Source organism: Vitis riparia, chromosome 14 (assembly GCF_004353265.1).
Source record: "Vitis riparia cultivar Riparia Gloire de Montpellier isolate 1030 chromosome 14, EGFV_Vit.rip_1.0, whole genome shotgun sequence".
NCBI classification, from domain to species: domain Eukaryota; kingdom Viridiplantae; phylum Streptophyta; class Magnoliopsida; order Vitales; family Vitaceae; genus Vitis; species Vitis riparia.
This window is the reverse complement of record NC_048444.1, coordinates 15499571-15642323: the sequence shown is the minus strand read 5'-3', so window position 1 is coordinate 15642323 and position 142753 is coordinate 15499571. Positions and strand designations below refer to the sequence as shown.

General features: G+C 32.4%; 3 protein-coding genes, 1 long non-coding RNA gene and 2 pseudogenes across 4 annotated transcripts; 4 read left to right on the top strand and 2 right to left on the bottom strand.

Moving 5' to 3' along the window:
* The first annotated feature begins 21099 nt into the window (after positions 1–21099).
* Positions 21100–21895, top strand: LOC117930972. Its single transcript, XM_034851795.1, has one exon. It carries the CDS (start codon positions 21136–21138, stop codon positions 21625–21627), a length of 492 nt encoding a protein of 163 aa, XP_034707686.1. The 5' UTR covers positions 21100–21135; the 3' UTR covers positions 21628–21895.
* A 10843-nt stretch (positions 21896–32738) lies between these two features.
* Positions 32739–34698, top strand: LOC117929666 (putative pentatricopeptide repeat-containing protein At1g09680). Its single transcript, XM_034850024.1, has one exon. The coding sequence runs from the start codon at positions 32816–32818 to the stop codon at positions 34514–34516; it is 1701 nt and encodes a 566-aa protein (XP_034705915.1). The 5' UTR covers positions 32739–32815; the 3' UTR covers positions 34517–34698.
* Positions 34699–40814: 6116 nt separating this feature from the next.
* LOC117930490 lies at positions 40815–44596 on the top strand (annotated as a pseudogene).
* A 3810-nt stretch (positions 44597–48406) lies between these two features.
* Positions 48407–49724, top strand: LOC117931177. The gene is made up of 2 exons (XR_004653989.1): positions 48407–48497; positions 49314–49724. It is a non-coding gene; the product is annotated as an uncharacterized LOC117931177 (long non-coding RNA).
* A 972-nt stretch (positions 49725–50696) lies between these two features.
* On the bottom strand, positions 50697–52656 carry LOC117930489 (annotated as a pseudogene).
* A 12616-nt stretch (positions 52657–65272) lies between these two features.
* On the bottom strand, positions 65273–66801 carry LOC117929528 (aspartic proteinase PCS1-like). The gene has a single exon (XM_034849836.1). It carries the CDS (start codon positions 66774–66776, stop codon positions 65469–65471), a length of 1308 nt encoding a protein of 435 aa, XP_034705727.1. The 5' UTR covers positions 66777–66801; the 3' UTR covers positions 65273–65468.
* Between the last annotated feature and the right edge of the window lie 75952 nt (positions 66802–142753).

Here is a 142753-nt window from a genome sequence, read left to right as displayed (position 1 = left end):
TGCTAAGGATCAAGTTTAGAATGCAAAGTGGAAAATTCCGGATTTTTCTCATCGCATTGGGGATTTAACCTATAGTTATTTCCCAAACCGGTATAGGTTTAACAATGAAGATTTAATCCATAAAAATCAATAGAAATGGTAGTCAAGGTCCATTAATGGCTTTAGACACTATATAGGTCTTCACCTTGAACCACTTTCCAATGGCTCGTACATGATAACTAATGGACTAATATGGATCTAGCAATAAGCATCCATAAAGACTTGAAGCTTACCATGTATTGGCCATTCAAAGTGATTCTAAGGGATTTAAAGCAAAACTTTGGATTAAAAAGCCATTTATGAACTTCACTACCTGAATTTAATGCACGAGCATTTTCCACCTTTTCATCTGGACTTTTCACCTAGCTTCCTTCACTCCAAGAAACCAAGAGTTTAGCCTCTCATCCTCTGAGAAAACATCCTCAGAGGTTGTTTGGCTTCCAAGAAAGAGAAAATAGTAATGAGAAAATAGAAATAAGAGTGCTCTGTATATTGCTAAGTGTTAGCTTAACACTCGGGTTACATGTCTTCAAGAGGTGATTTCCACCCCCTTATATAGTTTTTACAAAAGCAAAGCTTTTCATTGGCTTGATACAAGGAGAAGAAAGGAAATTACATCAAAAGAAACTTAAGAAAATATCTAAAGTGGAGTCAGCAAAAACAGAGGAGATTTCGCACCACGCATGGGGTGTGCGAAATTTTCGCACACCTGAAGGAGGTGTGCGAAATTCGCACACCATTCAGGAGGTGTGCGAAATTTTCGCACACCTGGAGCAGTTTTCTTCCGAAGGTCATAACTTCCTCGTTTCAGCTCCAAATCATACACGATTTGAAGCGTTGGATTCTTGACTTCCTGAGCTTTGAAACGGTATATAGCATGTAAAAAATGGACTTCGGGAAGTGCTCCAAAAGTGCCAAAGAACACTACAGCTGCTGACCTCAGATTTCCTCCTTGCTTCTTTTTGCTTTTCTTTGCTTTTCTTCTTTGGTTGGCTTGTCTTAATGATCCAAAAAGATGTCAAAACACTAAAACTAGCCACAAATATGATTAGAGGTCATTGCTAGGTCCTTAACATGCCAATTGGAATAAAGGTGAAGAATTACTACACAAAAGTGCTTAAAACATAATGACTTAAAGGTGTAAAATGGCACTTTTGGGTAGTAATCAAGAGACAATGCAATGAAGCAGCTTAATGAGGTCATGATTACTTGATAACCTTAAGTCATGATGGGTGTAGGTCCTACCTAATGTGTAACTATACACACTAGTGCACTCACCATGGGAAACCCATCCCAATAGCCAAGACTAGCCATCTTGATAAACTAGAAGGTGGTGCACTACAACCTCTAATGGGTTGCCTTGACCCATGAACTAGTTGTGAACACATCATCTATTTGTAAAGAACCCATGACTTGGGTTTTTTATTTAACTCCTAATGCACCCAAATCACAAACAATGCAAAGGATGCTAGGAAAGAATGCTCATAAAGTATAATGCATGGAATAAGGATAGATAAAAGTGAAACTATAATATCATTAAATAATGGATTCCAAATTTGTTACATCATGTCATGCTTTTAAGGTCTTCATCCTAACAAATAAATTTCACAAATTTTAAAATTTATAAATTCTTGGAAATCAACTTGGGCATTAGTAATGCTTATATCCTCAAATTTTAAAAAATCCCCTACATGCTGCCTTGTTTTAGATTCCTAAAATGTTTAATTAAATCTAGACTGTTTTGACATATCATAAAATATTTTCTATTCTTGGATGATGTTTAGAACTTATTAAATTTATTAAAGATTTTTTGTTTTGATTAAAAATCCTTCTTTAAGCTTGTAAATTAAATCAATTTTTCAAGATGTCCAGATTCTACTCTATTTTTTACACCCGGAATATTTTTGTAAATCAATATTGGCTCATGGGTTTTTCATTATTTTTGAAAATTTTCCTATATACTAAACTTCTTTTAATCTTTTAGGATTTGGTTTCACTTAAAAATCTTTTTCCAAGATTAAGATTTAATTTAGTTTTGCTATGTCTGCTATAATAACGAGAATCTGTAGTTGTGAAATTTTCTTTGAAATCTGGAATAAGCTATGCATATTTAGGTCCCTTAGATATTTTTCATATAATTTGAACACTTAAAATATATTTCAAAATTTTTGGTTTGATTTTATCTCACTCCTAAATTTGTTGAATAATTCAATATGTGTATGATATGTGGTTTTGTCTTGTTTCTAAGCATTGATAATTTTGATTAAATTTGGGATAATTGATGCATGATTAGACTCTTTGGTCTTTTGGATTGTTTTGTAGGCCTTCGACCATGCTGTATAATTTTTTTTTTTTTTTTTTTTTGTGATTTTATCTCATTTCGAATTATTTATTTTAGATTTATTTTGTACACACCTGTGTTTTGTCCTGTTGCTATATACCTTGTATAAATGTGTTATTTCAATCCTTTTGTGCATGCTTTTAACATTCTTTGATATTGATTTGTATTATAGACACCTTGTACATGTTAGGTCAGCCTATCTTTGTATCATATCTCCCATTTTGCTATTTTATTTAGATTTATTCTATTATTACATACTTGCTGCTAGTTTTGAATCTTCTGCTCTTTAGTATGTTCAATCCATCTTAATCCATGTTTAACATATCTTGCTTCTTGATTTGAGTTATATATATGGCGTACATGTTTGGCAGACCTTGTTATGGTTTCATATCTCTTATTGTACTTGTTGGCTAACCCTTTTTCCATGTAATCGCGCTACCCCATTTTGGGCACTTATTGAGGTACTCTTCATTTCTAGATTTTTTTCCTTTGTTATGCATGCCTTGTTTTGGTTATTCTATTATCTCATATGTTATTACCATTATCTTGTTGTATGTTGTTCTTATTGTCTCCGTGGTATCCATTGGTCTATTAGTCGATTGTCTTAATTCCCTTCACTTGTTTAGTAGAGACCTCTTTAAGGGTTAAAGGCGAGTCTCACCATTGAGAAAGGATGCACCTGAAAAATGTAGGTCCATAATACTTTTTTTCATTTAACTCTTAGATGATGCAAATAGGACCATGTTGGGTGATTTAACTACTTGATATTTGAATTAAGTGTGTAACCATTACCTTTGATATCAATGTTATGAAGTGAAAAACCCCACCATTTGAGGTAGTTGCTTTAACTACTAACATATCTAGTTTTTTTTTTCTAATTAGAAAGTCTATATCGCTTGATTTCTTGGTCCAACGCACCATTGAGGTGGCAATGGCCGAAAACCAAGTTGGATTTGATAATAGAGGTTATGGGCTTTGCTAAGGCTCTCTTCCACTTAATATTTCAAATTAATAAGAGCTATAAAACCCCTTGGTAATTTCCTTGAAAAATAAATCATTCTCTATGAAAATTTCCAAAAATGTTTATTTTCTAAATTAGAAACCTAAATGTAATAGGAAAATATAACTTTGAAAATTTTTAAATTTCGATGAAAGCATAAAATTGTTAAGAAAATTCTCCCAAAATTTTTAAAATCAATTTTCCTAGAAATTCTTCTTTCATATATTATTCCAATTTAATAAATATTATAATTTGGAATTAATGCTTTCATAGAAATTTATTTCTCATTAAATTATTAACTTTTAATAATTTTCTTAATGATAAATTATTTTCCATGATAATTTCTAAAATATTTATGTGGACCCCGCATTTCGGCTCAATGCGTTTCCCACTCGATGGCGAGCTCGATTTTTATTTGAAAATAAATTGATTTTATTTATTGCTTGAAAATGACTTGGAGTCGCCACTTATTTTTGTTTTATTTTTAAAATGGTAAACAAAATAAGAAAGAAAAACCCTAAATGTGACTCCTTATTTTGGAAAAGGCGATCTGTGAAAAACCGGATCGGGTTCGGGGGTCAGGTTACTTATCAGGAAGGTACGGTAAAGACCGTAGCACCCCTCTAAGTCCCTAAAGTCGGGTCTCTACTAATAAAATGAAGCAATCATGGTATCTAATAAGGAAAACGATGAATACCCAAAACTATCATGCACATATGAGAATCAAAACACTCGACAAAGAACGATCGAAGTGAGAGTGGGGCATACCTTGGCATCAAACGATCAATGCGCTATCAAGAGAGGTGGTTAGTGCACAATTAAGGAATAATTTCGAGCATGTCAGAGAGCAGAATAAAATCTATCATGCATAGCAATTAAATCAATCAATCAATTATAAAATCACTAAGTCACATATGTGGGGCCCCCACCAAAGCCCATTTTATTTTGCATGAATTAATTCCATAAATTCCATTATTCGGAATTACGGAATTTTATTCTAGTTTATTTTAAAACATTTTGAAAATCAAAGAAAGTTCGAAGATGGCTTGTCGGAAAGAAAAATGGCGGCCAAAATTTATTGAAAATGGGATTTTGGTACCTAAAACTCTAAACACGAGAGATTTGATGATTTGAAGTCGTCTTAAAAGATAAAAATAAAATAAAATAGAATAATAGTAATAATAATAATAATAATAATAACATAAGTTAGAAAATCATTTGAAAACGGAGTTAGGAAATCATTTTTAAAAACAAAGGGAAAGGATTTCGGGGGTGGCACGTGGCTCAGAAAGGTGGCCATGCAAGGCGCATTTTCTCATGTTGCTTCACTTTGCATCTTTGAAGCAATCAATGCACTCCTCTGTATTGTTCCCTTCACAATGAACCACTTGATCATTACCCTTTTTGTTTGTCCAATACGATGAATCCGCATAACAGCTTGTTCCTATACAGCTGGATTCCACCATGGATCCAAAACAAAGGCATTGGATGCAGCCATTAGGTTTATTCCAACTCCACCAGCCGTCAATGACATTAGCAAGACCAGGATGTTGTTTTCCTCTGAGAATTGTTTAATTACTTTTTCCCGTTGCTGCTGATTCAGAGTTCCATCCCGACGAACAAATGAGATGTTACTCTGAGAAAGAGGAATCTGCAAGATGTCGAGAAAGGCAGTCCACTGGCTCTCCCATAATCAACTTCTATAGGTGCATCAACTTGCTAAAGAATACAACCACTTGTTTTTATTTCTGGGTTTATGGTTTGTGACTGCCGGAGATTGGATTCTAGCAAAAAAAAAAACCGGCGATCGAAGGTGGTGGTGGGGAGAGACTAGAGAGAGAAATGGGGTAAGTAAATGGATGAGTCGACTTGATCGAGAATGGGGGTATTAAATACAAGAAAGACATGGAAACGGGCACATGTGGGGCACCTTGATCTGCATTTTCATGGTGGGATCCTGTGACCGGGTGAGCAATAAGTGGTCAGCGGCGACAATTCCCTTTTCTTTCCCTTGCTTTTCACAGCTCCAACCTTCTTAGCAAAGGCCTGTCGTAAAACCACAGCCCCATGATCAGCAGCCTCTTCAAATTCATTTCTGATTTCTGAGTCATCAATGCCCTAGACAGGCTCCTCATCCTTCTCTTCCATCCTCACATTTCTCACTTGGCTCTCTTCATCAAACTCAGTTTTTGTTTGCTTCACTTTCAGAGACAATGGACGTCTTGGAACAATATTATATTCTTCTACATCCCCTAAACGGAACATAACATTCTCGAGCTTTAATCAATGCCTCGACCTCATCGGATTCTGTGTGCATCAATTTTCAGGAAGCTTGCCAACAACACAATCTACCCATTTCATGGAAATTCTATACTGATTAAGTAGTGAGAGTGCTTTCTGAGGACTGATATGAGAATGTCCAAGAACTGAATTATCATCACGGGAATCGTATCGAAAGCTCCATACAGAATATCAACATCATCACAAAAACCGAGGCTTACTATTTTGAAATAACATAACCCAGGAGTTGGTGAGCATGCAAGGCTTGCTGGCTGGCCCACCCTAGCTGATTTAAGATTTAAAGCAGACACATGGAGAGGATGCTATTCAAAGGTAAGGATTCTCAATGTTTTATCAGGCAATATGCTCTCAAGGCCTTTGAGACATCCACACTAACAAAATCATGGCATGCTGTTCAATAAGAGAAAATGCAGGACATCCTCTCAATAACATAACCCAGAACTTGAGGACACGCTTGCGCTTCATGCTTCAGCCATTTATCCAAGACAACCCAGTTTGTTTGAACCCTCTTGGCTTCATCTGCCACTATTCCACATCGTGAGCCTGAGACGATTTTTATCTTCACATTTATCACGTCTGGGTCGTAAACATCATGGAGTTGAAGCATCATTTAGGAACACGTATATGCAATATCATCATTCTGATCCGAACAGGTTCCTGAATGAAATCTCCTCTGACCCGCGGCACAATCAAGACTAAATCCTGGGAACCACGGCTATGCTGCAGTCACGGATCGTGAAGAGAGCAAAACGGCGTTGAGAAACCGTTGGGTGTAAGGGAGGATGAGATGAGCTTAATGATGAGCACATTAAGAAATGAGAATGCATGGAATGGTGAAAACGGTAGGAAAAAATGGGGTTATTGAACATTGGAAGATGGACGTATAGGTGGCGCCGGCTTGAAAATATGAGGGAATGCAATGGTAAGGGTAAGATTGTGGTGTAGAGTGAGAAAAAGCAATGATGGGTGAAGGACGAAAATAGGTTAGTGGACAAGTTTGATGGGTATGCGTGGATATCCCTGCATGGATGAGGTCAAATAGGTATAAGAAGCGGGTATAGATATGGGTAGGGGAACGTGGGCGTAATAGTATGAATAGAGTTGAAGATGGAGAGGGAAATGGGTATGAAGGAGCATGGTTACCTATGGATGATTGGGTAGAGACTGTTAAAGGTGGGTCTGTGCATGGGATAAAAGAGAAAGTTGGGTCAGAACATGGACTATATTTACAATGGTGGGTATGGTGTGGAATCGGAAGTTGGAAGTTAGTGGAATGAGTGGTATGAAATTCTAAAAGATGCTTGATGGGCATTTTCGGTATGATGATGAACCATTTTGCAGCCTGACTTGTTGCCGACGTGATTACTGTCAGTATCATGTTTCAGTGCCTCTGGGATGCTAAAACTAGTGAAACCAGAATAAATACCCACAATGCCCGGGTCACCATTGAATAGGAAAGCTTCTTTCATAAAATATCCATTCATGCACATTACGTTTCCCTCATTGGACCTTCATTTCCACAACCAAAAAAACTCCAAAATTTCCACTACCAAATCACCAATAAAGAGAGCCACTTCAACAGTAAAATCATTAGATCTGAGATACCTCGTGCCAAATCCTGAAGTAAAATCCTCACATCTCTTGGTTGAGTTTAGGTAGTTCTTCAAGCGGAGAACACATTGCTTACTCCCTTGGGCAGAGGTGAGAAAACTAGCATGCCCCATGGTCGGAGTACCAGGAACAGAGGAAAACAAACAAACAAAGCACCAATAATAGGAGCAAAACAAACTCATACAAGTCTCATTTCATACAATAATCAATGAGCTCGTATCAGGGTGGATGAAATCAAACAAGCATCAAATAAAAGATGGAACACCGTTACAGGAATGTCTCATGAAGAAATCAAAACAGGAGCAAACCAAACTACAGGAAAATCATTAACAAAACATGAACATGCTCACCTCCAATCAATAAACATCATCTAAAATCAACAGAAACAGAACAGAAAAGTATACCAGTAGAAGCTAATAGTGAAACCACACTGAAAGTACCTGAAAATGCTTCTCTTCAGCAACAAATCTCTAGAATCTCTTTCCAAACCATGCTCTCTGGTTCTTCCCTTTAACTATCCTCTTCTCCAGCTGCCCGGAACTCACCCTCAAACTCTCACCCTCTTCTCCTCTCATTTTTCTCCGTTTTTTTTTTCTCTCTCGTGTCCTACAATAACCAGCCTGATACTCCAGGAATCCTCTCCTTCAGAAAACGCTCCTCCCCTTAAGCTCTCTCAACCTCTGCTCTGTCTGTTCTCTCTCCTTAAGCTCTCTCAACCTCTGCTCCCTCCGTTCTCTCCCCTTAAGCTTCTCTCTAAAAGAAACCCCACAAAAGCCCCTTTCTCCCAGGTAGCCTCTCCAAAAGCACCACCCCCCTCACCTGCAGAAGACGCTCCTCCCTCTAACAGAACGTACCCATCTCTGAATATTCCCCTCTAGGTGTCAACCATTCATTGACTCCTTCAACTCCATTACCTGATTCAATGAAGGCCAATTACGAGGTGACACGTGGTTCCTTGAGATTGTGACACCTGTCAACAATTAGCTACAGAAAGTGAGCCCCAAATGGGGGTCTACAAATATGGGTATGAGGGAGTGGGCAGTGGGCATGAAATGTGGTTTCAATGGGTAGGAACGCTAGGTTCTTGAGAGGATGGGAGATAAAATGTTCCATGTGACCAAGCATACATACATCACGTGCAAGCAGGGAATACCCATCAACTAACTGAGCATAAAAAGAAACACAAATGCCATCAACACATAATGCCCTTGGGACCTTCATTTCTCCAGAAACCGTTTCATCAACAAATTGGGAACAAAAACACTCTGCTAGGCTCGATTACTTCCATAGAATTTCCAATCGCACCATAACCCATTATTTCCATAGCGATACATATCACTGATTTAAACCTTTGAAGAAACGGACAACTAATAACAAATCGAGCCGGATTTGAGCTTCATTTGAACCTCACAAAAGAACTTCACCCCTGCCACAGTCGCTTTTCTCCATGTCAGGTCTTTGAAGGAACACACAGTCCAAAACCGGATCCACTTTCCCATAGCTTTTGCATTGATCAAGGCCCAGAAGCAGAGAAAAGAATGGATGGAGTATAAAACACAAAAGAAAACGAGTAAAAACGACTCTCAGAGGTTTCACTTCATGAGTCATCCATGAACCCTCTGATTAGGTGAGAAAATCCATTTTAAATACAACATTGAGGCATTTTCATAATAAAAGCATAGCATACCAACATCAGCAATATCGAACGTGAATGCAAGATTTCATCTCAACAAACAAACAGTGGCCTTCAGTATCCACTCCAAACAGCATAATGTTTAGGAAAAACAGTGAATCATGAGAGATGAGGGGAAAACTGAATACATACCTGGTTCCTTAAGCAACGAGAATCAAATTTAAGCACTCTCAACGAATTTCTCTCCCTCCTTGTAGCAGCTTGCCTCCCCAATAAAATCTCTTCAATGGCAATGGAAGCTCTCCTCCCTCCGCCTCCTTTTTAAGAATCTTTTTTTCCTTCAAAAATCCCTCAGACCAGCCTCCGTCTGTCTCTCTCCAGTTGCTCTTTCTCACCCAAAATCACCAAACAAAAGCTCCTCCCCCCTCCCAATTTAATAATATTTTTCAAATTGGAAACTCTAGTGTAATAAGGAAAACTCTAATTTTGTAAGATTCTTAAAGTTTAAGAACACCTTATCCAATAAGGAAAGCTATAATTATTAAAGATTCTCAAAAAAGTATTTTAAAGAAATTTATATATATTTAAAAAAGAAATTTAGCTCTCAATTTTTTTTATTTCTACACTTTTCCAATTCAATAAATATTATTAAATTTGGAATCCAATTTTCATAGTAACTTATTCTATTAAAATTGCTAAAAACCAATTTGTATGCATAACTTCCATACATACATACATACAAATATATATAATAATAATAATAATAATAATAATAATAATAATAATAATAATAATAATAATAAATATAAAAATTAAAAATTAAAAATTAAGAAATAATTCCCATGGTCTTACTCGGTGGTAATTGAAGATTTGGAATGTAACAAATTGAAAAAAGTTATCAAAATACCATTGTAACCAAATTAGGCTTAGAATAACAAAAAATCGTACTTTCCCATGTTGGAGAAATTATAGCCGCCGTAGTAGGAGCTCTCGAGCCACTTTAAGGAGTACTTGAGCACCCAAGCCACCCAAACGGTGGTTTAAAGTGCTCGAGCCTTACAATGTTCTTCCACATTAAGAACTCGAGTCTCCATGTTTTCTTTTTTACCCAAAAGCTCACCTTTTAAATTGGGTTGCAAGTTGTAGATCTCACAAAAAGCACTTTCAAGACCCATATTTCTCTTCTCCATAGATGGATAAAAAAATTAAAAATTTTAAAATAATAAAAATTCCTATGCTCCGATAGTGAAGCTTACAACCTATCTATTGAAAAGAAATGATTTTACAAAGAAAATCAAAAGCCTATACTTCTAAATTTTATAACCAAATCTAGAGAAAAAAATCAATAGTAAACCAACCATCCTTTGACTCATACGAAAGAAAGAAACAATTAGTCATTCATCCTTTCTACCCATGGGATGAAAACTAATGCTACAAAACAAAGTTAGCACACCAAAATTGGATGTTGCATGTCAATCCTATTATAGGGCTTTAATAACACTTATTAGGATGGGGTCATGTGTGCATGCTCTCCATGATCCTAGGACTAATAGATCTAAGCACAATGGAAGAAAATATCATTTTTCAAAAAAATTTAGATTTAAGTACTAAAAACCATACGTTTCATCGTGCAGATCTTAAAAACCAGGTAAGTCTTCAACCCAATGGTTCTATTATTGTTCCTTGGTAAGAGTGTAGAGTAGCTACACAACCTTAATGAAGAGAGAGACAAAGAAGGCTAGGGTTTTGTTTTCTAGAGATGAAAGAAGAACATAATCTCTAAAGTATCTAATCTAAATCCTAAGTGAGTTCATAGATTTTTTTATTTTTATTTATTTATTTATTTATTTATAAACTTAAGTGATTATGGTCATATTGTAAACCCTTCATTCTGTCCCCTTAGCACATACCCCATTAAGTGATCTTTCAATACTCCATGGTAGTTTCCTAATGGCCTATTTTTTTTTAGCCACTTTAGAGGCTCTAGTTGAGGGATTCATCTAACCTTTCATTATGACCCTTGGTAGCCCCGAGTTAGATCTAGGATTTTTTATTCATTTTTAGGACAGCTTATCTAGGTACACCTTTAGAATAGCATACATGCATATTTAGGTACACTTCTTAGGTCACTTAGACACACCTTAGGTAACCTAGGCACCTTTCAACTTACATAGACACACCCTAGGTCACTTTGGCACCCCTTAGGTCGCCTAGGCACTTTCCAACTTACACATACTCACCCTAGGTCACTTAGGCACATTTGTGATCACTCTAGGTCACTTAGGTACTTTTTTTTTATCACACTTGGCCCATCTAGGCACACTCTAGCCTATTTAGGCACACCTTGGCCCATGTAGGCACGCCTTGGCCCATTTAGGCACATCTGGCCCATTTAAACACACCATGACCCATCTAGGTACTCCCTGACCCATCTAGGCACATTTGGCCCATTTAGGCACATCTATTTAGACACACCTTGACCCACTTAGGCTCGTTGACCCACTTAGGTTACCTTTTAGGTAATTCTTGCATGGCTTGCATGCTTGCATGACTCACATTCTTGCATGGCTTGCATAACACTTCTTTTTATTCATTATCAATTACTTATTTATTTTATTATCTTTTCTTTTTATTCCATTATCATTTTATCATTTTCTAAAATACCTGTTTTATTCATTTATTAAGTATAATAAATTGGTGTTTTTGTAGTTTTACCAAAGGAAAGATAGAGAAGATGCCCACTGTTTGAGATTTGGAGAGGGTGACAACCATATTAATTGGATATACGCATATGGAATATTGACTTGGAGAGCACCCATGTTTGGAATAAAAATCAAGCTATGACAGTGACAAACCATATTAATTGGATATACGCATATGGAAACAAGAAATACGTTTTTGAAGAGGTGAAATTCAGGCCACATTTTAGGGAGATTCTGAGCACGGTTATAGTGAAATTGGGCTAATTTTTTAACCACAGTCAGACCATATTTGGGACATTGAGTATACATTTTTGCAGAGGTGATATTCAGGCCACGTCCTAGGGAGATTCTAAGCACGGTTCTGGTGAATTTTGGTTGATTTTTGAACCATGGGACATTGATAATACATTGGAAGGTGAAATTCAAGCCACGTTTTAGGGAGATTCTCAGCACGGTTCTGGTGAATTTGGGCTGATTTTTGAACCACATTCAGGCCATATTTTGGGACATTGAAAATACGTTTTTAGAGAGGTGATATTCAGGCCACGCTTTAGGGAGATTTTGAGCACGGTTTTGAGGAATTTGGGCTGATTTTTGAACCACGTTCAGGCCACATTTTGGGACATTGAGAATACGTTTCCTTGGGGGATGTGGAGGACGAACAAGTTGATGATTTTGAGGGAGCGTTCTGGAGGTTTTTTTTTTTTTTTTGGGCAATTCTCAGCAGCGTTCTGAAAGAAAAGGGACAGATTGGGAGAAATAGAAGCCAGTGTTCAGGTGATATGGGCTGTGGTGTTTTAGAGATGGGTTTGGTGCTTTAAAAAAATTCAGTTCGTGTTTGGGTGATATCGGGGGTCGATGGTATTTTTTTTAGAGATTCTCTGTGTCTTAAAAAGTTCAGTTTGTGCTTTTTTGGGGAGATTCAGCCCATGTTTAAAACGGAATTTCAGTCGATATTTAACAAAAAATGAGTCCGTGTTTAGGAGGGGAGTTTGAGTTCAAAGAAAAAAATTTAGTTCGCGTTTTGGGAGGAAGCGTTTTTAGAAGGGAGATTGGGGGCTGCAACATTGAGAGACAACGGGTATTGAGATAGGAAGCACCATCAGAAGTTTGGGAAGTTGGATCTCCTTTAAGCTTGGAAATACATCTCCAAAAGGTAAGTTGTTAGAATGGATTTTGTTTTGTTGTTTGTTATTGACTTTCGGACCATTGGATTTAATATTGAGAATGAGGAGATTTAATATGAGGCTAGGACCCTTTTGGCCATGAAAAATCTTTTAGTTCGTTTCAATAACTTGATAATATTTTGAGGATCCAGTCATCTCATTTGCTTTAGTTTGATTTTGTTTTGACTATTTTCTTATTGATAAAAGTTCCCCTTTGATTCTTGAAAGTTAAATATTTAGGATTAGTCTTCTCACTATTTAAGTTCTTGATACTTGACTATATTCTTATTGTTAAAAGTTTTACTAATGATTCTTGATAGCTTGATATTTAGGATTACTCTTCTCTTCATTGAGGTTCATGATGTTTGAATATACACTTATTGTTAAAAATTTCACCTTTGATTCTTGAAAGTTTGATGTTTAGGATTAGTCTTCTCATTTGTTTTAGCTCTTGGTTTCAATCATATCCTTATAGTTAAAGGTTTATGTTGGGAACCCCAGATTACTTCGTTCCCATGCCTTAGATCGTGTAAGGTGCATGAAAATCTATCCTAAGCTCGCTAAATCTATCACAATGGTAGAGATCTCAAGGGTGGAGGCTAGAGTTTTATCTCTCAACTAAAGAAAATAATGGTAAGACTTGGAAACCCTAACTCCTAAAGGAGTATTTATAGGTTTCCTATTGGGCTTAAATGACTTAAGCCCACCATGGGCTTAGGTCATTTAATCTAGCTTAAAAATGTTGTTAATTGATTAATTAACCATACAAGCTAGGTCTAATTAATTAATTAGCCCTGTCCAAAGATACCACTCACTTATCCCTATGCAACCTTGCATAATTACCAAAATGCATTTATGTATAAAAGTAAATTAAAAACTCATCCAACCCTTATAAACCATGCCAACAAGGAAGATGAGCTCAAAGTGGGGACTACTAGGACCCATAAGAGTACTAGCTCCCTCATAATCAAATTTTGAAATTGACTCAACATCCCACTACAAAGAGTCAACTACACTCCAATATCCTATGTATATTACAACAAGCACCAAGTGCTCAGGTCTGTAACCTACTATCCACTACATGCAAATTCCCTATGAACTGGTGTCTATAATCTAACAAGATAGTGCTATCACCTATCAAGATTACCTCTCAAATCCTTGAGTTATGCATCTCACTTGTGATCAAATGACATACTCTACCTCCAAGGAACATTTGTTAAATTCCACTAAAGGAATTACTATGGCCACAAATTTCATGATCACATGTCCTTTGGATCACCTAAGAGGACACACTACCTCAATCCCATGAGATATCATAGTACCTTTATTGAGAATACCTATTGTCACTAGCCTTCATCAATAGTGACCCAATCCATAAAGATATATGATCACTTTAAGGTCTCACTCATAGGTCAAAGCCTCCTATTGATTTTGGCATAAACTTAATATCCTCTCAAAGTTGAGAGTTCATGCTAATTATAGTAGCTTGGTGAATCATGACAATTGATAGCCTTGCGTCATGATTCACCTTAAGTCCTATTTAGTGTGCATCACATACTAGTATGCTCACCATGCGAAACCCATCTCGACAACCAAGACAAGTCATCCCTCTAATTAAGAGGTGGTGCACTACAGTCTCTACTGGATTACCCAAATCTATGAACCAACCGTGAACAATTTATCTATTCATAAGGAACCCATGACTTGTATCTTCTGTGCAACTCCTAATACACCTAAGTCATGTACAATGTAAGAGACATGGGTTGAATACTCAAATCAATGTCAATATACCAAAGTGATAGCAAGGGGATAGTTAAGTCTAACTTTATTACATCATGTCTTGCTTTTAAGGGTTTAATCCCAACTGTTTCATATTTGAAAATGGTAGTTCTTAAGCTATGGAAATTCTTAGGTTTTTTTTATTCTTAGATTATTATGCATGTTAGTTGATTGTGTTATTGAATTTAAAAGTTCTTATCTTTGGCAATGGAAATTCTTAGGCCTTTTTAGATTCACTTGTTATTATGTATGTTAGTTGATTGGGCTATTGGCTTAAATTGGCTATGGTAATTCTTAGGTTTTTTTTATTCTCTTGTTAATATGTATGTTAGTTTATTATGTTATTGAATCAAAATTTCTTATGCTTGGAGATGGTAGTTCTTAGGTTTTTAGATTTTTCTTGTTATTATGCATGCTAGTTGATTGTGTTATTGGATTAAATTGGCAATGGTAATTTTTAGGTTTTCTATATTTTCTTGTTATTATGCATGTTAGATGATTACGTTATTGAATTAAAAGTTTTTATCTTTGGCTATGGAAATTCTTAGGTTTTCTTTATTCCCTTGTTATTATGCATGTTAGTTGATTATGTTATTGTATTAAATTGGATAAGGTAATTCTTAAGTTTTCTAGATTTTCTTGTTATTATGCATGTTAGTTGATTATGTTATTGAATTAAAAGTTTTTATCTTTGGCAATGGAAATTCTTACAGTTTTTTTTATTCTCGTGTTATTATGCATGTTAGTTAATTATGTTATTGAATTAAAAGCTCTTATATTTGACAATGGAAATTCTTTTTTCTAGATTCTCTTGTTATTATGCATGTTAGTTGATTATGTTATTGAATTAAAAGTTCTTATCTTTGGCTATGGAAATTCTTAGGATTTTTTTATTCCCCTGTTATTATGCATGTTAGTTGATTATGTTATTGGAATAAATTGGCTATGGAAATTCTTAGGTATTTTTTTATTCTCTTGTTATTATGCATGCTAGTTGACTATGTTATTGGATTAAATTGTCTATGATAATTCTTAGGTTTTCTAGATTCTCGCTATTATGCATGTTAGTTGATTATGTTATTAAATTAAAAGTTCTTATCTTTGGCAATGGAAATTCTTAAGTTTTTTTTATTCTCTTGTTATCATGCATGTTAGTCAATTATGTTATTGAATTAAAAGTTCTTATCTTTGGCCATGGTAGTTCTTAGGTTTTTTTAATTCTCTTTTTACTATGCACATTCGTTAATTATGTTATTGAATTAAAAGTTTTTATCTTTAACAATAATAGTTCTTAGGGTTTTTTTATTCTCTTATTATTAAGCATGTTAGTTAATTATGTTATTGGATTAAAAGCTCTTATCTTTGGCAATGGTAGTTCTTAGGTTTTTTTTTTATTCTTTTGTTATTATGCATGCTAGTTAATTATGTTATTGAATTAAAATTTTTTATCTTTGGAAATGGTAGTTCCTAGGTTTTTTATTCTCTTGTTATTATGCATGTTTGTTAATTATGTTATTGAATTAAAAGCACTTATCTTTGGCCATGGAAGTTCTTACATTTTTTTTTTTTATTCTCTTGTTATTATGCATGTTAGTTGATTGAGTTATTTAATTAAAAGTTGTATCTTGGAAGGTTTGGTAGTTCTTAGGACTTAGCCTCATTCTTATTTTAGACTCATGTTATTTATTTATATTTATGCTATTTAGAAGTATGGTTGTTCATCTTTCAAAGTTCGTTTTCTTTTAAGACTTAGTTTCTTGTTATCACTCATGGTATTTATTTATTTATTTTTGAAATCATATTGATTTGTTTAAGACTCAAATCTCCTTATTAAAACTCATGTTTGATCATTTATATTTATTTGAAAGCATGCCAATTGTTTGCGATTTAGTTAAAATTCATGATGTTGGTTATTTATTTTTGAAAAATTGTTCTTTTTTTTTTTTTTTTTTTTTAAAGAAATCAACATTTTGAGTTGAGTCAAAATTACCAATTTTTTTTTTTTTTTTGGAAAAAATAAACTTTCACCATCGTAAATGTGGCTCTTGAATCATGAATGAAGTTGGACAAATTGATATCTCTCTTGTTTTCAAATCCCTTTAAGTTGGAACTTAAAAATCCTTTTTGTGTCTATTGATTGGCATTTATTAATTCACTCAGTTCCATTTGCTTCTCCCAAATTTATTTTCAAAAGCATTTAAATCGTTTAAAAACTTTAAAAGAAAATCTATTCTAGATTTAAGGCAAAGATCTCACTTTCTTTTAAAAACATACAACTCATTTCATCAAAGTTGCATTATTTTTTTAGAGAAAAACTTTGTATTTTATCCACATAGGTTTGGACTTGTGCTCCCAAACTAATGGGAATATTCTTGGCTTGGGTGAATCTTTTCATTCAAGGTTGGGAATGCACGAGTTAAACTTATGAAAATTGAATGAGCATTCGATGGAACCCCTACATGAAAGATTATTTTAAAAAAAAAAAAAAAAAACTTGTCAGTTTCAACTTAGCTACTAACCCTTTGGGAGAAAAATTAATTTTGATTATTTTGGAGTGTTTTAAATTTTTTCCAAAAATTGTATGATGTTACTCACTCTTTATAGTTGATTCTAGAAGGTTGTTTGAGTCAAAAAGTTTTTCTCAAAGTTGAGTTATGATCTATTCTTTCAGTATGTTCTGTATTGGCCTGATACTGTACACTTGAGAGTATTTTTTAATTTAAATGAATATTTTTCCCAAATTCTTTTCTAGAGAGAGAGATGATTTTTCAAAATCACACCTATTATACTTGACCAATTATGGACAACTAATAAATTTGAGTGATTCAAAAATTCTTTTGAGTGCTCTCTAGTCTTGGATTTATTTTTTATGCACTCTAGATACCTCAAAGGACATGTGTGATTTTTGTATGAATTCAGTTTAAAAGGCCTCTAGATATTTTCTTTGAAATTCAGTTTATTCATATCATTGTTTTCTACCCAGTTTTGGACCTTCTAGAACTTTTGATTTTTTTTTTAATTAAATTTGATATTTGAATGTGTGTTTGGACTTTTGTATGTTGTTCTAAGAATTTAGGAGGAGCCCTCTATGATTTACTGTGGTTAAATTCATCTTCTTAATATTTGTTTGGAATTTATTTCTAAAGATAATCAATTCTGGTCATATGCTAGATTTTTGCATACTAATTGCTCTTAAGGTTTAATTCGTAATGAATGGATGTGTCATAACTTATTGTTCATTGTTGTATTATCATATATTATATATGATAGGGATGTTGGTTTTGATTTATTATCTGGTCAAGTGATGCTTAGGTATTGATTTAGAATTTTACTTGATGCCCTTATTCTGATTAATTGGTTACAAACTTTGTCATAATCCTTGTTTTTTTCCATCTTATATATATATATAGGAGTTGTGTGCATGCCTTGTATGATAAATTGATGTCCTTATGAGTTCATGTTCTCTATTTATGCCATATAAATACCATGCATATTAGGTTTGGTTCTCCTAATTACTTGTCATTATATGTTGCCCTAACCTCTCTATTCGTATTAGAAGCATGTTTATGTTTAAGATATGTTGTTCAGGTATGCCCTCAACCCTCCACTTTTTAATTCTATGAGCATGCATGTCTTGTGTGAGTATTTCTATGTTTGATGCCATCATTGGTTGCTTTGGTTGCTATTTAATTCTTTGATCTAAATGATAATGCATTTTGAATGTTATGATATCTTAACTAATTTTGATGTCTTGTGTTAACACTTAAGTTACAGTTCAGGTATGCACTTTATCTCTCCATTATACTTATGACTAAAATGATTGTTTGATATGTTGGATGTGTTGTTATAATCCCCTTCAACCTTCTTTTGTATCCTCAACCTAGCCCTAAGACATTTTTAGAACTTAAAGGGGTGCTACATTTTAATGTACTTTCTCAATGGGTAACTTGATCCCTAGACCTAAATTCGAGTTTTTTGAAGATACACTTTTCCAAAAGTTTAAGGAGTAATTTTTTAGGGTTTTAGTTTCTTATTTTATTTTTCCTTTTAAAAAAATAAAAATAAGTGACAATTCCAATTTTTTTTTTTTATAAAATACAATTTTTCATCTAAAAAGCAAGTTATGTCGTCGAGTGAGGACACACGTGAAAAATACGGGTCCACACATATAGCCCACAAGATCTTAACTAATTAATTAGCCTTAATGAGCTCCATTAAATTAATTAGCCCACTTACTCTATCTTATGTTTGTACCAAAACGTTCTTATGCACAAACGTATGATTAAATCCAATTTCCTTCAAAACTTTTTGCCAACAAAGATTGTGAGCTTTAGTAGGGATCACTAGGATCCATAAAAGTTAATAGTTTTCTTAGAATCTAGTTATGAAGTTAACTCAACATTTCATTAAAGAGTAGCAATTGCACTATATCATCTTATGATATTAAATATATTGAGACAAAATTAATTAATAATTAATCAATTTAATTAATTTCTTGGGTCTATGACTTACTATCCACTACATGTAGACTTTCCATAAATTGATGTCTATAATCTAATTTGGTAGGAATGATCAACTTCTTAAGATTACCTCTATAATCTTTGAGTTCTAGATTCTCCTATTTGTGACAAACTAACATACTCTAGTCCACAAAGAAGATATATCAAATCCTGCTTGAAGACTTACTATGGTCATAAATTTCATGATCAAAAGTCTTTAGAATCACCCAAGATGACACTTTGTCTCAATCACATGAAATATCATGGGGTTTATATTGAGAATATATGTTGCTACCTACCGTAACCAACAATGATCCAATTTATAGGGAATATGTGACCAACTATCTAATAGGATGTCATGACTCATCATAGGTCTTATTTAATGTGTAATTATACACATAAGTGCATTCACCATGAAAATTTATTTCGATGACCAAAAAAAGTCATCCATTTAATTAGAAGGTACTATATTACAACCTTAAATAGATTGCCTAAGTTTGTGAATTAGTTATGAACAACTCATCAACTTGTAAGGAATCTAAGACTTGAATCTTTTGTATAACTCCTACTAAACTAAAGTCATGTACAATGCAAGTGATGTAGGTCTGAATGTTCAAATAAACAATAATGTAATCATAAATAAAAAAACGAAATCTAAAATCATAATATAAATATATTATTAAAATCTTATTTTGTTACATCATGACATGATTTTAAGAGTTTTATCCCAATAACAAAGAATGTCATCATAGTATATATATATAAAAAAAATGTGATTAGAGTACGAATTAATAATGTTACTCTTGTATAAAAAAATGTTTTAAGGTACAAAATATGTGATCAAGGTACTAAAATACAAAAATTTTGATCAAAGTACAAGAATGCAACTGAAATATGAGAAATGTGACTATTTGAAAAATATGAACAAGGTATGAATAATGTAACTAGAATATGAAGAATGCAATCAAAGTACAATAAACATTAGAATTTATGATTTAGACATCAAAATTGTAATTATGGTACAAAAAGTATCAGTAGGATATGAGGATTGTGATCAATATACAAAAATGATATTAAGATATGAAAAATATAACCAAAATACTAAAGTATGAAAACTATGAGCTAGATATGAAGAATATAACTAAGTTATAGGAAATGTGATTAAAATACCAAGAATGTGAGTATCAAAAATGTAATTGGGATGTGAAAAATGTCTCAATGCCTATACATTAAATAAAAGAAATAGTCATTTAAAATAGCATAAAATAAATAAATAAGAAAACACTACATCAAGAAAATGGGATCTCCAATGTATTTTTTAACTTCTTCACCACACAAAGGAAATTCAGCTTAACATAACTAATTACAAAATTATAGAATATAAATGAGATTAATTAATTTTAAATCTTCTTTATTATCTTTACTAATCAAGTTCCCAATTTGCATTTAAAAAATATCTTAATGACCAAATAAAGAAGAGTTTTAAAATTTTTGTATTTATGCAACACATGTCTTGTGGTTGCATTCCTCTATTTCAATAAGTTTTATTTTATTTAATTTTTTTTATTACCTTTCAATATAAATGAGATAAGATATTATTGGTGAAACTACATACAATATTAAAGAATCACGCATTGATACCAAAGTTTGACCACAACATTGACTTATTGTGATATGTGTATTTATAGTGCAATCGGTAGCAGTGATTTTTGTGAATTGATATAAAACAAACCGGATAAAACAGATTTTCCAAAGTTTGATTATCACAAATGACTAATTTAGAGATACAAGTAGTCGAATTCAGTAGAACTAACTAACTAATCTCCATCCTCTTACAGCTCCAATTCCTACCAAACATGGAACTCGTGGTGGGGCCAGAGCCCCTTTCAATTATTGAATGATCTCATTCAATTCTGACAGCACTACAAGCTCCACATTCCAAACCCTCGCCAAGACCTTTCTTCGAAACGATATAAGCAACTACATGACTTGTAAACAAATACCTACTTTCTATCTTTATAACGTGTTACTCCACATTTCCACAAAACCTCAAGCCCTATATCCATGGAGAGAAGGAAATCCAGAGTCAGCCTCGACCCTTTAGCCACGGTGAAAGCAGCTGCATGGGCTTGGTATCAGCGTGGATCAGGGTCTGAAGGCAAACCCATAAGCGAGTTCCAGGTCACCAGGGCTTGTCCTGCTCCCATACCCTCACGGTACAAGCTAGAAGCCATGAGAATGGCTGAAGAAGGTCCAGAGAAGGAGGGCTCAAGCGCAAGTTCCGCTACCTCTACTCCAAATCTTAGCCATACTTCTCTTCTTGATACGTACGAAATAGAAAGAATCTCTCAGCAGCTTGATTATCTCATAGAAACAAGCAGCAAAGGCATCAGAACTGGCACCAACTTGTACAAAGGAAGCGGCACAAATTCGAGGAAGGAGAAGAAGAAATTGAAAGGGTTTTGGGCAAGGCATGCGATTGTGTGTGGCACAGAGGACGATGTGTTGGAGACAATAAGAGTTTCGGGGGGCGATCGGAAGAGCAGGTGGCAGTGATTAAGGCGGGGAGTTGCAGTTCACGAGGTGCCCATGCCTGAGTGAATTGGACCATGTTGCATTTTCGGTTGGGTCGTTGGCAATTTATTAAATTTGCCACATCTGCAGGACTATGTAGTTTAGGGTGGATTCCAATTATAGACCACATTGATCATGCTGTGGGGGTTTCTTTCTTCACGCGTACAATGCTGCAAACCTCTGATTTGTACACATCCGCATTGGTGTGTTGGGTCAAGGAAATAAAGCAATAAAATATAGTTTCATTCAATAATTTTCCCTGATTATTTTTATTTTCATTTACTTTTTGGTGTTCAATATTTGCTACATTAGGAAAAGTTTTGTAGGTTTCGTGAAGAAGTTGCAATGTTACTTTCAATCAAGGACTTTATCAGGTGTTATTCCAAATACACAAATACACATCGGTTCTGAATATGTTTGGAATTATAAACAGGAAAAGGAAATGGAAAATTCATTTGATTTTCTATTCATTATTACTACTTATGAATTCATTTGATGAAGATCCTTTTCCTTTCTTTTTTTTTTCTTTCCTTCAGGGTTTTAGATTTCTAAAGTGGTTCTGAAAAGAGTAGTCCTCGCTAATTTGTTCAACAACCTGTAATCTACAAAGTATTAAAAATATGAAAGACTAAAGAATTTACATATGTATATATAAGTAGAATATTGATGGAGAAGTTTGTATTTTTGTGAAATATATCAAGTAAGCCACATTAAATGTCATCTCACTTCTTATATGCTTTCTGATAAATATATTATGTGGACTAGACCCTCCGGCCACTAACATGGTACTAGTGGAGCAACATTGAATAGGGTCTCATGCGAGAAAAGGACTTGTGTCTGTATTGTCTTCTTTTGTGATTATCTGCTCGAAGCATCACCAAATGGGATCTTCTGGTCTGGTAGATGATGAGTAAAATCATGTTCAACTGCTCATATTTTTTATGACCTTCTTTTCTACTTGTAAAACAATTTGAAATGTGATTTTTAAGCAGTTATAATTTCTCATAGTTAGATGTGTTGTGCATATATAGGATTACCTGGAGGCAACATTGAATGGCCTATTATAAGGAAGGTGCTGGTGACTGATGTTTTGGGGTACTACGTGCTCCAAGGACGGCCAGTGGAATGTAAAGGCCAATTTTGGACCACCGCTAGTGGAGTTCGATCTTTGTCCACCACCAAAATTGAGTGAAATTCCATCTTAAGTCATATTGTTGACTCGCATATTTCTCTTATCATTAATTTTATATCTCAATCATGTTGGAAATTCTGTTTTACTCTTTTACCCGATCGCAAGTAAAATTCAATCTAAAATGAGTTGAATTTAATTTAATTTAATTTAATTACCCTTCCATCATTTATTTTTAATTGTTAAATAATTTGAAATTTTATTTTGATGGATGTTACTTTTATATTGTTTTTTGCCACCTCTCTTATAATAAAATTATATTTGATTCGCAAAAGATAAGATTACGTAAAATAAAATAAAAAGTGAGACAACATGGTTTGATTGATAATGTGGGAAGAAAAGTTTAGCTTTGGTAAGATAAGTGAGTCACCTCTCCTTATCTAATTTCATTGCCGAGATATAAGCAGTAAGGATTTTAAATTCATTTTTTTTTCATTAATTATTTCTCTATTTTATTAAATTAAAACTTTTTGTTTGGAAAAAGAAAAATAAAAATAAAAATATTTATATATAGAATATATTTTAAAATAATATTTATATATAGTGTTATTTAATATAATATATAATATGTTTTTCTATATTTATTATATAATTTAATTAATGTATATTATTTAATCACATGTTTTAATTTTTTATTTATAAAATTGTAGGTATTTTAATTATTAATACAATTAAAATATTAACTAATTACAAGTCATGGGTTGCATTAAGAGTTGCACAAATTATACAAGTAATTGATTTTTTGTACGATGATAAATTATTAATAGTCAATTCATGGATTTGGGTAATTTATTAAAGGTTGTAGTGCAATACCTCCTAATTGGATAAGTTGATTGTCTTGGTCGTCATGATAAGTTTCTCATAGTGAGTGCATTAGTATGTATGGTTACACATTGGATAGGACCTACGGTAAATCATGATATAAGATTATCAATTATCATGATTCACTAAACTAATATATTGCATGGACTCTCAAAATTCTTGTGTACTAGAACTGACAAAAATAGTAGGTTCAGGAACCTTTGGATACATAGTCCTTTGTGCTTATGTGGTAGTGTCTTCAAGTGTTCTCCAATCTATATCATGTTTTGTCCTACTACTCCTCATATAGTCTTCTTCCAAAAATGTGACATTTATACTAACAAGTACTTTTTGGTCAATCTAACTATAAAAGTAATGTCCTCTTGTTCCTTTTGGATAGCTTACAAACTGACAGACCTCAAACCTTACTTCCAACTTGTCTACCTTTGGCTTCAGCACATGTGTTGGACACCCCCCCAAAATTTGAATGTCGCTATGAACACTGAATTACTCTATTTCTTGAAGGGTGCATGCATCTATCCTAAGCTTCTCTAAATCTAACGTAGCAAAAAATAATGATTTCAAAAACCATATAACATATTAGATTTAGACATTAAAATTTCACACCTATGATTTGGATTTTCCTAAATTGATTTGCATCCAATGAAAACTCTAAAACCACGATGGTTGTTGTAGAACTCATCTACTCGACGATCTTCCACCCGATCTTTCTCTCTCTAGAGGGTGGCTAAGGTTCCTCTCTCTAGAATTTCAAACAACTAAATGGCTAGCTTAAAGCCCTAATCCCTAAGAGGGTTTATATAAGCTTCCCTATGGGTTTTAGTGACTTAAGCTGAAACCAGGCATGGGTCACCTAATCCAACTCACTTAGGTCCTAATTAATTAATTAGCCCTAGTAGTATCTAATTAATTAATTAGTCCATTCCGAAAAGACCATTCATAAGATATAATGCAACCTCACCCTTTTTTTTTTACCAAACACTCTTATGCACTCATGAATTACATACCTAAAATACCCTCAACGCATGTGCCACCATAAACTAAGAGTTTGAGCGAGGACCATTGAGACCCATAGGAAAATATTGGCTCTCTCATAATTCAATTTTGAAGTTGACTCAACACTCCACTAAAGAGAGTTAACTGCACTCTAGTATCCTATGAAATTACAATGAGACAAAGCTTAAGTCCATGACCTACTATTCATTGCATGCAAACTTCTCAAGAACTAGTGTTTGTAATCTAACAAAGTAGTGCTATCAACCCATCAAGATTACCTTTTTAATCCTTAAGTTAGAGATCCTCCTATTATGTGATCAACTAACATACTCTAGCTCTAAGGTACATATGTCAAATTCCACTAAGGAATTATTAGGGCCACAAATTTCATGATCACATATCCTTTGAAATACCCAAGGGGACACACTATCTCAATCCCATGAGATATCATGGTACCTCTAATGAGAATATTTGTTACCACCAGCTTTCATCAACAATAACCCAATCTATAGGGAGTATATGACCAATTTAAAGTCTTAGCCATAGGTTAAAGTCTCTTGTTGATTTCAACACAAGCTTAATATTCTCTCAAGGTTGAGAGTTCATGCAACATAGTAGATTGGTGAAACACGACGATTTAATAGCCTTACGTCATGATTCAATGTAGGTCCTATCCAATTTATAACCATACACACTAGTGCACTCAGCATGGGAAACCCATCTTGATAGTCAAAACAAGTCATTCCTCTAATTAGAAGGTAGTGCACTATAATCTCTACTGGATTGCCTAGATCCATGAATTAATTGTGAACAACACTTATATCCTCTATATAACTCCTAGTGCACCCAAGTCATGTACAATGCAAGTGATATGAGTTGAATGCTCAAATCAATGTTAGTGCATAAAAATGATAGCAAGAGGATAGTGAATTTTAACTTCATTACATCATGGCTTGCTTTTAGGGGCTCAATCCCAACTAATATGTTGCAAACTGGGTATAGGACCTTCCCACATCTCTATGAGAGTTAAAGGTAACAACTTGAAAGACACTAGGTTGAGAAAGTAAGCCATAGTATCCAAGGAATATCCCCAAAAAGATACAGGAATTGGTAAGAAGCTCATCATAAATCTCACCATGTCCATCAATGTTTGATTTCTTATTTTTCGTACTCCATTTTGTTGTGGAGCTCCAAGTGCACTCAATGGGAATATAATATAATGCTCCTTGATAAAAGAATTGAACTAGGAATACATGTACTCACCACCTCGATCAGTTCAAAGTGCCTTAACATGTTTACCCAACTCATTTTTTATTCCACCTTGAATTCTATGAATTTGTCCAAGGCTTCGGACTTCCTATACTTTAGGTAAATAAACATGAACCTTGAGTAATCATTCGTAAACATGATGAAATACTCATACCTTCCTTGTGCATTGACATTAAAAGGCCACACACGTTAGTATATACCAACTCTAAACACTCTTTAGCTCTATATCCTTCAGTAGTAAAAGGCATCTAGGTCATTTTACCTTCTATATAGGATTCATAGATTGGAAGATGTTTTGGAATCAAAGGTGCAATATTCCAAAGTTAACTAGTCTTTGGATCCTATTTAGATTAATATGACCTACACACAAGTGCCAAAATTATGTTTGATTAATGCTAAGCTTTTTTCTTTAAAGTGTGACATGATAATTCTCATTACTTGACAAAACAGATAATGATGATATATTATAAAGATTATCTATCAATGATCCTAAGCATATAAACAAATTATTCAATTTAATAAAAAACCTATTTATTATAAATAAAAAATAAAAAAAGAACCACTAAATAATTTAATTTACATAAGAGAAACTGAAATCAAATTCTTCATAAACTCAGGAACATAAAGACATTCTTTTAATTCTAGAAGACAATAATCATCTAAGATAAGAGTAACATCTCTCACTACTTGCACGTCAATCATCACTTTAGAAGCTAATTTCTAGTACATGTCCCCATCATTCAAGCTCCCCCTTAGTTGAAACCCCTATAAAGAATTACAAACATGGTCAATGGCCCCAAAATCTATCCACCAAGAATTAGTAGAATCCAACATTAAACATGATTCAAATAAAAGTGAATGATGCATACCTGACTATATCTTTAGGAAAATGTGGCACTCATTTTTCGAATGACATTTCTTACCATAAAAGAAGCACTTGCCTTGACCCCTTACTCTTCTTCTTTTTTTCCCTTGCTCTTAAACTTTCCCTTTTACTTAATGATCTTAAAAGGGTTCTTCTAGTTCGTGTTAAAAGAACCTAAAGAACCCTTAATTTCCATATGAATGCCCCTCTAGTCTTTGAGAACCCCCTCAGCCATTTAGAGTTCTCTTATCAATTAAATTAAGCTTACCACCAACTTAACCATATAATAGTTGAGCTTCAACTACCTATAAGAATTTGATAAGATCTATAAAACCATGTCAACTTAGGTTTCTCAATCAATCTTAGCTCCAAGGATCTTTATCTTGTTAAAGAGTTTGATCATACGAATTACATGATATCTAATAGGAGTTCCTTCTAACATCTTAGCATTCATAATAGTCTCAAAGCAACATGTTTAGCTAACCTACCCTTACCACCAAACATCTCATGGAGACTAAGAATAATATCATAAGCTATTAGCATAGACACATGTTAATTTTGTAGCATGTTTTCTAAGGACCCAATTATGATACATTTGGTCTTTTGATCCACCTTCTCCCTACTATGATAATTATCCTTCTCCACTTAAGTGGAATGTTCATTCTAGGGAGATGAAGCAAATTCCTAAGTCACCCACTTTAGTTCCTCTAAAGTAAGTGTTGTATCCAGATTCCTTTTCCAATCCACATAGTAAGAAGATGGATCAAATTCCTAACTTAGCCACTTTAGCTCCTCTAAAGTGAGTGTTGTGTTCGGATTTCTTTTCCAATCCACATAGTTTGGATTAGGCAATTTATTAGTAGTGAGTATGAGATTAAGTGGATTATATGACATGATATTTATAATAAAAATAAAAACAATGCATTAATAAAATGAGCATACATAGCAAGGATAAATTTAGAAAAAATGTAGAACTCTTAAGGCTACATTTCCATTTGCAAGGTATCTTAGTATCATAAAAATCAAACCTACATAAGATAGGTCATAACCTTATTATTGGTTAGAAATAAGAATGAAAATTTTGGGATATATCATCCATATATTGTGTATAAAGAGCCATGGAAGCAATATTTCAAGGTGATATATTAAGGAGGAGAAATATCGAAAAACAAATCATCAAATACTATTGATATATCGGCAATATATCATCGATTGGTAATAAATCTCTAACTTATGGAATTAATCGGCTAACGTTGCAATATATCGTCGATATATCAACAATTTATAAACAAAAAATCACTGATTTTTATGGATAAATTGACGCGTAGGGAGAGCATGATTTGATGGCCCAGATCATGCCCATGTTGCAATAGTCATCTACCTCTTTATTTGATGGCCCACTAAGAGGTGATCTAATGGCTGGGAAGGGATCCCAACGACTATATGATGATCCAATGGTTAGATTTTGCTCAAATTTCGATCCAACAGCCAGAATTGTTTTCGAACGTTAAAATGACATTCCAATAGCTATTTTGGCCCAATTTTTTCTACAATAGCTCATTTTTCATTTTTCATACTTCAATTGATCTCTTATTGCTCATAATATTTTTGTTATTATTCTCAAATTCTAATAAATTTGGGAATTTATAAGTCAAGTTTGTGGATTAACTCTAAATTCCAAACAAAGGTTGCTCATTTATTGTAAGGTATGTTTGTTTTAAATTTTAATTATTTTTGTATTAAAGTGTAATTAATTAGTAGATTTTCAATAGATTTAGTAAATTAACTTAGCTTAGTTATATATTTGATTCATATAATTTGGCCTAATTTTTTCTATAATAGCTCATTTTTCATTTTTCATACTTCAATTGATCTCTTATTGTTCATAATATTTTTGTTATTATTCTCAAATTCTAATAAATTTGGGAATTTATAAGTCAAGTTTGTGGATTAACTCTGAATTCCAAACAAAGGTTGCTCATTTATTGTAAGGTATGTTTGTTTTAAATTTTAATTATTTTGTATTAAAGTGTAATTAATTAGTAGATTTTCAATAGATTTAATAAATTAACTTAGCTTAGTTATATATTTGATTCATATAATTTGGCCCAATTTTTTCTATAATAGCTCATTTTTCATTTTTCATACTTCAATTGATCTCTTATTGCTCATAATATTTTTGTTATTATTCTCAAATTCTAATAAATTTGGGAATTTATAAGTCAAGTTTGTGGATTAACTCTGAATTCCAAACAAAGGTTGCTCATTTATTGTAAGGTATGTTTGTTTTAAATTTTAATTGTTTTTGTATTAAAGTGTAATTAATTAGTAGATTTTTAATTAATTAGTATATTTTCAATAGATTTAGTAAATTAACTTAGCTTAGTTATATATTTGATTCATATAATTAGTAGATTTGCAATAAGTTAATTTTAAATTAATTATTTTATTTTATTTTTATATTGAATTGTAATTAATTAGTAGATTTTCAATGAATTAGTATATTTTCAATAGATTTAGCAAATTAACTTGGCTTAGTTATATATTTTTTTCACATAATTAGTAGATTTGCAATAAGTTAATTTTAAATTAATTATTTAATATTATTTTTATATGCAATTGTAATTAATTACTAGATTTTCAATAGATTTACTATATTTTCAATATATTTAGTAAATTAACTTAGCATAGTTTTATATTTGATTCACATAATTAGTAGATTTGCAATAAGTTGGTTTTAAATTAATTATTTATTTTTATTTTTATATTCAGTTGTAATTAATTAATAGATTTATTGTATTTTCAATATATTTAGTAAATTAACTTAGCATAGTTTTATATTTAATTGATATAATTAGTAGATTTGCAATAGGTTGATTTTAAATGAATTATTTAATTTTATTTTTATATTCAATTGTAATTAATTAGTAGATTTTCAATAGATTTACTATATTTCAATACATTTAGTAAATTAACTTAGCATAGTTTTATATTTGATTCACATAATTAGTAGATTTGCTATAAGTTGATTTTAAATTAATTATTTAATTTTATTTTTATATTCAAATGTAATTAATTAGTAGATTTTCAATGGATTTAATAAATTAGTAGATTTTCAAGCTTCAGTGGCTTTGTCAAGATATCAGCCACTTGATCATTGGTGCCACAATGAACCAACTTCACCACTTCCTCCTTAGTGAGATCCCTCAAGAAGTGGAACCTCACATCTATATGCCTGCTTCTACCATGCATAACCAGATTCTTGGATAGCTTGATCGTTGAACTGTTGTCACACATAATAGTAGTACACTTACTCTGTGAGTGCCTAATCTTTTCTAACACTCTCCTCATCCATATACATTGACAAGCACAGAAAGCTGTTGCCACAAATTCTGCTTCAGTCGTAGACAGAGTCACCACTGGTTGCTTCTTTGAGGCCCAAGAAACTGCTCCGCCACTCAATAAAAACATATAACCAAACATGCTCTTCCTATCATCAGTGTCTCCAGCATAATTGCTGTCAGTGTAAGCCAATAGTTCTCCAACATCTTCTCCTCTCTTATAAAACACACCCAACTCCACAGTTCCCTTTAAATAACGAATAACTCTCTTTGCTGCTTGCATATGTAGGTCAGTAGGATTGGCTATATACCTGCTTTAGAGACATACTACATACATTAAATCAGGTCTTGTTGCAGTAATGTACATGAGACTCCCAATTAATTGCTTATAAACTGTAGCATCAATCCTGGCACCTTCTCCTTCCTCTAATAGCTTGAAACCGGGCACAATAGGATTCTTCACTGAATTGGCATTTTGCAAACCAAACTTCTCAAGTAATTTACAAGCATACTTCTTCTGACTTAAGTAGATACCCTCTGAAGTTTGCAAAACTTCAACATCAAGGAAGTACTTCATCTTCCCTAAATCTGTCATATCAAACTCATCCTTCATGGAACTCTTGAAGCTTTCAAACATGCATGCATCATTCCTAGTAAAGATTAAGTCATCCACATACAACCTCACAATTAAGAACCTTTTACCTCCTTCTTCTGTTTTGACAAAGAGAGTGTGCTCGTAACCACATCGTTCAAATCCCTCCTTGACAAAATAAGCTTCAATTATGCTATATCAAGCACGTGGTGCTTGCTTCAACCCATATAATGCCTTCTTTTCTTTAAATTTTATTTTATTTTATTATTTGGTGGAAATCGTCTCTTTAAGAGACAATTTCCAATTACTTTTTTTTTTACGGTTTTTTTTTTTGTGAACTTTTGGAAAGATGATTTTTTTTTTAAAAAAAAAAAGGTCATAAATCGTCTTTTGAATGGACGATTTAAAATATATATATATATCCTTCCCTCCTATCTCGCAAAAACTACCGTAAATTTAGAATTATTTTTCTTACTACGGTAATTTAAGAATTATTTTTTAAAATTACCGTACTCTTATAAAATATTTGAATAATGGATAGGAAAGAGGTACCATAGGATTTTTTATAAGAGTACGACAGTTTTAAAAATAATTTCTAAATTATCGTAGTAGGAAAAATAATTTCAAATCTACTGTAGTTTTGTTCAAATAGGAAAGAGAAAATAAATTGTAAGTGAAAAATTGTCTCTTCAAAATACGATTTATAAACTTTTAAAAAAATTATAAAAAAAATCGTTTTTCCATGACACAATTTCAAAAATAATATATATATATATATATATATAACCAAATGAGAAACCGTGTCTTAAAGAAAATATTTTCACAAAATATATATATATGAGAAATTCTTACGTAAAATAAATAAATAAATAAATAAATAAATAAAAACCAAGTAGGAAATTGTCTCTTTAATAGATAACAACAAAAGTGAGAAATTCTCACTTAAATTGAAAAAAAAAAAAAAAAAACCTAAGAGAGATGATTTCCACACAAAAGTGAGAAATTCTCACTTAAAATAAAATAATAATAATAAAAAGAAAATAAAATAAAAAATCTCAAGTGGAAAATCGCCTATTTTCCACACCACTTTTAAAAGTGAGAAATTCTCACTTAAAAAAAAAAAAGAAAAACCCTCCAAAAATCCACTTTTTCATTCTTTATTCTATTTATACAATAATATAATTATTATAAATATATGTTATAAAATTAATTAATTTTATTTACTAAATTTAATATATAAATAACATACTAAATTTAATATAAGATAAATAATCTATTATTTTTTCTCTTACTTTGGAATTAAAAAAAAACTATTATCAATTTAATAATAATTTTTTTAAAACTTAATTTTCACATAAAATTGATAATAGTTTTTTTTTTTTTAATTTCAAAGTGAATTATTTTATATTAAATTTAGTATATTATTTATATATTAAATTTAGTAAATAAATTAATTAATTTTATAATATATATTTATAATAATTGTATTATTGTATAAATAGAATAAAGAAGGGAAAAAATGGATTTTTTAAGGTTTTGTTTCTTTTTTTTTAAGTGAGAATTTCTCACTTTTGTGTCGCACACTTGGGGTTTTTTTTTTTAATTTCTTATTTTTGTGTGGAAATCGTCTCTTTTCAAGAGACGATTTCTCACTTATTTCTCGTGTGAAAATCTTCTTTTTCAAAGAAGATTTCTCATTTCTTAAATTTTTTTGAAATCGTCTCTTTAAAAGATGATTTCTCATATAAAAAAAATGAAATTTTAGAAATCGTGTCTTGGAAAGATGATTTTTTTTATAATATTTTTAAAAGTTCATAAATTGTGTTTTGAAAAAACGATTTTTTATTTATAATTTATTTTCTTTTTTTTACTTGGATAAAACTATGATAAATTTGAAATTATTTTTTCTGCTACACTAATTTAGGAATTATTTTTTAAAACTGCTGTAATCTTATTAAAAATCCATATACCTGATGATGTACTAGGGCAGAAGCAGAAAGAAGAAATCATAGCCCGGTATGGCCACTCCAAAAATCCTAACGACACGCAACTTCCTCTCCTCACCCAGAGGCGGCTTCCTCTGTTTCTCCACATGGATGACTCCACCCACCTCCCACTGCCACGACCCAATCCTCACAACCATTTCCGAGGCCATCAAGTTCTCACCAACGAAGCCTCTCCACTCCTCTCTCAAGCGTATCCTGCCTTCACTCACGCCCAATCACCTCATCGATCTAATCAACCTCAACCCACACTCCCTCTCCCCACCCTCTCTTCTCTCCTTCTTCAAATGGCTTTCCACTCAACACCACTTTCGCCTCTCTATTCACTCCTACTGCACTATGACCCACTTTCTCTGCACCCACAAAATGCTTTCGGAGGCCCAATCTCTTCTCCAATTCGTCGTCTCTCGAAAAGGGAAGAACTCGGCTTCTTCCGTCTTCACTTCAGTTCTTGAAGCTAGAGGTACCCATCAATCGAATTTGGTGTTCAGTGTTTTGATGAATGCTTATACCGATTCTGGCTATTTCTCGGATGCTATTCAGTGTTTTAGGTTGGTTAGAAAGCATAATTTGCAAATTCCATTTCATTCTTGCGGCTACCTTTTTGATAGATTGATGAAATTGAATTTGACCAGTCCAGCGTGGGCGTTTTATGACGAAATTTTGGATTGCGGGTACCCACCAGATGTTTGTAAATTCAATGTTTTGATGCATAGGTTGTGTAAGGAGCATAAAATAAATGAAGCCCAGTTGTTGTTTGGTGAAATTGGGAAGAGGGGCTTGCGGCCTACAGTTGTTAGTTTCAATACTTTGATTAACGGGTATTGTAAATCAGGGAATTTGGATCAAGGGTTTAGGCTTAAGAGGTTCATGATGGAGAGTAGGGTCTTTCCTGATGTTTTTACTTATAGTGTTTTGATTAATGGGTTATGTAAAGAGGGTCAGTTGGATGATGCGAATAAGTTATTTATGGAGATGTGTGACAGAGGCTTAGTTCCGAATGATGTTACTTTCACCACTTTGATCAATGGGCATTGTGTAACGGGCAGAGCTGATTTGGGTATGGAAATTTATCAGCAAATGTTGAGGAAAGGTGTGAAACCGGATGTGATCACTTACAATACTCTGATTAATGGCCTTTGCAAGGTTGGAGATTTGAGAGAAGCAAAGAAGCTTGTGATTGAGATGACTCAGAGGGGTTTGAAGCCTGACAAATTTACATATACAATGCTCATTGATGGATGTTGCAAGGAGGGAGATTTAGAATCAGCCCTGGAAATTAGGAAAGAAATGGTTAAAGAAGGGATTGAGCTGGATAATGTGGCTTTCACAGCCCTCATTTCAGGGTTTTGCAGAGAGGGACAAGTTATTGAAGCAGAAAGAACACTGAGAGAGATGTTGGAAGCAGGTATAAAACCAGACGAAGCCACATATACAATGGTCATTCATGGGTTTTGTAAGAACGGAGATGTTAAGATGGGTTTTAAGTTGCTCAAGGAGATGCAATGTGATGGCCATGTACCGGGGGTTGTAACCTATAATGTGCTTCTGAATGGGATTTGCAAGCAAGGGCAGATGAAAAATGCTAATATGCTCTTAGATGCAATGCTAAATTTAGGAGTGGTTCCCGATGACATTACATATAACATCCTACTTGAAGGACACTGCAAGCATGGAAACAGGGAGGATTTTGATAAGCTACAAAGTGAGAAAGGACTTGTTCAAGATTATGGTTCATATACTTCGCTAATTGGTGACTTACGTAAAACCTGTAAAGAACGCCAAAAGAGATGATTGGTCGCCGTGGTTTGCAAACTTAAGGTCTCCAGTCCAGACCTTCAAGTTGGGTGGGGCTTGTGTTTGTATATAATTGCTTTTGTTTCCCTGTTAACATGGATTCAATGGCGGGTTTTGGCCTCTGTTTAACAGACCAGAGATTGGACTAATATCCAAAGCAGTGAACCATTCAACTTCAACTGTCTAGCGTAATTTTTGGTACAGGAGATCATGCATACATTGGTTGTGGCTGAAAATTTTGGAAAGGCTAGATTTTCCATCATTTGAACTCCCTTATTCAGTCTTTCTTTGGGAATCATGTTGACAACCACAAACTTTTCGGAAGTCTAGCTCTCCTAGAAAGGTTTAAGATGCCATGAATTATGATGGATTGAATATTTGCAGTGCTAAAGTTATGTTCAGATTAGAGTATATTTGTTGCCATAAATTATGATTAGTCATTGCTTCTGTAGAATTTGCCAAGAGTCAGTCATCATTGGAGTTTCCATCATCATGGCCTGGGAATTTTGATTGGAATTCATTTAATTTGGAAATCTAGATTGCTATTACTGAAGGGAACATTCAAGGCCTCTAATTAAGAGGTCAGTGATGTTAATAATCCAGCTTTCAAACTATATGGCAAGGGTCTGGGGTTAGTGTCATGTAAAAACCCATAATTGGTTGGTAGAAGTAAAACCTTGGTGGTGCTACTGGCCCTTCTCATACAAGTTCAGCTGAAGACATAAGAGGATTCAGTGGGCAGTTGCATATTATCTGGAAGTAATATCTTTCCTTATTAGGACAAATTGAAGCCCCCATCCTATTCTGGGTCTGGAATCAGAAAAGCGAATGTCCGAGCATGACTCCATTTTATGTCATCTCATGAGTGATTCTCAAAAGGGAAATAGAGCTGTTTCGAATGTTTGGGGAACCAAATAGACTTGCTTCAGACGGTATAATTCAAAAATGGTCTGACACTCTAGATCTCCCTCAAGGCTTATTGAAATGAAATCCTTCCTTGCACTTGCAATGGAAGAGAAAGATGAGTTTTGTTGACATTTGCTTTTGTGGACTTCTGATTAAGTCAGTGGCCTTGTAAGCATATGAAGCTGATCCACCAATTCAAGGATTGGCACCCAATCATATAAAGATTAGTTGATGATGCTGTCTTGTATCTTTGATGTTTTATTTCTGTACTAACACAAATGAGATTTCATAGATGCAGTATTGCATCATAATTTTCATGGGAACATGCTAAACTCTCATATATGATAGCAAATTATGATGGTAAGATTATTTTGGCCCATTTGATTTTACAATATTGTTTCTATGATGTTGTCCTGTGAGCAAGTCCTGGAAAGCCTTCAATTCAAATGATCCAAAATTATCCTCTCCTGATAAGGTTTGCTGGAGTAGGTGATCAACTGGTGCAGTATATGCCAAGGTGATTCTGGGAATGGGGAAAATGCGGGATGCCAGCAGCTGCCCCAATAACAAGCAATTCAGTAGAAACTAGCTCTAGCAGATTAATTCCCCAGCAACTGTAGTTTCCAAGCTTGGAAAGGGTGCAGGGAAGGTACCCACTGACCAATCTAGCTAACTTAGACACATGATTTGGCCCCATAAGGAGCTTAAAACTGAGATGTCTGTTCTTTCCTAATCAATTTGTGGCAAGGACACCTTGGACAGATGATTGTTATCAAACGTTTAAAGTCTTTCTTTCTTCCCCATAGATAGTATGATGCCTCTCTCAATGGAGTTACCGGAGCTGGCTAACTTTTGTCTGCCCACGCAAAGGGAAAAATAGGGAAGTCCTGAAGCACCTTGGAAATCCAAACAAGTTTGTTGAATTAGTTTGGAAATGTCATTTCACTTGGGAAATGCTGGAGTTTGCCCATAAATATGTTACAAGATCGGGTCTCAAAAGAATGGACGAGGATATGTTTAATGTTGGAAAACCCTTTTTATCCCATTTGCACGAGTTTTGTAGAGTAATTTTTAATGGGAAGCGCATTTGCCTGGTCAGTTTCTTTAGGGCGATGATGAGAAAAGTGTCTGGATGTGGATTGAATTTGCCTTGTTTGGGTTTGGTCTCTCTCTATCAAAATCAGCACCCAACTAGTAATTGAGTTGCTCCTCCTTTCCTTTTGCCTTTTTATTTTATTTATTCATTGTGATTTGTTGATAAGACTGAAATAACAATTAGTGGTGTTGTGTTTAAAATCATCTTCAATACTTACAGCATGTTTTTAAAAACTGTTTTTTATTTTTTAACCTAAAAACAGTTTTTTAAAAATAAAAAACAAAAAAAATTGTCTTGACAAGTTATTTTTAAAAATGACTTTTCTATTTTGATTTTATAAAAACATTGTAAATTTAATTTATATAATATTAATTAAATGAAATTAGTTTTTTTATAACCTAATTACTTATATCAATGAATGTAGGTTGATTATAATGGACAATTTTAAAATTTAAAAGTAAGACATAAATAATAAATTTTAAGTTAATAATTTAACTTTAAGTCATAAGCACTAAGTATTAAGTTGTGTTAACCATGTCCCAAATATTCCTAATAAGATAACAATGTTTAAAATTATGACTTGTATGTTCATCCTCATTATTGCAAAAAATCATACATGCTAGAGATCACCACGTATGTGTGATTTAACAAAGTATTGGTAACCACAAAAGAAATTTAATCCTAAATGATATCCAAATCTAATAGTGTTAGTCCTCTTTGGGGTATGGTTGTTGGTTCCTAATGGACTACATGGTAGACTTGACATGAAAATTTGCCATCTTTAAAAAAACCCTAATAAATCTCAACATCATCATTATTAAAAATGGGGATGCCTCTAACATCATTAATAATGTTGGAAGGAAGAATGTCATAAACCATGTCTAGCTTCCATGAAAGTGTCTCTCTATGTATAAATCTTGAATCTTAGCCATGTAATATTAATATTATCTAAAATAGGAATAAAGATTTTGTATATAAAAATAGATTCGCTCCAACAGGGACAATTGTCATTATCAACTCTGTTGGAATATTCAAAAAAATCCATTCCGAGCCTTGGATTACAAGAGTGCATGCATCTACAATCTTAGGGATATTAGATTTAAGCACAACATAAGCATTTACTAAGAAAACCTTAGATCTAAGAGTTATAAAACCTTATCTTTGGATTTGGATGTTACCAAACTCTACTCCAATTGCTGCAGGGATCTAAAAAACCTATGAATCTTCCACACTCTACACACTTGTGTAGAGTGTCTACACATTTGAGAGATAAAGAAATGGAGAAAAGGGCTCTCTCTCTATAAAAAAATGGAATGAATGAGTTGGCTAATCTTAAACCTTAAGGGGGTTTATATAGCCACTCTTATGGGCTTAAGTGACTCGTACCCAACTTGAACTTGAAACACTTAATTTAGTTCACTAGGTCTTAATTAACTAATTTGCCCTATTAGACTACAATTAATTAATTAGACAAATTAAAAAAAAAAACCTAAAATAGTATGGTTAAATCTTGTACAACCTTGCATTTTTACCAAAACTCCTTTATACATATAAATGATTAATTCTTCATAAAATCTCAAAATAAATAATCATAAGTTCTTGCATGACTTAGTGCTTTTAACAAAATGCTTTCATGCACACATAGGATCGAGTATTCACACCCCTATCTCTTGCATTATACTTTACTTGGGTACATTAGGAATTACATAAAAGATCCAAGTCATGGATTCCTTGTAAGGTGATAAGTAGCTCACAATCATTTCATAGATTTAGACAATCCATTAGAAACTATAGTGTACTACATTTGAATTAAATGCATGATTTGTCTTGGTCATTAAGATGGTTTTCCCTTGATGAGTGTGATAGTGTGTATAGTACATATTGGACAGTATTTACTATGAATTATGACATTAACTATTGGATAGTTATGATTCACTAAGTTATTATGTTATATGAACTATAGCGACTTGCACCCAATCATATAAATATTGTTTGCTCTAGACCCAAAGGTGTTTCCACAGTTTTAAAACACATTTACATGATTAAGAGGAGCGCATACATATATAATACTATAAACTTTCTCCTTTATCCAATGTGGGACATTACAATCATCTATCCAACGTGGGACCTTACAAAAACTCCTCCCAATGCAAACATTGTGTCCTCGTTATGTCTCATGAGATTATAGGGCTAAATAGACAAATACCTATCACGGTGCCAAACAAACCCCTACACCGGATTGAGGATCAACTCTAATATTATTTCCAACACCTACACCCAACCGTGTAGATATTGTCCACTTTGGGTCCAAAGGTTTAAACTAAACCTTGGTCTAGCAACATTCATCAAATCACTTACTCTTATTGGCTTGAGACTAATTTAATCATCAACATTTAGTGCTAATTTGAGGTCTCATGATATATGCTTGCCTAGTGAGGATAATTGCTCATCAATGGTAGCAAGATTGATCCTTGAAGATGCTCAACAGCTATAAACAACTTAGGCGGGGATGTCCTATCTTTCCCTATCCTTGACCTAAGAATATTTTAATTTCTCATAAAAATGTAAACTACTCAAAAAGTAGAGTGGTTGACATAGTAGAAGGAAAGAAAATTAATTGGAATAAAAATGTAATAATAGAATATTAACATTGCATTGTACTAAATTACAACTAAAATCAAAATAAAGCTTTAAACTAACATCTCTCTACTCTTGTTGAGCTTATCGATACTCTTAGCCAATGTGACTCATTCCATTGGACTTTTTAGAGCATTCTTTTCCCATTTAAACTATAGTCATTTCTATAAAATCCATCAATTCCTCAAAAATATAGGATTACCATAAAATTGGCAAAGGCATCGGATTTTCTTTTGAATATTACCAATATGGGTGCAAGTGGAACTCAAAATTATTCCTTGTTTTTTCTTACTCTAATCATAATGCTTAGTCCCTATTTGATGGAATATTTGGAAAAACCATTTCAAGAGATCACAAGGGTGCATGCAACTAATCTTCCTACGGATATAGATCTAAGCACAATGAAAGATTTTAGTAATAAAATTTAGATATAGGTGTTATAAAAATCATACATTTGATATGGATGTTATTAAATCCTACTTTAGTTGATGCAGGGATCTCAAATGCCTTGTGATCTTTCGTTCGATGGCTTTCTCTTAAACCTTATGATATGATATGGATGTCATATGGATGTTATATATAAAGAAGAAACTATCTCAAATATTTGAAATAAATTTTAGTCTATGACTTTTTAATGTTATTGTGTTTCATGATTTTTTTAGTGTTAATTAAATTTGTTTTGGGTTTCAAATTATTTTTTTAAATTAATAAATTTCATATATCAAGTATAGTTTGATTTGAAATTTATTTGCTTAATGAATTTTTTTGGATAAATTAAAAGAAATTTAGAAAAGCATGTGTAATATAAAGGAATATCATATTTGAAGATTTTCGATATCGATATTAGATAGTAAAGAGAGAAATGGAATGATATCATATTCATTTTCATTTTCTTTTTTATGTTTTTGTTTTTTGTTTTTTTTTTTTTTTTTTTTTTTTTTTTTTTTAATTTTCTATGTTTTTTTTTAAAAAAAAAATGGTTGAAAACTACTTATACTTGTTTTCTAAAAAGTGTTATCTATTTCACTTTGTTTTTAAAAATCACTTTTAGAAAAAAATGATCAAACAATAGTAGGAATTTTTAAAAACAATTTTATATTTTTAAAAAATAAAAAACTATTTTTAAATCATACAACAAAATAAAATCTTAATTTTTAGAAGAAACTAGGGGTATAGTTTGAAGCTTATCTATAACATTCAACTCAAAGTTTAATCTGAAAACTAACCCATGAAGCTTATCTAGAACTTGATATTATTTTTCTAAATCTTAGTCAAATCCAGATTTTTGAAAGAGACTTATGTTAACCAAATTGGGCAAGTTGGATGGGTCAAATTTGAGAGTTAAATAGGTTATGGAAACTATTATCTTCTTCTCTGTTCTTTTTAACTTCATTTTCTTTAAATTTATATCAAATTTTAATGAGATATGATTCCAGTAAGCTAATAACACAAAAGAAAAATAAATCATAATTTTCTCTTGGGCAAATATAATGCATGCAAGATAAAAGAACAAGTTGTTACTTTTACTTTAAAAATATTAAAAATATAATATAAATAGCTATTATGTTATTTGAATATAGCATATTATAAATTGGACTTTAAATGGACTTGGGTTGCTCAAAGCCAATACAATCCCAGTCCAGCCCAATTGCAAAAATGAGTCCAGACCCATTTGAAGGTGAGATTGGGATCAATTGGTTGGAGCAACTGCAATCAAGTTGTGCCACAATAAGAAACTCTGATAGAAAGGAATTATAACAAAATTAAATTAGAAGAATGTGAGAGAAAGTTCAAGACTGAGAAGAAAGGAGAATGAGAACAGGCCGTAGCAAGTGTCAGCAGCAGAGCAGCTTCCATTAAGGAGGGGGCCCTATCCTCTTAGTTGTCCATGGCATCCCCCCCATCAGAAAACAAAAAAAAATCTAGCAGGTTAGGTAGACCACCAGGCTGGCAAGAAAGCATAGTCAGAAGAAATTAGGAAATGTTGGGTCCAGCAGTTCCCCACCCAAGTCACTCGGGTCTTTCGGGAGTGGGTGGGTGTACTCGAGAATTCCATTTTGGTTTCTCGCCGCCTCCATCGTCATTATGAGACACGGATAATCCACTTATGTAATCCATATTTTCCACATTGATCATTAATATTTAATCGCATGTCAACATGTTTGCTCACTGTTTGCCTCACACAATCAAAGAAAAACATTTATTTTAGCGGCAATTGCTATGAAGGCCAGGTCAGGATGAAATGTCATTCCCTCATCTTCCACAAACAAGACTATGATCTTTCTCATTGTCGGAAATGGTGAAAGTATCTTTTCAATTAGATTTACATTTTATTTTGTTTTAATATCTACCTAACATTACCATATTCCACAATTATAATTTTTATTTTCGACATTTTTATTTGATCAACCGATTAAATCATCTATGTAGCAATTTTGGCTCCTCGATACTCATGACCTACCATCCCATTGAATAAACTTAACCATTATTATATTTAGGGTTTGTTTGATGGTGACTTAAAATAAAAATAGTTTAAAAAAATATTTTTTTTAATAAAAATGATATTTTTAATAAAATTTTAAAAATTACTTAAAGTATAAAAAAATTATTTATAATATTTTCTAAAAAAATATTTTATAAATATTTTTTAAAGAACACTTACTAAGAAGACACTTTCTTTCAAAAACATTTCATATAAAAACACTCTCCAATACACTTTTAACTTAGACATATTTTTCTCCTTTACCAAAATTTTTATAATTTCCTAAAAAAAAAAAAAAGTTGAAAATATGAATCGAATAGAGGTTCAATCTATGAAAACATTGATTCCATCTAGTAAAGTGTAGATAATATGATACTATTTATAATATAAAATTAATTGTGATCTATGCATCTTATTAGCTTCTTTGTATGATTCTATTCCGTTGTTCTCAAAATCAGATTAGATCAGCACAGCTCCTTGGTTCGATTCAGTAACCGAAACAATTTTCAATTAATTTTTATTTTTTATTTTTATTTATTTATTTAAATGGGACTAGATTGGCTTGACTCTTTGACTAGTCTCACTTTTGTTATATATATATTACGAGTCATCCCATGAAACATCTTCCAATCCCGAGGCATCGAGAGGTTGAACCACTGGAAGCAGAAGCGAGAAAAATGTTTCTTTCCTTCGAATTCAAAGGGAAAACAACTGTAAACTGAGGATGCCATTGGAACAAGTACAAAAGTCAAAATTTCAAAGCCCAAAGTACGATGGGATGGAGGCTGGAGGGAATGATGGAGAGGAATTCTGCAATCTACATTTAAAAGGAAAATGATGTCAATGAAATCATACAGGATTATCGTCTGTACTCCACTTGTAGACATCGAAGATATTCAAGTATGAGGGCGTTCTTATACTCTCAACCTTAAATAAGCCCATGTATCAAGTCAAAGCCATCACAAAGCACAGCTGTACATGTCCAAATAGGCATAAATATAACTCCTTTGACCCAAACTTTGAACCTAAGATCCAATGAAGTGGGGTTTGGTTTTGCCTTGAAGATCTCATTTGAACTTAGGCTCGGATCCTTAGGTGGGCTCATCCTTTTTTATATGCTAAAAAAATGTTTGTAGTCAGACCATTTACAACGTATGCAAGTCCTTTTGACCAAGGTTCGACACGTTGCATTGGACCACATCTTTGAATTATTGGAGCAGCCTAAATTTAAGTTGATGAAGAAAAATGCATATCTTGATCAAATGAATTTGTTGTGAATATATTTTTTTTGGCTCTAAATGTTTGTAAATTGTTTCTTCAAAATCAAACTGTGTAAAACAAGTTTAATTAATACATTGAAAAACTTTAGATATTCACCAAAAATAAATTTATTAGACAGACTTTATGGGGTATATTTTGAAGCGTAGACAAGTCAAAATTGCAGATAAAGTAGGTAACAGTTGCAGAAGGGGAAGAAGAATGGCTTGTTTGGCATGTAGCGCAGCCTAATACATAGAGTGATGGGCAAAACGAGTATCGTGTGGGCTGAAGAGACGAAACGCGTGGGTGAAGTTGAGGGCTGATGGGTAGCGCCTATGAGACAGTGCCCTTTCAACTTGTTCCTAGAAAATGGCTACCCATGTACAACTGTTTATCATTGTTTAGCAGTGATGTCTCCCTGGGGCTTTGCGGAAAGTTGTCAATTCCAAATATGCGCGTGCGGAAGCAAGTTGCGTTCTGCGGCTGAAAGCGGCCTCGGCCAGCTGTTTTCTTCTCTTCATTTATCTTTCTTTTTGTTCTCTTTTGTTGATTTCTATGCGTTTCCAGTGTCTCAAGGCGTCTTTTATGACCGCTCCCCTCCAAAGATAGAAGCTACCATTAACTTTCCCATCATTAACTTTCCTTCGTCCGATACGGCCACATTTTTTCAAGGGAAAACTGTGTTTTGGCCCGCCCATTTGGGCCTAATAGCTTTTTCATAACCCAATTTTCCATAACCCAAAATATGTCTACTGTTGCCCAAAAAAATATCTCTTTCATGCACTATCCACTGTTTTATAATTTCATTTCCAAAATTACCCCTCCAGCCTTCCATGTCAGCAGTCATCTCCCTCTCCATGTCACCACGGGAAGTTGTGCTTTTAAGCACCCATGGTTATCCCTTGACCTTCAAGGCCATGGCCAATCAGAAGGCCTCAAGGCCTACGTCCCCAACGTCGACCTTGTGGTTGAAGATTGCGTCTCCTTCTTCAATTCAATCAAACAGGACGTTTCCTTCCATGGATTGCCCTCAATTTTGTACGGGGAGTCGATGGGCGGTGCTATCTGTCTGCTGATTCATTTATCAAACCCTAATCATTTCAAGGCGCTATTCTGGTGGCACCCATGTGTAAAATCTCAGACAATGTCAGACCCAGATGGCCAATTCCTCAAATCCTCACATTTCTTGCCAGATTCTTTCCCACCTTGCCGATTGTACCGACCCCAGATATCTTGGACAAGTCTGTGAAAGTTCCTGAAAAGAAAATTATTGCAGCAATGAATCCTCTGAGATATAAGGGGAAACCAAGATTGGGTACTGTTGTTGAGCTTCTGAGGATTACTGACTACTTGAGTCAAAAACTGGGTGAGGTGAAACTTCCATTTATTGTGCTTCATGGCAGTGCAGATGCTGTGACCGATCCGGATGTGAGCAGAGCTCTGTATGAAGAGGCCAAAAGTGAAGATAAGACTATAAAGATTTACTACGGGATGATGCATTCTCTGCTGTTTGGAGAGACCGATGAGAATGTTGATATTGTTCGTCGTGAAATTCTGTCATGGTTGAATGACAGATTTTGAATTTTTAGAAGCTCTGCATGACGCCATATATTTATCATCCATTTACATTCTGAGTCGAATTTCAAGCTTTAATATTAAGTTTTATATTTATCATCCATTATATTTCGGAGTGAAACTTCAATCTTTCTAAGATTCACTCATCTGCATAAGACTATGTTATTAGCATTGATGACAAACAATACAGAGAACCGTGTGAGAAATCTTACAGAGTTCCAGTTGTATGCTTGCCCAATTCCAGCTAAATTAGTTTTGGAGGTTTTTGTGGTTTATGTTTTTCTAGAAGAATGATAAGAAAACCCCCTAGAATTTCCAGGAAATTGCGAGGGAATGCAATGTACAGTGGTTGTGGGCATGCATGGTCCTGGAATGAGGCAAAAATGTTGGAAAAACTTGATGATAGTGAAACCAAATGGGATTATTCTGTGCTCATACAGGGAAGTGGTGTAGGATTGAGTGGATTAACCTAGTTATTGAAGTGTGATTTTATTCAGGTATATTTGACACTTTCTTCTCCATATATTCAGGTGCTATGACTCTTATGACTCTTAAATCTTAATACCATTAAAAGGCCTACTACAATGACTTCCCCGTAATACTTTGGTTAATTAACCCTCGAGGTTGTAAAGTGAAAGAGAGAAAAAAAAACACTAAATACAATTAGAATGATTACTAGGATGCCTGTTCGCATAAGATAAACTTGAACTCAACCTCTCCCAAACCTCGAGTCTTCCTTTGTGACCCTTAGACAATCCTATCATGTGGTTCTCTTCATTCCTCAAGTAGTCCACCAATGGTTTCTTGGTACTATAGCGTAGGTACTACCTTAAGGGACCTTAGGTACTATCTTAGTGACCTTTAGGTACTACCTTAAGGCACCCTAGGTAATACCTTAAATTTAACTTGAACTCAACCTCTCCCAAACCTCGGGTCTTCCTTGGTGACCCTTAGACCATCCAATTATGTGGTTCTCTTCATTCCTCAAGTGCTCCACCAATGGTTTCTTGGGACTGTAGCTTAGGTACTACCTTAAGGGCCCTTAGGTACTACCTTAGTGGCCTTGAGGTACTACCTTAAGGGACCCTAGGTACTACCTTAAGGTAAACTTGAACTCAACCACTCCAAAGCCTCAAGTCTTCCTTGGTGACCCTTAGACCATCCAATTATGTGGTTCTCTTCATTCCTCAAGTGCTCCACCAATGGTTTCTTGGGACTGTAGCTTAGGTACTACCTTAAGGGCCCTTAGGTACTACCTTAGTGGCCTTGAGGTACTACCTTAAGGGACCCTAGGTACTACCTTAAGGTAAACATGAACTCAACCACTCCAAAGCCTCGAGTCTTCCTTGGTGACCCTTAGACCATCCAATTATATGGTTCTTTTCATTCCTCAAGTGCTCCACCAATGGTTTGTTGGGACTGTAGCTTAGGTACTACCTTAAGGGCCCTTAGGTACTACCTTAGTGGCCTTGAGGTACTATCTTAAGGGACCCTAGGTACTACCTTAAGGTAAACTTGAACTCAACCACTCCAAAGCCTCGAGTCTTCCTTGGTGACCCTTAGACCATCCAATTATTTGGTTCTCTTCATTCCTCAAGTGCTCCACCAATGGTTTCTTGGGACTGTAGTTTAGGTACTACCTTAAGGGCCCTTAGGTACTACCTTAGTGGCCTTGAGGTACTACCTTAAGGGACCCTAGGTACTACCTTAAGGGACCCTAGGTACTACCTTAAGGTAAACATGAACTCAACCACTCCAAAGCCTCGAGTCTTCCTTGGTGACCCTTAGACCATCCAATTATGTGGTTCTCTTCATTCCTCAAGTGCTCCACCAATGGTTTCTTGGGACTGTAGCTTAGGTACTACCTTAAGGGCCCTTAGGTACTACCTTAAGGGCCCTTAGGTACTACCTTAGTGGCCTTGAGGTACTACCTTAAGGGACCATAGGTACTACCTTAAGGTAAACTTGAACTCACCCTCTCCCAAGCATCGGGTCTTCCTTGGTGACTCTTAGACCATCCAATCATGTGGTTCTCTTCATTTCTCAAGTCGTCCACCTATGGTTTGTTGGGATTGTAGCTTAGGTACTACCTTAAGGGCCCTTAGGTACTACCTTAGTGGCCTTGAGGTACTACCTTAAGGGACCCTAGGTACTACCTTAAGATAAATTTCAACTCAACCTCTCCCAAGCCTCGGGTCTTCCTTGGTGACCTTTAAACCATCCAATTATGTGGTTCTCTTCAGTGTTGAAGTGATCCACCAATGGTTTCTTGGGACTGTAGCTTAGGTACTACCTTAAGGGCCCTTAGGTACTACCTTAGTGGCCTTGAGGTACTACCTTAAGGGACCCTAGGCACTACCTTAAGGTAAACATGAACTCAACCACTCCAAAGCCTCAAGTCTTCCTTGGTGACCCTTAGACCATCCAATTATGTGGTTCTCTTCAGTGTTGAAGTGATCCACCAATGGTTTCTTGGGACTGTAGCTTAGGTACTACCTTAAGGGCCCTTAGGTACTACCTTAGTGGCCTTGAGGTACTACCTTAAGGGACCCTAGGTACTACCTTAAGGTAAACTTGAATTTAACCACTCCCAAGCCTCGAGTCTTCCTTGGTGACCCTTAGACCATCCAATTATGTGGTTCTCTTCATTCCTCAAGTGCTCCACCAATGGTTTCTTGGGACTGTAGCTTAGGTACTACCTTAAGGGCCCTTAGGTACTACCTTAGTGGCCTTGAGGTACTACCTTAAGGGACCCTAGGTACTACCTTAAGGTAAACTTGAACTCAACCACTCCAAAGCCTTGAGTCTTCCTTGGTGACCCTTAGACCATCCAATTATGTGGTTCTCTTCATTCCTCAAGTGCTCCACCAATGGTTTCTTGGGACTGTAGCTTAGGTACTACCTTAAGGGCCCTTAGGTACTATCTTAGTGGCCTTGAGGTACTACCTTAAGGGACCCTAGGTACTACCTTAAGGTAAACTTGAACTCAACCACTCCAAAGCCTCGAGTCTTCCTTGGTGACCCTTAGACCATCCAATTATTTGGTTCTCTTCATTCCTCAAGTGCTCCACCAATGGTTTGTTGGGACTGTAGCTTAGGTACTACCTTAAGGGCCCTTAGGTACTACCTTAGTGGCTTTGAGGTACTACCTTAAGGGACCCTAGGTACTACCTTAAGGTAAACTTCAACTCAACCTCTCCAAAGCCTCGGGTCTTCCTTGGTGACCCTTAGACCATCCAATTATATGGTTCTCTTCATTCCTCAAGTCGTCCACCTATGGTTTGTTGGGACTGTAACTTAGGTACTACCTTAAGGGCCCTTAGGTACTACCTTAGTGGCCTTGAGGTACTACCTTAAGGGACCCTAGGTACTACCTTAAGGTAAACTTCAACTCAACCTCTCCAAAGCCTCGGGTCTTCCTTGGTAACCCTTAGACCATCCAATTATGTGGTTCTTTTCATTCCTCAAGTCATCCACCTATGGTTTGTTGGGACTGTAGCTTAGGTACTACCTTAGTGGCCTTGAGGTACTACCTTAGTGGCCTTGAGGTACTACCTTAAGGGACCCTAGGTACTACCTTAAGGTAAACTTGAACTCAACCACTCCAAAGCCTCGAGTCTTCCTTGGTGACCCTTAGACCATCCAATTATGTGGTTATCTTCATTCCTCAAGTGCTCCACCAATGGTTTCTTGGGACTGTAGCTTAGGTACTACCTTAAGGGCCCTTAGGTACTACCTTAGTGGCCTTGAGGTACTACCTTAAGGGACCATAGGTACTACCTTAAGGTAAACTTGAACTTACCCTCTCCCAAGCATCGGGTCTTCCTTGGTGACTCTTAGACCATCCAATCATGTGGTTCTATTCATTCCTCAAGTGGTCCACCAATGGTTTCTTGGTACCGTAGCTTCATTAAGCAGTGGAAGGGATTGGACCTTGGAAGGACACAGTAGTTTCAGTGGTAGATAATTATTTGCAAACACCTACTGATCTTGTTGGCAAAGCACATGCCCACGACTTACAGGTTTGTATCTTCTCTGTGTAAAGCTTATTTGTGGGACGTTATCAATAAGGCTATTTATGAAACATATCATGTATGCCATATCTTCTGTCTCTCTTTGTTGCTGTATGTTGCATTTATACATCTAGGTTTCTCTGTGTCAGTCTATGCTATGCATGGTCAAACTTTCAACGACATTTGGATGGGATGCCTAAATAGACATGATATTTGGAGTCATTCCATCAACTGAGTTGTGTGTGATATTATGTGGTGACCAAAAACAGTTTACCATATCAATATTCACTAAGGATATGAGCCAATAAAAATAGGGCATCCAGGTTCTCAATCCCAATATTTTGCCTCCATTAAAGATTAAACTTGTTATCTCTGTGAATGAACTTAAACTCCATATGAGGGGGAACGGGTTTGAAGGTGTTGAGCTAAGAAACAGCCATGATGCACTAATTTTCACTAATTATACATGGTTTTAGGTCTCTATGAACACGTTGATTCATGGTGCTCAATTTCCTTGAAAGGAAAAAGAAAAAAATCCATGGTTCTGTTTGTCTAAGATTGCATCCGAGGATTTCATTTTTCTTGTGTGCTTTTCGGTAATTATTTTCTTAAGAAATTTGAAGATCTAGATATGTGTACTCTAGAAGAATTCTAGGATTCGATTTGTCCTGATCATGATCATGTGCAAATTTTGGTTTACTAATTTTAGTTTTCTTTCAAAATTTTCTTATTAGGAAATCTCAAATTTCTCTTTTTCATGTGCAAGTATTTCATAAGCATTGAGCAAAAGTCATCAGAAACCCAACTTGTGAATTGTGATGGCAGGTACACCCATACACTTATCGGAATGAGAACCAGTTCTTACACTTCAACTTCCATCAAGACCCATATGCAGAATATGATTACTGGATAAACAAGATAGGAGTTGATGGACTCTTCACATATTTCACTGGCAGCCTCCATGACTTTCAGGAATGGACCTCTCCTCTCTCTCAAGATGATGGTGATGATGATGGCAATGCTACTAAATTGTTGCATAAGATTGCAACTTTAGTCTCCCTATAGGAAGGGATGATTGTGTAAAATGCAACTTCTCAAGACTGTAGCTTAGGGTAGAAATCTCTCCAATAAAATTATAGATTTCACACATTCTGCCTAGCTAGCTGTATGTTGGTCACTACCCAAGTACTCAAAACTATCCAATCTAATCAAATGAAGCTTGTTCTTTGAAACTAAGTTTCCGGTCTTCGTTAGAAGCTTGATCTTCTTTGGTGCAACTCATTTTCTAACATTGCTTTTTGCAGTATAGCTGGATTTGCCATCATTTATACTTGCTGAAGTGGTGTTTGTTTTTGGGTTTAGCATTTTCCATTTACCTATAAAAACAAACACCACCTCATTTATTTGAAATCACTACCATCTGTTGTAGCAAAAATACCAAGATATTGATAAGGAATGCATTTCTTTGTTTCCGTAAATTTTCCATTTCTTGGGAAATTATAACTCTATTTGATAATTATTTTTAAAAAATAATTTTAAATTTTGGTTTTTTAACAATAATTTTTTAAAACTAATCACTAATGTTTTATAGAATTGTATACCTAATTTTAAATTTATTTTTAATCTTTTTTAATATGTTTTAAAAATAATTTTTATGTCTAATATTTTATTTTTTTTTATCATTTTACATGTTCATATAATTATTGTTTTAAACAACCATCAAATAACAATTAAAAAATATTTTCTCAAAAACACTGTTTTTTATTTTTAAGAATAAAAAACAAAAAGCAAATTTATGATTGTCAAATGTTTTTTTTTTTTTTTTTTTGTTCTAAAAAATAAAAAAAAATATTCTTAAAAGCATTTGCCAAACAAACCCTATATGACTTTTTCCACCCAAAACATGAAAGCAATGCCCACTTTCTACACTCTTCTCCACTTTTGGAAGTATTCTCCCATCTCAAATGAAGAAGAATTTCTTGACCAAGAACTGAACTCTACTTTTTATCACCACAACTGAGAAGCTGCCCTAAACCTTTTCTCAAACATCATAATTTTAATAAACTGCAGAACTACAAACCATTGTGGACTTAGCCATTAAACAAGAAGAATGCAATCCCATATCAAATTGAAGCATTAAGGTGCAGGACTGCAAATAGGGGTCAATAACCGTTAGTGATTAACCAGATAACCCAAAAGTCGATCACATGGAAACCCAAGTCGTGAAACTGCTTTTTAAGTGATTTTTCTACAATGCAACAAAACCACATGTATGTCTGCAAAACATATATTACAATAATGGTATGTGCATTCCAAGTTAGGATTAAGCTTCCTCTATATTCAATGGGATGTGTCTTAAGATATAGAGGGAACTGAAGGCATACTGACTAAATATCGTTATCCAAAGAACAAAATAAACTAAGGAGCCTATTGTGAAGTCTTCATCTTTGATATCTCCTCCAACAGTAATCTAGATTCAGCTGCAAAATCAACTGGAACAACAGCCCTGGCTATTATCCTGTGCCTTTTCTCGTTCATGTACTCATGTTGTGCAACACTAATCCGGAAAAGATGAGGGACCCAAATAGCTTCCTTCAATTTCTGTTGGAATAGGTTCTCTTCTCCCTCCTGCAGAGAAGATTGGGTTTTTTAAACATCAGATTTTGAATGGCAGAAGTTCATCCTTTTTTTTTTTCCCATAGAACCCAACTAGGCTACCAAATAAGTAACCAACTACATATGAATTAATGCATCAATGAGCAACTCTTTCAAGTTAACTAAGATTTGGACAAACTCATAGATATTTCAATATTGTCAAGAGTTTACCTATGATTTCAGCTTATCAAGCTCATCAGCAGAGCACCCAAATATTCTCTCTGCTTGTTCATTGAACAGAGAAAGCCAAGCTTCACCACCAGCATCTGAAACTTTCACTACCATTATGTACCTGGAAAACAAAACAGAAAGGAACAAAGAAACATCACTCATAGGACAACTTTCATGAATTTCAACTACTATCGCTGGATTCTTATTGATTCAAATTCCATGAATCCTTTACCTTAAACTGCACTCATCATCATTCTTTTGGCATCCTTCACACCAATACCCAGATCCAATAGCATCTGTGACTTTCTTGTTACATGTCTTACAAGCCCGGTACCACATTGTTTGATCAGGCTTGATGAAGCTTATGTATGCTCTGATGCTAAAAAAGGAAGGTTGTACAAAGACAAGCCCACATGATCAAAACTGAATATGCTTTTAACTCAAAACTTTGGCTAAGACCAGGTTGATCATGTTAGGTTATTTTAATGACAGTAATTATTACCTTGTCTTCACCCAAAGATGGGTTGCTGGTTACATGAGAAAGAGAAACCCTGTCATAGTACATGGACCTCACTCCACCCTTAGATGAAGGACTGATATCAGACCCAATAGAAGCCATTGAAGCTCCTTTACATTCAGAATCATACCTGTGAACAAGAACATATGGTCAGAAACACTTACTACAAGAACTAACAAGGTAATAGGTCACTGGATGATTCCTTACCAGGATATCAACTTTTTTTATTCGCGTGTATCTGGATTTACCAGTAGAATACTTTCACTCAATGTTGACAGTGATACAACTAAAACAAGAAATGAAGAGAACATTACAAAGAGGACTTCTTATCATTCTCATGTTTTTTAGAATTGCCATAATAATACCAAAATTCAAGAAAACAAGGGGAATTACCTTGGAAGTCTCCAACTTTGAGAGATTTAATTGCAACAATTGGAAATTTATCGGCATTATCCAACAATTCCTGCCCTACATTAGTAGCATGATCATTCCACAAAGAGACCACAACAGTCTTCTTCCTACAATTCAAACGTCAATAAGTTCAATATGAAGCAACATTAGACCAAAGTAACCAGTGGAAAAAATAAAATATACACTCACGTCTTGTCCGCAAAAGTTATATCACGCTTAGGAACAATGTCATTGTGACTCTTCCTTCGTATCCTCATTGTAGGAGAGACACTTTGAACAACTCCACTAACATCTGGAATTAATAATGATATGGGTCATATTACACAAAAGAACGAGTGAACAGGAAATAATCCTTTGTTGATTCTAAGACTGGTTCTTACATACAAACTCCTTCCCATTGACATAAGGACCCATCTCTTCAATCTCAACAAATCTGAATTTTGCTTAAGGGATCAAAGTTTCTTCATTACTGCCCTCCTCAACCTTTGAATTTTCATTCAGGGTCATTTCATCAATGAAGGTGTACAGTTTTAAACTGCTTGTTGGCTACTTTTATAGCTCCTTTTGATATGTAATAGACCTTCCCCAGTTGTCTGTGTTATCTCTATATGATCATCCATTGAAATTTTGGAAATTCAGTTACAAATTCCTAGTATTGCCAATATAGAAAAACTACAAATCTCATTCATCATAAAAACAGACAACTCTGTTCAACACACCTTAGACACAAAAAGGCAGAAAATCTCCCAATTCCATCTAAGGGTTAAGGTGCATGGAATATGGAATAGGATTGATTTCCATTATTTTTTATGGGTGTAACCTTGCTGTAGATTTCATGGTAGACTTGCCTAGGGTGGAAAATGTATGTTAATTATCACTAAGCTTTCCAACAACTCAACCAAATTCGCTGAGTGGTGTTAAAAATCAAGCGTTAGTCAATGTGGGATATGTCATAAATACTCAAATAATGGTGTAAATGTGGACAGATTGTTATGCCGGGAAAACTGCTAAAATCTGGGTTATTTTTTATACAAACTAGGAATCAGTTTATGGTAGCAATCAACCAAGAATTTAGGTTGATTTTTTCTCGATGTCAATTAATCTAAATAAACGATACCAAGTTCGTTGTCCTGCTAATTGGAAAAGGAGAAGTAGGTTCATATTGTTGTGTTGGGATGGGCACATCAAAACACAATTATCTTTCAATGGGAAACATATGATTGTAAGTATTATGGAATAAGGATACTACGAAAATTATCATAGCCATTGTCTCTTATGTCAGTCTCAATGTAATATAGGTATTCGTCTATTGATATGTGTGAACATCCAGTTGCTACAAATACATGATGTCCCTAATAAAACATGGAAAGAGTGTGGAGTAGAAACAAAATCATAATTGTTATCGTATGCCAATTAGTAAAAAAAATATCCAACATAAATATATTCTTTACAACAATGCCACAAACAGAGTGATGCTTACATGTTCTCGAAAAGTGAAGTTAATGTCTTAGGGAACATAGCATGTACATAACAGATGATAATATAATAAAGAAAAGATGATTGCAGAAACATCACAATAATTATTGTTTTACCCTAGATTCGCTTGATGTTCTACCAAGAAAAAGATAGACAGAGACATAGACACACATACAGAGAACAAATAAGCAGCAACATAGGAAAAAGCAAATACCTCAACAACAATTCCCAAGTAATCTATGAATGTTGGAATCTTGCCTTTTGCAAACAGTCCATATATATCTGTAATCCAACAATGAGAAATTGAGAATGGGAAAAGAAGAAGGGACAGGGCAGAAATTTCAAAGCTGACATACAATACATAATGAAAAAGCTAAAAATCATTAATGCTTATTGTAAATAACATAGGTTTCTTCTTGTATGTTTTAACAGGAAGAAGTTAAAGTCACTTATGTTTGTAAATAAGTATCACAACAAAATAAACATTTTATATAGGTAACAATTTTTTCCTCCCCTGAAAATGAAATTGGAAACCTACCAGCATCCCACCCCAACACTTTGCTACTTGAACCAAGTATCAAGGGTTATGACAAGTGGCAACATAATAAGCATTTAAGACAACTTTTGAGAAGCAAGAACCAGCAAGAAATAATCTCGTAGCTAATATAAACAAATCCGAATAAAATTACAGCATATAATCTCAAATTAAATAATTAAAATTGTATTTTTGTAATGATGAACCTTAACAAATTTAAAATAAATATATCTTATCAAAGAGTATCATAGTCCAATGGTAGCAGTGATTGAACCCAACCCACGGTTTTCATTTAATAAAAATTAAGATGGATAAGAACCCAAGCTTTCGATTTTTCACTGAGAAATTCACACAACAGAGAGAGAAGAGAGAGAAGCTAAGGACCCTCCATTTGGCACAAAGTAAGAAAACCTTATTTGCTGTTTGATGTGAAGCTCTATGCATTAAAAAAAGGAAAAACAAATTATAAACTTAATTTAAAAATAAAAAATAAAAAACAGCTCTCTAGGTGGCAGGAGAGGTGGGTTTTGGTTCAAATAGCTTATATTGCCTCTGGCATCTGTTCTTGAATTCTCCAAACTTTGTCTCCCAAACATGTCCTAATTCCCAAGAGCTCATATTGCCACACCTACTCATTAGGGTTTGCATCAGTTTCCATTAACATTTAACTAAAAAGAGTTTAAAAATTCAATCAAGGTCAAACAAAATCAACCATCCCACAGAGCAGAAGTTACATAGATATTCAAGAAAATCAGTCATGTCACAAACTAAGCATCTAATCACACAGCAGAAGTTCAGAAGTTCAGCTTTCCTCAATCCAACCAGCTTTGAATACATGCTTATAGGCTTATATAATCTGCTCCTTACCACCTTTAAACAAAACCCTTGAACGAATTAAACCAAAAAACCCAGAAAAAAAAAACAAAAAAAAAAAGAAGAAGCACAGAAAATTAGGATTACAATCAATCAATCCACACAAAGTGCTAAAAAAACATTAATAAACAAACACCCAACATAAAAACAGCAAGCTTTTATTAAAAGAACACAAAAACAAATAAAATAAAAACATACCCACAACTTTATCTTACCTCAAGAACCAAATCCAAGAGCGAAAAAAGAGTTTAAAAATTCAATCAAGGTCAAACAAAATCAACCATCCCACATAGCAGAAATTACATAGGTATTCGAGAAAATCAATCATGTCACAAACTAAGCATCTAATCACACAACAGAAGTTCAGAAATTCAGCTTTCCTCGGGTGCTAAATTGCAATTAAAAATAAAACCACTAATTAATTGTCAATCTCAAGAGAACCTAAATCCCAAAAATTAGGCTAGAAACCTAAATTACATGCACTGAATAGTTCCAGATGCATGAAATCAATGAAAAAAATTACCAAACAAAAATAGTAATCAGGAAAGACCAAGTAAAGAATACACAAAAATGTACATATTTATTGTTCGTTCGTGTGGTCGTCGGAAGAAAAAAAAATGGGAATAAAGAACAAAGCTCGAGATTTACAGCTGCGCCTAAACATTTGCTCTCTTTCATTGCAAAGAAACCAACAACAATACAAAAAAAATAATCATATAAGTTTCGCCTCATATTTTCCTCATTTACCTCAGTTTTCTGAGCAACCAAACAGAAGCTAAAAGGACTAGAAAGCGAATCTAACTTGAATAGTGTAAGAGAGCTCATAACAAAGTGGAAATCTCTAAATGAAGGCGAGAACCAGGAGATGAAATCGCTTTATCTGAAGAAATTTGCGGATCAGTAGTACGGCGACACGCGTGAATCGACTACAGCTTACAAGCTTTCGATTTTTCATTGAGAAATTCACACAACAGAGAGAAAAGAAAGAGAAGAGAGCGAAGCTAAGGACTCTCTGTGACTTTCTCTCCTTTTGCCCTAACCTGGGTTCCCCAAATTTCAGAGTCGAGTGTTGCGTGGGCTTTATCTGAAGAAATTTGCGGATCAGTAGTATGGAGACACGCGTGAATCGATTACAGCTTACAAGCTTTCGATTTTTCACTGAGAAATTCACACAACAGAGAGAAAAGAGAGAGAAGAGAAAGAAGCTAAGGACTCTCTGTGACTTTCTCTCCTTTTGCCCTAACCTGGTTTCCCCAAATTTCAGAGTCGGGTGTTGCGTGGGTTTTGCTAACTTGTTTAAGATTTTTGTGTTTATTTATTAAAAGCACAACCCATGACATGGAGAGGGAGATGGCTGCTGACATGGATGTGGAGGGGTAATTTTGGAAATGAAATTATAAAACAGTACATAGTGCATGAAAAGGATAATTTTTTGGGCAATAGTAGACATATTTTGGGTTATGGAAAGTTGGGTTATGAAAAAGCTATTAGGCCCAAATGGGCGGGCCAAAACACAGTTTTCCCTTTTTTCAATACACGAGGTCATACTCTTGGGCAAAGGAATCTATTCGCTTTGCTTTACTTTTGTTTGTGGTAATGCTTTGGCAAGTCGCTAAAACTGTTTACACTACTCTATCTTGTTGCTTGGTTGGATTTGGATTCTCTCTTATGTATCTAGCACAAATGTTTAGGCCTTCCACAATAATTCAAGATGATCTTTGAATTACTTCCTCGAATAAAATCTTTAAGAAAGAGTATGACTTTGGAGCCAATAAATATATGCATTGTTTAAAGTACATTCTATGAAATTTAAAACCGAAACAAGGAATTATTACTCATTACTTTTTGATATTGTATATAAGTATACAAATGAGATCTAGGTCAATTATGCTGATACAATACGAGCAACAATGGGCTATTATTAGTCATGACTATGACAAGACAAAAGTTTGTGTTATAATTTTTGGGAGATTTTAGAACTTCTATCAAGGGATTGTTGACTTGCAGGGATTGAGTTTCTCTTGTTCTCTAATAACATGGCCCTACAAAATGATGTTTCCATTAAAAACAACAATCTTGGATCATAGTTGATGCCTTGGTGATGCTTGCATAAAACAAGAGGTTTTGCTATTAAATCTATGAGTTGATCTTTTGATGACGCATGTTTGCCTCAAAGTTGACAATTGGCAACCTAATCTCTAATAAAATAAAAAAGAATAGCAATAAAGGTTCATTTTTTAATGATTGATGCTAGTGGGAGATGAATGTTCAACTTCTATGAAGGCAATTGAACCCTGTTAATCTTAGCTACTATGACTATATTTATCTTTAACTGAAAAGAAATCCAGTGTACATTGTTTGTGAGAAGACCAAGAGTTTAGATTGGCACCAAGACATAGAATGGAGGCTATTGTAAAGGTGTGATCATCAGGGTTTCCTCCCTAGTTACCATTAGAGTAGACATGGAGAGAAAGTGGAGTGTTGGGCCATAAACACGTGCAAATGGCAGATACTTCTTTTTAGTACCATAGAACATATTATGGGCTTGTCAATGTATTATGATAATTTGTCAATTGCATACGCTATATCTAGGCCAGTAAAAGATAGATCCTAAAGCACACCAATTGTGCTTTTATACAAACCACAATTAGTAAGAGTAAGGTCATTGTTGAGAATAAACTAAAAAGTGATGGAGAGTAGAAGGGAAATCACTTTTGCACCTTGTATTTTTATTCTATCCAGGATATCTCTAATGTATTTATGTTGTAAGTGGAACAGTCCATTTGAACATGGAATTACTTCAGCACCTAAAATAATTTAGGTTCGTCTAAATCCTTGATTGAAAATTGTGAAGCAAGAGAATTGATAAACTATTGAAGCAAATTGGGATTATTGTCAATGACTACAAAATCGTTGACATATAAGAAGGCACATGATATTCTAACTAGATTTAAAGATGAAAAGAGTCACATCCACCTTTGAGTCCAAATTAAAAAAGAAAGTGACTTAATTTTTTATACCAAACTCAAGGAGCTTATTTGAGTCAATAAATTGCCCTTTGAAGGTAACAAACATGAGTTGGATGTTGTGGATTAACAAATCCTCATGGTTGTTGCATATATACAGCTTCATGGAGATTACCTTAGAGGAATGTACTATTATTGACATCAAGCTAATAAAGCAAGACTTTGTTGGAGATTGCATACAAATCGAATAGTTGTTGACTTGATGATTGAGCTAAACATGGAATGCAAGTCGATGCTCAATCTTTGGCGGAAACCTTTAGCCCTGAGTCTAGCTTTGTATTATTTGATACTACCATTGGGTTACTACTTGATTCGAAAGATCAATTTGCAACCAATAACATTATCTACTTTAGTTCAAGGGACAAGATTCCATGTGTTACTTCAAAGAAGTGCTTCAAATTCATCATTCATAACTTAAAGCCATTATGGATGTTAGAAATCTTGAGATGCACAACTTAGCTTAATGATTTTAAGAAGAGGATGCATAGAGGCATTGTGAAGCTGTTTGGTTTTGTAGATGTTATTCTTATACTTGGTAATACAAATAGAGTGTTGAGAAAGAGATGAAGTGATTACCTATGAGGGATCTATTAGTGAGTTATTTGGTCTAAAGAGTGTTGCAGTAGCTTCATGTTGAGATGACTCTTCTTCAAGCACTTGATCTAGTTAAGGTGTAGGGTATATGGTGTAGAGATAACATGCTTTTTGTTAAGATAGTGTTGGTTTGTGTTACTACTAGTTATTGATGTGAAGATCTCAAGGATGTTTCTTTAATAACTCAAAGAAGTTAAAATCAAGGAAAAATTATAGCTAATGATCAATCTAGGCCATATTAATATGAAGTTGATCAAAGGCTCTAGTTCCCTAAACCAAAATGCAATTTATGAAAAGATCGAACAACCTAGTAAAGAGATTATATTGGCCAAAGGGATTGATGGTTCTAGAATTCAAGATATTAGATAAAATTGATGAAAATTTGGAACTAAAATGATTGAAATCTAAACCAAAGCAAATTTATCAATTTATAATGATGAATAGCTTAATATGAAGTAATAAATGTTATGATAACCAAGTAAAACATAGAAATCAAATAATAAAAAGTCATCTAAATAGATTCATGTTTAGGATATTAGATCTACATATTAAGTAGGATCAATCATAAGTCCAAATTCAATTGTATTTTAGAATTCAACATCCTTACAAAAATGAAGAGCTAGATCATCTTTAGATCTACTCACAAATTCACACATATGAAATCTAAATGGTCAACAATGAATATAACCTAGAAAAAAGCATTCAATATGTTTATAAAGCATCACATATGTCAAATTCAAAAGAGATTTTTTAGAGGGTTTTAACTATAGATGAGAGATTCACAAATCTTATAATAGGGACTAAATTATATATGAAAATTGATACACTATAATGTTGATCTTCCCTTAGAGCAATTCTCCTCTAAATGAGAAAAAGTTCAATCACTAAACATGATGAGAATTGGCTTTATCACTTTATTTGGAAATAAGAAAATGATAAAAAAATAAGGAGAGATGGAAAGAACAGGGAATGAGATGAAAAAAAATTCAAATTTAAATTGTCTTCTTCCAAGTGGCAAAAAGCTCTCCAATAACTAACAACTAAACCTATATATAGTATATTCAAAGGCCAAGTGACAAGATCTCCTAATGCTACCTCATCTAAAAGCATCTAGGAACAAATCCAAAATAACCAATTACATGCCTCATTAGAGTTAAAGTAAAAGCACAATAAAAATAACAAAGTTCATGGTTTGGTATCAAAAGTTTTGATACTACATATATATTACATTAATAAACAGTGATGGAAAATTCTATCATTCTTTTATTGTTTCCTTTCCATCTTTTCTTGCCAAGCCTAAAATTACTCGTTGACATTGGTTGATTGAGTTGCAGGAGACATGTTAGCCATCATATTTTGTGGGCTTTTGTGCTCTTTCCCACAAATGGTGCCGATGTTGGTGCACAACCAACAAGGAATGTCCGGCTAGCCTTTGAAGCTTAGACAACAATTCAACCTGCACACAAGAATGTACAAATGGGTTTTCTGGGCACACTCCTCCAAAGCTTAAGTCATAGAGAGAGAAGACTTGAGCAAGAATTTTATTTTTTTTGGAAGAATGGCAGCATACCTTTTCTTGTAGCCAAAAATGACTATTTATCCCTACCCAATCTTATTATGTCTTCTTTGGTGCCTTAATGCTGCATTTGATTGTGTGTTACTATCTTTAATGTCAATGATTACTGGCTCATAACGGTTGTTATGCCTTGATGAACCTTAAAGTCTAGCGTTTCACCCTCGTAACAATCATGTTAATCAAGACACTCAATGCCCAGTTAGTTTTATGTCCGTCTAATACCCTAGGGCCAGACGATCAAGGCTATTTGGCCTTTCGCTATCATGCTATGATCTAGACGACTCTAGGAAATAAATGCGAGCATCCCACACAATAGAAAAAAGAACTTATATAACAAAAATAGTTTATAATAAATAAAAATGATTTATTATTTTATTATTTCATCATCATTTTTTATGTTTTATTATTTTTAGTTTTTTCATTATCCCTTTAATAAAAAACTAGTTCCTATGAATGAAATAAGCAAAGTTCATTTAGAATTCTACTTTTATTATATTAAATAACTAAAAAAATATTTTATTTTTAGTAAAATTCAATTTCAATGCAAATCAATTAAAAATAGAGTTTAATTTAAGATAATAAAAAATTTTATTTTAATGAAAGGATAAAGATGAAAATAAAAATCTTTTTATCATTTTTTTAAGTGATTAGTTAAATCCCATGTACTAAACCAATCGAGTCATTCTAGACTAATATTCACTTTTAAAAGGTTTGAAATTTATATAATTAAATATATTTAAAAATGAAACCTATCATTTTTTTTCTCTTATAGTGGTCAGCTCTTTTATCGAATACCATTAAGATAAAATATATGTAACATAGATGCGAATAAAAAGAAGAGTTGGTGCATAAATACAATTGGAAATCATATTGCATGAAAAATGTGGCTTAATTACATGCACGATAATTTAATATATATGGCATTACATGGATTTTATTTTTATGTATGACATCAAGCTTTATTACATCATTCTAATTTTATTTTTGTGTATGACATAAAGCTTAGATGTTCTAATGTTGCTATTAATTAATCTATGCATTTTTAATTTCATCAACTATATATTAAATATTTTATTAATTATTTTTAATGATATTCAATTTAATTTTTTTGAATTAGTATCAGTAATAGTAAAATTAATGTTCTAATATTGTTAATAATTAATTTATGAAATTTTTAATTACTAAATATTAATTTTTCAAAAAATATTAATAATGTTTAATTTTAAATTAATGTTGTTCTCTTTTATACTATAAAAAAATGTTTTTGAAAACAACTCAATCAAACAAATATTTTTATTTTCATTATTCCCTATTTTTTATTTAAAATAAAAAAACTCTCAATTTTTTTATACAAAGTAAATTTTTGAATCTTTAAAATTTAGCAAATATAAATTCTCTCTTTTTTTAATTTTTTTTTATATTCAACAATAGTTTTCAAATCAGTTAAGAAATCTTAACTTTTCTTAATTTAAATTTTGTTAACTCATGCACATGTGGGATGTTGATAAAAATTTCCACTATAAGATTCATTTAAAAAGAAAAAGAAAAATGAAAATGAAATGACAATGTTAAAAAGTGAGGAATTTGTGCGATGATCTTTCATCGTGTTCAAAAAGAGTTATCATCTACCTAATTAGCTTAATTAGTTTAGAAAGTTTAGATTCTCATTCAAACAAGTACAAAGCATTGAGTTCCTAGAACCAATTTGATCTTTGACCATTCCTGAGTTGTTTTATTACAACTAAACTTATATGTGTTTAACTATATTTAATTATTACTTTTATTTTATGTCAAATCTTAGTATAAATAAAGATTAAGGTCTATAGTTTATTGTACTATAAAACCTTCATTTATTGTAGATATTTTTCTTCCTCCCTTCCTCTCTCTCTCTCTCTCTCTCTCTCTCTCTCTCTCTCTATAGATTTCTTATTATTATTTTGGTATCCAATCTTTTAACAAATGTCAATGGCATCTTCAAGTAACACTACCATCAATAATGGTGGAAATACTTCTATGTGTTTAACTATATTTAATTATTACTTTTATTTTATGTCAAATCTTAGTATAAATAAAGATTAAGGTCTATAGTTTATTGTACTATAAAACCTTCATTTATTGTAGATATTTTTCTTCCTATTTTCCTCTCTCTCTCTCTCTCTCTCTATAGATTTCTTCTTATTATTTCGGTATCAAATCTTTTAACAAATGTCAATGGCATCTTCAAGTAACACTACCATCAATAATGGTGGAAATACTTCTATGTGTTTAACTATATTTAATTATTACTTTTATTTTATGTCAAATCTTAGTATAAATAAAGATTAAGGTCTATAGTTTATTGTACTATAAATCCTTCATTTATTGTAGATATTTTTCTTCCTCCCTTCCTCTCTCTCTCTCTCTATAGATTTCTTCTTATTATTTTGGTATCAAATCTTTTAACAAAAGTCAATGGCATCTTCAAGTAACACTACCATCAATAATGGTGGAAATACTTCTATGTGTTTAACTATATTTAATTATTACTTTTATTTTATGTCAAATCTTAGTATAAATAAATATTAAGGTCTATAGTTTATTGTACTATAAAACCTTCATTTATTGTAGATATTTTTCTTCCTCCTTTCCTTTCTCTCTCTCTCTATAGATTTCTTCTTATTATTTCGGTATCAAATCTTTTAACAAATGTCAATGGCATCTTCAAGTAACACTACCATCAATAATGGTGGAAATACTTCTATTACTATGATCTACAATGACATGCATTTCACACTCTACTTTCTCACTTCTGTGGATTTTTTTGTAGATCTCTATCACATCTATTCTAGTTCCTTTGTTGATAAGTTGACTAGGAACAACCATAAATTATAGTGCTCCCAAGTTCGTTCTATGGTTCAAGCTCATAGCCTTCAAGTATATCTTAATGGAAGCAAGATTTATCCCCAAAATTCATCAAAGAGAATAGACTAAAGGATCTTCAGCCTTTATTCATTAAAATATATATATATATATATAATCCTAATTTTGTTATTTAAGTCGAGAAAGATTAATTGATCATGAGTTGGCTTTTGGCTTCGATCTTAGAGGTTATGTTTAAGCATATAGTTCGATGCACCTCTTCTATCTACAACTTTGAAACATGTGCCAAAGATGCTTGAAATTGTTAATACTTTGTTTGCAATAGGACAACAATATGATGATTTGCTTTTGTACACTCTTGAAGGACCTGGTTGATAATAGGATGTTGTAGTTAATCTTATTTGTTAGAAAGATATTGTGTCTACAAGAAGCACAATTCTTACTTCAAAGTCATGAAGCACACTTTGAACAACAACAACATGCTACAACCTTTATTTATGTTTAAGGGCCTAGGACTAGGACTAACTTTGCTCTATCAAGAAGATGAATTTGTTTTAGGAAATCACAATAGAGGTGGTAGAAGATAAGGATATTATCAAAGCAAAAATCAAAGAGATTGTTAATTTTGGTCTTCGTTTAAGTGGCTATTAGCTATTATAATACTTGGGAAATAATTTGACCCATTGGAGTTGAACAATTTTGTTCTCATTTGTTACTAGAGGGGTTTTTAATTAGGTGCAGATTAGACAAGAATTTGGATGATAAAAGTTCTATAAGTGGCTATTGTAACTACTTGGGAAATAATTTGACTCGATGGAGTTTAAGAAAATGGAATATTATAGCTAGTTCAACCACAAAATTTGAGTATAGATCTTTGGCCCGAGCTTCAACTAAAATTATTTGGTTGCAACGACAATTCAAAGAACTTAAAATACAATTGTCCCAATGTTGAGTCCCTTACTGTTATAAAGTCAATGTTAGATCATTAGCTTCAAACCTTATGTTTCATGCAAAAATTAAACACACATAAAGACAGACTTACATTTCATTAAAGAGAAAATTCTCAACAAGGACTTCGATATTAGGTACATCCTGACATAGAAGACAACAAATACGCTACTAACAAAAGTATTATGTACAAATCGTTTTGGAAAATTTGAAAAGCAAACTCAAAGTGATTCCATTAATTTTCTTTAACCTCGAGGGATGATAGTAAAGAGAGTTGTTAGTTGCCTAGTCAGATAAGTTAGTTTAAAGAACTTTATAGGTTGTTATATTACAACTAAATTTAGGTGTGCTTAACTATATTTGAGTGTTATTTTTACTTTGTGTCTAATCTCACTGTAAATAAAGGTTAAAGTCTGCCCCTTATTGCACCAAAGAACCTTTATTTGTTGCAGATAATTTTCTCCTGCTTTCATCTCTAATTGGTTGATCTTGTATAAAAAAAGGACTATAAACTAGTGGGGATTCACGTGAGCAACCACTTTATTTTTGGCGTCTAACTAGAGTTAGAAGACATTGCGGGTGGTAGTGTTTAAATCATAGATGGAGGAAGGTGAGAAGTGGGAAGAGAGGGAAGAGAGTGCATGTTCCCAGTTCAAACAACTTCAAAAAGTGTGATTTGAGAAGATAAGCCGTAATTGTGAAATGATGTGCCGTATGCAGTGAACACGTGGGGAGGGGAGGGTAAAAAGATTAAAACGGGCTTTAGATCTCAAGCAGTCAAACCTCATGCACTTGTCGGAGATTTGGGCTCGCAGCCCTTGGTCGGCGCCACACTCCTCACACCTTGTCTTCCACACTCCATGCATCCCACCCAACGTGGCCCCCCACCCTCATCTTCCTTTGCCTTAGCAAATCTTTGATTAATTATTTCATTTTGTTTTATTTATCATAGTCTACTCGTCTATAAGTTTTCTGAATCTTCGATGACAAAAGAAAATTATACCAATTTCATATTTTATGATTATCACATGTTTTGCTTTTGTAAGTCCTAAGTTTTGGGCACATATACATATATTCTTTCATGAGCCACTAAATTTGTCGTGTTGCAATAATTATAAGTCCATCACAACCCAAAATCCAACCAATAGAATCAGTCATTTCACTACATATTCAACCCAAGTTTTATTTTAATTTCATTAGCTACTAAAAATAACAAATAAATAATCAATCGACCCACCCATACGCGATTTCTGCATCCTCGTATTTACATCACTCATATCATACATACATACATATATAGTATAGTATACAAATCCACCACTCAGTGTACTGATAATAATTATACTGATCTGCTACAATCAGCCCTACCAAACCCCACTCTGCGACCCACCAGATCAAACTCCACCCATAGATCTTGCTGATGAAAGTTCCCGATTATATTGCTCGCAACTCCCAGCAAATCTGATCGTCCGATCCCCAGGCACTGGACTCCACCCCCCACGTCGGCTAACATCTTCTCTCTTTCCACCACAATTTCCACCCCATTCTCAAACTCAAACGCCATGTTGCCTATCATCCGTCCGATCACCATCGCGTCCCCATCAAAGCACATGTCCAAGGATCCACCGTACACGTACCCCTTCTTCAATTTTGGCCCTGCTAGCTTCACAATCTCCTCCTTCACTTTACTGTAGGCTTCGTCCACCAAGAAGGTGAACCACGTACCCGAATCGATCAAGGTCTGACCTGCTCCACTCGGATCTGCTCGGAACACTGACGTGGAAATATTGAGCTTTTTCCCATTGATTCGGATCCCTAGCATTGGAAGAGTGTAGGCCAGAGGGTCGAGATTGGGCATGCGTTGACTCTGACGGTAAGTCATGAGATTCACGTACTTAAACCCGGATGAACTCGGGTTCGGACCCAGGTAAAAGGACCCGGTCGGAGATGACCCGGATTGGCTCCGGCGAGGTGGGACACAATAGGAGAATCTGGAGATCTTAGCGAGAGAGGAGAAGGACAACCGGCCAAGGTTCATTCCCAAAATGCCCTGGGTGTCGCTGGAGTCCGTGGCGCAGCCGAGGATCAAAGGAGGAGTAGTTTGGGAGCTGGAGAATGTGAATTTTTCTCTGACGAGATTGCCCTCGGCGTAGGTGCCGTCAGCGTAGAAGTAAGAGTAATGGCAGAGGCGATTCTGGTCGCAGGAGGTGGGGAGGGTATAATCGGGAACTCGTGGCTTACAGAGAGAGTGGTTGCAGGGCAGAACAGAGAAGGAAGAAGAGAGCAAAGGGTCAAAAGCGGTGGGAGGAGTCTTCGGAGGAACTTTGCACTGGATCCAAGACAATTGGCTGCCGGTGTCCAACACCATCTGTTGGGTCTGGGGCGGAGTCCCAATAGGCAGAGAAACGATCAAAGCCATAGAATACTTGAAAGAAGATCTGTAGTTATAGGACGAGGTTTTGGTATTTGGGTTTTGCTTGAACTGCGAGGCGAGAGAAGAGGAGAAAAGGGAGTTTTTAGAATGAGAAGAGAGAGGGAGAGAAGTAAGAGAGAAGGAGAGAGACTGGTTTGAGGGCTTTGGATATGAGAGGGAGACGAGAGAGGCGAAGAGGAGGAAGAAGAGAAGGAGAGGGGTGGAGGGAGCCATAGCTGCAGCTGGATGCCTGTATGTGATGTCAGTGTGGGATTTTCTGTTTGCGTTTGGAGTTTGTATTTATAGTTGGAAGGAGCACAGCAAAAGTCCAAAAAAGCAAACCGCGTATTTTTAATTCAGTGGTTATATTTTCTAATCGAACTTACTTAATCCGCTAACTCTCCTTTTTTCCTTTTTTCTTTTTTTCTCTCTACTCGGTGGGCCTCCTGCCGTCTAACTTCTTGCAAGTTACAACTCAAAAGGCCATGCATCTTTTACCTCTTCGGTATCTGAAAATTGTCATTATCAAACTTGTGTTACTAGAATTTGTATTTTCCCAAGGCATTTCACAACAGAAAATAAGACAAGATATTTCATTCTTCTACTATGCTATCCGATCACTTATTATGCAAATTTGTGTTAAAAGTTGAATTCTGCAATAAAAATAAATCTAAATATTTACTCTCAAACTTTATATTTCATAATTTTTATGATTAAAACTTAATAAAATTACAAGAAAAATTATTGCCTAAAGTTTACACACTAAAAATGTGTGTTTCATTCACAAAAATTGAAGTATAGAGAAAACTAAAATTGTGACAAAATTGGATTTTAGTTTTTACAATACAAGATTTTTAATTCATATTCTTCGATCATATTTTGATCATCTTATCTCATTATTTAATCAACCCATTTAAAAATATTTATAGTATTCAACCACCATCATTTGAGAGATTCATCTGTCTAGCTTACCAATAATATTGTTATACATCAATGTCCTTCCAAAATAAAGGAAAATTTTTTATCAGACTTTCTACCATTTTATCTAAAAACTAATTAACATCTAATGGGAATAAATCAACTTTCCTATAACGTGTTAAGATGAACAATAATAACCCCCTCCCAACATGAGGGTCCCGTGGCTGAAACCATGACCCTTACTTCTAATATCAATTTTTGGATTGAACTTTAACTATTCTATTTAAAAATCCATTGATGCCCAATAAGAGTAGAGCAAGCCTTTAAAGAAATTTGACTATCATCATTTGAGTGGTCAATCCTCACTTGAAAAACAATATTGTTGCACCCCAATATATATTCTCATTTATTAACAAATTCAAATATATTAATAATTTTAAAAAGGAAATGGATTTCCTCTCATTAATCCATATTTAAATGTTTCAAACAATGTCATTAAGTCACAAATTTTGGAAGAAAACAAAAAATAAATAGCCAAGAAAAGGTTGTCATAAGATGCAAAACATCATTAAATATTACAACATATGATCTTCATGGGTTATGTTCATTCAATTCATAAGCATATCCCTTGATTTAAATAAAGAAGAGCCCAAAGTGACAACACTTGGTCGGAGGTGTTTGAATGGCAACAATTCTTTGCCCAAAGTTCGTTGGATATATATAAAAATGAGCTTTTTATTTATTTATTGATGAAGTGTTCATCATCATAGCATCAGATTATTTAAAAGAAGAAATACCCAATAATTCTTGTGTGCATTTATTTTGCAATATGATTAGAATAGAATAATAATATTCATAGTGAAATATTCCCTTCATATTATCTTTGTAGAACAAATTGACTTGGTGGGTCCTTAGACCTTACGTGGTTCATACGCACAACGACTTGCTTTTCTCAAGACAGATGCCCCCCACTTTAGAGTCTCCATTGCAGCGTAACCACTAAAAATGCTATAACTTAAGGTGATATATTTTCATTTTTATTAATAATAATAATAATAATTACAAAAATAATTATTACTATTAAATTTAATCATATTTATGAGTGACTAATAAATTTGGTAGATGTATCAAAGTTGTTTTTTTGCAAATATAAATTGTTATTTCATTTAAATTATCCAAATTTATAACCAAAGTGTTTTTATGTGTTGTGTTAAGATTCGCGGAGTCTAATTATTATCGTAATATTAATGATATTTTAAGTTATGATATTTTGGAGATTTTACTTATGCAATTTGGTTATTTTATTTGTATTATATTTATGATAACCAATTTTAAACTTTTATAGAGAGGTTTTTAAGGTATCGAGAGAGATAAAAAAATGCAAAAAGGAAAATTTAGATAGTGAGACGTTTTTAAAATTCTTGTATAGTCTCTTTTCATCATAGTAAAAATTTGCGGTAAGTATAAATGTATGTATCTCTCACATTAAGAGTAAATCATTATAAATCTAGTATGTTTTTACACTTTATTTTTTGTATTGGTTTATTTTCGCTTTCAAAAAATAGGATTATGGTGTTTTAATCCTAACAACATATGCCGAGGAGATTAAAAAACTATTTATTTCTTATATTAGATAGTAAGAAAGATAGATTAATAAAAAAATAATAAAATGTTGTAAATTTCCAAATTTTTGAATAATTATATATATAGTTAAGTAAGATAGCTTAGACTTAATGGGTGTAAATAATAGTAAGGGTATCGTGATTTGTCGGAAAGATGGAGGTAAAGATCATAAATCAAGATTTGTCGGAAAGTTGGAGCAACCAACGTAAGCAATGGATAAGTGGGGGATGGGGATTGCACTGAAGGATTGACTTCAGTGCAGCAAGGAGCTGGATGAAGATAAGAGAAGAATATCATATTCACACTCATAGTAGTGTATGCGTGTAGAGTAGAAAGAAGGAATAGAGTCAGCAACTGGCAAAAGGCGTCAAACCCCGACATTACGCCTCCAATGGGATGCACACGCTTGTTCCACAGGGGCGGAGCTACATTGCCTCTAAGTCTATCCATGTGTTAAGTGGACAAAGACCCATTGGTTCGATCTTGGATTGGTTTGATGTCTTCCAAGATTTTCTAAGAAAAACATTTAACATTGTATATATATATTTTACTTAATTTTTTATTTCATAAAAGTTTCTTCCAAGCTTAAAGAATATGTTTGGTTTCTGAAAATATAAAAGAAAATGCGAGAGAAAGAAAATAAAAAGAAAAAATGAAATCAGAGAAAATAATAATGAATTTAATATCAATAAATTATTTTTATATATTAGTTCAAACTCATTTTACTTATTTTCACTTTCCAATACAGAGATTAAATTATTTGAAAATATATAAATTTTTAATTAATCTTACTTATATATTAAATATGAGAAAATGATTTTTTTTAATATTTTTTTTAATAATTTTCAGGAATCAAACATAACTGAAAAGAAAAAAATATAGGCCACGTAACTAATTTTATTTTGTCTTCAATGTTGCTAAAAACCTTAATGATTTTTTGAAAGTTTCAATCAAAGAAGACTTGAGTACTGAAATTGATGAAGAGGGATTAGACATGCAAACGGAAGTCTATGTTGATATGAATTGGGAAACCGAAATTTGAGGTTCACAACAAAACACTCAGCCCATGCCACAAGAATACAAATGGGGTTCAAGTAGTTGACCCAACGTTTGATATCTAAAGCTCATGGCCACAATCTCAATCATAGCTAAAACATCTTATTCCCAACAACTCATCCCCACTTGGTTTGCCCAAATTAACATCAAGCCAACCATTCAAATTATTTTCATTTTCCTACTTATTGTCTCATGGTTAGAATCTTTTTTTTTTTTTTTTTTTGACCAAGAAATTGTCACCAAATGCTTTAAGGAAAAGATATCGTATTCAATTATCATATGGCGGAAAAGATGGTAGAAATGGCAAATATGGAAAAGACTTTCCCCTTTTGCTTGAACTACCAACTGCCCAATTTATACTCAAAACCAGCCAGCAATTAAAATATCTTTTCTCAATTGCTCATTTGCTTTATTAGCCCTTTTTCTTTTCTTTTTCTTCCTTCTCTTAGGACACCTTCTAATATTGAACAACCGACAGCCAAAGGATAAAAATGATGATATAAACTTTCTAGATTGACAAGCAATTGTTTGTTTGTAATTAATTTTTTTTCTCCATAAATAAATTAAAGATAATAAAAATGAAAAAAAAATTATTTATAATTTTAGCTTTTTTTTATTTATTTATTTTTTGAACGGAAAATGAATACATGATGAGCTTATGTATGTAGTATAAAAAAGTAACCCTTACTAAAAAAATTATCTAACTCTTAAAAATGTCTCAATTACTTGTGGGTTTGATAGCAAATTTTTATAGATAATTTTGTGAAATTTTTTACTTTTATCTTAATGAAAAAAGTCAAAAAAATTTTTCAAACTTTAATTTTATTATAATACTTAAATCTAATTTTTCACATTGAAAATTTTGAATAATTCTTGTTTGAAAACCAAAAATAAACTACCTCAATTTTGTGCAATTGAAATAAGAAATGAATCTATTAATACTCTACAAAGTTGTTTTCGAAACAAAACCAAGTATAGGTTTCGCTTTTGTCCAAATTTTTAAGCATAATAGGCATTTGATAAGTTAGGTATTGTTTGATAACTATTTTTAAAATTTTTAATTATTTATAATTAAAAAATATTGAAATATACTTGATAATAAAAAAAATAGAAAATAATTTTATATTCTTTAAAATAAAAAACAGTTTTCATGTTTTTAAAAACATAAAACAAGTTAAGAACATTTCAAGTTTCAAAACAAACTTTTATTCTACAAAAATATCAAACAATTATTATTAAAAACTATTCTTAAAAACTAATTTTTAAAACTATTTTCCAAAACACTTCTCAAACTATTATATATATATATTTTTGGATATTTAGGGTTTGTTTAGAACTGACTTTTAAAATAAATTTCTGTTCTTTGAAACAAAAAACATAGAAAACACATTTGGAAATCAAAAACTTTTTTTGTTTTCTAAAAATATTTTTTACTTGTTTTTTTTTAATGTTTTCATTTGTTTTTTAAAAACAGCTTTAAGAAATAATTATACAAATATGTAAAATGATTAAAAATAAAAAACTAGATATAAAAATTATTTTTAAAAATATAAAAAACGAGTTAAAGTTATTTTAAGTTTTCAAACAAACTTTGACTCTATTGAATAACTGTTTTTGAAAATAATTATGAAAAATAGTTTTTGGAAACAGTTTTTAAAAGTTGTTATTTGATTTTTATAAAGCAAAAGTCTATTTAGAAACTTAAAATGCTTTTAACTTATTTTTAAATATAATTTAAAAATAATTTTTATATCTAATATTTTATTTTTAATTATTCTATATTTTTATATAATTATTTATTAAAACAGTCCTAGACAAACAAATGAAAATAATAATAAAATATTATATAAAAACACTATATTTTATATTCTTAAATAATAAATAATAGAAAACAGTTTTTAATTGTCAAATGTGTTTTCTATATTTTTTTGTTTTGGAGAACGTAAAACTTATATAAAAAATTATTCTCAAATAAACCCTTTTATTCTACCAAAATTAGAGAACAATTTTAAAAAACCGCTCTCAAAAACTATTTTTAAAAATAATTATCAAATAGATACTTAATTATCCAAAATCTTGTAGTGGGCAACCTCTTTAGGAATAAAGGAAAGGAAGATCCTGGATAAAAGGGCAAAGAAATAGACAGATAATAATAAAGTGAGGTTGGGATAGTGAAATATTCACGGATCATGGAGGAGCGCCCATCACGGGCAGTCCAATATAAAGTGTAAAAAACGAAGGAGAGAGTGTTACACTCTGACACAAATTGTATGATGGGTGCAGGAAATGAGATACATCCAACACTTGGATATTTGTCTTCGTGAGGACATAATGGATTGTTGTTGACTAGCTTCCTTTGAGATCCCTTTCTACCACGGCATTGTTTTGCCATATCAATGTTCACGTTCACGTCATCACGTGAGGGAGATATCACTAAGGCCTTCCTTTCTTTTTCCGCGTAAACACATCTCAACTGTCCCTCCTCCGGATTGATTGCCAAGTTTTTTTTGCTTCATGCACCCGCCCGTTATTGCCGGCTACATTTGATTGATTCATAGAAATTTCAATTTTTTATTTAGGTAGAAAATGGTTAAAATTTGGAGAAAATAATATTTGTTACCCCTACTTTAATTAAAGGGTACATATCAAAATATTTAATTTTTTAAAATCCCCAAATATCTTTTGTTTTAGTTTTTTAGATCTCTTTTATTTCTATCATAATGCTTGATATTACTAAGAGTACATTTGCTAATTTAATAATTAAAAATTTTGAAGTTAGTTTTATCAAATCATCTTAATGATTAAAGTAAGAGTTAAATAATAAGTTTTAAATTAATAATTTAAACATAATTTAACTTAAAATTATCTAAAATTGTCAAGTATTAATTTTTATTTTATTTTATAAAAACCGCTTTAAATCCTATTTAAGATCTCATCCAATCTTAAATGTTTAAGGAAATTAAATAAAGTCATGTACTCCACAACTTAGTTGAAAAATGAAAAAAATTGTTACTTACTTGAGATGGAGAAATGATAACGCAATTTATTTATTTTAAAAATAGAAAATATTTTCGTCTATTTTTCTATAAGGAAAATATATAGAGATTAAAAATATATATATAAAAAAAAATTAAATATGATATATATTTTTTTTCTATTTATGATCTAATACTAATAAAAAAAATTCTTCAAATATAATATTGCTTTGAACTACAACTATTTTTTTTTTTTATATATTTTTCTTGAACTTTTTTATGAAACAAAAAAAAAAAAAAAAATCAAAATAGACTAAATGCATAAAATTTAGTAATTTTTAAAAATTAATTTAATTAGTAATAGAGAGTCATGAAAGTTAACAATATTATAAAGTTATAGATCAAAATTTATTTTGAATTATTTAACTATTTTCTTCTTGCATATAATCATTTTTTATTTTTATTTTGCAATAGAGTTAAGTATTTTAAAAAAAAATAATTTAAGATTCAAGTAGTGATCCAATCAATATTAGAAATTTATGAACAAAAATTGGTATAAAATAAATTTATCGTTTCCCCTCTAAATAGAACCATATTTATTTATTTTTTATTTTTGACTAGACAAATAAAATTCAAATTAAGCGAGACTAAATATACTGAATTTATTAATAGTTTATTAATTTTTAAAATAATTTGAAACTCAAATAGTGATCTAATTAATATCATAAATTTATAGATAAAAATTGGTCCATAATGATTTTATTATTATTTTTCTATATATAATTATATTTTTATAAATTTTCTCACTAAAGAAATGATCTTTAAATCAAGTAAGACCTTACCTTTAATTTATTAATAAGTTTAATAATTTTTAAAAATAATTTGAAAGTTAAAAAACTGGTCCAATTAATTGTAAATTAAATTAAAACATTTCAGATTACTTTATTCATAATTTGATACTAAATGTATGCATGTAATTAATGAAAAACTTGGCTCAATTTACATATAAAAAAAGGTTAAACTTCATATCCTAAATTTTGTGATAACCAATGATCTAACCTCATAGTTTGTATAATTTGTTTTTTCTCAAGATGCCACTAGAAACAACTTGACAGGGTAGATAAATAAGGATATCATAAATCCATTCTAATCCATAGAAGTTTGAAAGATTTGTTTTGAGTTCACTCCTCCCATTTTGTGATAACCATGATCTAATCTCATAATTTATATAATTTTTTTTCTCAAAGATGACAATAGGAGAGAGGAATAAGGATATTATAAATCCATTCTAATCCATTGAAGTTTGAAGGATTTGTTTTGAGTTCATCCTCCCTAGCACTATGATAATGATACGTTCACATGCACAAAAGATCTTGGTATACTGCTAATGATTTTCCGTGACATGATAAAAGATGTTGTCGTTACATAGAAAGTGATTATAGGGTTTGATATTTATAAGAGAAAAATTATTTACACCTATAAACTTTTTCAAATTGTGTAGGCGAAGCTTAAAGATGTGTCGATTTCAAAAGTCGATCATTGTAATTATCCGATAAATATGGGTGAATAATGTTTTGAAAAAATCAATTTAAAAATCATCTCGGGTCGAACACATAATTGTAAGGTAACATTGTCATGATAAAATATCTTCGAGGGTGAAATTGAAAGAAGAAAACCTTCAATCCGCCAAAATGAATCCATTAAATATCATGTTTTTATCCTATGATGGAATTAGGCACCGAAAGGTGCCCTTGTTTTATTAGAGACAGTCAGCCACAACAACTGAACTTGAACAAAAAGACAACTCGTTTATTTTTTTTTTCCTCATGTCAAGTTTTCTAGGGAATATTCCTCATGTTGCACATTCATTGTTTGATAAAAAATTTCTAAGTATATTTTACCCGGTACTCTTATGTGATATGGAAGTCTGGGGGACATCAATTCTTCACTTCAAATTAAATATTGAGAAACAAAAATCTCAAGTGAGCCATGTTGGGATGCCCACATATGGGAATCTAAGCATATATATGAAAATGGTTCACGGGTTATGCAGACAACAGGAGGTTGGTTCAAAGGATAAATACAAATGTGTACTCTAAATCAGGAGGCACAATATTTTCTTTGTATTGTCTCCATTATAAAGATGAAGGTATGCACTGATTTAATAAGGAGACATCTACTTAAATAAATGGTCTAACTTTTTATCAACAAGGAGTATGCTTCACTTAAAAACAAATCAGGACCAATATTGATAAACGACAGCCCTCTAGTAAACAAACACACACACAAGCACAATGTTTTCTACCAACCATTTTCCTTCCCATGATTTAAAATTCATAAACTTATTGGAGTTTGGCATAGGAAGATAACATTTAGTATTTGTTCTTCTAGTAAACACTATTTATCTGTTCCTTAATTAGGGCTATGTTTAATTTTTAAAAAGTATTAAAAAAAGAAAAAAATATTAAAAAAAGTGATTTTTCTATATTTGGTTTCAATATAAAAATTAGAAAAGAAAATCAATTATAATTAAAATTAGTTAAAAATTTATATAAATTATATAGGAGAGGAAAAATAAGGAAAATGAGTTTGACGTAACATGTAAAATAATTTATTGATTTTAAGCCTACATTTTATTTTTCTTCACTTTTTCATTGGAAAGTTTTTTGGTATAAAACACTTATGTTGATAAAATGATTTGAACCATTTACTTGAAAAATGGGTATTTTGTTCCCTCTTTTTTTTCTTTGATCCAATATTGGTGAATTGATGACCTATGTCTATGTATTAAGTAAGAAGATTTTTTTTTGTATTTAAATAAAAAAAGAAAAAGAAACAACTTTGCTAACAACTACATATGTTTGGTCAAAGGAGTCCTCTGAAAATTCTAACATTGGATTAGTTTGATCAGTTTCGATATTCTTACCATTTTATCTCTATTTTTTTTCTCATATTTTTTAAGAACCAAATGTACCCTATATAGTTATTAGATTTTTAGGATTTGAGTGTTTTTTTTTAATCCATTTGTAGCTCTAATAAAAAAAGAAAAAGGAAAATAAAGGAGAAACAAATTGGAGTATGATCCAACTTTTAATATTTGGATTGAAATTAACTAATAGTTTTAACAATATATTTAGTCTCTAAGAAATACCAAGGAAAGAAAAATATGTTTAAAAAATAATCTTTTAATATTTGAATACCATAAAAAAAATAAGAAAAAAATATTAATAAAAGATAGACAACATGTTAAAAAATTTTGTTCATCACTTTCCCTAGAAAAATGTGGTGAAAGTTTGGGAAAAGTGAGAACATAATAGGTTTTTTTTTTCCTTTCAATTCTCATTGATAATTAGATAAGAGAAAAGTTTTCTAATTTTACTTTATTTGCATTTTTTTTTCTCTTTTTCTTCAATTATTCTTATAGTTTAATGTTGCTATCAATAAAACTCACAATAAAAACTAATGGATAGAGTACTTGAAGGCATTTGATCATATGAAAGATTTAGACGTGGACATGTACATGAACAGATTTAAATAGTGACCAGTTGAACAGAATAGATGGTGGATTAAATATAAAGAATGAATGATGGATGGATGGATGAATGGAGACTGCAGAAGGTCCTAGGTTGGACCCATCAGACAGCTGATGCCTTCACTGGATAGAGCTCAGAACCAAGAATGAGTACTGCTGCTGGAGGCATCAACATCAACCATTTATTTGTTTGAAGCTTCAAACTAATCTTATGGTCATGCTATGCCCTGTGCCCATGCTCCATGGGCCACACTGCCATGCCTCCTCATTGTTATATCTTGATGCTTATCCTGTACCATTCACCAATATTAACAACCTTCATGCATGAAGAAATAAGAGATTATAAATGAGGGTTTTTAAGCATTTATAATGAGGATGATGACTTGGTTAAACCCACAAAACCATGGACTTGGTCAACATTGAGTGAACATGTGGTGTGGCCCTAAGGCCATATATGGATTAGGTCAACATTCAAAACCATAAAAATGCGTCCACCTTGATATGGACATGTGAAGTCCAACTCCATCTTGAATGATTCCACCGTCGTTAGCTTCTCCTTCTGGCCGACCGAGCGTAGCTAAGCAACCATATTTGCTGAAATGGGATCCTCTAATGTGGTCCCATCACTGGAACCTTCCTTTACGCCATTCCTCTGACTGGCCTAGGGGGATATATTGTAACCATGTAAGCAACTGAATATTCTTTTCCCATTTCTCTGCCCTGTCTTGAGATATATTTATGAATCTTGAGCCCACAGCTGTATGGGTGTTGGCTACTTTTGAAGTCCTTGACACAGTAAATTAGTATCTATCAAGTAGAAGTAGTGAAACATCAGTGAAGGAAAATGTCCTTTGGCTCCAGTATTTTCCGCACATTTGTTTATTGATTTGGTTAATTATTCAGTTGATTGCATGTTTATATTTGGTGGTTGATTGGATGATACGTTTAAAATATTAAACATTAATATTGTTGAAGGGTATTATTCTATACATTGAGTCCAAGTTCAACAAACTTATACTTTTAAGATAATTGGTAGGTCTATATCTTACAAGAGCATCATTTAATTTGCTTTTTAATTTATTGAGTTCATGTAGAAGTCCAAAGAGATTGCCCATGGACTTGTAATTATGGGTGCCGCATGTTTGATCTCCATATGTGGATATAGGGGGCCGGGGCTGTATATGGGAGGGGATATTGAAGAGCATGACGTACGTTATGGGTCTAAACCCTATAAATTTAAGTTTTTAGGAAAATTAGTAATTTAAAAAATATATACCTAAATTTTATTAGATTTAATTTAATAAACTTGTCAACTAATTTAAAATTGTAATGTAGTGATAGCTGGTGGTAGTAATATTTTGAGATTAATTCATTCATTAATTAATAGACACATGGTAACAAATGCAGGGTTAAGTGGATAAAATTGAATATTAAGATATGCTTGAATTTCCAAAGTCATTTGGAGAACAAACTCCTCATTTGGAAATAGGGGAAGTAGCATAAATATGACATTATTCTCCAAAACCGTAAGTGTAGAAAACTGAATTTAGAAACCTGATATCTTGAGACCCACAAACAGGAGGAAAATTTTAATACCTAAAATTTTCACAATACATGTTGAATTTTAGTACTATAGAAGGTTTTTGAAAAATTGTTAGAAACAATGGCTAAAAATTGTATTAATGCTTGAGGATTTAAATGTTATATGATTGAAGCTATAATTACGGTCAAGGAGTTAAAATTAGTACAAAGGTGGAAGATTAATTGTTAAATGAGTGGTGGACATTGTGGATGAAATATAATTGATTGAAAATTAGTTTTTGAATTTGGGATTTATAGTTGGTTATTTTATGGGGGAAGATTTGAATAATCTTCAAATTGATAAATGGTAGGTTTTTCATTCATTTTTTCATTCGTTTATGTACAGAGTATATATAGAGGGTAATCACCATTCTAAGAATGGGAAAGAATGATACAAGGAAAGAATGATATAAGGAAATAACAACTAATATCCTAATATCTTTACTTTCTTAATATCTCAATATTCCTAATACCTTAATATTCCAAATATCTCAACTTTCCTAATATCTAAACATTCCTAATATCTTAACACTGAATGACATAAGGAAAGAATGATATAAGGAAAGCATTCCTAATATCTCAACACTCCCCCTCAAGTTGGTGCATAGATGTCACACATGCCTAACTTGTCTAAAAATTTTGAGAACACTTGACTTGAGACAGCTTTGGTGAGGATATCAACCAATTGATCTTTTGATCGAATCTTAGGCAATTCCACAATCTTATCATCCAACTTTTCCTTAATGAAGAATCTATCCACCTCGACATGCTTTGTACGATCATGTTGTACTGGATTATGAGCAATGTCACATGCGACTTTATTGTCACAAAACAATTGGATTGGTTGCTTAGATAGGTAACCTAAATCCTGTAAGAAGAGTCTTAGCCATAATGCCTCACAAAGTCCTAGAGCCATACCTCTAAATTCCACTTTTGCACTTGAACGAGCGATGACATTCTGCTTTTTACTTTTCCATGTCACAAGATTACCACCTACAAAGGTAAAGTAACCAGATGTAGATCACCTATCATCCACTACACCAGCCCAATCAGCATCAATATATGCTTCTATACTTTGATGATCAACATTTTTAGCGAACAAAATTCCCTTCCTAGGAGCATTATTCAAATACCTCAAAATACGTATGACTGTATTCATATGTTGCTCTCCAGGATTATGCATGTATTGACTCACTACACTTAATGCATAAGCAAGATCTGGTCTTGTATGAGCTAAGTACATTAATCTTCCCACAAGTCTCTGGTATCTTCCCTTATCGGTTGATACTTGATTAGGCTCAACACACAACTTCAAACCTTCTTCTATTGGTGTATTAATAGGTTGACATCCCGACATTCTAGTTTCCTGTAAAAGATCTAAGGCATACTTTCTTTGAGACAAAAAAATTCCTTCACTTGATTGAGAAACTTCAATCTCAAGAAAATATTTCAGATGACCTAGATCTTTCATTTCGAATTCTCTAAATAGATAATTATGCAGAGCTTTTCTTTCTTCAGGATCATTTCTTGTAACTACCATGTCATCCACATATACGATGAGTGCCATAATCTTACCATGTTGTTTTTTCAGGAACAAAGTGTAATCTGAGTTACTTTGACGATAACCAAAAGTTTTCATTGACTTTGTGAACCTTCCAAACCATGCTCTCGAGGATTGCTTCAACCAATACAATGGCTTCTTCAATTTGCTCACCTTCTGACATTGCTTTTCTGACACCATGCATCTTGGTGGAAGATCCATATATACTTCTTTAGATAACTTGCCATGCAGAAAGACATTTTTCACATTGAACTGTTGTAATGGCCAATCTAGGTTTGCAGCTAAAGACAGTAATATTCGAACTATGTTGATCTTAGCTACAGGTGCAAATGTCTCTGTGTAGTCAATTCCATAAGTTTGAGTGTACCCTTTTACTACCAGTCTTGCTTTAAATCGTTCAATACTACCATCTGCCTTGTACTTCACAGTATAGATCCAACGACACCCAACTGGCTTATTTCCTGGTGGACATTCTACGAGTTCCCATGTTTCATTCTTCTGTAATGATTTCATCTCTTCATTCATGGTTGCTTTCCACCTTGGATCAGCTAAGGCTTCCTACACACTGTTAGGAATAACTACAGTAGATAATTGATTTACAAATGACTTATTTGATTCAGACAAATGATGGTTAGACACATAGTTGCTCATGGGATATTTGACTTTGGTAGACAATTCAGGTTCATATGTGGGTTTAGGAATACCTCTATTATGACGGTGTGGTAACCGTTTCATGAATGGATCAGGTTCCAAATTAAGAACACCCTCAGCAGATGATGATTGATTTGGTATTTCAATGAAGGCATCTTCGGACCCAAATTGTTCAGATGGTTCAATTGTACTGTCTTTCCTCTCTTTTATCATTTCTTCAGCTTTTGGGTGGTCATTACTACTTGGTTATAGAGTTGTACCACTCATATCCAATTCACCAACTTCCTAGTTCACTAGTTCAGATTGTCCAGATTCATCCTCCTTAGAGATATGATAATTATAATCGAGAGTCTGAATTTCCTTATGGTTCTCTCCCTGAAGTTCAGACTCAGATGAAAAATACATCGAATCTTCATGAAACACCACATCCATTGTAATAAACATTCATCGAGTTGGAGGATGGTAACATCGATATCCCTTTTTGTGCAATGCATATCCAACAAACACACATTGCAATGCACGGGAAGTTAACTTGGTGCGCTGGTGTTTGTGTAGATGCACAAATGCCACGCAACCAAAAACACGAGGAGGTAGATTTGTGATGGTTGGGGCAACTACGACATTAGTAAGAGCTTGAAGAGGTGTTTGGAAGTCAATTGAGTTGGAAGGTACCCGGTTGATCAAGTATGCGGCAGATGTGATTGCTTCTCCCCAATAAGATATCGATATTTTTGCTGCTATCAAGGAAGCACGAACAACCTCTAACAAGTGCCGATTTTTCCGTTCAACAACTCCATTTTGTTGGGGTGTATTGGAACAAGTAGTCTGATGAATGATGCCATGTCCTTCCAAATACTTTTGAAGATCAGAACTCTGATATTCTCCACCATTATCGCTATACAGAACTCGAACCTTTGCATTGTACCGAGTTTCAATCATTTTATGAAAATTTTGAAACAACAAGTTCACTTCATCTTTGGTCTTCATCAATCATAACCAGGTCATTCTGGTACAATCATCAATAAAAGTAACAAACCAACGTGAGCCACTCAACGTTGGGACTTTGGATGGGCCCCAAACATCAGAATGTATAACCATAAAAGGAAGCGGACTTTTATTCAAAATTAACGGAAACGAAGCACCATGGCTTTTAGCCAATTCACAAATATCACAACGGAAACCAGAAATATCACTCTTTGCAAACAAACTAGGAAACAATCTTTTTAAATAGCCAAAGGAAGCATGTCCCAGACGTCAATGCCACAACCAAATTTCAGACTTTTTCTTCTCTTCCTCAAATCCATCTGCCATTAAGGCTTGTTGCAACTTATTTGAATCCTTTGAATGCAAGTCCAAGTAATAGAGTTTTCCCTGCTTAATACCACAACCAATCGTCTGTCTTGTTTGGATGTCCTTAATAATACAAAATTCAGGCAAAAAAATGACAATACAAGATAAGATTGCAGTGATTTGAGAAACTGACAAAAGATTGTAATCTAAAGATGGAACAACTAAATAGAATCCAAATTCAAAGTATCAGTAAGAGTTAAGGATCCTTCCCCAATAACTGGGGTTGTGTTACCATTGGCTATGAAAATAATTTTTTGTGAGGAAGGTTTAAGGGGTGAAACCTGTCTAGAATCAAAAGTCATATGATCTGTAGCATCAGAATCAATTATCTATGTACTATTAATAACAGGTGTAGAAGTATTTAAAAACTTACCACCATAATCTGTAGCGGCTACCAATGCAGAGGCTTTCTTAGCAACATTAGCCTCTATTTTTATTTCGGCAACAGTTGCAGTCGAGGTTTTCTTGGAATCCTTCTTCTGTTGATCACGATTATTATCATTAATGACAAAGTGGTGATACCCTAAACATGATCTAAAGATCCATGGTTCAAACCCTCGGTTCCTCATTGTTTTCCTGGTCATACCAAGAGTCGTTGCTTTGAAATTGTGGGACATCCAGACTGGTGGGATCAGTTTTATTGCAGTGAGTGCATTTGAAGGTTGACTTATCAATATTAGGGCTTGTCTTAGGATGGTTGATCGTTGTCGGACTACCATAGCGACAAAATATCCAGGATTTCAGTTCCATGGCTCTGATACCATATTCAAATTGATAAATGGTAGTTTTTTCATTCATTTTTCATTCGTTCATGTACAGAGTATATATAGAGGGTAATCACCATTCTAAGAATGGGAAAGAATGATACAAGGAAAGAATGATATAAGGAAATAACAACTAATATCCTAATATCTCTACTTTCCTAATATCTCAATATTCCTAATATCTCAATATTCCTAATACCTCAATATTCCTAATATCTCAACTTTCCTAATATCTAAACATTCCTAATATCTTAACACTGAATGACATAAGGAAAGAATGATATAAGGAAAACATTCCTAATATCTCAACATAAGTGTATGTGGAATTTAATCATTTAATTCTTGCTTGATTGAGGAATTGTTCAAGGTTTAATGCTTGATGATTGAATTTAGGCTTATGGCTTGGGTGATTAGGTTAATGTGTTTGTGGTTAGTGTTAAATTACCATAGGTGGGAGGTGTTGTACATATGCATATTGGTTCGGGTCAAAGAAGCAATTTTTTTTTTTTGTTTGTGAGGATATGTTTTTGAATCCATTGACATTTTTCAAAAGCGTCATCTTCTAACAATATAAACCTTGATGCTCAAAATAAACATCATCTTTATTCAACCTTAACATTTTTGAGCACTAGCATTTGTATGAATTTCCCATTTGAAGTCAATGTTGGTGCTTACATAAGAGTCAATGATAAATAAAATGTCATTCTATACTTACCAACAATGTTGACCTCATTACAAGTGTCATATTCTTGGAGTACCAATTTGGATGCTTGAAAGATCTTATGCGACTCTTCATTTCAATGATGATATTCACTTGTCTACCTTGATTGTACTTTTTAGATCATCATTATATATTTTATAGCAACATTGATGTTTGAATGAAGCATTATCTTATGTAAAATTGCATAATTTTAGTAAGTGTACATTTGGAAGTGCCATCTTTGACTTCAGTTTATGTTTCAAGAATATTACTACATTTTGGATTTCTTGACATGTCATTATTTGTGTTCTATTATTAGAATTTTCTATATAAATTTCATATTATTTTGCAAAATAAACCAAATTAAACCTTAACAAAATCAAATTGAAGATATTCATCATACAAAAATACCACCAATAGTTCTCTTAAAATTGTACAATAAACATGATATATTGATTATGAATTTGATTAACTTTTATCTCATTTCAAATGTCGATAATATAAGATATAAACAACTCAAACATATACTTTTAGTGCTACTTTTTAATATTTTAGTTGTTCATGGTCCTTTTTTGTAGATGATCATTGATTTGTATGCAAATCATGACTTTTTATGAGTTCAAAAGAACTATTTTGCAGAAGAAAAACATATAAACTAGTCTACTTACACATATACTTATGCTAGTGCCTTATTTAGGAACTAATGGTGGAATTTCAAGATTTTACATAGAAAAATAGGAAGAAAAATCATATTTTGGATCAAAGAAATGACTAAGGAAAGACCAAATGGAAAGACAGGAGAATGGAGTTGAAAGAAACAAATTTGTAGCTAGTATCAAAATGCAGAGCAACTTTTGATACTATAATTATAAAAGTGATTTCATACTAAATAAATTGACAAAAAAATGTATCAAACTCAAATTGATACGTGATTGTGGTGTCAAATTATGGAAGAATGATGGAGTTCTTAGGCATTTCTCAATTTGATACATAGATGCCTTGTCAAAATTCAATTGATATCAAGTTTTTGGTATCAATTCTTGGTAGTGTGAGGAAGTTTCTAGAGGATACTTCCAAACTATGTGCTTCGATTGATTTCAAATTGATAGGAGAGCTAGTTCGACATGAACACTTTGTTTTAAAATGTAACTTGACACCAAAGCAGAAATGGATGTTTAAGCCTTCTATTGCCTTGTATTGATTTGGTCAATTATGGTATCAAAATTTTGACATTAGATTGTTATTTTTGCCCTTTTACTGTTTTACCAAACTTTTGATATCGAGGGATTGTAACTAACTTTGATTTTGTTTTAAGATAGTTTATATTACTTTAGGTGGGGTGGCATTAGGGGATTTTTCCACTTGCATTTGAAACACTATAAATAGGTTAGTTGTTAGTTGTTAAGATTATTATTTTGAAGATTAATTTGAAATTTCATTAATCATGTTGGAATAGCCTTGTAAAGCAAGACTTTTTTAGACTTAATCACTTTAATTGATAATTTATTTAGTTATTTTGTCATGCATACATTTTAATGGATGTTTCATTTACACTATTGTTATGAATATTTAGCCTAATCAATCACATTGTATAAAACATGGATGTAGGTGGATACACAAAGACACATTTGTGGGGTTCTTATGTGTTGATAAGCGACTTCTCAATTGTTCATGAGCTTAGACAACTTAGTAGAGCTTGTAGTCTAACACCTCCCTAATTGGTAGGATGAATTGTCTTAGTCATTTAAGTGAGACTTTGAGGTGGATGTGCTAGTGTGCATGTGTTGCACATTAAATAGGACCTATAGTTAATGTTCCTTATGCTATCAAGTTGACATATTAAATCTTCAAGCTATGATCTTGTATAAATTGTTAACCTTGAGAAATATTTAAGTTAGTGCTTGAATTGGTAGTCACTTCGAGTCACAAATAAGTGAGACCCTTTTATACTTATATATATGCTCTTGATCTTAGGTGATTACTTGATTTAGCATGTAGTGAGATTATACTCAAGGCGGGCACCATGATATCCTAATGGGATAGTAATATTCGTTTTGATTAATCCTTAAGTGTATTATCAAAGTTGAACCCTTGGTTAAGGTAATTCCATTAAGTTGGAATTGATATTAATATCCTTATAGGATATTCAATATTAATGATTGTCAAAATTGGATTTGTAACTCAAAAGGAAAAAAGATATAATTTAATTGGATGATAGCTTATTTTAATTAAATTGTGGATATCAGTTCACTGGGAGCAAGTGCAAGGAAACAATAGGTCCTGAGCCAAGCTTTATTTGACTTCATTTAACTTATCTAAAGTAGTGGATTGTAATCAACCTTTTTTTAATGGAATGAATGATTGATTTACAAAATTATATGTGATTAATTCCATGGAAGCCACACATTTTTAGGTCTAAGTAGTCCCCACTTGAATTATTGAATAGTCTATGCATTTTTGGAAAGAAATGTAGATGAGAGGGGGGGGTGTCTTGTGGTCTATAGTGGATTTAGAAGAAAGGTATGTGCTAAAATTAATCGATCAATTTAAAACATTGGAGCGTATTTTAGTATTTTTCCCTTGAGTCAAATTTTATATAAAGCACTTAATGCTTTAGGTGTAGGATAGAACCCTTAAAAGTAGAGACATAATGTAACAAACTTGATTCATTCTTTTGTGTGATATTAGTTTTTCTATCCTATTTGCGTTATCTATGTGATCATTCACTTGTTTGAGCATTCATGCCTATATCACTTGTATCATATATGATTTGGTTGCATTAGAAATTATATAGAAAATTCAAGTCATAAGTTCCTTACAAGATGATAATTTGTTCATGGTTAGTTCATGGATTTTGACAATCCATTAAAAGTTGTAGTCCATTACCTTCAAAATAGTAGGGTGACTTATCTTGGTTATTAAGATGGCTTTCCCATGGTGAATATACTAGTGTGCATGATTACACATTGAATAAGACCTATGGAGAGTTATGACTAGATGGTTATCAGGTTATCATGACATCTCTAAGCTATCATGTTGCATGGTTTGACAAAGTATTGCACTAATGCTTGGTTCATTAGTAACTATGACCTATGGGTGAGATGCTAATGTGATCATATTCCCTATGGATTAGGTGATTAGTGGTTTGGGAAACTGTATGTAAAGTTTTTAATGCTTATAGGATACATGTAACAAACTTGATTCATTCTTTTATATGATATTAGTTTTTCTATCCTATTTGCATTATTTATGTGATTATTCGTTTGTTTGAGAATTCATGCTTATATCACTTTACATGACTTGAGTGCCTTAAGAATTATATGGAAGATTCAAGCTATGGGTTCCTTACAAGGTGATAATTTATTCATGGTTAGGTTATGGATTTTAACAATCTATTAAAAGTTATCGTGCATGCTAGGAACTTCGAATCTCTCTGTTCTCTAACCCTAGATCTAGTAGGGTGCATGCAATTATCCTTAGGCCTTTATAAATCTAATGCAGTTAAAAAACATGACATCAAAACAAAAAAAATGCAAAAGTTCTATAGCATATGGAAACCATACCTATGATCTGGATGTTCCCTGATTTATTCCAAGCCGATGAAGATGTTGAAAACACCATAAAATTTGTATACTCGGTGTTTTTCCACCTGATCTCTCCTCACATAGGTCTAGGCATAAGAAAAGTGTGAGTTTTTCTTTTCTTCTTCTTGGATGGCTAAGGTTTTTTTCTTGTGACTCTTTGGAAGATAAAATGGCTAAATCTCTATACCTTAAACCTTAAAGGGGATTTATATAGGGGTCCTTATGGGATTAAGTGACTTGAGCCCAAATTGGCCTTAGGTGAAGAATATGTCTGAATAGTTTAGATGTCTTGTACACCTAAGATCTTCTGTTCGATGACTTGAACCATGATCTTGGCACTCCAAAGTGTGGGCTTTGGAAGGAGGAAGACTATGACTCTCCCTTTCTCTTTAGAGGTGGAAGACAACTCTCACTAAAAGTCATTAGGAATCTTTAACCCATAAAGGGGTATTTATAGGGTTGCCCGAGCTTAAGTGACTTAAGCCCATAAAGGGTTGGGTCACTTAATTTAGCCTAAAATGGGCCCTAATTGATTAATTAACCACATATGGTCATCTAATTAATCAGTTAGCCCAATTTAGAGATTTTAGAATTGTCCCCTATGCAACCTTGTGTAATTACCAAAACACCCTTATGCACAAGAATGAACCTAAAACTAATCCAATCCTCATAAACCATGCTATCAAGGTATGTGAGCTCAGAGTGGGGACCACTGGGACCCATAGAAATACTAGCTCCCTCAGAATCCAATTTTGAAGTTGATTCAACCTTCTACTAAAGAGAATTAACTACACTTCAATACCTTATGTAAATAACAATGAGATGAAATTTAGGCCCGTGACCTACTATCCATTGCAAGTAGACTTCCCATGAACTGGTTTTGGTAATCTAACAAGGTAGTGTTATCACATATCAAGATTACTTTTCAAAGTCATGAGTTATAGATCCTACTTATTATGTGATCAACTGACTTACCCTACCTCCAAGGAGCATATGTCAAATTCCACTAAAAGAATTATTATAGCAATAAATTTCATGATCACATGTCCTTTGGATCACCTAAGAGGACACATTGTCTCAATCCCATGAGATATTATGGTGCCTCTATAGAGAATACTTGTTGTCACCAACCTTCATCAATAGTGACCTAATCCATAGGGATATATGACCCTTTTAGGCCATAGGTCAAAGCCTTTTGTTGATTTTAGAACAAACTCAATATCCTCTCAAGGTTGAGAGTCCATGTAATATAATAGCTTGGTGAATCATGACAATTGATAGCTTTGCATCATGATTCACCATAGGTCTTGTCTAGTGTGCATCACATACACTAGTGCACTTACCATGGTAAACCCATCTCAACATCTAAAAAAAGCCATCCCTCCAATTAGGAGGTAGTGCACTATAATCTATATTGGATTGTCAAATCTATGAACTAATTGTGGACAACTTATCTATTTACAAGAAACCCATAACTTGTATCTTTTGTGCAACTCCTAATGCACTTAAGTCATATATAATGTAAGAAATATGAGTTGAATGCTCAAATTAATGTCAATATACCAAAGAGATAACAAGAGGACGATTAAGTTTAACTTTGTTACATTATGTCTTGCTTTTAAGGGCTCAATCCCAGTAATGACAATGAAGGCCATGGGCTTGCCTAAGACCCTTTCTCACTTAATCTTTTGAGATAGATAAGAACATTTTAAATCCTTAGTAATTACCTTGATGAATAAATTATCTACTTTGAGAATTTCCAAAAATATTTATTTCCTAATTGGATACCTAGTGTAATAGGAGAATATCAATACGGAAAATTTAAAATTTCCATGAGAGTATTTTTCAAAAAGAATTTTGATAAAATATCCATTCTCAAAATTTTAAAATCAATTTTCATAAAATTTTCCTTCTATACACAATTAATCTAATTAATAAATGTTTTATTTAGGAAATGTTTTCAAAGAAATTTATCTCCATCAAATTACTAAGCTTATTCGTAATAACCTTTTAATGATAAATTATCTGTAATGAAAATTTTCATAATATTTATTTTCCAAATAAAAAACACTAGTGTAATAAGGAAATTGCCAATTTATGGGATTTTGAAAATTTTAAGTGTACCTTATCCAAGAAAGGAACTTTATTGTCCCTAATTAAATTTTATCTATTCCGAATCATTTGGTTTATCATGTGTTGGCTATGATTGTTACCCATATATATGGATTGCTTCCTCTAACTTTCCATATTCTCTTCACTATTGATATTTCTTTTTCCTTTAACTTTCCATGCTGACTTTCTTTTCAATCTACTGCTTTTGTTTCTTTTTTTATTTATCTTTGCAAAGATTTGGGTTGTTATTTGAGCTTTTGTGGTATTACATTACATTATATGTCAAATGTGATATATTTTTTTTTAAAAAAACAAACAATCCCTCATTTTTGGATTTGGTATAATAAACTGATTAATCCATTATTCTACTTTCTTTTTATGCTAGTGTGTTGTTCTATAAGCAACAAATTTGCTTAGGATTAGAAGTTGTTGAACTGCTCATTCTTATCACTGAGAATTTTAGAAGGTAAAATTATTTAAACTAAAAAATTGAATGGTATCGGATTATACAATTGTTCAATTATAAATTTAGCTCTTCTATTTTTTTTGTGGTATGATAAACATTTTGTTTGTTTGAGTTTAAAGATAATGGTTGTATTGATTTTGTTTAAATTTCAATTCTATTGCAATTTACCTCTTAGGATTTCAATCTCAGACAATATATCTTATGTGTTGAGTTAGCTAAATAGTCATAATTAAAATTGCCTTCAGATGCTTTTGCCTTATTTTTTAGGATACTGAACAAGGCATTGATAATCAAAATGTTGACTTTAAGCATTAATGAAAAGGGACAATGGGGATTGTAATGTTATTATTTTTGTTGGATGATAAGGAGTTTGGAAGTGAGAAACTAGAAACTAATGTTGAGTAATGCATTTTTTTGATCTTATGTTTATTTGAATTTAGTTTAAATTGATTTGAGTTTGGGAGTATTGGATCATGTGCATGTGAATTGCATTTTAATATTGTTGGGGAGTGTTGTTGCATTCATATATGCATGTGATTTATAATTTGTGTTTTGGAGAATGTGTAAAGAGAAGAAAAAATATTCAAAAAGGTTTTAAGGTTTGCTAATTTGAGTTGAGATTTTGTTTAATTGGTCAAAACACCTATTCACCCTTCCCCCTCTCTTTAGGTGTATTCCACTATTGAGATTCACCTTTTCAATTGGTATCAAAGCGGGTTTTTAAAGCAAAAATCACTTTTGGTCCTTGAATCTCAATCATGGAACCTCATCAAGAGGAAGCTTCCATTGGGAGACCACCATTCTTAATCGGCGAAAATTATTCTCATTGGAAAGTGAGAATGTAAAATTTTTCAAAAATCAAAGTGAAAAAGTTTGGAATGTCGTTGAATTTGGTTGGTCTCCACCTAAGGTGTTGGATAGAGAAGGTAGACCAACAAATGTTATCAAGTTTTAGTTAGAATAGGATAGAGGTGACAATGAAGCTAGTGAGAACAATGCTAGAGCTATGTATTCCATCTTTAATGCCATTAGCACGGATGGATTCTTTAGGATAGCTACATGTATTTCGGTTAAGGAGGCTTGGGATATCTTCCTAGTGACTCATGAAGGAACTAATGCTGTGAAAGTGTCCAAACTTCAAATGTTGGCCTCTATGTTTGAGACAATTAGGATGGAAGATCATGAGAACTTTGGAGAGTTTCATGCAAAATTGATGGACATTGTGAATTCTAGCTTTAATCTAGGTGAGCTCATCCCTAACTCCAAAGTGGTTAGAAAAATTCTAAGATCTCTTCTAGAGAGATTTATAGCAAAAGTCACTACCATTGAAGAGTCTAAGGATGTGGATTCCTTGAAAGTAGATGAACTTGTAGCTTCATTCCAAACCTTTGAAATGACTCTTGGATCACCTAGGAAATCACAGGGCATTGCCTTGAATGCCATTAAAGAGGAGTCCTTAGGTTCCGAAGGTGAGGGTGATGAGAAAATGTCGGATGGAGAAGTTGTTAGATTTGATAGAAATTTCAAAAAACACATGAAGTTCAAGAATCAAGAAATATAAGAAGAAGCTTAAGGAAGATGTTGAAAAATGGAACAATTCAATGGGAAAATCAAATGTAAAAGACCAAAAAAAAAAAAAAAGTATCGAAAAAGACCTTGAGGTTGAGTGCTTCAAGTGTGGAGGAAATAGGCACTATGCCACCGAATGTCCTTCAAAGAAAAAGGGAAATAAAGCCATGCAAGTCACTTGGAGTGACACGGAATCATGTCAATCAAGTGAAAAAGAATCCAATGCAAGTAAGGAATGCACTAATTTCACAGCCTTTATGGCAAGTGTCATTAAGGAGGAACCACTCAAGAAAGAGGTTCTTAGCGAGTCTTGTGAGTCAAGTGACTTCGATGATGATGAGATGAGTTTTGACTTTGCATATGAGATTTTGTAAAAAGAATGCTTAAGTCTCAAACAGGAACAAGTTGAGTTGAAGGCTTCTAAAAGGAGTTTAATAAATGAGATTAGGACTCTAAAGGGAGAAAAAAAGTCTTTGCTTGACAAGATTGCCTTTCTTGAGAATGAACACTTTGACATAAAGAAAATGTGTGATGAATTGAAAAGTGAAAATCAAGTGTTTAAGAATGAGTTGCGTCTTAGGAAAGAAGAGTCACACCCTAGCTTTAAAAGACTAAGTGATTTGATCAATTTAGGGAGAAAATCATTTGAAAAAAGAGGCTTAGGTTTTGTTGATGAAACTACCACTCCAAGTAGCGGTAAAACAATATTTTTCAAGCCTTGTGAATGAGTGGTCCCTAAGAAAACTCTCTCCAAACTGAAACTTCATTGCATTCCTTGCACTAAAATGGGACACACCATTGATAGATGTTATGCTAGGATGTTTGAAAATTTCTAAAGAAAGTTGTCCAACCTAATGCATGAATCATTCACTTTGAAAAATAGATTGTTACAAGGAGGCAAGAGAGTGTTTAAGAGGGATTTAATTGTCCCTCATCCTAGTGGTTTCCAATAAATCACTTCCAATGAAATGACCAAAGTCACAAGTGTCAAACAAATGTGGGTAAAAAAGAATGAACTTAATTGCCTTGTTGTTCACATTGCACTTAGGGTTAGTGAGTCACACTCATGGTACTTTGATAGTGGTTGTTCATGTCATATGACTGGTAATAGATCATTCTTCACTAATTTCTCTGAGTTTGATGGAGGAAATGTGACTTTTGGTGATGATAATGTTGCTAGTGTGAAAGGAAAATGGACAATTTGTGCTCCTGACATCCCTAACCTTGAAGAGGTCTTATATGTGGAAGGATTGAAAGCTAACTCAATTAGCATTAGTCAAATATGTGACAAGAAATTCAATGTTCAATTTTCAAAAAATTTATGTATAATGTTTGATTTGAATGGAAATTGTGTGATGATTGGATTGAGAACTTTAGATAATTGCTATGTTGTTTGTCAAAATCCTTCTACTTCTTCTTCTTCTTCTTCTTCCCTTGTGTGTGGTAGTTCAAAAGTTGAATCAATTGATTTGTGGTACCGTAGGTTGGATCTTTTAAACTATTGTGACTTGATGAAAGTTGCTAATAATGAAGTCATCAAAGGGAGTCTTAATTTTGGAAAACACTCTAATCCTATTTGTGGTACTTGTCAAAAGGGAAAACAAATTACGAGTCCACATAGGAAAGTTGACAAAATTTTGACCTTTAAACCTTTAGAACTCTTACACATGGATCTCATGGGATCAATGAGAACTGAGAGTTTAAGTGGCAAGAAATACATTTTGGTGATGGTTGATGACTATTCTAGGTATGCATGGGTTGCATTCCTAAGAGATAAGAGCGAGGCATTCATAAATTTCAAGGACGTTGGTTTGAAAATTCAAAATGAAAAAGGGTATCCCATTGAAAGAATTATGAGTGATAGGGGGAGGGGGAGAGAGAGAGAGAGAGAGAGAGAGAGAGAGAGAGAGATAAAGAGAATTTGATAATTATGATTTTCTATTATTGTCATTCTCTAGGAATCAAATATGAGTTTTCTACTTTTAGAATACCTCAACAAAATGGGGTAGTTGAGAGAAATAATTGAGTCCTTCAAGAAATGGCTTGAACAATGCTAAATCAACATGAACTTCCTATACATTTTTAGGTTGAAGCAATCAACACAACTTTCTATACTTCCAATAGAATTCACATGCATCCTCACATTAGGAAGACTTGTTATGAGCTGTGGAAAGGTAAGAAACCTATTATGAAGTACTTTAGAGTGTTTGGAAGTAGATGCTATGTCTTGAAGGATCATGAAAATCCTGGAAAGTATTATTCCAAGAGTGAAGAAGGGATATTCTTAGGATATTCCTCAAAAAGTCGGGAATATAGAGTATACTTTTTGAGTTCAAAATGTATGGTGGAATCAATCAATGTGATTGGGAAATATGAGGATATCATGGTAACAAGGATATAATCCAAGCTAAATGAGATAAGGTATGTTTGCTATACCTCCCAAATTGAACCAAAAAATGTTGAAGAAGCCTTGAATGATGAAGTTTGGGTAGAGGCTCTTCATGAAGAGTTAAATCAATTTTCTAGAAATGAAGTTTGGTTCTTAGTGCCTAGACCACAAGATGTGAATGTCATTAGAACAAAATGGATTTTCAAAAATAAGATGGATGAAAATGGTGTGATTGTGAGAAATAAAGCTAGGTTGGTTGTTTAAGGGTTTAAGCAAATTAAAGGAAATGATTTTGATGAAACCTTTGCTCCGTTGCAAGACTTGAATCCATTTGAATACTCTTGGTTGTAGCTTGTGTATGGAAATCTAATTTGTTTCAAATGGATGTCAAGAGTGACTTTCTTAATGGAATCCTCAATGAAGAAGTGTATGTGGAGAAACCCAAAGGGTTTCAAGACCCTAGGTATCCTAATCATGTTTATACACTTAGAAAAGCTCTCTATGGTTTAAAGCAAGCTCCTAGAGCTTGGTATGAAAGACTCACATCCTATCTTCTTAAGAAAGGATTCATGAGAGGGGGAGCTCGAAGAAATGATGAAGTGTTCTTGGTGGCACAAATCTATGTAGATGACATAGTGTTTGGCTCTACCTCCAGTGAGTGTGCTTTAGATTTTGTCAAAGAGATGAAAAATGAGTTTGAAATGAGCATGGTAGGGGAATTGACCTACTTTCTTGGTTTCCAAGTGAAACAACTCAAGGATGGGATTTTCTTATCCCAATCCAAGTATGCTAGGAAACTTGTCAAGATGTTTTGACTTGAGTTAACCAAACATTTTAGGACACCAATGCCTACCAACCTAAAGCTAAGGATGAATCCGGAAAAGGGTAGAGGAAACATTGTATAGGAGCATGATTGGTAGCCTCTTATACTTCACTGTTAATAGACTGGACATTGCTTTTGGTGTTAGAGTGTGTGCTAGGTATCAAGCATGTCCTAAGGAATCTCATCTCATAGCTCTTAAGTGCATCATTATGTACATTGCTGGTACTTTAGAGCTAGGCCTTTGGTATACATTTGACACTCATTTTGATGTAACTTGCTACACTGATGTTGATTAGGATGGAAATGTGGATGATAGGAAAAACACTTTAGGTGGTTGCTTTTATATAGGAAATTGCTTGGCTTCTTGGATGAGTAAAAAACAAAACTCTGTTTCACTCTCCACATTGCCATCGGAAGTTGTTGCGTTCAACTTCTATGGATCAAGCAAATGTTGAAAAACTATGGAATTGATCAAGGAACCATGGTTGTGTTTTGTGACAATACAAGTGCCATCAACATCTCCAAGAACCTTGTTCTCCACTCTAGAACAAAAAACATTGACATTAGACATCACTTCATTTGTGATTTAGTTGAAGACAAAATTGTTTCCTTTGATTATGTTCAGATAAAGGGTCAAATTGTTGATATTCTCATTAAACCTTTGGATGTGTCTAGGTTTGAATCACTTAGAAGATCCAGAGGTTTATGCACACTCAGTTGACTTCCTTTAGAACTTGTTTAGGACATCCTCTTGTATATCCTTGAGTCCTAGTTGTCTTCGTAAGTTCCTAAACATCATCAAGTTGATTTTTATTTATTTTTTTTAAGTTTTGGTTCGATCTTTTCTCCATTTTTCATAAATTTTCAACAATTGTTGAGTTCATGAGAGTGACATGCTTATTATTTTGTTTAAAAGTTAGATTGACTCATAATGATCTTAAAAGCTTCAAGATGTCTTTATCTCCATGGCTTGATTGATAAACATGATATTAAATCCTTTCTATTTTGATTTGATTAGATAAACCACAAAAGGTTAGCTTCATTTCTTTTAAGTGAGTAAAAGCTCATGGTTGATCCTTGTGATTGCATAAATAGTGAATAATGTTCTTTAAAGTCTAAATGTAAACTTATACCTATTTAATGAGCATTAAAGAGTGAGTAAAGTCACCCAAAAATTCCTTGAGTGGTTGAGATGATTGTTCCTTGATTGTTTGCTTTCTCTTTGAAATTAAATATTAAAAAAATGGAAAAAAAAGAAAAGAAAAATAAAATGTGAAGTTTCCTAGAATGGTTATGGCTCATTGGAAATGTTTCAAGAGTTAAAAAGCCTCCATTGCAATAGTAGGGCATCCCTTATGTTGTTATGTTGTAAAGGCATCCTTAGAGATCCTCAAGTTATAAAAAAAAAAAAAAAAAACAACTCTTAAGGCTAAAACCTATATCTTTATATTCCTTTCAATGCTAAATGTGAAAAGAAAATAGTGTATGGATTTTGTTAAAGAGATGCGATTAGACTATGTTAAAAGGAAATCTGGCCAAGAGAGTGGCAAATTGACTTCTTGGAACATTATCTTGAATTTCTCTAGGAATGAAGAATGTCTTGAAAACGATTTTTTCCTCATGGATAGATATATGTTCATAATTGGAAAGAAATTAACATTCTCACTATTTTATAGTGTCATGAGTAAGTCTTCTTTGAGCTTAAACTTACTTATTAGAGTGTTGATAATCATTTGTTTTTTACCTATTCATTTTTCAATAAGGTGTCAATTGATATGCTGAATTTGTGGATCGATCCTTTGTGTTCACAGTCTTGTGATCAAGAGGCCTTGAACAAATCGTGGATCGATCTACTAGGATCGATACCACTTATTTCTTGTCTCTCACACACTTAGTCATTTTTTTTTAAAATTTTGGTTTGTTCAAACCTATGTGACTGTGTATCATCAAGAGCTCACAATCAAAAGTTGGATCGATCCACCAAGACCGATACCACTTATGCCCTTGTTAAAATTCCATTTTTACCCCCAGTTGGTTATACTCATGGTTTAATGGATGAAAGGTGTTTTTGTAATTAAAAGTTAAAAAAAAATTGAAAAAATCAAAATCCCCAAAAATTCATTTCTTTCACATTCATTTCTCTCTAAAAGATCTAACATTGTTCTTCTCTGCGTATCCTCTTTGGCTTTCACTGTCGATCATTAATTCAGATCATTGTCGTCAAAAATCATCGTCGTTAGTGTTTTCTTCTGATCATTTATGTTAGACTTTGCTCTCTGCCTTTGCCGTTCTGCTTTCCATCATTGTTGTTTAGCATAACTCATCACTTCAGTTTTTGTGTAATCATCATGTCATGTGTCGCCTGTTGCCAGTCTTTTTCTTCCGATTCCAACTGTCTTGTTGTTTCTAACTCCTGCCGTCTGCCTATATTTCTCCATTATTGTGGGTATTTTTTTCTAGCAGGATCTTTAACCTATCACAATCTACACAACTTGTTCTTCTTGGTTTTTGTCATCGGCCTACATTTCTTGTCATTTTTTCGACATCTTCTTTGATATTTGTCGTCGAACTATGTTCTAGAGTTTGTTGACGAAACCCTTTCTGGCGAGTTCTTCTTCTTGTAACTGATATCATTAAAGACACAAGATCTCTTTTCCGACGACCACTACTCCTCTGTATATAGGCTTGTCATCCTTTACTAGTCTTATGTGTTTGTATTGGGTTTTCACTCAAGCTTTCTGGCAAGGGTTTGAGTGGGTGTCGGATCTTCCTACTCTACTGGTCTTTAGAGCACGTGTTTTTAGAACTATATCTTCAAAAGGTCATGGGAGAAAAACCCAAGTTAAAGGGTCATCATCTAAGACCTTAAAAAGTGCTTGAGATGAGAATTTACCCATCAATCCACATATTCAAACTCCTAGTATCCCTAAGGCTCATGTGAAAACTTCTATAGATGGGATTCCTTTTAATGCTTTCCTGATAAAGTTTTGTAGAGACTTGTACACCAAGGTTTATTGTGAGAGGTCTCTTGTTCTTGAGAGACAACTTCATCTAGAGTCATTTCTTGACACACCAATTCCAGCACTATTTGCAAAACTAGGTTGGCTTCTTATAGTAGGATTCATTGGGACTGTGTGTGTTCCCATTGTTTATATGTTTTATTTGAATATAATATGGAGCATGACTTGGATGAGTCCTACCTGAAGTCAAGTCTCTTTGGACTTGTTGTAAAAGTCACTTTAGAGGTGATTGCTAAAGTCTTAAGCATCCCATTGGTTGAAACACCATCTATGAGTGAATTGGAGATCACCTCTGAGTTGTTGGATAGAGTGTCTATTAACTTATGGGAAGAGGTTCGAGGTCATTTAGTTTTAGTTATTCACACTAGTAGCATATCTAGTCCTACGTGGGTGTTGGTGACTTTTCTAACATTTTCAATTTATCCATTTTCTCACAAGGCAGATATTTGTAAGAAGGGTTGCATTCTCTTGTCTCGAATTCTTCATTGGGAACCCATTAACCTAGCATCTTGCATCTTAGATGAGATGATTGTTCGAGGAGATCCTTTTGTGTCTAAGAAGGAGGTTATCCCCTATGACATTTTAATCACAAAAATTTGCCAAAGGGCTAGGGTTGAATTTCTTGTGAATTCTTGATTTCTCAAACTAATAGTTCCCATTAATACCTCATCTTGGAATCGAAGTCAAGGACAGATTGAGGGTGCCCTTGGTTCTAAGAAGAAGGTGTGTTTTCGTAGAGCTAAGATCCAAATTGGTGAAGATCCAAGTGTCCTAGCTCAACTTTGGGCTAGGTTTGATGCTTTAGATGAGAAAATTTATACACAATCCACCTTGTTGTCTGAGCAAATTTCTCAACTCTACTCTCATATGGAGAGAGGCTTCTCACTAATTGATGGACAAATGCTTTGCAACATGGATCAACTACAAGCTCTTGAAGACTTTGTCCATAAGCATCTCTCTTAGTCGTGTAGCAGCTAGTTATATTTTTAGACAACTTTCTTTTGATATCATGTTTAGTTTATTAGTCTTATATACTTTGCTTGTTTTGGACAACTCTTTGTCTTCTTCTGGGAACAAAAGGGGAAGACATTTTACATTTTACATGGATGTTGATATGACATGTAATTGATCATGACAGTTTCTTTGTGTTTTGTTGCTTTGGATATTTGATATGTTGATTATGATCACGTTTTTGTGTATCTATGGATATTTGACATGTTTTTGGACTCATGAATGCATATTGACTATCTTTAGACAAGTGGTTTTTGTGGATATATGTGCATATTTGTGTGTTGATTCATTTGAAACTTGTGGTAGTGTCTTGGTAATATATGTAGGTTCTACTAATGTTTTTCCTGAGATTTATTTACAGGTATTGTAGTACCTTTGGTGAGGTTTTGAGTGAGTAAGTGGCCTTGTATAAGAGTTGGGTGGGGCTTACTTACTTGTACTCATTCGTGTTGTAAAAGATTTTGTCCTAGTATTGCCAAAAGAGGAGATTGTGAGTGTTTAGCTAGGTTGGCAATTCTGAACAAAATTCCTAAGTGTCCCCTAACTTGGTTTTCCAATTCCTTTTTGGACTACTTGACTTTGAAGATTAAGAATCTACTAAGAGACCAAGGTATGTAGCCGAGTGTGTGGTGATTGAATATGAAATCAACCCTATTTTTCATCTTTAAAAGAGTTAAGAAAGCTAGGAGAAATGTTTTTTGATGAAAGGCTTTTGTTCTCCTATTTCTAGATAAATCCAAGTGTAGGGGCAAATTGATCCAACTAACCTGTTTTTAAGATCAATTTTCAACCCTTGGATTAAGGGCTTCATTCTTATTTAAAATCAAACTTTCTCCCATTTCTGGAAGCAGAGAGAGCAGCAGCCGTGAGAGAGTTTTTCCTTCCTCCCTATTTTGAGGGTGTTTACCTCCTAAGAAAATCCCATAAGTTTTCTGAGATTTTTTTTTAAATGGATTTTTTAAAAATGAACATGGGTTAATTTATGAAATATTCATCTCTTATACTCTTGGTTTTGTGTAAAAAAAACCCCTTTTCTTCTTGTGTGGATTTAAGAAGAGGTCGAGATCTAGCTTGGTGTGGACTCCAAGTGTGCTTCAAAAGAAGAAGGTGAGAAACTAAAAATGAAAGGTACCAGTTAAGTGGGCTGGGAAGGATTGGTTGGCTTGAGCTAGATAAAACCTTGTATTAAGTTTTTATTATTCATAGTGGATGTTTTCGGTTGTGGGCTCGTGGTTTTTGATCTCTTTAGAGGTTTTCCACGTTAAAATCCAGTGTCAATTGTCTCATTGTCTCTCTTTATCTTCTTGGCATCAGTTTTCAGTTTCAGCAATTTATTATAGTTTCTATTGTCTACTATTTGATTGAATGATGAAGAGAAATGGCTATGAATCATCTTTAAAGTTATTTCTGATTACTGATCATTAACATTTTGAGGTATATTGATCTTGTGTTTATTTGAATTTAGCGTAAATTGATTTGAGTTTGGGAGTGTTGGATCATGTGCATGTGAATAGCATTTTAATATTGTTGGGGAGTGTCGTTACATTCATATATGCATGTGATTTATAATTTGTGTTTTTGAGAATGTGTGAAGAGTAGAAAAATATTCAAAAAGGTTTTAAGGTTTACTAATTTGAGTTGAGATTTTGTTTAATTGGTCAAAACACCTATTCACTATTGAGATTCACATTTTCAACGGGGATGCATCTTTATCCCCATTTTGCCTACAAATAAAAGTCACTAGGGGATTGGGTTGTAATAATAGATGGACTCCCTTGCCAGTCAAATGTTTTTAGCCTAAAATTTTAACTTGAACCAAATGAACAAATAAAATTGCTTGAAGCTCATCCAAATGATCTAAAACTAATACAAGCCATAGTTGTCATCAACTCTCTCACGTTAGTCTACCACCACAAACACGGGTAACAAAATCTATCCAACATAACTTGATAACACATGCATGTTATCGCTAGGAAGGTTCTCATTTTCTGAGATGAAATCCTTGTAAGTCACAAAGACTATCCTGGCACAGTTATGAGTTGAAGTGGGCCTAGTTTTTTTTTTTGTTAGCTAAAAGAACTCATTCTTGCCATTTTGAATCTACTTGGGTTTCTTCCATGTGTTTCCTTGTAAATGCAATGGTATAGATTGATGAAATTACTAGTCAAATGGAATGTTAAAGAACATAATATTTTCTTACTATAGATACCCTAACTTTATGCTCTATTCTATTACTCTACTCTCAAAACAACTTAATTTTAATATATTATTCTATGTTGTTAAGCTAACATGATAAATTGGCTTCCTTTTCTGTCATTGCATTTTTCTGTTAGTTTGTTACAATATTTTTTCATTTATTTTTATTTTTGTAAAGCTGCAACATTTTATTAGGAAATTACACGTCTACAACTCTTCCTCTGTATATATTAAATAGGGAGCCTTGCTTAGAAACATATTGAGCCATTCCAACATTTTCTCTATTCATTTTTTCCTATTTCTTCTTTACTCCTTTGTTTTGATTTGGTATCAGAGCCATTCAATCCAAATGGATTCTTCTCCTTTAACCCCTGTTTTTGCTTAAGAAAATTCTCAAAAACCTAGCCAACAATTAGAACACCCAATTCATGGTTCTTTTCCTCTATCATTTCTTCATCAAGCTGAACTCCAGATTCAAAATCAGTTTCCTCTTCCATATCTTCAACAACCCCTTCCAACTCTTAAGCAACCCCTCAATATTAAGCTAGATAGAGACAACTACTTGCTCTGGAAAAATCAACTTTTGGATATCATAATCGCCAATGGGTTTGAAGATTTCATATATGGAACTAATCTTCCTCATTCTTGCTTCATAGATCCACAACAATAGATCGTCAATCCCCAGTTTTAGATATGGCACCATCTCAACCGACTTTTAACAAGCTACTTCTATTTCTTAGTCACAAAAAGAATGCTCAACAGAATTGTCAAACTCACCACAACCTTAAAGATTTGGAACACTCTCGAGAGAACCTATGTTGCAGCATCTCATTCTTATGTCCTGGAGCTTCACCTGGAATCCAATCAATCACGAAAGATGGTCTCATTACTAATGAGTATGTTTTTAAGCTTAAGAATATTGCAAATAAACTTGCTTTCATTAGTGAACTTGTCTTAGATAGAGACTAGTTGATCTACCCATTTCAAGGTTTAGGAGCTGAGTACAATCCTTTTGTAACATTCTTTAAAGATAGATTTGATCAATCAATCATAAAGGAAGTTCATAGTATTTTTTTAAGCTTTGATGTTATACTACAGAGGCAAAATGTTGTTGAACAACTAAATGTGAATATAGCTTAAGCTAATCTTGTTGTGTTTGCTAACAAGAAACCCTTTAAGAAAAACTAAAAAAAATTTCAAAACTTTTCTGTAAAATCTCCAACTCTACCTTACTATAACCCACAAAACCAGAATTCTTTCTCACATGGTAACAAAAATTTCTTTACTCCATAGAACAACTAATTCAATCCTTAGTCTCAAACTGGAATTCTTGGAAAACTTCAAGGACCACAAGTTTAGGGAAAATGGTAGCAACATCAAAATTTTCAAGCTACAAAAGAAAGACCTAAAGGCCAAATTTGCAAAAAAAAATTGGTCATGAAGCTCTTAACTGCTATCATCATGCCAATTTCAATCAATATAGTCCCATTTATAGAGTTTAGAACTCAAGCCCCATGGCTGTCATGATGGCAAGCTCCTTTGTTGCTTCTTTAAGCTTAATGATTGATAGTTCCTAGTACATGGATTTTGGAGCAACACACTATTTGACTCCTGACTTGAGCTATATATCCTCTCCAATACCTTTCCATGGGAATGAAAAGGTCATGGTAGGCAATGGTAAGATCATTAACATTTCTCATGTTGGTAATATCTCAATTCCTACACACTCTAAATTTTTGAAACTCAGGCATGTCCTGCACACACCTAAAATTTCAAAACAATTAATCAGTGTAACCAAACTTTGTTATGATAACCATGCCTATGTTGAATTCCATCCTACTTTTTGTTTGCTTAGTTGTCAAAAATTTTACTTGATGACTTTCAAATTAATTTCTTTTGTTTTAAAATAACATTCTTTTATCAAAAGATCCCTTTGAAAATCAATTTCAAAAGTTCATTTAGAATCCTTAGGGTCAAAATCTCTTTTAAAAACTATGCAACTATATCTCATCAGTTTGCACCCTTTTGTTCTCAATAAAAATCTGGTTTTGAGATGGAACATGAATCCAAGCTTGTAGTCCCAAATAAATGGGATAATTCTGGGCTAAATTTGTGTATATCAATTGGAGGATTGGTGAAACCCCTACATGAAAATGATTTTTCAAAAACCTTATTTGATTAGCTTATTCAATTTATTTGCACACATGAAAATAAAATTCAATTTGACCTATTTATGAAGTTTTTAATTTTTTTCAGTGATAGTATGATATTGTAGACATCTTGGATATGAATTTAAAATTTCGTTTGAGTTAGAAAGCAATTCTAGAATAGAAAATATAAATGAGTCTTAGGGAGAGGAAGGGAGAGAGAGACTCTATTTTCGCCCAGTTCTTGACATCCAAATTGGTTTTTGTAAAAATAAATATCATATGACTTTTAAATTTCGATTCAATATTTTTCTTTAATTTTAGACTTCTTGAAATTGATATTAGACATATAAAATCTTGAAAATAATTTTCCTAATTGAAATATATAATTTTCCCTTTCCGCGCTCACTACACTGCCCCAATTTTGAACAAAAGGGATGTTTGATTGTTTTTAAAATTGATTCATATGCTTTCTAAAATTTTATTTATTTTCCTTGTAAATTAGACATTCCATTGAGTGATTTTTTGTATGATTTTTTTGGCACTTCTCTGTTAGTTTAAAAAATCAGTTTATGCATGTTATTGAATTCTGTCATGATTTGGACCTTTAGAGATGTTTCTGAAAATTGGAACCAATCGAGGCTTTACTAAATTGATTGGCATTTTGGTTGATAATCTAGACATATAGAAGAGATCCTCTAAAAAATTTTGTAATTAAAATCCACTTCTAGGTATTTTTTTTTAGGATTTATTCTTTAAAGGCTCTTATTGTGATTGCATGCTGGGATTTCTATACAATGTTTAACTTACCTTTTAACTTGGAGTTAATTGATATGTCTTTACCTGATCTTGACTTTGGTATAGTAATATAGACATAATGAGGATGCCATATGATTCCTCCCATGTTGAAATGATGTCTCTAGATATTTGTTTAGGATTTTTCAAATGAATGCAACTATTATGCTCATTTACTGCATGTTATTTTATTACTATTATTATTTTTTGTCTTAGTTACTAACTTTGATACTTATGGCTACCTAGAGTATTTGTTTAAATTTAACAATGAGTTTGTGTGTATGTCCTAGGTGATAGATGATATTCCTTTGGAATCTTGCTTTTTTTTTTAGCTATGCAAATGTTATACATATTAGTGTTTTACATCATAGTTATTTATTATCATGGATTTCTCTAACCCTATTTGATCATGTCTAAGCACCCTATAAGTTATGCATACCATCTAGGTACGTCTCTCACACCTTTTATCCTTGTAATTATGCAAACATGCAAACTTTGAGTGTGCAAATTCAAATGTATGTTGTTGCTTTGTATGTTTTGTTTGTTACTTGATTATTTGAATTAGATGAAATGCATGTTGTATGCTTTATTTATTAAACTAACTTTGATATTTTCATGAAAGCACTTTGGGATGCTACTTAGGTATGCCAATCTCCTCTTCCTATATGAGTGTTTCTTGTGGTATGATTGTTTGGTTGTGAATAACATGTTGCTTACTCTGAAGCTTGATCACCTTTGTTTCCTTGGTACCCTCAATCACTCAATTAATTGTCATACTGTCCTCAACCTAGCTAGTAGAAACCTTTTTAGGGCTTAGAGGGGTGCTACCTTTTAAGATACCTTCCCAATAGGTAACCTGATCCCCAAACCTAGACTAGGTTTTTTTTCAAAGACACGTTTTTTTCCAAAAGTTTAAGGAGTTATTTTTTCTTAGGGTTTTAGTTTCTTATTTTATTTCCCTTAAAAGAATAATAAAATTAAGTGGCGACTCCAGTTTTTAGCAAAAATAAATTTTCACCTTCAAAAGCGAGCCTCGCCAATTGAGTGGGGACATATGTGAAAAATGGGGCTCCATAGTCTCTCTATCAATACTTCCAATGATTTATTTCTTCTCTATTATTTTGATGTTGATTAGGATAGCTGCCCTGATGATAGGCATAGTACCAGTGGATACTACACTTTTCTTGGTCCTAATCTCATCTCTTAGGCATCTTTAAAATAGAAGGTTGTGTCTCGCTCTAGTGCTGAATCTGAATATAGAGGACTTGCTAATGCTGTTGCTGAGGTCACTTGGATTGAATCCCTTTTATGTGAGCTATGTGTTTGTCTTCCTCATCCACCACTTTTGTTGTGTGACAACATTAGTGCTACATACTTGGCTACAAACCTTATGTTACATGAGAGGATAAAGCATGTCGAAATTGACTATCATTTTATTCATGAAAGAGTTATGTGCTGAACACTCAAAATTCAATACACCCCTTAGACTGACCAACTAGCTGATGCTATGACCAAGCCTGTTTCTTCATCTTGCTTTTGCAATCTTCGATGTAAGCTAACTGTTCTTCCTAGCCCACTCAGCTTGAGAGGGGATGTAAAGCCAACATGATAAATTGGCTTCCTTCTCTATCATTGCAATTTTCTATTATTTGTTAGAATATTTTTCTGTTTGTAAAGCTACAACATTTTATTAGGAGCTTACATGTGTACAATTCTTCCTCTGTATATATTAAATAGGTAAGCTTGCTAAAAAACATATTGAGACATTCTAACATTTCCTCTAGTCATTCTTTTCTGTTTCTTCTTTACTCATTTGTTTTGATTTATGTAAATATAACATTAAAAATATTTTTAAAATTAAAATAAAAACTTCCATCAATAACTGTTTGGTTTTTGGAAAGTATTAAGGAAATGAAAAAATAATATTAGTTTTGCCATTTTTTTCGTAAAAAATTATTAAGATCAAATTTTTACAAAATAATTTTCTTATATTTTGTTTATCATGTAAAATGTCAAAAAAATCAAATATTATTTAAATTACTTAAGTTATATATATATAAAATAAAATAAAGTAAAAAACCTTAAATGTGGATGGTTTGAGATGTGGGAAACTTATATAGAATAGTTCAATAGTTCTCAATAAAGATAAATGACAAATGATTTAATTCAAACCATAGGAGCTAAAAGGCCAAAGGTTATGCAAATCTAACCTCTAGGAGGTGGCAAAGAGAAAATACATGATGACCTATGATTTAATGGAGGATATTACCACATATAATGCTAAGTGGCAAATACCTAATAACAATATGCATCCAATCTTAATAGATTGGGATTTAAAGCTATGTGATGTTAAGTTGTGCGAGAACAAGGAATGGCCTCATGAAGTAGCAATCAATAGAATAATAATTGGACAGGTACCAAGGAAGGAGTTTGTAAGGTACCGCATTTTGTCTGTAAGTATCAACATGATTCAAAAGCAATAGAGTAGAACTGATACAAGTTCTTTACAACATTAAGCAAGGAACCACAGTAAGTACAAAACATCCTAATCGTTGCCTCAAGCACCATTCACTAATAGGAAAAAGAAAATTATAATAGGCCATGTGCAAATGCTTACACAAGATTCTATTGCAAAATAATTAGTATCCATAGTTGAGGTTCCAACAAGGACATAAGCTTGCAGCTTGTTCTGAAAAGGAAACCATGACAACATATTGATTACGAAGCTGAAAATTTGCCCTTGATGAGTGGAAAAGAGATATAGTATAATCTTGATTGATGTTTTAGTTTTCATTGAAAGTTTGAGTTTTGACGACATCATACTATTCTTACAAAGCCATCGTAAATGTGTACATTAGATAGTATTTCATGTGATTTATCTAAGATTAGAGTTCATTTGAAAATATATAAGAATTGTGTCACGGTGAAGGAAGAGAATATTAATTGATAGCAAGTTCTATCTTAAATGCAATAAGGCCCCTAATAGTGCATTCCTAGCAAGCTACATATTGTTCAACTAAGATGCCTATATACAAGGAAAAAATTTTGTTACAAGATTCCTTTAGTGAATAGGAACTCTTGGAAATATGGTTCAATCAGAAGGGTTCTCACAATGTGAACAAGGTTGAAGAAGAGCTTGAATTCAAAACCAACAAATAAAAATTCTTTTTAGTCATTTGAAGCTCCCTCTCTCAAAACTACCCATCACTCATAACCTTGAATACTTGTAACCTCATCTATGTCAATAATCCATAGAAGTTGGGACTTGCTAAAACTTATGAATTCTTATATATTTGTTTGTAGGCTTATTGGAATTTGGAAATTAAAATGATAGTTAAAATTTAGAAAGTTTATTTTGTTGATGTTATAAGGAATCTATGCATTACTATATTATATATTTTTGAGTTCTAATTTATAATTTCATTAAAACTTCGATATTTAATGTGAAGGTAAATTTGATGTTAGAAAATACTTATATTTACCTATTTTATTCTGTTAGCCCAAGGGTTCTCCTAATCGGGTTTTGATGTTAACAAACCATGGTTAAATGACTAATTGGTTTAAATGTTTAAGAATCTCAGGTATAAACTCGAAAATTCATCAAAGGACCAAATGGATACAAGATCGAGATGCTTGGAAGACTTGTGATCATAGGAAACTAATGTAAGATGAATGCATGAGTGCACTTAGGATTTTCATACGTTTCATGCATTTTAGGAAACTCGGTTTATTCTTTAAAACTTCGATTTCATTAAAACCCGAGTTTCTAACTAATGTACCTTAGGCAAAATGTTTTATAATTGGCTTAATAATTTACCTAAAGACCTTGCCTAAGTGTTAGAAAAGAAAGGAATAAAAAAAATAGGTTTTCGGGACCAAAAAGGCTCAACCGATCGAGGCTATGCCCAATCGGCTCAATCGGTTGAGGAACCGGTCGACCGGTTGAGGACCGGTCGAGAAAGGTCAAAAACCCTCTCTCTCTCTCTCTCCCAGTAGCCTTCTCTTCCCGGTTGAGGTGTTTCTCTTACCGGTCGAGGACCGGTTGAGGCAACGGTAACCTGTCATGCATTAAATGCTCCAATGGCTAATGAACCAATTGACCCCTAGCTCGACCGAACGAGGTTACCTTTTGCTCTTTTTGAGTCCTGAGCTTAGAAACCTATAAATTCAGAGCTCCACTTCATTTATTGAAAAAAGTACACTTACATTCAAAGCCTACTGTAGACCCCCTTGGAAGTGGGGATACCGGGCAGCACTTGAGGAGTGGGGGCCCTCTTCTCCCAAACGGACTGGCAGCATGGACATGGCAGAGGCCATGCTGGAGTTGGAAGAGCCATACCTGCTGAGAGATGAATAGGGAAGTAGGTAATAGCTTGCCCGGGAAGGTAGGAATAAGAAGAAAGAAAAAGAGCAAAGAAAGGGAAAAAACAGAGGGCGCTGCAGGTGGCGGGAGGATTCTTGGAGAGAAGAGCTTGCCCGAGAAGAAGGAGCAGGTAAGGTTTCTATTCAGCTGGACCTCTTTGCTTCCATACCATTTTTGTTATGATTTCTGGGTTTGCTAGTTTGTCTTCCTTTTATTTATCCTGATGTATGAATGCGAGCATTGTGGATTTTATTGTGTTCTTGGATGTTCTTGGAGGTTTTGAGCCAGCATGCCTTCATTTTATGGTTGATTATTAGCTTGGTTTTCAGTATATTTTCGGAGTTCTATTTTGGCACTCATGTTCTTGGAGATGGAAATCTCTGGTCCAAAGCTCTCTATCAATAGGAAGACCCATGCGTTACCAAAGGGAATCATCTAGTATAGTGCAGCCAGCCCGCAATGCCGTGGGCAAGCACCCATTTCCTGTGCCCAGATGCTGACCCAATGACCATGACCCTAAGCTTTTTTGCCATGCGGATCATTATCCACCTCCTGACCACCCATCAAACTCCTCAATGGCCCAATCTCTCGCCCACAGAAGCCACTCCGTCCATCAAATAACCATTGCCGGAGAGGGAGCCTGCCACTCGTCGCCGTCGTTGCTTCCCTTTTCACCAAGATCTCCTTCCAGCGTTGGAGACGGCGGCGATACCAGCAGCGCCAGCCATGGCAGTGCGAGCTCCAGCAGAAGCAGCAGCCCCCCACCTCTATTCCCTCATACCCTCATGGCCATCATCGACTTGAAGGCCCTATTCCCCACCGTCGGCTTGCTATCCGTTGGCCACCATTTTGTTTTAAAAAAAAACAAAGTGGCAGCCACCTCCAGATCCTCATGATGGATGTTCAGCTGGTGGGCTTTGTTGGTGGGCTCCCAAAGCCCAAGTTGCATGTTTAGATCAGTTTGCATGGACCTTAAGCCCCATCCTCCAAATTCGGGCCAAGAATACGGCCCCTCTCAAGTCCTTTTTCTAATGTTATAAATATGTTTTTCCAATGAAGATTTTAAAATTAGCTATACGAAATATCATTTTCGAAATAACTTCCTAAAATTTAATTTCAAATTCGGTTTGTAAAATCTCGATTTCTCGAAAATTCAATCCCGAAAATTCCCCTATGCAATGTCACTCGTTTAAATATTATGATCGTTAATTGCTATTATTTCATATGTATTTATTTACCATCTTCTAAAAATCTCATATTAATCTAGTCTAATATTTCAAAATCCCGTGTCTTAATTTAATTTTTCTATAATTCGTTCAAATCTTATTTACGTCAACTAGAATTGTTATCATATATTTATCCAGTTATTTAAAGTCTAATCTTTCAAAACCTTATGTCCTAATTTAATTTTTTTTTTTTTCAATCCTAGAAATTCCATTGTTCGTTTAAATTTTATTTTCGTTAATTAGAGTTCTTATTCCCTATCTATTTATTTATATAAGGCCCAATATTTCAAAAATCCAACTTCTGAATTTAAATTTTCAATCCCAAAAATCCTATCATTCATCTTTATTCGCCTAAATATTATTCTCGTTAATTAGTGTTATAATCCCATACTTATCTACTTATTCAAAGCCTAATCCTTTAAGAATCCAGCTCCCTAATTTGATTTTCAATTAAAAAAAGATTCCACTATTCATTTGTTATCACTATTATTATAATTCGTTTAAACGTTATTTTCGTTAATTAGCATCGCTATTCCATATTTATTTAGTCAGTCATTTATTTCAATCATTAAAATTCAAATTTTCAAAACCGGATTTCCAAATTTAATCTTTAGACTCAAAAATTCAATATTCACATTAATCTATTTATTTATTATTATTTTATCTTATTTATTTATTCTAAATTCCATTTTAAACAATTCATCTAAATTTTCGACTTCCAATTTTAATTTCTAATTCCGAAAACTCCAATATTCATTAATCTATTTATTTATTATTATTATTTTATCTTATTTATTTATTCTAAAATTCCATTTTAAACAATTCATCTAAATTTTCGACTTCCAATTTTAATTTCTAATTCCGAAAACTCCAATATTCATTAATCTATTTATTTATTATTATTATTTTATCTTATTTATTTATTCTAAAATTCTATTTTAAACAATTCATCTAAATTTTCGACTTCCAATTTTAATTTCTAATTCCGAAAATTCCAATATTCACATTAATCTATTTATTTATTATTATTTTATCTTATTTATTTATTCTAAATTCCATTTTAAACAATTCATCTAAATTTTCGACTTCCAATTTTAATTTCTAATTCCGAAAACTCCAATATTCATTAATCTATTTATTTATTATTATTATTTTATCTTATTTATTTATTCTAAAATTCCATTTTAAACAATTCATCTAAATTTTCGACTTCCAATTTTAATTTCTAATTCCGAAAACTCCAATATTCATTAATCTATTTATTTATTATTATTATTTTATCTTATTTATTTATTCTAAAATTCCATTTTAAACAATTCATCTAAATTTTCGACTTCCAATTTTAATTTCTAATTCCGAAAATTCCAATATTTATTAATCTACTTATTTATTATTATTTTATCTTATTTATTTATTCTAAAATTCCATTTTAAACAATTCATCTAAATTTTCGACTTCCAATTTTAATTTCTAATTCCGAAAGTTCCAATATTCATTAATCTATTTATTTATTATTATTATTTTATCTTATTTATTTATTCTAAAATTCCATTTTAAACAATTCATCTAAATTTTCGACTTCCAATTTTAATTTCTAATTCCAAAAATTCCAATATTCATTAATCTATTTGTTTATTATTATTATTATTTTATCTTATTTATTTATTCTAAAATTCCATTTTAAACAATTCATTTAAATTTTCGACTTCCAATTTTAATTTCTAATTCCGAAAATTCCAATATTTATTAATCTACTTATTTATTATTATTTTATCTTATTTATTTTATTCTAAAATTCCATCTTAAACAATTCATTAAAATTTCCGACTTTCAAATTTAATTTCTAATTCCAAAAATTCCAATATTCACATTAACTTATTTAATTATTATTATTTTATTTATTTATTCTAAAATTTCATCTAAAACAATTCATTAAAATTTCCGACTTCCAATTTTAATTTCTAATTCCAAAAATTCCAATATTCACATTAATTTATTTAATTATTACTATTTTATTTATTTATTCTAAAATTTCATTTTAAACAATTCATTAAAATTTCCGACTCCTGATTTAATTCCTAATTCCAAAGTTCCAAAATTCACATTAATCTATTTAATTATTATTATTTAGTTATTTATTTTGAAATTCCATTTTAAACAATTATTCAAAATTCAAATTTCTGAACTTAATTTCCGATTTCCAAAATTCTAATTTCTTTCAAATTTAATATCCAAAATTCCAATTCTTAAATTTAATTTTTCAAGACTCCAGTCTTCAAATAATTTTCGAGACTCTAATTTTCAAATAAATCTCAAAAATCCAGTTTTCTCTCTAATAGCTTTAATTCCACTTCGATTTTTAAATAATGTTCTATTTCTTTTGATTTTTTTTACACAAGCAAGAATGATGAATCTTCATAATTCCGAAATAATGGGTTTCGCGAGATTAATTCAGGCAAGATCAATCGGGCTTTGGTGGGGGCCCCGCATATGTGATTTTATGACTGATTGATTGATTGATTGATTGATTGATTTACCATGCTTGCTTGATTTATTCTATTCCTCGACATGCGCATAATTTTATCTATTCGTGATTCACTAATCCTGTTCCATGATAGCGCATTCGCGACTGGAGGACCGGTACGTATCCACTCACATTTTGTTCATTCTTTATACATGTTTTGATTCTCATATGTGCATGATCGCTTCAAGTATTCATTGATTTTCTCATTGATTGCCATGTCAGCTTCATTTTATTAGTAGAGACCCGACTTTAGGGACTTAGAGGGGTGCTACGGTCGTTACCGTACCTTCCCAATAAGTAACCTGACCCCCGAACCCGATCTGGTTTTTTTCGTAGATCACCTTTTCCAAGATAAGGAGTCGCGCTTAGGGTTTTCTTTCTTATTTTGTTTACCCTTTTAAAATAAAACAAAAATAAGTGGCGACTCCAAGTCATTTTCTAATAAATAAAAATCATTTTTCAAATTAAAATCGAGCTCGCCATCGAGTGGGAAACGCATTGAGCCGAAATGCGGGGTCCACACCTACCTACCTGTTCTTGATCAAAAAGCTCTCATTTTCTTCATAGTGCATTAAATCACCACTTGCATATCCTTTAGTGCATTCTTGTGTGTCATCCTAGCTTTGTCTTGTATTTGAGCCATCCTTAAGCTAGGTTGAGTGATTATATCTTGTAACAATCTGAGTGTTAAAGCCTTCAAGAGGGTTGAATCTTGAAGAGGTTGTGTAAGAGCCCATTGGAACCGGAATCCAAGTGTAAGAAAATTGGAAGCTTAGTTGAAGCTTCAAGTTCGTGGAAACCTCACTCGGTTAGGAGGTTGAGAAGAGTGGACGTAGGCAAGAAAGTGTCGAACCACTATAAACCCGAGTTTGAATTCTCTAAACTCTATCTCTTTACTTTACTTATATTGTGTTTGAATTTGTTGTGATTGAAAAGATTTTTAAAAACCCAATTCACCCTCCCCCCTCCCCCCCCCCCCTTTTGGGTGTTTTTCTTAACTAAGTATAGTGTAGACCCCCTTTGAAGAGCCAAAGGTTTTTCTTGAGGATTTTTTTATATAGCATTGGAGGGAATGCTATCTCACCACCTGGTATACTTGGCAGCACCCGAGAAGTGTGGGGGGACCCCTCTCCATGCATGGGACCAGCTGCAAGAGACATGGACGGCTATGCTGGTAGTCAAGGGCGCCATGCTTGCTGAGGAGAGAAACGGTGGGGCAAGTAGTGGCTTGCCAAGGAAGATAGAAATAGAAGAGGAGGGGGGTTTTTCTTCGGGCGGGACATCTAGAGCAGAAATAGGGGAGCAAGCTGAAGAGAATTAGAAGATCCGTTCAACTCGATTCTCTTGGTCCAGGTATGGTTTTTAGTCTGTTTTTCTTCCCCTTTTTTGAACTGTTCTCTTCTGTTTTTAGTCACTTGCAGATTCCTTTGACATTTGGAGACCACTTGTGCATTTTGCTTCCTGTTTTGGAATATTCTGAGTGTAGACTTGTCATTGCATTTGATTTTTGAGGATCATGCCCATGTTTTTCTTTTGGTTCTACCTAAATCCCTCTCATCGGCATCTGTGGAATGGGGCAAGACCCAACAATTTTCTTTTACGTATATAAGCATGCTCTGTTTTCTTCTCATATTTGTTTGTCAAGTTCTTTTGAAATGCTGGGGGAAATTTGGTTTGGGATGTTTCTGAGGAGGCTCAGCCTTAGAGTTTTTGGGAGATATCTGGGCAAAGGAAACGGATGGGATTGCTCCAATAGTTTAAATTGATGAATTTGTTGAAGCTGCAGTTTTTGCCTTATGTAGATCAATTGTAGCATTTGCTGCCTCTGATCCAATCTGCTCACTAAACCTTTCTCTCTCTCTCTCTCTCTCTTTCTCACGTAGCTTTCTTTATTCCATCATATCAAACATATGAATGTAGCAAGTTGATATGTATATTTTCGATTACCTCAATCTCTCTTTGATGAAAGTCACAAGGGCCCATCAACATCTCTCAATCTCTCAGGCCCATGCATGAACCCATTGAATTGAGTGTCTTTGCCTCTACAAAAGGAAACTAAGCAATCCAGAAAAATACCCACAACTAATTCTTTACCCACCTCTCATCTCTACATTTTTTTTTTCTCTTTCGGGTTTTCTCTTCAAGTCCGTGAGTAAAATCTCTTATGATGTCGTTGGATATTATTCCGATAAAGCAGACCAGCAAAGATGAAAGCCCAAGCTTCGACAGCTGGAAAACGGGTGCCCACAAGCCTCCAGACCAAGTTCTCGAGTGCCTTAATCTCTCTCGCTGTCTCTTTTCATCTCACAATGACGAAACAGTGATAACCCGACTCTTGGTAGCTTGGCATGTAAGGGTATCAACAAAATTTATACCTAAGGTCCTTACACTAAAGTAGCAAAGCTACTATAGCATAGTGCCTCTAGGATCGAACACTGGGAAGGGTTTTTACTTTAACTGGTGAAGTTCGGAGGATGGAGTGAACTTTTCTTAATAAAAATTAGGTTAAGATGAAAACATAAAAAGATGAAGGTGTTGTAAACTAAACTAACATGAAAATAGGTTAAAAGATGGAAAAAGAAGTTTCTCAAAGCTTTGGATAGCCATGCTTAACTCACTGTGTAAAAATGGAGATTTTGGGACTTTTCACCTCGAGTTGGGGAAACAACTAAGGTGATGCTTACTTCCTGAATCGGTATGAGTTTAACAACTGAGTTTTAGTCCTTGAAAACTTACAAAAAGGGTAGCTGAACCTCATAACTGTTCTTTTATTGGTATAGGTCATCTCCTCGACTTGCAATACAATGGCTCGTAGGAGATAACTAATGAACGTTAGTGGATCTAACAATAAGAATCCACTGAGACCAAAAGGTTATCAAGTATTGGCCATTCAAAGCAAGTCAGAGGGATTAAAAGCTTTACTTTAAATGAAAACATTTATGACGCTCAGCTACTTACATTTATGGCTTGGAAATCTCCATCCTGACACGGGAACTTCACATGGCATCCATTACTTCAAGAAACTAAAAGGTTTTAGCCTCTCATCCTTGGGGATTTCATCCTCCAAGGATGTTTGGCTACTAAGAAAATGAGAAAGAAAAGAGAAAAGAAGCGTATGAACAAAAGTGCTCTTATAACTTATAAAGTTATAGGTTACAAGATGATCGTGTCTGAGGCTCTTCACCTCTATTTAAAGACACTAAAAAGCTAAATTACAAGAGCTATTACAAAAGCAACCTTTTCATTGGTTGATTACAAGGGTAAAATAGGTATTTACAAAGCTAAAAGTCAAGCAAAATATCTTGGAGAACCAGCAATGGAATATCATCAACAACGTCTCAAAACAGGGGATTTCAAAGGCATTTCGCAAAGGGGGAAGATGAAAGGTCCAAATTTCGCAAGGTGAAAAGCCACCTTGCGAAATTTCGCAAGGTGGTTTCTTCATGGTACGAAATGGTGTTCCCATTGCTTGTGCTCGCGTTTCCACTTGAAATTCAAGCCTGTAAACGTCCAAAATCCTTTCTTAACTCGCCCAAGTAGCTCCTCCATCAATTGGCATGCTTGAATTGGTTCATAAGCTGATGAAAAACATGTAAACTTGCCACTAAAAATGGTTAGAACTAATTACTAAGGAGCTTAATGAATTAATTAGGTTAAATGAATAGGATTACTACTCAAAGGTGCTTAAAACCCTTATAATTAGGTCTACAAAATAGCACTTTTCGGTAGCAATCAAGCAACAAGCTAATTGGTCTCTTTACAACAACAATGGAGGATCTTGTGTTGCAATTGCAGGTGTTGATTACTGCGTCATCACAGCCAGTACTTGGATGTCGATCGGCTACAATATCCTCACTTGTGATTACTCTAAAATCTGCAAATTAGTAGACAAATGTGTAATGGCCTCATTTGGATTTCAAGCTGATGTAAGAGCTTTACAGAAGCACTTGGTAGCCCGACACTTGATCTATCAACATCAGCACAACAAGCAGGAAAGGGTTGGGTCTTACTCGAATGTCGGTGATGTCGTTCTTGGTGGCGATGGCATTGGCAGCGACGGCGGTTCAATATCGTCTTCTATAATGCAACGCATGGCAGCTAAGCGGCGAAGAAGTCAGACTTGTTAATGGAGTTTGTTTTGCATGGCCACCCACTAAGCCCATTTCCAAAGCCCACTTACTCCTTTTGTTTATTCATCTCCATGCATGCACACATCAGAATGTATTACTTATTTATATATTTATTTATTTATTTATTTATGCAAATTCTTCATTCTCAATAACAAGGCTTAATTTATTTTTTTAACTTTCAAAATCTTCATTTTCAAAGTTTAATTTCCCAAAATTCTTTTCTTAAATCTAATTTTTAAAGTTTCTATTTTGGAATTATTTTATCTTATTTTATTTTTTATTATTTATTTATTTATTTATTTTTAAATTCTCAATTTCCAGAGTTAATTTTCAAGATTCCGGATTCAAGATTTTTAATCTAATTCCCGAAGCTCCAATTTCTTTCAAATTGAATTTCCAACTTCAAAAATTCTAATACTTACGCTCATTTATTTAATTATTGTTTTCTTTATTGTTATTATTATTACATTCTTCTATTTATTCACTCATTCATTTATTTGAAGTTTGATCCCTAAATAATTCTTTAAAATCCCGATCTCCAAATTCAATTTATAATTTTCAAAATTCCAATTTCTATATATATTTATTTAATCCTTATTATTGTTGATTATTTTATTTATTTACTTTTAAAAATTCCATCCTTAAACCATTTTTCAAAATTCCTATCTTCAAATTTAATTTCCAAATGACAAAATTCCTATCTTCGCAATTATCTATCCAACCATTGTTATTTTTATTATTCCATTCATTTATTTATTCACTCCATTTATTTAAAATCCCATCTCTAAATAACTCTTCAAATTTTCAATCTAAAAAATTCAACTAGTCACGTTCATTCATTTAAACATTATTTTTGTTATCATTATTATAATTCCATTTATTTATTTATTCATTTCTTCTAAAAATTCCAATCATTAAAATTCAATTCTTCAAAAATCTGACTTCCTAAATTAATTTTCAATCTCAAATATTCGACTATTCACTTTCATCCGTTTAAATATTATTCTTGTTATTATTATTATTATTATTCCACATTTATTTATTTAATTCTTTTAAAATTCCAATCATTAAAATTCAATTCTTCAAAAATCTAACTTCCTAATTTAATTTTCAATCTCAAATTTTCGACTATTCACTTTCATCCATTTAAATATTATTCTTGTTATTATTATTATTATTTCATATTTATTTATTTATTTTCTTTTAAAAATCTCATTCATTAAAGTCCAATTCCTTCAAAAATCCCATATCCTAATTTAATTTTCAATCCTAAAAGTTCCATTATTCGTCCAAATGTTACTTTCGTCAATTAAAGTTATCATCCCATGTTTATTTATTCATTTAAAGTCCAATCCTTCCATAATCCAACATCCTAATTTAATGTTCAATCCTAAAAATTCCGCTATTTGTCTAAATGTTATTTTCATCAATTAGAATTACTATCCCGTATTTATCTAGTTATTTAAAGACTAATCCTTCAAAAATTCCACGTCTTAGTTTAATTTCTCAATCCTAAAAATTCTACAATTCATTTAAAACTTATTTTTATCAATTAGAATTATTGTCTCGTATCCATCTAATTATTTAAAGTATAATCCTTCAAAAATTCCCCGTCTTAGTTTAATTTCTCAATCCTAAAAATTTTACAACTCGTTTAAAACTTATTTTCATCAATTAGAATTATTGTCCCGTACCCATCTAATTATTTAAAGTATAATCCTTCAAAAATTCCATGTCTTAATTTAATTTCTCAATCCTAAAAATTCTACAATTCGTTTAAATCTTATTTTTATCAATTAGAATTATAATCCCATACTTATCTATTTATTTAATGTCTAATCCTTCAAAAATCCAATGTCCCAATTTAATTTTCAGTCTCAAAAATCCCACTACACATTTTTTATTCATTTAAACATCATTTTTGTTAATCGCTATTTCCACATTTACTTATTTCTTTCTTCTAAAAATTCCAATAATTAAAGTTCAATTATTCAAAAATCTGACTTTCAAACTTAATTTTCAAAATCCCACTATTCACTTTCATCCGTTCAAACATCATTTTTGTCAAAATCCCAATTTCCAATTTAATTTTTAATCTCACAAATCTCACTATTCACTTTCATCCGCAAAATATCATTTTTGATTAATTAGTTACATTATTCCATACTTACCTATTTATTTCCCTTAAAGATCTCAACCATTAAAGTCTAATTCTCCAAAATTCCGATTTCTAAATTTAGCTATCTGAAATTCCAATTGTCCTATCTCCGAACTTAATTTTCACTTCTCAATATTCTAATGATCGTATTTATCCAGTTACTCATTTATTGTCATTATTATTATTGTTACCATTTTATTCATTCGTTTCTAAAAGGTCCGCCTTCAAACGATTTTCGAGATTTCCAATTTTTATAAATCAACTTTCATAATTTCTACTTCTCAAATAACTTACAACTCTAATCCCTTTCAAAATTTAACCCCCAAAGTCCCAATTTTCGTAACTTAATTTTTCTTAAAAATCCCGAACTTTTAAATAATTCTTCAAAATCCCAATTTCTTTCAAATTTAATTTCTAAAATTCTCATTCTTACATTTAATTCCTTAGAATCCAATTTTCAAATAATCTCTAAAACTCCAATTTTCAAATAACCTCTAAGACTCCAATTTTCAAATGAATTTCAAAAATCCAGTTTTCCTTCGAACAATTTTAATTTCCGTTTGGTGATGCATGTGATATGTTTCGTACTCTATATTGTGCACTAACCCCATTTTTATGATAGCGCATTGCTCGTTCGTGGCCCAGGTACACATCTACTCCTATTCTGGTCATTCTCTATTGCATGTTTTGATTCCCATATGCACTTAATCGATTTGAGTACCCATTGATTTCCCTATTGATTGCCACGCCAACTTCATTTTATTAGTAGAGACCCGACTTTAGAGACTTAGAGGGGTGCTATGGTCTTTATCGTACCTTCCTGATAAGTAACCTGACCCCCGAGCCCGATCCGATTTTTCGTAGATCACATTTTCCAAAATAAGGAGTCGCACTTAGGGTTTTCTTTCTTATTTTATTTACCCTTTTAAAAATAAAACAAAAATAAGTGGCGACTCCAAGTCATTTTCTCAATCAAATAAAATTATTTTTCAAATAAAAATCAAGCTCGTCATCGAGTGGGAAATGCATGAGCCGAAATACAGGGTCCACACATAGCCTTTGTTTTCTCATATTCTATTCTATTCTCCTTTATCGAAATTGATTATATATTTTCCTAATTTTCCACAATATACATACATATATATATATATATATATATATATATATATATATATATATATATATATATATATATATATATATATATTACTTTACCCATTTTCCTTCTTTTTGCATTTGTTTATCATTTCTATTTTTTTTTTTTTTTTTGTCTTAGTACTCTAGCAAGGGAAAGAGAGTATAATTAACAATTGTAATAATCAACATAGTTGTGCCTAAGAATCCATGTTACCTAGATTTTGATGACCGATGGAGATCTTTCTTATTTTTAGGTACCTATGCCTCTTAAAGGTCTATTGTCTCTTTAGGAACTATCTTCCTCTTCGAGGGATGTTGTATAACTTGTTGGTTTTTGGAGGGTTATTTATCTATGCTTATTTAAGGACTATTTATTTACAATTTTGGACTGATTAGTCATTTTTTGTCCTTCTTATGATTATACCATCTTTAGTAAAACTAATTGTAGTCTCTATTAGAATATTAAGTCTTGTTTTTATGTTGGTAATTTTGTTCCAATTTATGTTTGGCCATAGAAGTCTTTTTAAATAGTGATTTGCTTTCCATTAAAGATCAATGGTTGCTATTCGTTTAACCAGGAAGTCACATGTACGTCTAAAAAGGTTTGGCTTGTGACATATAAGGATTCTTTGAGGTATAAAAGGTTCAATATCACTCTTGGACTTAGAATATTTTAAAATGATTTTTCAAAATAAGTAGGGGTTGCTCATGCGGTCAACCCGCTCAAGTGGAGTGCTCAAGCGGTTTAAGTCAACTTAAGTGGTCATGACAGTCCTCTCAACTTTATAAACAAATTTTGGATGAATTTTACTCAAACTCTAATTTGGAAACTTAAGATATCAAAACTCTTTGGGCTTTTACCCGTAAATACCCCCTAATAACCCTTGAAGGTTAGAGATCATCGGAGATCACAGAGATCTTAGAGATTAGAGACCTCTCATTCTTAAGAGAAGGACTCCTTGAGAGAAAGCCTAATTGCCACACCATTCCTGATCTCTCATTCAAGGATTTGAATATTTGAATTGTGGATTGAAGAACTTAATCCCTTCAGAGAGGTTGAAGGATCTACTAGGAAGCAATAGGGAGTTGTTGCATTGCGAACATGGATCAAGTTGTAGGTGTTGGAGAGTAATTCTTTAGGGTAAAACGCTCAGGTAAATCTATGTAACTTGATTTTGAATAGTAGATTTAAATTGATAGATCTTAAACCTCATGATTTTTTTATCTCCAAAATTTGTAGGGGTTTTCCATATAAAAATCTTTTGTCTCATTGCATATCTTTTTATTATTACTTATATTATAATTGATGATATTGATAACCTTATAATTGATTGGTTAGTTGGTTATTGAGATTGTTGGGTTGGTTATCTTGGAGGTTATGATTGTTATACCTATAACCAATTATCGTCTTCCTTAACATCTCTTAGAGTATATTTTGGATATTAATTATTATATTATTTTTATCTCTAACCAATTGTAGGGTATCCCAAATAGTTAAAAATCATATTTTTATATACCTAAAGATTTTAGGTATAACCATTTATTTATTTGGGACATTCTTGATATCTCTTGAGATAAAGTTTTGATATAACATATAATTATTATTAAAAATTTTTAAATCACCCATACCCCCCTTTGGGTGTTCGCTATTAGACTTTCGGTAGTTTTTCAAGTGGTATCAACTGCAATACCATTTTTCAATCTCTTTTGGAGGATTACGATCCTTTGAATATAGAGATCTATCATGTTTTAGGACTTTGAACACATAGATCTATCATGCTTCATGCATGTCTTAGATTCATTTGCCACTATAGTGATTGATTGACTTACTAAGACATCAATCTATCACAATTAAGTAAGTTTTAGCTTTATTTGTTGTAGTGTTAGTTAATTATCCTTTAAGGAAATTAACTCATGTTCAAAATTTCATGCCATTCTTTTGGAGGGACACTAACTCACATTCAAAATTTCATGTCATTCTTTTGGAACTAGCTTGTCTTCCCCTAATGGCAAGAAAATTGCCTCATTAAATTAGAAATTTGTATAACATGTAATGATACCCTTCAAGGGTTTAAATATATCAATTACTAGTTGAAGAAACTTTTGATTCTTTAATGGATATCCATATGACATTTCAAGAAGTTGATGTATCATTGTTCATCTTGGGGGACCAAGTTGATCACATCAAAATTTTATAGATTTGAAAGAACATCAAATATCATTCATATGGATTCATTGGCCACTAGTGACATAGTATGAGCTCTTCTGGAGCTTTCAATCAGGTTTCCATAACTTAATATATTAGTAATAACATCAATTATTACCAATGTTGTACAGTTAATGAGATAAAAATCTTGAAATATATTTATTAAGCAATATATTATGTATAAATCAAACATAAACATGTATTAGCAAATATGATATGTAAAATATTATTAAATAAAAAGATACAATATAAGAAAGTAAATATTCTATATGAGAATTTAACAATAAACATTTTTCGTCACTACTCAATTGGTCAATTTAACCATTAGAATTTACTAAGAAAGTTATAATAATCTAGGTTAGATATGTTAACTTTTTATCTACAAATCTTTTTCTTCTAATTTTGGTAAAAGTCAATGAATTGTTTGATCGTATGACTGGTACACATCAGGTGTCATTACATGTCATACCTTGAACAATCATTTTCTTATCAACTATGGTAAATTTATTCTACAAACCTAACTTCATTTTTATTTTTTTTTTCATTTCACCACTTTTGGTGGTAAGGTAAGGTGTGAACTTCTAGGGAAAACAATGACCTTCCTAGATTAAGAAGTTATTATATACTAGATTTAGATCATATTTTAGTCTATGGTCACATTCCTAATCAATTACATTCACTTCAAGGAATGATTTTGATTCAGTTAGATAAGATTGATGATTAGTCATGAAAAACTTACTATTCTCAATTACATCTAGTTATAATGAACTTAGAGGAGGATCATAGTGTTTTAGTGGGCATATCTTTCTTTTATATTATTCCAAAGAATTAATGGGCTATGATATTTTGATTACATAAAAATTACATACAATAACAAGCTAAACAAAGAATTAAAAATATTTAAGTAAATACATAAATGTGACACACTGACAACTATGCATTTTCATGAAACATGAATACTATTTTAGAAACATGAATTTTATTTTAGAAATAAATATTGTTCACATAGTGTTTTTTATTGCTTCATTTTGCAAAGTGATTTAATTTCTTCAAACCATGAAATTTATAATTGTAGATATTTCAACTTTTATACCTAGTAGAAAAAAATATATACTATTAGTATATCCAAATTTCAAATTCAAATCATATAAAATAAAGGATTTCAATAATTCAATTCTTCAGAATGAAATTTTCGTATTTCATAACTTCAAGCTATGAAAACATATCTAAAATTCTTGTAGCTCTAGGCTATAAGTGAAACAATAATTTATACTATAATACTTAAATAATTTCTAGTTATGCATTATACACACACACAGATAAAGAAAAGAGAAGGGAGAGCATAAGCTTGGGAGAGATTTCAGATCTAAAATTCTAGGTGCTTACAAATGAGGATCAAGCCTCCTTAAATAGCTAAAAAGAGGGGACAAAGCACTGTTTGCTTTTTGACTAACTGACATGAATAGTAACCTCGTGCATGAATAGTGAATAGTGAATAGTGGATAGTGAATAGTAAAATTCACTTTTCCACCGAAAAACCCACTTTCGACTGAGAAGACTTCTGACAGATTGCTTTAGACTATGTAGTCACATGCTTGCTGCTTTTGGTGCAGAAACTACAAAGCTTGTAAAATATTCTTGATGGAAGACATAAGGCTGATGATTACTTAGATCTTCTTATTAGAGAAAGGATTCCTTCACAGTTGTTACAATTGTTTGGAAGGTAGCTTGTTGAATCATCAGATTCTGCATAAGAATTTTCTTAAGAGAAGCTTGAGCTTCCTTCTTCAAGGATTTTCTGGAAATCTTAAGGGGTCTTAGCTACTGCGAGCATGACTTGTAATTGTTGCTTTTTGAGGAGAAACTGAGACATATCATCACTGGCTGAGACTTGTGTGGGGTTCTTGAGGAAATCCTGCTTAACTGCATCAATAGATGCATCATTTTTCAAGGCATCCCACCATTTAGTTTTAAAAGTCCTTCCCAGAGATGGAAAGGCTGCTGATTCATCTGTAATGATAATATAGTCCCACTAGACTATCCAAGCAAGGCCAAATTTGCTGAAAAAGAATAGTAAATGGGGAAAAGCTAAAAGTTCTCTAGGGATATCAAAAGAACTTCTGAATAGCTTAAAGCGATCCAGGATGGGCTTAGGAAGAATCTTAATAGTCGGACCATAATAAGTCCACCAACTGTAGAACCAAAATGGGAAATAGGAAAGTTGATTCTTAGATGGAAAATAGAACATCCATGAATGATGGAAGTCCCTATTCTGGATTAGAAAAACATTAAACCATGCTCTCTGATAATCCTAATAATTAAAAAACCTTGGCTTTGATGGTTAAGAAAATTCTCTTGAAAGATTAGGATTTCCACCCCATTGCTTGACAGTAAGAATCTTATAGATATGGCAAGTGGGGAATGCCAAACCCATATTGCTGAATTTATCAACATTATGCTTAATTTTAACAGGACCAGTTTCTGCAAGGACTGCTTCATAAAATTCTCTTGTTTTTAAAATATCACTAGAGGGATAATGAAAATTTTCTTGAAAAGATTTTGCAGCAATCTCTCTGAGGTTTTCAGAGAAAAATTCTCTTTTAATAACCAAAAGAGGTTGATTTAAATCATTTTGCCAATATCTTGATTTTGTTGAAAGAGGTGTGGGGTTGGCAGCCACCATAATTTGCTTGTTTGAAAAAGAGGAGCTTGATGCTAATTCCTTTTGAGAGGGATTAGCCTTAGTGACTTGCTTGAAGGTCTGGGACCCTGAAATGGCTGGGTACTGGGTGGCCTTGATTGGATTAGCTGGACCAGAATGATCATAGTACAAGGTCATCATCTTGTTAGGCATAGGGTTAGAAGAATGAAGCCTTGCTTCTTCATCTTCAACTTGTTGGCTTCATAGCATTTTATGGGGAGAAGGAGCTTAACTGGATTGGGTTTTCTGGTTAGGAGCTTGGGTATTCTTTTTAGGGGCCATGGTCTCGTGAACCCTGCAAATTCCACGAGTTGAGTGATTAGGGATGGAACTTTCTCCTTTAATAAACTTAATTTGAAAATTAGGGTTTAAAATAATCCAATCACTTAAATTATACTTAAAAGCTATATACTTAATTATTTTCTCAGATGTGAAAACAACTTTCAAAACTCCTTGGTTCAAAATATCAGTTTGAAATTTTGAAATGCATAAAGGAATGCTTAAAATTTCATTTATAATGAGATTATGAATGAATTGGGTACCTAATATCTTAGGTGGATCGTCTATTCTAACAAGATTAATTTCTTGATCACAAGGAGTGATGTTTTCAACAGGATTAGCAAATTCAAAAAGAATTTCCTTATAAAAAAGCTTTGTTCTTATACCTTGGTTATCTACCTACAAGGGATAAATAGAGCTTAAGAAGGGTATTCCTAGGAGGGTTCTTTTCCTTAAGATCCTTAACAAGGATAAAGGTTTGCTTAATACAGATGTCATGGTTACGGATATGAACATCTGTTCATTTATACTTAATGTCAAGTCTTTTGCCATTGGCTCCAAATAGAGACTGACTAGTCTTTTCACATAAAAGAATAGGTACAAGACCTTCTTAAAGGCAATTTTCAGCTGCTCCTGAATCAATCAAAGAAATAATATCAAAGACAAATTTATCTTTGACTACTATAGTAAGGGAGACTTCCCACCTCTGGAAGATAACCCTACTCACAGTATTAAAAAAAGTATCTGTCTCATTATCATTAACATGAGAAGATTCTGGAATATCCATAAAGTTTCTTTGGTTAACAATCCTATTGATTTGTTCTTGGAGATCAGAGAGACCTAAACCTATGAATTGTCTTAATTCCTTAATCTCCTTTTTATACTGCCTAACTTCATCATGAAGTTCCTTAATGTTAATTTCCTTGGGAGACTGTTGGTCAAACCTATTTAAGATATCATTAAGGTTATAAGGATTTACAGTCTTCTTGGCTTCTACCTTAACAACAGATTTCTTAAAAACTTCATAAAGATTTTGCTTAGTCTTTTCATCTTCAACTTTTCTTAAAGTATCTAGGATAAATTCCTGATCTTGGCTTATGACATTTATAGTTTTAGGACGACAATTACAATTACCTTTAATACATTCTGCTTGGTCACTAGAAGATTGGCTGGAAACTTCACCACTACTGTCTAGTTGATTAATGTCATCTTCATTATCTGAATCAGTCCTTGATTAAGAATATGTGGAGTTTAACATTACCTTACAAAGCATATTTTTTAGGTCATCTGAGACACTTAAGTTATTAATCTTTTGCTTAACTCTACAATCTTTTTTATAATGGCCAACTTTGCCACATTTAAAACAGATAATTGGTTTGACATCTAAAAGAGTTTCTACCTTTTTCTGGGTATCTTTGTTAACCCTTGTTTGGATGTGTCTTGACTGCTTACATTCATCCTATAGTTGTCATAGGTGCCTCTTTTACTGTGGTAAAACTTATCTTTGCTAGGCTTCCTGCTTGGTTTTTGCTTAAAGGGAGGCATAGTTTCCTTTTGGCTGAAACCAAATTGGCTACAGAATGATCCAAATTCATTCTTGTAGATTTTTTGTTCATTATTCATTTGTTGCTTAAGCTTGAAGTTATTGCACAACTTAATCCCTTCACCTGTGACAATGTTTATAATCTCACCATAGGTTAGCTTATCATAAGGGATTTGACCATTATACTGTTCCCTTATCTTAATCCTAATTCTCTCAGAGAAAAGCTTGGGTAATCTTGAGATGAATTTTTCTTTCCAAAAAGACTGGTTACAATCTGATCTTAGCATGACTTTGGTTAGAAAGACTTCCTTATACCACCTAAAATCATGAAGTTTGGGACACTTAAGGTTGGTCAAGAGATCTGCAGTTTTATCCTTAATTTTTGCAGGATCTCCAATGAAGTGCTTGGATATTGAGTAGATTAGAGTAGCCACTGCATCCTCTATATCTTGGCCATCTTCGTCTTTAACAACTTCACTATTCTCATTAATCCTATAGGCTTTTAGGATACTATTTCTATCATCAAAAGTGAGATAATTATCCCACCAACTCTTAAGCTGACCTGTAAACCCAACAACAATGGTCTAAGCTATGGCATGATCTGGCAGTCTATTGTTTAATTTATAGGTTGTACTTACCATGGTCATTTCTTAAAGCTTAGTGAGTATGTTATACTCGGTCATACCGTCAATGTTCCATTCATAGATAGTACCACTGGTGTATGAGGCTTGAGTATACTGATTTCTTTCCTCAAACTGCATGTTAGGAAATGTAGGTTTAGGATAGTAATTCCTAGTCTTAAAGGCTTCTAAATTGCTAATATCTTTTGAAACAATTTGATTATGGGGTTCCTCAAACATTTTAATTAGTTCATCAGCTTTTTCTTCTGAACTAATATCACCTTTAACCATATTGATTCTCTTATGAGGCTGGACAGTCAAAGGGGTAACAAGATTATTCTTAATCTTCTGATTAATCCTATCAACAAAAGCCTGGTTGATTTGGGGATTTTCCTGGAATTCCTTAGAAAATTCAAAGGACTTAATTTTAGTGTTATTAACACGCTTATAAGGATAATCTGGATAATCCTCTTGTTTGAAGAGTTCAAACCAAATCCAAAACTTAATATTTTTCTTTTCTTGTCTTAAGTAGGCATAGAATTCTTCTTGGTAAATGGCTCTAATGACTTTAGGGATAGTGCTAAAGAACCAATCATTTCTTTGCTTATTGACATCAGAATAGAAGTCTTTTCTTAAGAGATCCTTGTTGATCTCAAAGTCCTCATCACTTAGGCTTATTGTATTAATCATCTGGGAATAGGTAGGAGACATCACAAGGGACTCATCCTATTGGGATTCCTGAGTAGACTCATTTTCCTCAGTGTAAAATGGTCAAGCCACGTTGGTGTGACTTCTAACACTTGTTAGCTTAATATTCTTAGGATTTCCTGAGCTGGAACCTTCTTCTTCCCTAGTGGTTCTAACAGGGATGGAAGAGCTTGAAGCTTTAGAGGGTTCATAAACTGAAACTCTAGGGCTACTAGAATGTCTGAAAGAGTTGGAGAAAACCAGTTCTCCTTCTCCATCAGGATATTGAACAATTTGTTCAATCCTTTCAGATCGTTGTGCAATGGCTAGAACAGCATTAGCAAAATGCCAGTTTTCAGGAAACTCAACATCTTTCCACAAGATCTTCTTGGCAATGATGATATCTGACTTATCTAGCATATCTGAGTGAAAGTAAGTGGTCTCACCCTTAGGACTGGTGCAAAGAGCCCCAGATCCAACGCTTATGTTCATGCTCTTATAGGCAAACCTGGTTATGATTGAAATAGGACTGTTTCCTGGTTTGATCTTAAAGCCATGGGTCTTAATATGCAGGACAACAGAATCTAAGATGCCTGCATCCCTTATTCTAACTGTGAAGTTAGGATAACACTGGAAATAAACTGGGCCATCATTCAGTCCAGCTTGGACTGCGCCTATAATAGAATCTCGATATTCGAGATGCCTATTATCCCTTAAACACATGACAATAGAGGTGTTTAAACCTAATCTTGTCAAAGGCTTAGCTGCTACTTGAATCATACCAAAGTGTATGAAATTATAGCCATCTTTCTTATGTTTTCAATGGACCCGTTTTCTAGAAGTCTTATGACTTGGTCGTCTTGTTCTAAGCTGACTGACATTTCAGAGGTCTTGATGGTATAATCTGTGAAAAACTTAAAGGTTCCTTTCTTATAAATTTCTTGATTAGACAACTTGGGTAACTTCCAATCATCTAAATCGTTTTGAATCTTAGGATAATTGATCTCTTCACTGTTTACAACAGTATCTTGAGAATCACTGGATCTCCTAGACATGGTTTTGAAAATTGAACTCATTTTAGGGTTTTGATCTAGAGCCTAATAGCAGATTGACAAACCTTATGAGACGTCACCCCAACCCTCTTACAGCCTAACAAATTCCTATCCACGACTAACTACAGCTCAACTAGCAGGGCTCACACTCCTAGGCACACTGCTACCTATCCTAGGATAGGTCAAAACACCCAAAACAAACCCAACTTCCCTTCCCGATGGCTCTGATACCATAGACACCCAGGACAAGGTCATATGCAATGAAAACAGGAATTATGCCATGATTCAAAACAAAGAAGAGGGTTAGAAACCAAACAAGATAAATAACCAAAGAAATTTAAAAAGAGAAGGAACCAAAAACTATTTAGTTCATAAATATAAAACCATCCATGATAGGAGGTAAACTGGAAACATAAAACAAACCATCCATGATAGGAGGTAAACTTAAAATAAACTTGAAAATTTACATGATTTAAAGACCATCCATCATAGGAGGTAAATCTTAAAACATAGATACATAAGGAGAAATATCTTACAATGGGAGGAAAGCTTTGAAGAAAGCTTGGGGCTTGAAGGGCTTACATGATGAGAGAGAAAGAAGAGAGAAGGGAGAGCATAAGCTTGGGAGAGATTTCAGATCTAAAATTCTAGGTGCTTACAAATGAGGATCAAGCCTCCTTAAATAGCCAAAAAGAGGGGACAAAGCACTGTTTGCTTTTTGACTAACTGCCATGAATAGTAACCTTGTGCATGAATATATATATATATGTGTGTGTGTGTGTGTGTGTGTGTGTGTGTGTGTGTGTGTATGTAGCTTTAGGTCATAAATTTTTTATATAGCTTCAAGCCATGACATATTATATGTTGTACAAAGATTACATATTAACATTTTATATAGCTTTTAGCTAAAATAATAATCTCTATAGTTTCCATTTATAAGAAATATATATTTGCTTTCCTATAGCTTCAGGCTATGAAATTATTTTACATAATTTTTTTTTCAAGCTATAGGAATATGTAAGATTTTTTGTATATAACTTCGGACTATAAGAATATATGTATAAAAAATTTCTATATAGTTTTGGTCTCTAAGAATATGTAAATTAATTATTTTATATAACTTTAGGCTACCAAAATAATTATTATATAACTTTTAATTATAAGAATATATCGAAATATATGCTTTCCTACTCTACATGGGTTGATTATGATAAACAATATTTTTATATTATCATGAAGTAAAATAATTATTATAAACTTGAGAAACTAATATAATAATTAGGCAACATGAAATAAATAATAAAAATGAAAGAGTAAATTTGTCATAGCTTCTAGCTATGAATAATTTTATTACGATAAAATGAAAATTTTGCATAACATTAAGCTATGAAATATCTTTCATATAACTTCTAGCTATAAAATCCTATAAATTGTTGATTGACAATTTAGTTTTGTATAACTTCTAGTTATACCATAGTTAGAAATTCTCTATATAACTTTTGGTTATAGAATTATTGACTAACAGTTTTAGTTTATATGACTTCAATTAAACAACAAAATTTTAGAAATTGTCTACATAGGTTCTATTATGAAGTAACCATCAATAGAAAATTTTCATACTTTCTTGCTACGAGAAAAATTTTGTATAGCTTCTTGTTGTACAAAATTAAAATATCAATGTTTTCAAACTTCTAGCTCGAGCACAAGAATTATGACTTAGTTTTTGGCAATGATATTATTTTAAGAAAAATGTGCAAATTTGTATATAACTTTAGACTATGAACTATTCATTATATAGCTTGTGACTATAAATTTTGTTTTGTGTTACTTTGGATTATACAATATAATTAAAAGAAATTAGAAATTATATGCATAGTTTCTAGCTATGTTTTGTAACTTTATAATTTCTCATATAACTTCTAAAAATGCGAATTTTATATATTTTTTATAACTTTTAGTTATGATTTTTTTCTCATGATTTTTGGCTAGAAAAAAAAAAAACTTTTTCTAAATAATCTTTATACATGTTTATATATATTTAAATAAGATAAATGAAATAGAAAATAAAATAAAAAAACGTAATTTTATCACATACTTTTGGACTAAGAAAGAAGAGATCTTCTGATAATAAGCTTATCCTTTCATTATTTCAATCTTCTACAAACGCCCTTCTCAGTGTTTCAATCTTCTACAAACACATTTCTATGAGAGCTTATTGGAGTTTTCTTTGCTATTAATGTGTTAGAAATAAAAGGAATAATGAAGAAAAGAAATGGAGAAGAAATAGAGCGGGAAAATTATGTTTTGGGCCCATTTGGGTCCAAAAATTAAGCTATGGTCCATATATGTTCCATATTTAAGCCTAACACCCAATGAAATAGTAGAAATTGAGAGTAAGTATATTGTCTTTAAAAAAATCCCTAAAATGCCCTTAACCATTAAATGAAAAAACTAACAAATCACCTTACCTTTCTCATTCTCTCTCTGACTCTTTTGTCCTTCTCTCACCTATTTAATAGTGGAATCAACTTGAATCATTTTTTTCATCAAATATGAAACATGGTTAAAAATTACTATTACCAAATGTATTTTTGAAGTGAATAACTTTTAAATACCTCATCAAATATTATTCTTTTTTTCAAACTTACATAATATATAATAAATATTTTTTAAATATATTGAAAATTTACATAATTATAATAAATATTATTCTTTATTTCAAACTTATATTATTTCTCATATACATTAAATAATTTTTAAACACCTCATAAAATATTAATATTATTTGTTTGTTCTAACTTGTAAATTAGATATCATCAAATATTATATTTTTTCAAATTTATAGAACATATAATAAATACTTTTTAAATACCTCATAAAATATTATTAATTTTTTTTTTCTAACTTGCAAATTAAACACATGGTGTTTATTATTTTTTCGTAAATAATGTAAACACTCACATGCATATATATATATATATATATATATATATATATAATATTAATCAAGAAGACAATATTTTTAAAACTAATTTACCAACCTTCCAATAATTTTGAAAGTGTAAATAGGGTAATCGGCCGAATTAAGGTTTTCAAAATATTCAAAATTTCTCAATTCCAAAATTACCTAATTGCTCTCCACACTAATTCTAAATATTTTTCAATAAAGATTTAAATATTTAAAACCATTAAAATAAATACTTTCTTATTAAAGCAATTTTTTTTCAAGTAATAAGATAAAAATCATGAAATCTTCAAAACTATAATTACAACAAATATTTTTAACTTTAAAACTAATCTCATAATTTAAATTAATGATTTAAAAAAATAAAAATGTTATAAAAATAATTTTTGTTTATTTTAATGCCATTTAAATATGATTTTTTAATCTCTATTGATAACAATGAAATTATATTTATAAAGGCAAAATAGTAAAAATATATATTTCATTTAGTTTACTTATAATGAACAATTCAAACATGATTGATTTTAATTTTATTTCCTATGTGTTAATTTTTGTAGAGAATGTCTTAATGACATAGTTTGGTAAAAAAAGAAAAACAAAACTATCAATAATCGTCTTAATGTCAAATTCAAGTTGTTTAAAAATCGTATAAAACCTATTAGAAGTCTTGTACACCCTTGTACACTTAACACATTTCCCTTATACAATTAGTGTAATATCCTTGTACAATTAGTGTAATACCCTTGTACAATGACACAAATTTCATATATCTCCTAATTTATATGTCCATGTAGGTGTATTAATCATATTTTCAATGGTTTGGTTGAGAAAATTGTGGATGACTTTGGGTCAATTTTTTTTCCCAAATATCATTATTGGGAAAAATATTGGAATTTTCATATGAGAGTTAAATAAAGTGCATGACATATGTGTACAATCATTAGGTGACAAGGAAAATAAAAAAGTAGTTTAGAATCAATTAAAATCATTCACAAAGGGTAATCTTGTACACCTTTGTACAATTAGTACATTCCCTTTATACATTTAGTGTAATACCCTTATACAATGACACAAATTTTATATTTATCCTAAGTTATGTGTTCACGTATGAGTGTTTAACCATATTTCCAATGATTTAGTTGAGAAGATGGTAGATGATTTAAGGTCAATTTTTTCTCTCCAAATATTATTATTAGGAAAAATATTGGAATTTCCATGCGGGAATTAAATAAAGTACATAACATATGTGTACAATTCGTGAGTGATAAAAAAAATAAAGGAATGACTCATAATCGATTATAATATTTCATAAAGGGTAGCCTTGTACACCTTTGTACATTTAGTACATTTCCCTTGTACAGTTAGTGTAATACAATTGTACAGTGGCATAATAAATGAATAAATAACATTTATTATATTTTTATTTTCATATAAAAAAATAGTACTAAACAAGGTTTTCAATTTTCATTTTAAAAAATAGTTTTCATTTTTTAATTAAAAATATTTTAAAAAACAGACAATATAGAAAATAAAAATTATTTTTAAAAATAAAAAATAAAAACTAGAAAAATATTTTAAAACCAAACTCAAATATAATTTATACAATTTTTAACTACTCGTTTTCATCTAAAATAAGTAAATATACCTTTCAACCCTTTTATATAAAAAAAAATTCAATATTTACTATGTATTGATATAATCCACTTCTAAAGTTAGGTCATATGAAAACATTTTAATTGAGTACTTAAAATAAAAACTTTCCATCCATCCTCTTTCTTTCTTTTTCTTTTTCTTATTTTAATAAATTTTCAATTAATTCAAATCATTAAAAAAAATCTTTAATAAACAAATTTGTAACATTTCATATAACTTATTACTAAAAGTCATGTTCAAAAAGTTATTAAAATAAGGAAGAAAGAAGATTAAAAAAAATTAAACTTTTTATTTTATAATAGTAAAAAAAAAACTTAAAAATACTTTTTAATATAAAAAAATTAAAATAGTGAATATATTTATTTTAAATAGTATTTTAATCATTAAATTATTTACTTCTAAAATGTAAAAGATAAAAATAAATGTAAAATATAATATTTATTTATTTAAATTAATATTTTTTTAGAAAGTATTTTCCAAAATAGTCTTTGAATCATTATTGTTTATTTATAATTTAAAAATAAAAAAATAATGTTGAATTTTCAATTATTTATAAAAGAGTTTAAAAAAATAATGAAAAATCCAAAAATGGTTAAATAAAAAAGAATACTGGCATGTAAAGGGTGGTAGAATAAAGACAAAAATGAGTCAAGTGGGTATTTTTGTCTATTCCTATCTCATATCCTTGTAATTAATTATGGGTGTTTGAAGGACTCTTTTTTAATTATCAAAGTAAAATAGGTCTAAAGCCCAATTCTCCCAAATAGAGCTATGAGAAAACTCTGAAATGTGTTTTATTTCCTGATTTTTCCTTTTTAAAATTTCCCAATTATTTCAATCTAGTCAAAGCAAGCTCACTCAGTAAAACAGTTGGTCAAATATGGTCAAACTTGAGCAAAAGATTCAAGAGGAACCTTGAGTGACCACTAGAGCAAGTTTACCCCTTAATAATATATATGCACTATATATATACATATAATATTAAAATAATATTTTATTAAATAAATTAATTCTAATTACTTTATTTTTACATCTAATTTAATTTATTACTAAAAATATAAAAACATAATTTTCTTAATAGGTCATTTTTATATAATCTATATATTTATTAAATATAAAAATATAAATATTAGAAAAATAAACATATTTATGATACCATTTATTTTATATCATCGAATACTTTGAATTAAAATAAATCATAATTTTAATATTAAATATATTATAAAATTAAACATATTATCATAATATTATTATACAATAATATATAACACAACTTAATAATAAATATCCACTTTTATAATTTATAGTTTTTATCAATATAAAATATATTATTATTAAACATGAAAAATTATATATATCAATTTTTTTAAATAACTTTAAAATATTTATTTTTACTTTTTATATAATTTTTAGAGTTTTTTTTATAAATATTTTAAGAGTTTTCATTAATTTTTACATCACCCATATTTTATGTCAAAATATTCACTTATATTTTTCAATATATCCTAATATATCCATAAAATCAGTCAAGTTACTACATCACCAAGGGCTACTACATCAACAACTTGTGGTTGACAGCTCTGCCATGAAACAGCTTGTGGCTTATGCCTCCATAGATTCCCATTATGGGTTACTTGTCTGCAATTTTTTTGGGTTTGGTTTTTTGTTTTATCTTCTTAATGTACTGCTAATGCCCCATTAACTCATCCTAATGGTACACGTGGCTGAACTTAAACAACACAACTTGGTTTTTTAATATAAATATGTTTCCTTTAAATATTAAAAACTTATGGTTCACAATGCCTTCTGAGACTAAAAACAAATCAAACCAAAACACTGAGGTACTGGGCGCATTTTATGTGTTTAACATAGAAAATACTATAAGATAAAAATAATTTTAATATTTATTTTTAATACAATAATTAGTATTTTAATTATTTTTTTTTAATTTCTTATGATTTTGTATATTTTTTTTAGAATTGTTTTTAAGTTAAAGAACCAAATTATTTTTAATGTTTTATAAAAATAAGGATATTTAATAAGTTGTTTTTATAAAAGGATTTTAAAAATAAAAAACAAAAAGACTTGTTTGGATAAATTATTTTTAAACAAAAAAATTTGTTTAAATTTTGTAAAAATATTTTAAATTCAATTTATATAATATTAATTAATTAAAATTAATTGAAGTCTTATTGAAAATTAAAATAAAATTTTAATTAGAAATAAATTAAAAAATAAATAGTTTTTAGTAAAACATAAATAATAATATTATTATAAAATTATAAATTATATTTTTAGTAGAAAATATATTATTTTGTTATATGTTAGAAACATAAGGATATTAACGTCTTTGTATTTTTTTTTAAATGAATAATACTAATTGTCAATAGTATTTTATTTAAAATTAATAATGAAGTTTTACTTTTTTAACATATAAATAAGCCAATTTTTTTTATTACATATACACACATTTAGTACTTAATTTTGAACATAATTTTTCTAAAATGTTTTTATTTAATTTACAATTAATTTGATTGGTTTTTTATTGCAAATTATTCTTAAAAATTAAAGGATTTATTAAATAATTTAAATTATTAATTGTGTTTTACTTAATTTATAATCTATTTGCTTAGTGAGAATTTTTTTAAAAAAAAATAGTTATGTATATAGGATAAATAGTAAAGTTGTGACTCATGATATATCAATTTTTTCTCTTAATTTTTTTAGTGATTAGATTTATTTTTGAGTTTCAAATTATTTTAAAAAATTATTAAACTCATTAATAAATTCAATAAAAAGTGTCGCTTGATTTTAAATGAAAACATTTATAAAAGTATAATTATGTGCATAAAAGAAATAATAGTTATATAAACCAATTTTTATCCATAAATTTATGGTATTAATAAGTTTATTATTTGAGTTTTAAATAATTTAAAACAAAAAGTATTAGACTTGTTAATGAATTTAACATATTAAGTTTTATTTAATTTGAAGTTCATTTGTTTAGTAAAAAAAAATTCATAAAATAATAATTTTATTTAAAAAAGAAATAATAGAGTTGTTTTAAACAAATTTTTGTTCATAAATTTATAGTATTAATGAGTTTATTATTTAACTTTTAAATTATTTTTAAAAATTAATAGATTTGTTAACAAATCCAACGCATTAAATCTCTTATTTAATTTGGAGTTAATTTGCCTAAAGAAAAAAAAATCAAAAAATAATAATTCTATTTAGAAGAGAAATAATAGAGGGTATGTGTTTTTCTATTATTTTTAAAATTAGTGAAAATAATTTTTACTTGTTCTCAAAAAGTTGTTCTCAATTTCACTTTGTTTTGAAAAATTGGAAATAAATAACAATTATCAAATAGTGCCATGAATTTTTAAAAACCATTTTTTGTTTTTAAAAACATAAAATTGTTTTTAAAAACTCCATAAAACATTGTAAAACAAGTGAAATATGTTATTCTTAAAAAAAAAATTTCTAGAATTTTGTGAGAAATTCTATGGGGAAATTATTAGGAGAGATGGGGAACATGTATCTTAATTTAGGAAAAATATATATGGGTCATGCCCTTTTATAATGTTTTAAAGTAGTGTTGTTTTCCGTTTGTCGTATCACCAACCTACACTATTACATACCTAAACTCCATTAGAATGGTATGGAAAAACAATAAAATCAAGCTGTAAAGCAATAAGCAGGAGGTGCAGTGGGCAATCGGGAGCCGCCCAATACAAAGTTGGAAGTGACAATGAGAGAGATTCCCATTGTAATGAATAATGATGGTGGAAACTAGTAATCCCACTGCTCTTTATGCTTTTGAGTTAATTTTTACATACTTTATCGCCTCACAATTAGGTATATATATATGTCTGGCCTTTCACATCTTTCGTTATTTTAGATTAGACTTATGCCTGTCATTCATGTTCAACTTAATGGTTCCTTTAAAATGTAAATAGTTTCTTCAAAGTGAAATGCTTCTTTTTCTTTTTTTAATGAAATGCTTATGGAATACCTTTTTTTCTTGCACTTAGTGGCATGACCTATAACCTAAGCTTTTAATATAAAAAACAAAGATAACCAAAAAAATATACAAAAACAAAAACAGAAGATGGCTTGGATCCTTACACTGCGCACTGTGGGCCTGTGGCATTACAATAATATTTGTTAGTTGTTTGTATGACATATTCATTCAACAGTAGTTGCAGACTTGCAGTTTCTAAATTTTTCTCTCCTCTTCCCCTCGGGCGTACAATAGCCATTGCCATCACATTCGTGACAAGTTTACAACTCTTTCCCTCTCTGGCTTTGTTCTCTTCGATTCCCGTGAACTCATTCTCACAATCAGCCAGAGGCCAAGACGTCTCCAATGTCATCGAGCTCCTTTTTCTCGTGACTACGTCCTCGATTGCTCGTGGCCCTTTTCTCGGAAAACGATGCATATGGTCATTTCTTCTCTCCTTTTTCATTTTCTTGATTTTTTTTTTCTTTTTGTTTTTTTTTTTTTTTTTTTTTTTTTTTTTGATGAATTTGAGGATGTTGTTTGCGATTGATACATCAAAGAGTTGGGATTGTGAGAATTGAAAGAAAGTTGAATGAAATAAAATTAAAAACAAAGTGAAATAGAGGTTTCTTGAACCTCTAAAGGACTTCATTCTCTGAGATTTCTTCTTTGTGAGAAGTGATTTTACATATTTATATGTATTTGAAGTTAGTTATACCTTATAACTAATTATCTAACAATTCCAAAACTAATCATCTAGATACAGGTTTTCTAACTAATTTGGTTTAGTTAGAACTGTACATGGCTTAACATCCCCCCTCAAACTCAAAGGTCTAACTAGAATGGTGAGTTTGCTTCGTAGATTGAGAAATTGTTGAACAAGTAAGGCTTTGGTAAGAACATCAACAATCTAGTCACAAGAAGGAATGTGTTGAACCACCAAAGTCTTATTGAGAACCTTTTCCCGAACAAAATGACAATCTAGTTCCATATGCTTAACTCAAGAATGAAAAATAGGATTGGCAGTAAGAAAGATGGTTGAAAGATTGTCATAGAACATAATAGGAGAAGAAGAAGGTGAGATAGAGAGCTCCTGGAGAAGATGTTGAATCCACTGAAGTTTAGAAGCAACATTTGCTAAGGCCCTATACTCAGCTTTAATGCTAGAACGAGACATAACCTTCTGCTTATCGGAACTCCAGGAGACTAGATTAGAGCCAAAAAAGATACAATGACCACTTGTACTTTGACGATCATTAGGGCAACCAGCTCAATCAGCACCAGCATAAGCAGTAACTTGAAGATCAGGAAAAAAAAAAAAAAAGGAAATACCAAAGGAAGTAATGCCCTTGAGATATTGTAGCAGCCGTTTAACAACTTGCTAATGAAAATCAGTTGGTGATTACATGAATTGGCAAAGTTTGTTGACAAAGAAAGAGATATCATGTCTTGTAATGGTACAATATTGTAGGGCTCCAACAATGCTGCAATATTAAGAAGGGTCAGCCAAAAGAGAACCATCAGAGGTAGATAAAGTGTGAGATGTAGTCATTGGTGTAGTAATAGGTTTACAATCTGCAAGACCAGCACGAGTTAATAAGTCTTGAATATATTTGGTTTGGGAAAGATGAAGAGAGGATCCTTCCCTACAGACTTCAACACCTAAGAATTAATTCAAAATACCAAGGTCCTTGAGAGTAAATTGAGAGTGTAAGAAAGAAACCACTTGGTGTACCAACACGGAATTGTTTCCAGTAACAATAATGTCATCAACATAAGAGAATAATGATCATGTTAGTCTATTTCCAAAAGAGAAACATAGAGGAATCAAACAAAGAACAAGAGAAACCCTAAGCAAGTAATGAGTTCTTCAATTTTGTGAACCATGCCCAAGGAGCTTGCTTAAGACCATACAAGGCTTTGTGAATTTACAAACAAAATCAGGTTTAGAATGATCAACAAAACCTAGAGGTTGAATCATGTAAACCTCTTTTTCTAACTCACCATTGAGAAAAACATTATTAACATCTAATTGTTTCACTAACCAACCATGAGAAATAGCGAGAGAAAGAACAAGTCATATAGTAGTTGGTTTAGCAACAGGGCAAAAGGTTTCAAAATAATCAATACCATATGTTTGATTAAAACCCTTTGCAACTAAGCGGGCTTTAAAATGATCAACTGAGCCATCAACTTGGAGTTTCAATTTGTATATCTATTTAAAACTAATAATGCGTTTATTAACAAGTTTAGGAACCAATGACCATGTGGAATTTGTGAGAAGAGCAACATACTTAGTCTTCATAGTAGCTTGCCAATCAGGATGCAACATGGCTGTTTTGAAAAATGAGGGTTCATGAGCAATACTTTAGACAACAAGGCTGAATATTTTTCTGGGTTTAAAAATACCATTTAGCTACGAGTAACAATAGTTCGACATTGGAGGTTGGAAAAGAAGATTGTGATAAAGTAGGAGAAGAAGGTGAATTAGATGGGACTAGTGGGAAATCAGACAGAGTGGAAATAGGAACAAAATCAGTAGGGATAGTAATTGGAGAAGAAAAATTAGGTTGAGGATGATTAAGATTCCTTTAAGATTGTGTAGGAATAGAGAGAATACCAGAATTAAGAAGTGTTGAAGAAGATTTGGATGATGATACTGGTTGAGAGGATAAAGACTTTATTAAAAATGGAAATTGAGTTTCATCAAATACAACAGGGTGGGAAGCATATATCCGAGAGGAAGCCATATCCAAATAGAGAAATCCCTTATGCTTAGCACTACAGCCCATAAAACAACAAACAACATATTTATTTTCCATCTTGTGAGAAGCATAAGGGCGGAGATAAGGGAAACACAAACATCCAAAACTTCGAAGAGATGCATAGTCAGGAAAACGATTATAAAGAGCTCTTTCTAAGGAGAATTTTGTGAAAGAGCAACAAAAGGAAGCCAATTTATGAGAAAAATGGCAGTGTGAAATGCAAATGGCCAATATTTAAGAGGCATACTAGCTTGGATTAACAAAAAAATACCAACTTCCACAACATGACGATTCTTCCTTTCAATTCTTCCATTTTTCTAAGGAGTATAAGGATAAGAGACTTGATGAAGAAGACCAATTGTAACTAAATAATTCTGAAAAGCCTGAAACTGACCCTTCTTCCCCCAATCAGAATGAACACATTGAACTTTAGTATCAAACTGTCTTTCAACCATGGCTAGAAAAAGTTGGAACATAAGTAAATCTTCATCTTTAGTTTCCAAAAGATACAACCATGAGAATTTGCTAAAATCATAAACTAGTAAGAGGAAATATCGAGCACCATTAACAGAAACTATGGGAGCTGCACCCCAAAGATCAGCATGGATGGGACCAAATGGTTTTATTGCTCAAGAAGTGGACCTTTCAAATGGCAAATGATGGCTTTTAGCCAACTGGTAAGACTCAAAAGCAGAGTTATTATTGTCATATTTCAAAGGTATTTTACAAAGAGATAAGATTTTGGAAACAACATCAAAAGAGGGATGACCAAGTCTATTATGCTAGAGCCTCAAAGAACCAGCATCTGAAGTACTACTAGTAGACTAAAAGGCTAGTGGATGACTAACATCTCTTGTTGCAGTAGGAAATTTATAGAGACCCTTCTCAATTTTTCCTTGAAGAAGAGCAAGTCTTGTTTTCTGATCCTTCACCACAAAATGAGAAGGATGAAATTCAATAAAGGTGCCATTATCTGAGTAAAATCATTGCACACTAACCAAGTTGGTTGTAATAAAGGGAACATGCAAGATATCATTGAAAACCAAAGAACCACTTGAAAAGGCAAGAGAAAGTTTACTAATATCTGCAATAGATAAATCCTTACCATCTCCAACAATTACTTTGTCACCATTGATAAATGGATTATGGATTGTTAAATTGTTAAGATCAAATGTGAGATGATGTGTAGCTCCTATATCAAGAAACCAAGAAGTGTCTCCCATTGTTACAAAAGTTGCAATCATAGCCTGAAGATTATTAGAAGTGGAATGTTTAGAATCTTTTAGCTAATAATCAGAGTTAAACCGATACTAGTATTGTAAAGTAGTGTGCCCAAACTTATAACAAATTTGACATGGAGGCTTGAAAGTTCCAAATGAGTTACCACTATTGTTTATGGTTTTTCCAATAATAGAATTCTTTGTTTTAGAATTTTGATTGTTAGAATGATGGAAGGTACCACCAGAAAATTTACCATTTCTTGAGATTTGTTTGGTAGTTGGATGAAAATTAGAATTGTAGGTTTTCTTCCTATTCTTTTGTTGCTGAAATAGAGTAGTATTTGCTTGGATCAGAGTTTGTTCTTCTACAAATCTTTGTCGTTCAAGATGTCGTTCAAAAACTATGAGGTGACTTTGCAATTCTTCAATAGAGATTGGTTCAACTTGTGAAGTAATGGTCACTACAAAAGGATTGTACTCAGGGGCTAATCTACCTAGAATTTCCATTATCTAATCTTGCTTTGACACTAGTTCTCCAATAGTAGTCAGATTATCATAAATATTACGTATTCAGAGCATATAGTCAAGCATGCTTAAGCCACCTTTGCGTATAGTTTGAAGATGCAGATGAAGCTCCATTATATGAGATCGAGAAGCAAAAGTGAATCTACATCATAAAGATTCCTAGATTTATGATTTGTATTGTAACTCATGATCTGAGTCATCATCGGTTCAGTAAGTGAGGAGTAAATCCAACTCATCACCAATCAATTTTAATGCTGCTAAGTGATGTATTCTAGATTTACAACTAGAGATTTGATTGTTGTGACAGAGGTAGAATTTGGATTAGGTAGAAAATGTGGTGGACATGGTTGGGTTCCATCAAGAATATCATCAAACTCGCTTGCAATGACCACATTAAGCATTTGATTGCGCTAGATGAGGAAGTTATTGGATCGAGTTTGATTGTAAGAGATTGACCGAGTGATGGAAATGATTGATTCATCACCTGAGAAGTATTTTGTCCCGTAATCAGACAAGATCCAGTGGTTGGAATTTCTCAAGAATCTTGAAATGGAGTCACATTGGTTGAGTGATCTTCCATTGTTATAGGCTCTAATACCATGTGAGAATTGAAAGAAAGTTGAATGGAATAAAATTGAAAACAGAGTGAAACAGAGGTTTCTTGAACTTCTAAAGGGCTTTATTCTCTGAGATTTCTTCTTTATGAGAAGTGATTCTACATATTCATATGTATTTGAAGTTAGTTATACCTTATAACTAATTATCTAACAATACTAAAACTAATCATCTAGATACAAGTTTTCTAACTAATTTGGTTTAGTTACAACTGTACATGGCTTAATAGGGATTGTAGAGGTTAAGAGAAGGCTGATTTGAAATCAAGCAAAATGAATCCCTTCATATATATGGTTGGGAGGGGGAGGATGATGACGAAGACGCATGATCTGCGTGAACAGATCAAAGTATCGTTTGCAAGTCTACTCACCCTATTTAATGGAGACTTGGGATTCAAAAGATTTAGTGGCGGTAACTATTTCATTGGCATCAAAGACTTGATCATCCATCCTAACAATTGGTATACATTTCGTTCTCCTTTTCTGTCTATCACAATTCCCAACTTTATGTTTTTCAAGTTTAAATTAAATTAAATTATTATTATTGATTTTATTATTTTATAATATATACTGTTGTAAAATAGAAGAATAAGAAGAATAAAAAAGAGAGAGAATAAACAAAAATACTCAAAGAAAAGTAGAATATTATTTCATTAGTAGGTCTCCTCATTTTGTATAGAGATTTATATCAATATGGATGATCATTCACAAGTTCCTACAATCCAATAAATTTTCATATTTATAACACTCCCCAATGATCATAAGAATATGTCTCATTAAAACCTTACTAGGAAAAACCCTAGTGAAAGAAAAAGAATACAATATTCTTTTGGACTATTACAACTGTCTCGTTAAAATTTTTTCTAGTAAACCACAGTAAGACAAAACCTGGACGAAGAGAAAAAGAGTACAATGTATTGATATTCTTATCAAAGCTCCCCCTTATGTTGACATGATTATATTTTCTCTAGTAGCGCAACATGGAGATCTTTGATTCAACGTATTCCAATGAAT

Excerpts from the sequence above, each read along its gene's own strand:
- LOC117930972 (XM_034851795.1), top strand. The coding sequence starts at position 21,136 with ATGGAGAGAAGGAAATCCAGAGTCAGCCTCGACCCTTTAGCCACGGTG.
- LOC117929666 (XM_034850024.1), top strand. The coding sequence starts at position 32,816 with ATGACTCCACCCACCTCCCACTGCCACGACCCAATCCTCACAACCATT.
- LOC117929528 (XM_034849836.1), bottom strand. The coding sequence starts at position 66,776 with ATGGCTCCCTCCACCCCTCTCCTTCTCTTCTTCCTCCTCTTCGCCTCT.